This window comes from Pempheris klunzingeri, chromosome 3, assembly GCF_042242105.1.
Source record: "Pempheris klunzingeri isolate RE-2024b chromosome 3, fPemKlu1.hap1, whole genome shotgun sequence".
Taxonomy (NCBI): domain Eukaryota; kingdom Metazoa; phylum Chordata; class Actinopteri; order Acropomatiformes; family Pempheridae; genus Pempheris; species Pempheris klunzingeri.
The window spans coordinates 29,828,580-29,972,758 of record NC_092014.1 but is presented as its reverse complement, the minus strand read 5'-3'; the positions used below and the strand labels follow the sequence as shown (position 1 = coordinate 29,972,758).

Here is a 144,179-nt window from a genome sequence, read left to right as displayed (position 1 = left end):
TGACACGCAGCACTATTTTCTTTTGATTTTTGGTGCGATAAGCATAACTTTTAGGACCAGCGGCTGCAAATTCATCAATAGTGTCACCATCTAGTTCATCGGTCAAATCACCCAGATAATTACCCACTTCCAGCGGAGAGTCTCCCTCTTTTACTACATAAATCAAGCTGTCGGTATCTATGTAGAGAGCATTCTCTCCTACCTGCTCCAGATAACTGTACAACTTTAGGCGTGCATAAGCGGTGGTGAATGCAGCAATGAATATGTTATCTGTTTTACCCGGAGGTGATAGGCAGCGCTTGTTGTAACTCCACTGGACCATAGCAATCTCGTCACTCAGAAAGCCAAAGTATTTAACATCATACTGTCCCGAGAATAAATAGGGGAAAAATTTGTCGGGATCAGAGACCAGAGCGGTCTGAGTCTGATTACTCTTCTGTGCAAATTTACCCCAAAAGCTGTTGAGACATAGCTTAGCAACTTGTCTCTTGGCCGGATTTACCTCAATGCGGGCCAGGTCCAGTTGGATACCCTGATGCTTTTTGTAATCCTCAATGTACTTTTCTCTACTCTCCTGACTGACGGCTTCAGGAGGGAACCCTGAAGCCTCCTGCTTACCCTTCAGGAAAGTATGAATGTAACCCTGAAAAATGGTATCGCTACGTCTGTCAAAATGCCACACTTCTGTAATTCTGTAACCTAGCTCTAACGCCTTGTTGAATTCAGCAGTGACCCATACACCCGTCAGCGCTCTATCACCGTCTCCGTGTCTGCACGGACCATCCTGATGGTTGAGCTCAGCACAGGTGCGACAGAGGGTAAACACTAGCTTCCCACTCTGAGTCTTGTAAGGCAAAACTGGAAAATACAATTTGCGTGGTGGGTAAACTACTGCTCTGATGAGCCCAAAGTAGTTTTGGGGCGCCTCAAAATCAACGTGAATGATAGTAGGATGCCCTAACGGGAAGGACCGGCTGCAGTTGACGTACGGATACAAGCTGGTGACGTCTACATAGACTACACAGACTCATTCGCCGCTGCGGTGTGCCTCAGTCTCAGGGCAGAGGTCCTGCCTCCAAAAAGGGCTTCACGGGGTCTCAGAGGTTCAGGGAAGTGCGAGGTCTGCAAGAATAACTTTACTCCCTCGTCTGATTTTTTCATAGCCTCCCATTCATGTTCCCATATGACGACCGTGTTGATCCCGTACCTGGATCTTAACGTCTGCAATTTCTTTTGAGTGGTGAAATGCAACTCTTCATAACGAACGCCCAGGAGAGGATTGAATGCCCGGGGTTCAAAACAGGAGGGACAGCCATGAAAAAAGCACCCAAGGAACTCCCAAGCATGCTCCTCTGACCCCAGTCTAGCGTAACCATCTACAAAGTAAGGTCCAATTTTTTTCTCACCACGGTTTTTAGCATGCTGAATAAAGATGTCTCTAGCGTGGGACACCTGCTCCAGCCACTGAATGCTCGAGTGGGAGAAGTTTTTGAATTGTCGTCTATAATCGTCGGGTGATGGTACAGCTAGTGTCTGTGGAAGTAGAAAATTGGTACGGAATACTGAAAGGATCCACCCCTGTGTCCCTGACAAACTGTTCTCTGAATCTTACACATCCCTCAGCTCAAATGTCAACATCCTGACGACAGTACTTTAGAGATTCCTTCTCAAAATCAAAGATACCCCCGCTCGAACCTCGATACCACTCAAAGAACGCCTTCCTATCAGCAGTATTCATACGTCCCAACCCATAATCCTCCGCTGGGGGGTAGGCTCCTATGTAGCCGAGACACTGTAGTGAACTCAAACCATGAGGAAAATATCCTTTGCTCTGATTAGGGAATCCTAATGCTTTCGGAAAATTACTCAATCGCATGGGCAGAAAAGACAGTGAGTCAATGTATCTCAAATCAAAGTCAGGATCCGTAAAGTTGAGGACTTTGCTACCCTGCATAATCACTGAAACTTGTACGCCCATCTTTACCAGAGTGTTCAGGATCAGGTAGCTGTCAAAACCCTTCGAATTATGCGCTATGAATGTACTGCCGTGAAACATTCGTCGTCTGAACCGTTTTACAAACTTTTCCATACAATCCAGACCATAAGACCACCAGACATCCCCCTTCAACGTCCTTGTACACACCAGGTATGCACAGTGCGTGCCATCCTGATGGAGCATCGTCTCAAAATCATAGAAAATAATTTTATCAGTGTGCTCTTTGGCTGGCTGTAGACGTTGAATGTAACACACATGATTACCGAGATCATAATAAAAGGCTACCTGCTCCCCACAGATGCGGCATTTCTGACGTTGGCATTTATGACTCTCATTCACCCCGTAAACCTCTCTACACTTTGTGCATTGTTTGGTAGAATCACAGATACTGCCCAGCCCCGCGTTCCTCTGTCTCTTACTGAGAGTCACAGTCGACTCCCTCTGTTCTTTGTGCTTCTGAAAACATAGAGGAGAGCGGCACTGTCTGTTACAATCGGAGCACAACACAGGATTAAACTCTTGTTCGGTGCAAGAATAGCCTCTGCAGACTGGAATGTACCCTTCACACCTGTGCTTGTTAGGGTGAATATAACCGGCGTAGCAGAAACTACAAATGTAGTCATAACCAATCAGACCTGCAAGATTTTTTATGCCATAGTAATGATTTTGGAATAGGAATAGAAACAACGGGTTGGACCGGTCTGTAAACTCGTCTCATAACGCTGGATGGCTCTAGGATTACGCTTCCTGTAATACACTACAATTTTGCGTTTCAGGATCGCTTCAAATTTGAGGATGTCTGTAAAGTTTACTGGTGTGTCTTTGCTCAGACCTGCAAGACTTTGTAACCTCTCCCCTACAGTTTCAGCTTCCTCCTCCGTGCATCCTGGAGTTAATACATGTGCTAAGCTAATAGCAAAACAAAGCTGATCATCCCTCACTCCCACCACATACAGATGCTGGCTCTTGCTACTCAGAACTTCACAGTCTAGGAGGTGATCCAGTTTAACTCTACGACCTCCTGTTGGATTGTGTATCACCTGAGCAATGAGTTCTAATCTCTCATCCGCCGCTATGTCAAGATTAGACTGAACCAAACGTTCCAGTAAACCCTCAAAGGCCGGTAGTATAGCATCACCGCCATCATCATCATCCATCGCTACCTGAATGTAATTTTGCACATTTTCACCCCTCACCTCTAACTGTATAACATCACCACGATGAACCTCCTGCCTGACCTCCTCAGCCATCTCCCTGAGAATTCAATCACATCTTGATAAAATTGTGAGAGATCAGGAGATTCTCTAGAAGGAACTGTAAACGTTCGCCTCATTTCCAAATTGTTGAAATGATTGCGGCTCGTCGTTCTAAGTTCATTCTGAGGGATGGGATGCGTGGAGGAGGAAGCCGAGGAGGGTTCCTCCTCCATGCAGCCACCTCCATAATGATTGTCTCTAGGAGAAGGAGGCAGTTTAGCAGAGAGTGCCTCTTCTAACAACTGAAAATAATTGTCAGGAGTTGCAATAGGAGGAGGAGGAGGAGGAGTAGGAGTTACATCTATCGGTTGTGCAGGAGGAATGGAGTTTAACTGTTCAGCAAACAATTCTGCCGGGGAAATGTCGACTATGTTGACGGGTGGAATGGAGTTTAATTGCTCAGCAAAACACTCTAACACAGCGATTATAGTATCAGGGTTTAATTCTTGATCTGCAGACCTATCCATACTGTCAATGTTACACCAATTTATTGATCATATACAATACGATGCCCGTCTCCGGCTCTAAGGACATCGACGATGCTGGTGATTGTTGCTAGAAGATCCTGCCGTGTTGCGGGGTTGTTGGTCGATTCCGGCGTTTGAGGAATGAGTCCGATCATATGCCTCACGTTGACTGCGATGCTGTCCACATCCTGTGAGTTCAACTGTGATCGCTCTTGCTGAGTACTGCGACTTCTCTTCACAGTAGGAGGGGGTGAAGGATCTTAATTAAATAGAAATTAATTTAATTTAGGATTAAATAGACATTAGCATAGACTTTCTTTATCTGATCCCCCTTAGGGGACATTTTCATGTTACAGCAGCAACAATAGAAACAGGGAGAGTGAAAAACAAACAAACAAACAAACCAAAGCAATAGAAAAGACAACAAAAAAAAAATAGCATAAATAAATAAATATATGATTGTGATGAAATGAAATAAATATTTACACCATAGGATATTTACACTTTAGACAGGAATGGAATGACATGGTTGGTAGGCAGTATATTAACATCAGCCAGTGATGCTGGTGTTATAGAGTCTGTTGGCTGATGGGAGAAATGGTTGGTGGAAAATGGTTCCTTCTTGCAGACTGGCTGCCTCAGCCTGCTGCTGCTGAATGAGCTGCTGACGGTCTGACGCCCTAAACCTCCATCCCTCTAGGGGTCGCTTTAAAACTCTAAAAGCTGTATTGGATCAAGGAATGAATAAACACCCGGAAGACGAAGGGAGGATCCTATGGCGGTAGAGGTTTGATTGTATACGGAAGTATTTGCAAACTTGAATTTTTCACTTTCAAATTTTCCACTTTTTCACATTTCATTTTAACCTAACCCTTCCTGACAGTCTGCCTTGCCTTTATCCCCATCCTCCGGCCACTAGATGGGGTTGGCTCAAAAAACAGAAATTAATAAAGGGAAAACAATGATTCTGGCTCCTACAAGTAGTGTCTTAGAATTCAATTCTTAAGTCTTATATTTGCTCAATTTTAGAGAGATCTTTTTTTAGTTTCATTCATAATGTATGTGTGTAAAACTTAGTTTGGCTAAGCAACTCATTCAATTTTTCTTTTGTTATAGGTGGAGGCAACATCTAGTATCTAGTATCCATGGTGCCTTTGAAGCCATCTTGTGGAAGTGCTGAGACTGTGGCTGCATGTGTGGAGGTTGGTACATGTTGTGTGAAAGATGTTTTGCAAGTTTCCTTAATGTGTCTGGATATTTTGTTGTCATTGTTAATGCAATATAAATTAGGAAAACACAGTTCAGTGTAATCTTGTTCAGTAGTAGTTTAGTTTGTGGTGATTACAGTCTACATAGCATTGAGTGTACTAATTTGAATGGTGGCATGTTAAATGTTATACAATTGGTTTGTAAAACACTTGTGGAGGTGGGGGCTGGTTTCGAGCTCAGCTGCAACAGGGAGAGTTGCAGGACTGGCCCAGGAGATGGCGTGGGGGAGAGGTAATCAGCTCTAACACACCTAGAAACACTCGTAGTAAATTGCCTCTCTCCCTACATATACGCAGTAGCACACCGGGGCCAGGGGGGAGACACATGACCAGGAGACCTGGGCAGAACAGTAGCCCTGGACAGTACTGAACTTGTGTCTGTACCAGCGGGCAACAGCAGGTCACTGCGTTAAAAAGGACATTTTGTGTTTGCTCAAAATAAAAACGATTTGAGTTGGAACTGCGGTCTGGTGATCTATCAGTGCTGCGTGAACCTACGGAGACGTGATCTTGTGTTACACACTTTTTTTCTTTATGTTGGTTATTCAATTGTTCATTGTTTGTAGGTGGATAGAGCGTCAGGTGTTGTGGAGGTGCCTGCAGAGCTGTCCCCCGCAAGTCCTGTTGACATGGTTGTGGAGGAGGAAAATTCCAACGTGCAGTGCACTCCCATATTCACTACAGGTCAGATTGATGCTATTGCGCCACACGTTGCAACTGAGCCAGATGACTGTAATTTAGTCAGGTGGTATAAGTGTAAGAGGGTCATTTCATCAGGGCAATAATGTCTTTGAAAATGAAGTTCAGCGTATGGCAGTAGCTGTATTAGCTCCATTGTGCATTCTTGATCTACTGAAGCAGGCAGTGATTGATGGACAGAATTATCAGATTGAGTATGGTGTTCAGTGAAGGAGGTCAATCACCCGACAAAGAGGTGAGAATTAACAAACTCAACACCTAAGTCCAACGCTTCATCTAGAACATTAACCAAGGCGATATGTACTCTCCGCGACACTTCCCTAGTGAAGGAGGTGCTCATAGATTCTGGAGCGGATGAGAGCTTCATGAGTTGGAGTTTAGCCAAGGAGCTTGACCTCCAGGCAGAATGTCTCCCTCAACCATTATAGGCTGGCCTGGATGGCAAGGCTCTATTTCGGGTTACCCACCTATCCGAACCCATTGACCTGGTCATTGACGAACATAAAGAACTCATGAGATTTTGGTTATTTGACTCTGTGCATCACTCTCTAGTGTTAGGATACCTGTGGCTTTGTAAATATAACCCTCACATTGACTGGAACACTTAAATTATCAGAGGGTGGGGGAAGAAATGCAGGGGCTCATGCCTACCTGAAATGCCCAATATGACTGTGGGTGGTGTTGTTGGACATGAAACTGATGGACCTTGTCTTCCAGATCGAGCCCAGAAACTGGACCTGACCTACATACCCACTTGCTACCACGACCTTAAAGAGGTCTTTTGTAAGGCTAAGGCCACCTCTCTTCCTCCATATCGCCCCTTACGATTGTGCTATTGAATCGATACCCGCTTCCTCTCATGTCCTCGGTGTTTGAGCATTTACAAAACGCCAAGGTTTTCACTAAGCTGGATCTGAGAAATGCCTATCACTTGGTGCAGATCAGAGAAGGAGATAAGTGGAAGACCGGGTTCAATACCCCATCTGGCCACTATGAATTCCTAGTCATGCCATTTGGATTGACCAATGCCCCAGCTGTTTTCCAAAAACTAGTCAATGATGTGCTTAGAGATTTTCTAGATAGATTTGTGTACGTCTATTTGGATGACATCCTTATCTACTCTCCCTATCTGACCACGCACCAAGACCATGTCCGCCAGGTTCTGAATAACCGCAAGAAGGTTCAGCAATTCCTCGGATTTGCTAACTTTTACCATCGGGTCATCCGGAACTTCGGTGCTATTGCGGCACCTCTGCATACACTGACCTCACTGCAGTCTCCTTTTCAGTGGTCCGCCCAAGCTGAGGAGGCGTTCCATCGCCTCAAGACCATGTCTGTCTCTGCTCTTATCCTCTCTGTGCCAGATCCATCCCTTCAGTTTGTGGTGGAGGTAGACGCCTCCAACATGGGGATAGGGGCCGCCCTTTCCCAGCGAGCAGTTTGACAGCAAGATCCACCCTTGTGCATACCTCTCACGTAAGCTGTCTCCAGCTGAACGCAACTATGATGTAGGTAACCGTGAGCTGTTGGCAGTCAAAGTGGTACTTGAGGAATGGTGCCACTGGCTGGAGGGGGCCCAGCAGCCATTCATTGTCTGGACTGATCATAAGAATTTACAATGCATTCGTAGTGCCAAGAGGTTAAATGCACGCCAAGCTCGCTGGTCTCTGTTTTTTAACAGTTTCAGCTTCACTCTTTCTTACAGGCCTGGGTCCAAGAACATCAAACCGGTCGCTCTCTCCTGGTTGTTTGATCCCAAGCCTGTAGCCAAGGAACCAGAGTCAATCCTTCCACATACCTGTGTGGTTGGAGCAGTTTCATGGCAAATACAATCAGAGGTAAAAAGTGCGATCGGTGTGAACCCACCACCTGCCGGATACCCAGCTAACCGTCTCTTCGTTCCGGCTGAGAGATCTCAGGTGGTTCATTGGGCTCACACCTCACTACTTACCTGTCATCCTGGTGTCAAGCACACCTTGTTTGTCAATACAGTCGTGGCCAAAAGTTTTGAGAATGACACAAATATTAATTTTCACAAAGTCTGCTGCTTCAGTTTTTATAATGGCAATTTGCATATACTCCAGAATGTTATGAGGAGTGATCAGCTCAACTGCAATTAATTGCAAAGTCCCTCTTTGCCTTGAAAATGAACTTTATCCCCAAAAGAACATTTCCACTGCATTTCAGCCCTGCCACAAAAGGATCAGCTAACATCATTTCAATGATTCCTCTGTTAACACAGGTGTGGGTGTTGATGAGGATAAGGCTGGAGATCAATCTGTCATGATTGAGTTAGAATAACAGACTGGACACTTTAAAAGGAGGATGGTGCTTGACATCATGCTTAATCTTCTGTTAACCATGGTTACCTGCAAGGAAACACGTGCAGTCATCATTGCATTGCACAAAAAGGGCCTAACAGGGAAGTTTATAGCAGCTAGTAAGATTGCACCTCAGTCAACTATCTATCGGATTATCAAGAACTTCAAGGAGAGAGGTTCAATTGTTGCCAAACAGGCTCCAGGGCGCCCAAGAAAGTCCAGCAAGCGCCAGGACCGTCTCCTAAAGTTGTTTCAGCTGCGGGATCAGGCCACCACCAGTGCAGAGCTTGCTCAGGTATGGCAGCAGGCAGGTGTGAGTGCATCTGCACGCACAGTGAGGCGAAGACTTTTGGAGGAAGGCCTGGTGTCAAGAAGGGCAGCAAAGAAGCCACTCCTCTCCAGAAAAAACATCAGGGACAGACTGATATTCTGCAAAAGGTACAGGGATTGGACTGCTGAGGACTGGGGTAAAGTCATTTTCTCTGATGAATCCCCTTTCCGATTGTTTGGGGCATCTGGAAAAAAGCTTGTTCAGAGAAGACGAGGTGAGCGCTACCATCAGTCCTGTCTCATGCCAACAGTAAAGCATCCTGAGACATTTCATGTGTGGGGTTGCTTCTCAGTCAAGGGAGTGGGCTCTCTCACAATCTTGCCTAAAAACACAGCCATGAATAAAGAATGGTACCAGAATGTCCTCCGAGAGCAACTTCTCCCAACCATCCAAGAGCAATTTGGTGATGAACAATGCCTTTTCCAGCATGATGGAGCACCTTGCCATAAAGCAAAAGTAATAACTAAATGGCTCGGGGAACAAAACATAAAGATTTTGGGTCCATGGCCAGGAAACTCCCCAGATTTTAATCCCATTGAGAACTTGTGGTCAATCCTCAAGAGGCGAGTGGACAAACAAAAACCCACAAATTCTGACAAACTCCAAACATTAATTATGCAAGAATGGACTGCCATCAGTCAGGATTTGGTCCAGAAGTTGATGGACAGTATGCCAGGGAGAATTGCAGAGGTCTTGAAAAAGAAGGGCCAACACTGCAAATAAAGCTTTTGATACTTATGAAATGCTCGTAATTATATTTCAGTATATCATAGAAACATCTGACAAAAACACCTAAAAACCCTGAAGCAGCACACTTTGTGAAAATTAATATTTGTGTCATTCTCAAAACTTTTGGCCACGACTGTAAACAGAGATTCTGGTGGCCATGCATGGCTAAAGATGTCAAGGAGTATGAGGAGGCATGTCCAGTCTGCGCTCACTGCAAGTCCTCATCCAGTCCACAGGCTGGTCTCCTCCAACCGCAGCCCGTTTCAAGTCGTCCATGGGCGGGGATCTCTATGGACTTTGTCACCGGTCTCCCTGTTTCGGAAGGTAACAGTACTTACGGTGGTGGATCGCTTTTCTAAAATGACTCATTTTGTTGCTTTGCCCAAGTTACCCTCAGCCAAAGAGACTGCAGAAATAATGTCTCATCATGTCTTCCATGGTTTCCCCAGGGACATTGTGTCTGACCGTGGTCCCCAATTTGTGTCAAGGTTTTGGAAGGAGTTTTGTGAGCTCGTTGGGGCCACGGTCAGTCTTTCTTTCGGCTACCATCCAGAGTTGAATGGACAGACTGAACGACTCAACCAGGTGTTAGAGACCTGCCTGCGATGTCTGGTTACCCAAAACCGCACCTCCTGGAGCAAGATGTTGTCATGGGTAGAGTTTGCCTATAATTCCCGGCCTTTGGCCTCCACTGGTATATCTCCCTTCCACTGTTTAAGGTTACCAACCTCCACTGTTTCCTGACATCGAGAAGGAGGTGGTGGTCCCTTCTGCACATGCTCTTATCCGCCAGTGCTGACGGGTTTGGGACTCTACCCGCCAGGTTCTCCAGCGCAGTCAGGCCCGGATGAAAAGGGCAGCAGACAGTCGCAGGAGAGCAGCCCCCGAGTACCGGTCCAGCCAGAAGGTCTGGCTGTCAACCAAAGACTTACCCCTTCAGGTTCCCTCCAGGAAATTGGGTTGGGTCCATCTTTTTGACCTGTTGCCCAACGGCAGGCGCTACAGGTCCCTCAAAACAAGGACAAACAGATTCAGGGACAGTTTCTTTCCAAGTGCTGTGTTATGCTTCACTATACAGTGAATAGCACATAGTGAAACCGCATGTTTCTTTGTCTGTAAAACTATTGGACTCCTTTCCCCAATGTCTCCCAGTTTCACAGATAGGTGTGAAATCACCCCCGCACCCAGCTCCATAGTCGCCATTAGCCGGAGGGGACACATGACTTTACGACCTCAGGCCAACAAAACCAGTTCACCCCCACTGAACTTTCTCTTTTCCGGACGTCTCTCCTGAAGAGGAGAGACCACCAACTCTCTCTTTCTGATGCCTCTCCTGGAGGAGAGACATCTCCCCGCTCTTTTCCGGACAGCTCTCCTGAAGAGGAGAGAAGCTCAACTCAGCTAAGCTCTGCCTCAGTGTGGTCTGTACCAGAACAGCCACCTCCTTCATGGTAGCGACACAAGGTCCTGCCTGAAGTAAGCAGATCAGCGCCAGCAGGCACGACCCAGAGTCTGCCAGCTGATAACCAGAACCAACAACAGCCAGCGAGTTAGCACAGAGCTGCTAACTAACAGGAACAAAGGAGCGACCAGATTCCTCCAGCCTGCAACCACACAGCAACGGACAAGAACCACACCTTTCCTCCAGCAACAGGCTGAGAAAGCAGCATCCTCAAAGACTCTTCTCCTCCCCCTTTAAGGACTGGTAACAAACTCTAACTGGGCATAATTAGCATAGCATTACTGCATACATGGTTTACCCCTGTTAATGTATGGACTTGCTTTAATGTTCATTGAGTTTGATTATTGTGATGTGTTGTAGATTACTGTGCAGCCATTAAGTTTAGTTGATGTTAGTTGTTCACACAGACACAAGGTCTTCTAGCCATCCTTTCTTAACCTGGCACCTTTATCTATACCCTCACACACACAGTTTAACAGGCCACTGAGGGACAAAGCTAAGCTAACAGCACTTAGCTTCCTTTGTCTCCTTTGCCCCACACCCCAGGGGGTCTGGCCATCACCATTTGGTCTCTCTCCCCCACCTTTGTGGGAACCATCTCACATTCCTCAGCCTTATCACACACACACACACACACACACACACACACACACACTCTTATTATATGTTAGTTTAGTCATAGAGACTTAGTTAGATTGTTTGATTGATTTTGTTTCTGTAACAGCAGATGTCTTTAATACCTACTCTGCTTCAGCTGTACTTACAACCAAAGTACAAGTCCTTCACCTTAATGAATAACAAATGATGTCCTTGCGTTTTGCTCTGTTTTAATAAATGTTTTAATACCTGCTGTCTCCTTTAATGTTGTACAAGGGTGAACACTGCCAACCTCTACACTGTCAAGAACTCCAAAATCCTTCAGCTAGCTATCAATGTGGTAATTTTGGTAGTAATTATTAAATTAATTATAAAACATAATTCCAAATTGATAGTTTAGTACTTTTATGAGACTAAATCAATTAAAACGGCTGTCTTTTCCCTCGTTTTCTGAGGTGGTGCCCCAATTGAGGTGGACTTTATTCAAAGTTCCATTCATTTTAAGAATTATTAATTATCTTTGAAAATTATTAATTATTCCTGATAGCCAAATTGAACATTACCACTTGTTAAAGCACAACAGCTGTCACCACACTGAACGGCAAAAAGAAATAATATTTTCTTCCATGTACAATAACCTCTGTTCCATGTGCAATAACCTCTGTCTCATCAAGTGCAATATCAATGTGAAATGTTACATCACGCAAACCCTACCTCTACGGACATGCAGAATTTTGTACATATGTTTTTACATGTACTGTGTATATTGTTATATTCTAATCATATTCTGTTTTTATTTTTGGTACTATTTTCTTGCACCAAATTGGAGCAGCGCTCCTAATTTCATTGTTCAAGCAGGTGAGTATAATTCAGAGTAACCTGGTTCAGAATCTCTGTGCTTGGAGGTTGCCCTAGGACTCCATTTGATGAAGTCTGATAGGTGAGTCAGTGAGTAGAGCAAGGACCTCACTCACGACAGTTCAACCGAAGCTGGCGGTACCATGAGGAGTGCAGCAGCCGCCGAGCATGGTGAAGCAGCAGGTCCGCAACTGGGTTAGATTGTTGGAACCAGGCGGAGGACCAGGAAGCCAGCCGGGGGAACCAAAGCAGCTGAAAGCCAGCAAACCACAAGCAAACAGGATCGAATAGGGACAGGGACAAAACTCGTGGTCAGCAATCAATCAATCTTTATTTATATGGCGCCAAATCATAACAGCATTATCTCAAGACGCTTTACATAAAGAGCAGGTCTAGACCAAACTCTTTTATGAGACCCAACGATTCAGGAATTCAAAATTAAGGATTCAAGAATCCCCACATGAGCAAGCATCAGATATTATATTGAGCAACAGTGGCAAGGAAAAACTCCCCTTTAACGGGAAGAAACCTCGAACAGACCCAGGCTCAATGTGGGCAGCTTCTGTCAGGGTCCGCGTTTGGTGGAGGTTTGGACAGAGAGAGAGACAACACAAACAGCAACCAATGTATTAACAGTGACTATAGCACTAACAATAAGAGTGTGACTAAAAAATTTGCATTAGCAATATGGTAATATTGAGAAACATGACGAGTGGCTGACGATCTGCAGCAGTGATTCATGAAGCCAGAGAACCACAGCAGGAGAACCAGGACCAGGATCCACAGGAACCTGAGAGATGAGAAAAGCACAGAAAGGCTCCGGGGAAGATAGCAAGTTAGTGGCAGACATTAAGCAGACATGAGACATAATGATGGAGAGAAAGAGGAGGATAGAGGTGCCCAGTGCATCATGGGAGTCCCCCGGCAGTCTAAGCCTATAGCAGCATAACTAGGGGCTGGTCGAAGGCCTGAGCCAACTATATGCTTTAATAAAAAGGAAGGTTTTTAGTCTACTCTTAAATGTAGAGAGGGTGTCTGCCCCCCTGAACCCAAACTGGAAGGAGATTCCACAGGAGAGGAGCCTGATGGCTGAAAGCTCTGCCACCTGCACTACTTCTGGAGACTTTGGGAACCACCAGTAGGCCTGCATTCTGGGAGCGCAGTGATGTAGTGGGGTAGTACGGTACTATGAGTTCTTTAAGATATGATGGAGCCTGACCCTGAGCCCTGTATGTGAGGAGAAGGATTTTAAACTCTATTCTAGATTTTACAGGAAGCCAATGAAGAGAAGCCAATACAGGAGAAATATGGTCTCTTCTCTTAGTTCTCGTCAGTACACGAGCAGCAGCGTTCTGGACCAGCTGGAGAGTCTTTAACGACTTATTGGGGCAACCTGATAATAGCATCATCTATAGACAAAATGGGCCTGATTTTAGCAATGTTATGTAGATGGAAAAAGACAGTTCCAGAAATCTGTTAAATGTGGGAGTTAAAGGACAAATCTTGATTAAATAAGACTCCCAGAGACTCAAGACTCACAGTGGAGCTGGAGGCCAGAGTAATGCCATCCAGAGCAGGTATGTTGGTAGAAAAGGTGCCCCTAAGGTGTATGGGGCAGAGCAGAATAACTTCAGTTTTATCTGAGTTTAGCAGCAGAAAGTTGCTGCTCATCCAGGATTTTATGTCCTTAAGGCAGACTTGAAGTTTACTCAACTGATTGGGTTCATCTGGCTTTATTGATAAATATAATTGTGTATCATCTGCGTAACAGTGGAAATTAAAAACGTGCTTCCTGATAATATTACCCATAGGAAGCATATATAAGGTAAAAAGTATTGGCCCAAGCACTGAAACTTGTGGAACTCCATGTGTAACCTTAGTGTGGACAGAGGATTCATTAACATGTACAAACTGAAATCAATCTAATAAATAGGACTTAAACCAGCTTAATGTGGTTCCTTTTATGCCAATGAACTGTTCAAGTCTCTGTAATAAGATGCGATGGTCGATGGTGTCAAAAGCAGCATTCAGGTCTTACAAGACAAGTACAGAGAGAAGTCCTATGTCTGATGCCATAAGGAGGTCATTTGTAATCTTCACCAGTGCTGTCTCTGTACTATGGTTTGCTCTAAAACCTGACTGAAAGTCATCTAATAGACTGTTGGAATTTAGAAAATTACACAGCTGATTGGCGACAACTTTCTCCAGGATCTTGGAGAGAAAGGGAAGGTTGGATAGAGGTCTATAGTTAGCTAATACACCTGAATCAAGAGTGGGCTTTTTCAGGAGAGGTTTAATTACTGCTACTTTAAAGGACTGTGGTACGAAGCCTGTTAGTAAAGACTGATTTATCATATCCAGTAAGGACGTGCTAATTGAGGGCAGGACTTCCTTAAGTAGCCCAGTAGGAATGGGGTCTAGGAGACATGTTGACGGTTTGGATGAGGAGACTATTGAAGCCAATTCAGGAAGATCATTTGGAGAAAAACAGTCCAAATGCACATCAGGTCTAGCAGCTGATTCCATGATTCCTAAGTTTGAAATTGAATCAGACTCTGTTGAGGGCAGGAGGTGATGAATTTTGTCTCTAATGTTGTCTCGGCAACACAAGGCTGAGGTGATTACCAGGACAGAGAAAAAACAGGTTGATCAGAGATAGGCTGGGTCAGCAACAGGCGATCAGTTTGGGAATGAGTACTGAGTCTTGCATCAAAGGGCAAAGAGCAGCCCGACAGTGAATGAGTGAGCGAGCGGTGAAGGCTTAAATACTGGCTTAATGAGTGATACAGAGCAGGTGAGTGGAACAGGTGGTGGGGGTTGGCTGATTGTTGGGACTGGCTGGCAGGTTAGTGGAAAACTACTACTAAACTGGTTAACCAGAGACAGACTGTGGCATTGCACATTTGAAAATCCCCCGAATGTTAAGAGTTATACTACACACAGGTAGGTTGGGTTCAGATGAGATGACTTTTAAAATCGTAAAATGTTTTAAAATCAGTTGCATCACACATTCATTTTTCACAGGTATCAGCTCTCAAATTACAAACAAACATGATTAGACAACAGCTTCTCATATATAGCAGGCAATAATTGTCTTCTGTCAATCTGAAGCTTGACATCTTGTGGTTGATTTGTCTCTATTGCTGCTCTCCTAAAAAAAAAAAAGGTTAAAATGTGGTCGTGATAGTGTTGAGGAGGTGATTCTGACTTCTCAAACACTAATATTAGCAGATATCTTCTGCCAATGATATCTGGTAAAACTGAAGGACCCACATCACAACTTCAACAATTGTACAACTTTCTATACTGACTCTCCACTGATTGCAGAGAGGCATTAGAGTTGGACAAAACTTGCTGTGATTTGAACCTTCTGAGGATACAGCCATACAATTAAAATGACCATGTGACTGGATCTTGCCAAAAATTGTTTAAACTCCTGTGGAACTGAAAACAACAAACTGAGTTAATGACAAAGCCACAAGGAGAAGTGAAATGTACTTAGAGCCCTAGTCTGTGATGACCATAAAGCATAAAATAAAGCATTACATTCTCAGCCTGTCTCATGTTTTGCTCTTGTCTGCAAGATTCATAGCAGATGAGCTGTTATTATCTTAGCTTATCTTATTCTATGTGAAAAAGCACTTAACCTTGTAAGTGCAAGGGTCTAGCTTATTCAGTCTTTTGTTAAAATGACTTTGCTTCTGTATATCCTGATTCAATTGCCACATGTCCTCTCAAGTAAACCCCAAATATGTAATTTGGCATTGCCTTCCAAAATGATACATATGAGCAGCTGAACTAGCTCATTATCAACCAACAATTTCTTTCACGTTTTTAATTTTTTATTCTGTTATACCTGAGCATGGACATTAAAGTATGGTTTAGGGTAGGGTCAGATTTTGGTTATGGCAAACAAACTGGTTCAGGTATAAGTCCAGGGATATTCTATAATCTTATGTGCAGACCAAAGCCTGATATATGTTATTCCTCCTTACCATAGAGCTCTGGCCTTGTCCAAGAACACATCAATGGGACAAATTGTTGCACTGTATGACATGTTGCTTCATTACCGAGAAACGCACACACTGTAGTTAATTTTGCCATCATGCAACATACATTGCCCCCTTGCCTCATACTTACTTTCTGAAAATATTCCCATACCAATACACTGTTTTCCTCCTGTTTCAGTAATGTTTGTTAAAAACTACAGTGTGCAGCTGTTCGAAAAAGTCTTTTTTAAAAATGTAACTATTTATACTTAACTATATAACTATATTTGTGCACAAGTTTCTTGAATAGGAACCAATGTGCTTTGAGCTGAGACATAAGGGAAGTTAGAGAGTATTAAAAGATGGACTAATACATTGTTGGCTTTAGTTCTTTTTTGAGGGATTTGTTGACAATATATATAATATTTTACACTCCCACTGATTTGCAAAAAATGCAAGAAATGCACCCGCAAGGCATGGAAGAAGATAACTCACACAAAAGGAAATGCATTCTACAATATACTTTTGTTAGACCTCTCATCTCATCTCAGATATAAATTGCAATGCATGGCAGCGGATATCAGAAAAGATGATGGGATACCAGGTTAGAAAACTGACTTTATACTGTAACTCTTATTAACTCTGATATAGGCACAGTAACATCTTTGGTGTGGAACCGCTGTAAGGGTTGGTTAAGTTTAGGCATAAAAACTTCTCAAAGATTGGGGGATGATCGCAGTCACAGTAACCGACATTTGGAAATGCATAATGAACAGATGTCTCCCATGTAAAAGCTTTGCTGATCATCAACCCCATCTTCATTCTGTAAGGAACTTCAGTGTTAATAACCACTTAAAGCCTATTCCTGAAGTCCTGACAGAAATTTCATAATTTCTACAACCACTAGGGGTCCATGTCATAAAATCATACACAAGGGTTGTTTTAGGCAATTGAACGAATGGAAAACTTGATTGTACTTCATCTGAGGACGGGCTTTGTTAGAGTGTTGTTAAATGTCCGTGTGTGTTTTTTTTTAAGAATAAGAACAAGAATATTTCATATTACATTTTAAGAGTAGGCATGTTTAATATATACAGAGAATGGTCATTTCACAGAGAAACTATCCATATGTTAACATGTGTTAATCTTATAAATTGTTTTAGATTTTTTGATGTATTGTATCCAAACTTAATTTCTCTGTTCAAAAGCAACTTACAAGGTTTTGGTCAAAATTGATGAGTTTAATAGAAAAAGAAGTTATACTAGAGATAAAGTCAGAAGTGAAAAGAGATAAATTTCACATTTCTCTCAGTGGTTGAAATGTTTTAGATCCAGTCTGTGGTAACTCATTATCTCTTGATTATAACATGAAAATCATATGCTTATAGTCACATGTGATAATTGCAACAATGATATGAGTCCATGAGAAGAAAATGGAAGCAGATACCTTGACATTTTTAGCTTCACTTTACCTGCTGTTAATCTAATCTTGGGCATTTATCATGTTATGCTAGTGTCTAACTAGCATCACAAATAACAGGTTCCTGGTGAAAGAAAAAAAGCAGACTTGAGATTTTAAAAAGCATACACTATACATAACAAGAACCACTTTATATACTGCAATTAATATTGTTAATATAATTCTTATTACTATTATTATTAAACACTAAAATGCAGCCAGGCTTAAAGGCTCTGGCTGACAAGTTCATCTGAAAGAAAAAACTCAAAGTGACATGCAGACTTTCTCTTCATACTCCTCTTCATCGTCCTCCTCGTCTTGGTTGTTATCATCAGTGCATATGTTTATTAAAAGGAAAGTTTTTTCTCATAGTTTTTTGTCCACCTCACAGCAGTGAGAGCTCCTATTGGCTCAGGTTTCAGTATCAGCAGCTGCCATTTGCTGAGCACGGAGAGCTCTGGTTGGTTCTCTGTTTGGCACATCATCCAGTTGGCTTCAGAACTCATATGACAATATTATGTGCCAGTGCAGGTGCAAATGTTAGGGTAGAGGTGTGTTTCACGTGTCATAATGCATGTCAGTGTGTACTGATGTACTGTATAGGTGATTAGGAGTGTGTATTTGTGTCTGTGTTGCCTGGCAAAGACAGGGATGGGCAGTATTTCACATATGTATTTGAATACTTACTTACTTATATTTCAAAGGGAAACTAATGTTTTTAGATCTCTGACTAAAATATTCAGATTGTATTTTCTTATTTCTGACCTTGTTATTTAATGAGAATAAGATATTTTAAAATACTGATGCTATCTGGGACTCTAAGGGGCGGATGTCTCTCTTTCTCACTGCCTTGGTCAAAATATTTTGACATTATCTCCATATTGTGAATAACAAATCACAAAAACTGATATATTGGTTAGTAGTCACCTGTTTAAATCACATTTCAGGCATGTTTCAGTCACCCCTCCCTCACACACATCTGGTGTAACAGATTTACTTTCAAATTTAGTCAATACAACTGTCTGTACTTCTACTTTCCTTTAACCTATGTGCATAACTATAGTGACTGTGTATTGGGCTGTAAGTGTTGCAATACACTTCTTAGTGTACTACAGTCTTGTGGTTGAATGTATCACTAACAGAGGACTGAAGATGCTGTTGTTGTGATACTTTCACTATACAGCAGACAAGCTATTGTCATTTGAAATCTTGCACAGAGAATTCTTCCCTAGACCCAATAGCCACAGAGATGAAGAGAGAGAGAAAGCATCTGATCACACCAGTCATGCATTACATGCCATGACAGTGTTGATGAGAACTGTAGGACCAGGACAACATAAATGAATGTACCTTAAGCCCACATCAGACTTCAGACCAAACCCTGAGACCCAAACCCAATTGGTCTTAAAGACAAAATATGCTAAATTTGAGATCACATACCAACCTGCGACCCAAAGCTTTACTTGTGTTTTATTACATCCATTACAGACCAGTAGCTCAACAGGCTGGTGTAATGCAACTCTACACTGTCTGGTGGCCTGGTGTTTTACATAACAAAATGGTGTGAAACCAACCTGAAACCAGACACACTTACAGGACCTGTCATGTTCAGGTAGTGTAGTTCAACTCGACTTCAGACAAATGCAGTGTTATTCAACATTTGATTTAACCCCTACCAGGTTGGTTAGAAGCTGGTAATGTTACTGCAACTTCAAATGCCAGCTGTAAATTTTTGCCAAATCCCCTGTCACAACTTGTTCTCTGATGAGCTCCTGCCAACACATACTAAGTCGCCAAATGCCTTCTTTTGATCACAAGTGCAACTTCTTTTATGACTCACTAGAAGACACTTACTAGGACTGAATGCCCACATAGTTTCTCACCCACTACCTTGTGGTCACTGTTGGGGATTAAATCCAGGTCTAGTGTTTCTCTTTTGTGGCTGGCCCAACTCTAGGTAATATCTTCCTAAATGCATTAACTATGATGCTGATGTTAAAAGCGGACAATAAAAAGTAGTTTGATAGACTTTACATGATCTATAATGGCTATACCTGTAATAAATACCCTTTTAACATTTGACTGTTATATGATGGAAGACTTATGTGCTTCACACAGCCAAATCAATCATTTTTAATGGTAAGCTATTACCATAAAAATAGCAAATGTAAACTACTTAAATCATTTACAGTAATAGTTTAAGACACCACAAAATGTAGTAATAGGATACTGTATAACGCAGTAGTACCACTAAGAACCAACTTATTAATAAAGTTGTTTACTTGTCTGAATACTTTGTTTTGTCATTGAATCTATCTGAGTGGTGTAGTCCAATTCATGAAAGCCCCTAGGTGTATGAATTTTATGTGTTTATAGCTACTGTGATATCAATCTTTTTTATAGAAACATTTGCCTGTCCCAACTGCCAGTCCTAACTGAAAACTCATGCAGTCTGTGTTGCTTTCAGTAATGTTGACCAAAGTCATACCAAAGGGGATTGGAAAATACAGTGTGTTACAGTGTGTACACTGTGTTACTTGTTTTGCCCATCCCTGTATGTGGTCCTATACCATTGGTTTTGTGTATGTGTGTTGTACAAGTGTCTGTGTGTGTTTGTATAAGTCCATGCATCTCTTGGGTATGGTAAAGTATCTACTAATTAGGGATTTTCAGGCAGAAATAATGAAAACAATAGGAACAATTACAACATTATCCTTACCTTCAATCACAATTACTATTATTTTATTGTTTCATGGATGTGATTTTTCAGGATGTCTTTTTGTTCATAAGACTTGCACTCATTTTAACCAAGATTCTGCTTTTATACCCACAATTCTTGATCACATCCCTGATTAATGTTATTGCATTATGTCAGCATCCCTGCTGACTTTATTTTCTATACAAGAAGAGCCTCCATGGAAAAACTCTACGAAACAATGATGTGTGTTTGTTTAGAAAACTGTCCACTGTGCTTGATTTATGAATTTATAAATGTCCAGTCATGTTTCTCACTGATGGTCAAGTGATTCACTTTGTAGGTGGGCAGGTCCTTGCTGAAGCCTGACAGCCAAGTGGTGGGAGGACAATATCTGTCCAGTCTTTCTAGGCTAGATGTTAAAGAGTGAGATCAGGAGTCCTCAGAAGATATGATTGGCTAAACTGGAAAATGGGGCAGATCACCCACAGTGAGTGTTAATTGGTCACCGAAGGAGATGAGCCATAGGAGATTTCCATTCTCTTTGAGAAGGGAGGGAAGGATGTGTGTCCATTGGCTGTAAGGCACTGGCTTGGGTGTGGTCAGGAGAGATCAGTCATGCTTAGGCTCATAGGTAGTCCTGGACGGAGGTAAGCCACTGGGACACGGCCGTTCTCACTAGTTGATCCTGTGATGGATAGACGAGCTTTCGAGCGCATTGCATCTGTGAATTTCATCTGCATAAGGAAAAAATATGTTAACTAAGTTTAAATCATCATCAAGGTTACAGTACTTGCTATTTCTTGACAAAGAACTGTGTATCCATTTATCATAGGTTGTAAATGTGCTGTAAAACTGGGATAATAAGTTTAAAAGGGATGTAGTGTTTAATATATTTCCATCTAACAGCTGTGGCTGCTTTCAAAACGGTTTACTATGTATTACAGAAAAAAGCAGTGTGCAGTAGTACTCGATACTGTATATATGTATATTAGAAAAAAAAAATTATAATAATGATTATACATATATATATATATGTATACACACACATATATACATACTGCATATATAGACACACATACATACATACTATATATATATACACACACACACACACACACACACACACATACCATATATATTACAAATATGAATATACACCACTATTGAATAAGTGTTAAAACAATTATTGGTGCAGAAAAACCATGTTGTCATATCAGCAATCTTTGAGTGACTTCAATCATTCCATACTACAGGGGACAAGTATGAGTTCTGAAGCTCCATAAACTTCCACATTGATAATTGTCATTCCATTTGTGTAAGTTGTTAAAATTCAGACAATACATGCACAATCACTGACCAGCTATAGCTTTACTAATTGACCATAGACAAACACGTACAGCTTGCAAGATACCTTGTATATAATACTAATACTAATAATAACAATAAGGAGAAGAAGCCTTAAAGGAACAAACTTCTAAATATGTATTTGCATTTGTCTAGTATAGTTTGCGGTTTACAATACAACCTATGGTCTATGCCAAAAAAACATCAAATCCAATATGCCAAGAGAAACATCAAAAAGCACTTTTAAGGTCATAGTCCAGAGCTAAATTCTGAGCATTCACAACTTGCAATGAGGTGAAAAGACATATTTTGCACACATGACAAAGCTGTGCATGGTCACAGTGGTCAGCTTTTTTTTTGCATTTCTGTTTGCATTTGGATTAAATCAATTAGATTAATTTGTAAACTGTACAGGTTCTCACTGCTTCCAGTCTTTATACTAAGCTAGACTAACCAACTTTGTACACAGGCATGAGAGTTATATCCATCTGATCATCTCAATCTCAGACAGAAAGCATAAAAGCATATTTTGTTGAACTATTCCTTTAAATTACTAGCAACCCTCATGTGATAAAACACAAGTCTGGGTAACACATGACTCATGTATTAATATTACATTGACACTATGACACTTAAACCTCATTCAGACCGACACAGTGATGCGGTTTAAACACGCATCAGGGTTCTATCTGTATGAGTCAATGCAGATGTCCCACCATCCTTCACCAACCTGCCCCTGACCAGGATTGGACTCGGTTCTGTGAAGAGCAGGACCCCAAAGTGATTTAATGATGAATGTCATTTGAAAGAAAGAAAAAAGAAAGAGTGAGAGAGAAAGAAAGGTAGGAAAGAGAGATGGAAAGCATGCACAAATGTGTAATCAAGAAAGAGGGAGCGTACAGATAGACTTTGATTAGACAGTGGTTTATCAGCAAAGTGTATCGGCATATAACTGCAGTTTGAAGTCTCTTCTAACAGTACAAGCAGGTTGGTGACAGCTAGCTGTCTCATATTAATTAGTCCATTGCAGGTCCAAACTGCACTCAGCAGTCTGAAAGTGGTATTAGTCACTGATCAGTCAATGAGTTATGGGGAATGCTGCAAATTAATTAATGAATTAGATGTTAGAAATATTGAATTTTGAGGGGATTTTGCATTAATGCCATTAAGTGCCTTAGTTTTTCTGGTATTAATTATAATTGTAATAATCAATTATAATTCAGTTCAAAACATTTAACATTCCTGTGTGGTTATTTTACCCATAAACATTTCCAACATTTCTACACTGGTTTCTCACAAAATATATGCCTGCTCAATATGCTCAATACATCATTTTTACACACATATATGTGTGTGTGTATATATATATATATACACATACATACATACATGCATATATACATATAACAACAAGAACAATTTAAATAGCTCAACACAACTAATATTACAGGTCGTTTCTCCAAATTCAACACAAAATGCCACTTTTAATGACTACTGCTGTTTCAGTATTATTCAACCCCCTGAATAGATGGTAAATGGTCTGTATTTGTATACCCCCTTGCTAGTCATTTCGACTACACAAAGCACTTTTACAATACATCCTCATTCACATCCACTCATTCACTCATTCATCAGGAGGAATCTAAGTTGGAAGAGACTTTTCTTTCAAACATATTCACACACTGAAGCTATGCTTCAGGAGCAAGTTGTCTCTTGTCCAAGGACACTTGACATACTGAGTTAGAGGACCTTATGATGAGCCACAGCCTCCCCATAAAAGCACTTATCAAGGGCCTCATTAGTTGCATCAGGTGTGCTTGAGATAGAACACATCGAATGCCCGCACTGGCTAGGGGTTTGTTCACAGTGATGTTTGGTTGCATTTTAGAAATATGGGTAAGCAAAGCAAAGGCACTGAATGAGATACTAATAGCAAAGTTGACAAGTTCAAAGCTAAAGGAACACTGGCTACACTATCAGGACATGGTAGAATAGAAGCTATGAAAGGCTGATTTCTGAGGAGGCAGCCAAAAACCCTTGCGTGACTGCAAAAGACCTGCAGCGAGACTTAGAGGTAGCAGGCACTAACGTTTCAATCTTTACTCCTTAACTCCATGACATACGTCATTACTGAACCAAAAGCACAAGATTATGTGTTTGGAACAATATCAATAAGCCACAGAAGTTTTAAGATTCTGTTCCGTGGAGCAGTGAAACAAAACTGGAACTTTTCAGGTCTATGGATCAGCGATATGTCTGGAAACGGAAGAATGAGCCATACCCTGAAAAGAGCACACTGCCTACAGTGAAGCATGGCAGTGGCTCGGTGATTCTCTGGGGCTGCTTTGCTTCTTCTCGCACTGAAAACCTGTAGTGATGCCAAGATGGATCAAGTATCAGGAAATCCTATGAGAAAATATCATGCCACCTGTGGAAAAAGCTGAAGCTTGGGCATCATTGGACCCTCTAACAGGACAATGATCCTAAGCATACCTCAAAGTCTACCAAGGCTTCAGAGAAAGTCATGGAAGATATTAGAGTGGCCATCACAGTTGATTGACTTGAATCCCATAGAAAATCTCTGGTGGGATTTGAAGAAGGTGGTTGCAGCACACAAATCCAAGAATAATAGAGAGTTACAGGCTAATGCCCATGAGGAATGGACTAAGAATCTTCAGGAATGCTGTCAGAACCTGGTGTCTGGCTATGCATCATGTTTGCAGCATAGCAAAAGGGTGCTCTACTAAGAACTAAAGATGCTTGTCAAGAAGGGGTTGACTCATTTTGAGACTGCAGTAGTGGCATATTGTGTTGAATTTGGAGAAACCAAGTGTAATATTAGTTGTGTTGAGCTATTTCAATTGTTCTTGTTTGAGTTGTTCATTGAACACAACTGAAAGTTTGTGATTTTTGCTGATACATCTAATTTGCAATGGGGGTTGAATCATTTTAGGTGCAACTGCATATGTACACACACAGAGGGAGAGAGAGAGAAAGAGATAGAGACAGAAATGTAATTTATTATTATCAAATCTACAACATTTCCTGATGCCACTGAATGCAGCAACACATACTATAGCATTAGGTAACAAAAAATGGAGAATGTGTGTAAAAGCATAAATTGGATTATGTTTGTATGTTGCAGAATGAATGAAGTGTAGAGAGACATCTGAAACAAATCAAACAACAATTGAGAAAGGACCACTAACATTATGCGAATATGATTCTGATCTCCTATTTAAGAATATATATACTAAAGTAGGTTGTGCTTGACATGATGCTTCTGTTGCACTGAAATTTATTTAGAAATCAAATCTTATATCTCTAGGTTTTTCCCTCAAGGCAAGAGTACAATACATATAGTATGGGATATCACGTCTCCGTGTGACCAGATTAAAGATTAGCGTTGACATGTCCCCAACTACACATTTAATTCTTCAGTTTGATGGCCGCTCTTCACCAAGTCCAGCTGTGAGACAGAGTTGGGGGTTATCCTATTCCTCTGCTTCAGGAAATTATAGTCATCATTTAATTCCCTTTCAGTTAATACACTTAGTATACACTTAGTACAGCCCATACAATGTGCTGTACTAAGTGTATACTTGCCCTGCATAGCATTCACAGATCTGGAGGAAAATCTCAACACAAATGCATTGTAGACCAAGCAGAAACATGTAACTATTTCATCTAAAAGCAAGACAGCAAACAGCAATTGAGAAAACCTTATGTTACGCAAACATCACTCAGAGATTCGCTCTTAGCAGCTCCCATTATGTTGCCCTTGTGTGTATGTGTTCTCTCACACTGAGGCAATGGTGGACCAAGCTAGGAAAAACCACTGCTTGGATGGGCTGTACACACAGTACTGTGTGTGTGTGTGTGTGTGTGTGTGTGTAGCACTCTCAACTCCTCACACGCAAAAGGAGGCTGTTAAAAGCTCAGGAACTTAAAAGCCACTATACACTGCACAGGTGCAGTAACCATAGGTACTTCAGGACATTATAACCATTGCTGGCTCAAGGGGAGGGAAAACCCAGGGAATTTTTCTGAGACAATGCCAATTTCCAGTGTTACCTCTAGACCTAATTTTATCACTGCCATTGGTAAATGTGTGTCATATGACACCCCAGAACTTCAGGTCAATATAAGCAGACCCCCGTGAGGGTCCTACCCTGCAGCTCTCCTCTTTTCTCACCTGGGCTCTGCTCCAGCTCCAGCTCCTCTCACCCCTTTATCTCTCCTGGATCCTGCTAAGGGTCCAGCTCCAGCTCAAGGTCTGCAGTTCTCTTTCTAGCCTTAGTGTGGTCTGTACAAAGTAGACCACCTTTTTCATGGCAGCAACACAAAGTCCTGCCTGAACCAAGTTTATTCAATGCCAGCAGGTATGACTCACAGTCCGTCTGCTGATCTTCCAACAGGTGCACATTTAAGTTAGCACAGAGCAGCTAACAACCAAGGACAAAGACCAGCTTTGACATCACAACGAACGACAAACGAACTGGGCATTAATACCATAGCATGTATATTTGTTGTTATTAGTTCTGCTCATAGAGACACAGGGTCTTGCATGCAAACTAACCATCCTTCCCTAGTCTGGCACCCTATCCTACACATTAACACACAAATTGGTCTCTGAGAGACAAAGCTGCTACACACAGGCTGGGAACACACAGCCTACCCCACCTGTGTGTGGGCTACCTCACTGAACTTGTGTAGCTCCAGCGTGTGTGTTGTCCGCGCAGACAGCGCGTTTGATGCAGTGCTTTCTGCTAGCCTGCCTATCTTTCCACACTGAGTTTGCTTTTGATAACGGTCGCAAGTAATCAAATGTTTTATTTCATTATAAATGTCACATGAACAGATAATAATAACAATAAATTAAGGGATTCTGTCCACAGGTACGCTACAGGGCTTTTACTGTGAAGTGGAAACCGGAAGTATTTATTTAAAAATTATAGCTATACGTTAATTTTTTCCATGTATGTGACATATTGTACAGATATGGACCGTGAAACGATGAAATCTATATGAACTATGTAATCTTGCTGGTTTGATGTAAAAACATATCAGTTTCATGGCTGTTTCTGCTGTGAACTGCATGTGTGTCGCAGAAAAAGTAGGCCAGACTCTCTAGAGGAGCCGCAGTAAGATGTACCTGAGTCGCACTCCTAACATGGTCTGTGTGGCAGCTCTGACCTGTTTAACATGGATGCTGAAAGGGCAGGTTCTGATACGCAGATGCGCTGCACACACACACACTCCCTATAGTTATTTTATGATTTCATGCTGGCATTTAAAATCCAAAACTCTATGTATTGCACCGAGTAAACCCATTGAAAGGAAGCAGCAGTACAGTGGTATCACACTTACATTTGTTCTACCAAGGTGTCCATTGTTTGATGATGCTACCAGTCCAAACCATCCCATCTTTAAAATAAAATCGTTGGGCTACCTAATGAAAAGCTGACATCAAGACAGATGTGAATGAGTGGCCAATGAGTCAATACATTAAAGAGGATGATTGGCTAGAAAGAATGGAATTGGAGAAACAGGGAAATCACTGAAGCTCAGGGAAGGAAAAAGTGGAAAAAAATGATGGGTGAGAAGACATGGAGGGCATTAGAGGGGTAGAAAGAAGGAAGGAGAGGAGGAAAGAGGAATGCAGAGAGAGTAGAAGTGGTAAAGAGGAGAGGTGAGGTCAGGAGAAGTAAGAAAAAGGGATAGAGGAGGAGCACAAGCTATAGGGAAATGAGTGAACAAAAGAAAGGAGTCACAGCCATGTACATTTTTGATCAGATACCTTGTATAGAGGTATAAAGGTATAGAGGTATATTAATCTAGACTCTGTTATGGTCTCCATGTTACTATTGATTATCAAGAACAACTGCTACATTCACATCATGCCCTAAGTCATACCACTCAGCAATGCCAGCCAACCTCACTGGCAATGCTTGTCTAATTGTTGTGATGAGTTCAATAAGCTAACGTCTTTCATGTACATGGATATTAATGAAATAATACTGTTAAAAAGCATAGTGTGTTAGGGTCATATGTATTTTTGAAGTGAAAATGAGGTTGTACTGTTGTATGGCCAGTATACTGTATACTAAATTGTTCATGTTAAAATGCCATTAATAAACGAAGCATCTGCTTGGAGCTCAGTCAATGCATTACATTTTTGTCTTTGAACAGGACAAGGCTATCACTGCTTTATCTGTGGAGGAAGAAGAAAACATTATGACTGGGCTGACATGTGCCCACCATTTTACTCAATTGGTATGAAGATTCAATAAATGGTTTGTCTCAATGGTTACTGTAGTGGTAGACTTATTTGTTGCTGTCTTTAATGATGGGTCTAATTTTTCAAGCTGTGCCTCACAATTTTTTCATAATCTCAAATAAAATTTTATTTGTATTTCAAATAACAGTGGGTTCTAAATAAATACGTGACCTGTGTGGTAATAACCCCCTGTGAGATAATAACCTGTGCTATACATGATAAATTAAGCATAATATACATTTTCACACCACTATTTCATGCTGTAGATATAAGGTATGGCAGAGTTTTGAATGTGAATGCAGCTGTTGCTTGAGCTGTTGTAACATGGTATGAATTAATGCCAATTAAAAGTTAATTGTCTAAACATTGTCTATGACTGTGAGGTGAGGAAAGTTTTAGCCATCAATCATCACTCTCCTACCCGTATTAGATCTTGACGCTCTCAATGCCGTAAACGTTGTAGCCCTCTTTATAGGTGGCGTAGTTTGGCTGGTGGCTGGGGGACAGCAGGTTGAAGGTGGGGGCATGTTGAGGAGAAGACAGAGTGTGTGTGTAGTTTCCTGTGTGCTGGGGGGACGACAAGGTGTTGGCTGCCACCTTTATAACAAAAATAAAGTAAGCGTTACTACTATACTGATTGTGGTTATGGAACAGTGATGACTCCTTAGCTGCATTACTGTTATTATTATTAGATCAAAAAATTTACTGTACGTTGTGTAATTTGTGACGGAACAACGGTCAATGGAAACCAAAATCGCTAACCGATTGAGGGCTGGATTCAAAATCACACTGAAAATCAAAGTAAAAAATTTAAATCACAGGCTGATTCAACTTGCATGAATTTCATAACGCAACTCATAATGTGACTCAGTAGTGTGTATGGCCCCCATGTGCTGGTATGCACTCCTAACAATGTCTGAGCATTCTCCTGAGATGGATGATGTCCTGGGGGATCTCCAAGACCTGGATCAGGGCATCAGTGAGCTCCTTGACAGTCTGCGGCGCTACTTGGCGGCGTCAGATGCACCGATACATAACGTCTCAGAGGTTCTCAATTGGATTCAAGTCTGGGGAACATGATGGCCCATAAATGCTATCAATACCTTCATCAACTGCCTACATACTGGCCACGAGTCTGAGCATTGTCCTGCACCAGGAGGAACCCAGACCCACTGTACCAGCATAATGTCTGACAATGGCTCTGAGGATTTCGTCATGTTTCATCATCATGCTGTTGGCTAGCATGTTTACGGCTGTGCAACCGTCCAAGGATATGCCTCCCCAGACCATCACTAACCCACCACCAAACCTGTCATTCTGGATGATGATGATGCAGGCACTTATGCTTTCTAACTGGAGAGATTGATATCCCTGAGGTTTAACTGACTTGGTGTTATACTGTGATGATTAAGTGTGCCCTTAATTATTTTGAGTGTATTTTCCAATGAAAATGAAACTGAAAATTAAAATTATTGCTTGCTAGAATCTACATCCCTGGAATGGCAACGACCAAACCCCTATGTTTAAATGTTCAGCTGTCTGTCCCACATGGAAGAGGTCCCATCCAAGTTATTTGGGTTTAACCCGATTGGCTGCATGGGCATGGACATGGCTACCAGGTGCACCAGTGATTGCCCCTTCAAGGCTTGGCGGCTTACACTCCATATTCTGGGCAAAGTTGCTGTATTCAATAGCGGCCCATTTATCCAAGTGCTTGAATTGTTTTTAGTTTAGACCTGGCAGTGGCTATTACCCTCAACCCAGCATTACTGGGACACAAACAAACACAACAAAGTTCCAGATATAAAACGCGACAACAGGGTCACTTATAGTATTTACAACTTAAGATATTGCACTGTTCAGTCTCCCCAGGGAAGCATATGCAGTGGAGCTGGGAAGGAGATTCAAGCTGATTAAGATTCTAACCTTAAGATACAGGAGAAACATTGGGGTTCTGTCATGGTCATGAAACAGTGGACCAGCTCCTATTTATTGCAAGGATAGTAGAATCATAAAAATCAGATCAAATAAAGTTAACTACTACTAAAAGCATTCACATTATGGCAAAGACACAGACTGCAGTCAAGTATAGAAAATGCTAAGCTACACACACAAGTATGTCCATGGCAGGATCCAAGGATATTATTGTGTATGCTTTTCCAAGTGTTAGTCAAGACGCTTAAGAGCAACTTCTGTACACACACACACACCATTATACTGTTTGAGCTGATGCTAAGCATCCAAACAGTAGCAGTCCTAATATATGGGAGTATTTCAACCAACCCAGGGTAACCTAGAAACCAAGAGCAATGTTTCATCCATAACAGAGCTGCACTATATAAACACAATATATGGGAGCATTTCAATGATGAGCAACCATAACAGAGATTATGTCTTGTCCACCACAGAGTGTTGATATAAAAATAAAAACTGAATGATTGGCTGTGATGGTGGCAGATGGCCATGCAGCCTCTGCTACTCTGAGCCAAGAGAGGGAGAGGCACCATCTGTAATAGTCTAACTTGCTAAATCCTGGCAACGAGCGAAAAAGTCTGTTGTTTGTAGTTTTACCCCCCAACAACTTCATCCTCTACTCTGTAAACCCACCAGCATATGACCTGGCTCTCAGGCAACACACTGGCCGGATTACGTAGGTTCACCGAACTTGTTTAAGTTTATTAGTTGCAAGAACCCTAACCCTAACCCTAACCACAGGACCCTGTCCATGGTAGCGTGTGGTAGTGTGTTTGTGTGGTAGTGTGGCAGGATGCACCCTGGTGTTGATGTGGACCAGGGGTGAGTATGATATCTTAATGGTCAGGCTCCATCATATTTTAAAGAACTCATAGTACCATACTACCTCACTAGAGCACTCCCAGAATGCAGGTCTACTGGTGGTTCCTAAAGTCCTCAAAAGTAGTGCAGGAGGCAGAGCTTTCATTGGGCAGACACCCTCTCTACATTTAAGAGTAGGCTAAAAACCTTCCTTTTTGATAAAGCCTATAGTTTAGAGCTGGCTCAGGCCTTGGACCAGCTCCTAGTTATGCTGCTATAGGCTTCAACTGCAATGGGACTCCCCATGATGCACTGGGCTCCTCTCTCCTCCTCTTCCTCTCCATCCATATGCTTCATGTCTCTTTAATGTCTGTTACTAGCTTGGTATCTTCCCCGGAGCCTTTCTGTGCTTTTCTCATCTCTCATGTTCCTGCGGATCCTGGTCCTGGTTCTCCTGGCTGTGGTTCTCTGGCTACATGAATCACTACAGCGGATCACCAGCCACCGCCACTTTTTACTAATATTAGTCATGTTATTATTATTCACATATTGACTATTGTCATGTTTTTCAATGTTACCACATTGCTAATTATTAGTCATATTCCTATTATTAGTACTATAGCTGCTGTTATTATTTTGGTTGCTGTTTGTCTATGACAGAAAGCCGCCCACATCTGGGCCTGGTTCTATTCGAGGTTTCTTCCCGTTAAAGGGGAGTTCTTCCTGCCACTGCTGCCTAATATCATATCTGATGCTTGCTCATGTGGGGATTCTTGAATCCTTAATGTTGAATTCCTGAATCGTTGGGTCTCTCTCTAATTAAAGAGTTTGGTCTAGACCTGCTCTTTATGGAAAGTGTCTTGAGATAATGCTGTTATGAATTGGCACTATATAAATAAAGACAAATCAACAAATACAAATCAAACGTAAATAAAGTAATCCTATTGCAACTCTTACAGCAATTTGCACTAATAAGTAATATCAGGAGGTATTATGTTGCAAAACTAACATTTAATTGTTTAATTGAGCAAAAACGTCTTATCCATGTCTTGGGCCCAAATCCACAGTAGACTGAGTGACCACTCAATTCCAATTGGTGACAGGGTGACCATTAAAATGCGATACAGACTATGATTGATATGTTTTAGTGCTGTCAAAATTAATTAACTTGTAATTAATTTGAAATATTTTATGTGTTTAAAAAACATGAAAGTCATTAAATTAATGTGCATTTTGTTTACTTTGTTTTATTTAAAGGCGCCTTTCTCGGCACTCAAGGACACTGTACAATGAATTAAAAAAAAGTAAAGGTACAATAAAATATACACAAGATGTTAAAAACAGGGTAAAATCAGATAGTGCAGTTGAGATCAGATGGAATAGGCAATCTTAAACAGGTGGGTTTTGAGTCTGGATTTGAAATGGGGGAATGAGTTCCAGAACCAGGGAGCAGAGCAGCTGAATGCTGATGGTGAATGAATGGTGGTGAGATGGGCGGAGGGGACAGACAGGTGAATAGAGGAGGAAGATCTGAGGGAGTGACAGGGAGTGGGAACATGGGAGGATTTTGAATTCAATACGGAACTTTACCGGGAGCCAGTGGAGCTGCTGGAGGACAGGAGTGATGTAGTGGATGGAGGGGCTCGAGTGATGATACGGGCAGCTGAATTCTGAACCAGTTGAAGTTTATGGAGGGATTTGTCAGGGAGACCGAAGAGAAGAGAGTTACAATAGTCAAGGCTGTGAACAAGGATAGCAGTGGTGTGGGGGGTGAGGGAAGAGGTGATTGATGTTTCGTAGGTGATGTTATTGATCATTATTGATTGTTGTGACTGGAAAGATAGAGTGCTGTCGAGGATGACACCCAGACTCCTAACCTGTGGGGTGGAGAGGGGGAGACAGAGGAGTTATCGATAACAAGGGAAAAGCTGTCAGTTTTGGATAGTGTTGATTTGGTGCCAATGAGGAGGACCTCAGTTTTGTCACTGTAAAGTTTGAGGAAGGTTTTTATTTCGGTAATGCAATCAGTGAGGATGGGGGGTGGGAGAGTGGAAGACGGTTTACTGGTGAGGTAGAGCTGGGCGTCATCCAGCAGTGGAAATGAGTGTTATATTTACGGAACATATTGCCAAGGAGAGCGAGGTAAATGATGAAGAGGAGGGGCCCCAGGACAGAGCCCCGGGGCACACCTGTAGTGACGGAGAAAGGGTTGGATCTGAAGGATTTGAGTTGAATGAACTGAGTGCAGCCTGAGAAGTAGGATTTCAACCAATTTAATGGAGTGTGGGTGATGCCAATGGAGGATAGTCTATTGAGAAGGGTGGCGTGACAGATGGTGTCAAAGGTCAAAGACTGGAACTGTTCATACAGGTTATTGTGAGATAAATGAGAGTGTTGAAGAGTTGGGTGGCTACTGTTTTTTCGAGAATTTTGGAGAAGAAGCAAACAAGAAGAGAAGAAAACAAATTACAACTTTTTGGCTTGCTGCCAGGGTTTAGCAACCTAATGGCTATCGTTCTTCCACTTCCCCTGTCCCTGTGATTTGCGACAAAGCAAAACAAATGATAGTCCATAACACAAATGGTCGCACAGTCCTGAGATGAGTGACATAAACCAATATAAAATTAAAGCTGCAAGCAACAATGAGCGGGCCCTCACACCTTCACGCACGTTGGTGTGTGCAGCGGCTGGGTCTCGTTGCTGGACGCCAACCTTTCCATGAGTCTCAGAATTTTCATGCGTTTTTGACAGTCAAGTCCTATATTCCAGCATGTATGAAGTGCTGACTACACCATGAAAATTTCATGCAAATCAAATGATGATTGCCACAGACGCCTGACTTCCTGTTGCCACTAGGTGGAGCAATGGCTATGGTAATATTTGGCATGTGGATGTCTTCAGGCCGGGACTCTCATTAAGCATGACAATTTTGAAAAAGAGGCTGTGGTTAACCTGCTGAAAGAGAGATGTCCAAGAATAAAACATGCACTTCCTCCCGCCACTAAGTGGCGTTATGACCATGGTTCAAAATTGGCGTGTACATGTCTTCAGACCTGGACTGTAATCAAACAGTATAAATTTCGTTGAGGTTGGACCTTGTAGAGTGGAGTTACAGTACTTTTAATGTTCATGGGGAAGGATTGAAAAATCGCCACGCCGCCATGGCAACCCCTTTAAATGAAAACTCACAGTTTTCACTATGGACCAACATCAACGTCTTGAGGCTTTCCTGACCAAATTTGAAGTGGATCTGGTCAACTGGTTTGTCTTCAGCCATCACAGCGTAAAACATAGCATTTTCTATCGCCACAAGGCGCAATGGCTGTAAATGAATATTGACATCTAGACTTCAGGGCGGGACTCTTATCAAACATGTCAAGTTTGGTGCTGATTGGATCATGTAGAGCAGGGGTGCCCACACTTTTTCGGCTTGCGAGCTACTTTTAAAATGACCAGGTCAAAATGATCTACCTACATTAAAAATGCTAAACATACATTTATTTATATATATATATATATATATATATACTGAGTATACTTTACATATACAATATATGTTGGCGTACACTGCATAACTGCAACTAATGTAACCCTTGGTATTACACATAAAAATTGACAGCAGTAATGCACATAGGTGACGAACAGTGATGGAACCATCAATATTGCACAGAAGTGACAAGAGTAATTGGAACATTCAATACATTTAAGGTCACTACTTTACTCTGATGACTTGCACTGAATGGAGTCAAATAGCCCTTCCTATCCTATTCCCTATCCCAGAGTATCCCTTCTTTAGTCGATATAAATTGGAAGGCTAACTAGGTGACCTAGTGCGTTTGACCGTGCATGTCCCTGCCCGTGAGATCTGAGACTGGTCGTCCTGTACGTCAGTCAAGTCGCAAACGCCATAGGGAGGATACATACATTCATTAATTTTCTAAACCGCTTCGTCCTAATTAGGGATGATAAATGATCTTTTTCTTTTATTAATGTCACGCAATCTACCCACACTACCAGTAGATCAGTAGAATCAGAACCAGTAGATCACGATCAACGTATTGGGCACCCCTGATGTAGAGTCTAATTATTAATAACTTCCTGTTTCATGGCAAGACACTGCAGTTTGAGGCCTAGCCACGACCGTTTGGTGAAAACTTAAGCTTTTAATAGCTTTTCATCGTTAATGTCTTATCTACCAGCTGACCAAGTTTGAAGTCGATCGAATCAACCCCCTCAGACTAGTTTGTTCATTTATGACCCCTTTGAATCGCCAAAAAAGAACGTAATAATGCAATATGCCCGACTTCCTGTTGGGTTTAGGTCATCGCTTCAAGAGACTTTTTTGTACATCTTGAAGAGATACATGTACCTACCAAATTTCGTACATGTACATAAAATGCAGTTGAAATTTGGGGCGCTATGGAGCCATTTGTCACGCCCATTTGCAAGACCCATAAAATATGTAATTTTTCGCAATGACTGATGCGTGTGCAAAGTTTCATGAGTTTTCAAGTATGTTTAGGCCCTCAAAATTTATTTCAGATGCATTTCCTTGCATTTCAATAGGGTCCTCGCACCACTTGGTGCTCGGGCCCTAATAATAATTCCTTGCATTTCAATAGGGTCCTCACACCGGTGGTGCTGACCTAATTTCCGGATTGCATTTTAGTCTTGATGCAAGGAAGAAGATTCCAGGAGCAAGAAGCAAGAAGGTTCCAGGTTCAAATCCACTGGCCAGTAGGTTTGTGGTTTGAATCTGGGGACTTTCTATGCGGAGTTTGCATGTTCTCCCTGTGCTTGCATGGGTTTTCTCTGGGTCCTCTGGCTTCCTCCATCAGTTCAAAGACATACAGGTTAGGTTAACTGGGGACTCTGCACACTCACCGTAGGTGTGAGTGTGAGCATGAATGGTTGTCTGTCTATGTGTTGGGTCTGCAATTGACTGGCAACCAGTTCAGGGTGTACCCTGCCTCTCACCCAATGTCAGATGGGATTTGTTCCAGCCAACATGCAAGCCTTAAGGACAAGCAGTATAGACAATGGATGGCTGGATGATAAGACCAAATTGGGATGCCAATGTGGGTGTCTTTGGACCATTGTTATTAATCGTCTCAATTTCTCCCCATCAAGACTAAAATGCCTGGTAGCCCTAACAGTGCAGTGTTTTGAGAAGTTTCTGAAAGACTTTATCACTCCTTCACTACCTCTGACCCTGGACCTGATGCAGTTTGTGTATTTTGATGCTATAAACCACCTCACTCTGGACTACAGCTCAAGTTTTAACACAAATCATTCTCCCCATGAAGCTACAGAACTACAGCTTGTGCAACTGGATCTTATCGTTATGGCTGGCTCAGTCCTCGTCTCTCTCTCCATCTATATGCTTCATGTCCCTTAATGTATGTTAGTAACTTGATGTCTTCCCTGGGGATTTTTGTGCTTACTCATCTCCCAGGATCCTGTGGATCATGGTCGCACTACACCTGGCTGCGTTTCTCTGGCCTCCATAAATCACTGCTACAAATTGTCTGCTGTATTACTATTATTAATAATAATATAGTTATTATTATTATTATGGTTGATATTTGGTGTGCATGCAAATTCTTGAATCATTGGGTCTCTCCTAATTTCAGAGTTTGATCTATAATGGAAAACTTGCTGACATATGCATATCCCCCCCGCATCCACCCATGGTTCCTGATGATGCTTCTTCTACAGACAAACAACAGTGGATTAAAGCTGGCTGCTCAACACAAGACGGTGTGTGAATCTCCTAATAACAAGCTCTGCCTCCCCTCCCATTTCCTTTCCCATTTTGCTAAATGGACACATGGCAAGGATCATGTGACCAAAGGGGGGATGCTAGATATGGTAACATCAACATGGTTCATGAAAGGTTTCTCTACCATTGCAGAAAAATATTGTAAAAATTGTATAATCTGTGTCCAAAACAATGCAGGACGTGCAACATGTCTGTGTCTGCCCATCCCCCACCTGAATTCCCCTTTGACCACCTGATGATTGACTTGACACCCAGTGAAGGGCAAACACAGCCCTGGTGATGGTGGACATGTAGTCAAGATGGGTGGAGTGTTTCTCATGTAAAAGACAAAATACTACCAAAAGTAGGCCAAAATCCTACTGCAGGAAATCATTCCCAGGTGGGGAATTCCAACTAAAATCAATGGTTCACCATTTGTAAATGAAGTGATTGAGACTGTGGGAAATTTCCTCGGTATCAATCTGAAATAACAACTGCTCTTACCACCCAGCAAGCGGAGGAGCAGTGGAAAGAGAAAATGGCACATTAAAAACTAAATTGGCCAAGGGCTGTGATGAAACAAGTCTCTCTTCGACTCTTAATGTACATGAGAATGAGAAACAGACCAAGAGTCAATATGAGCCCTTTTGAAGTGCTCTTTGGGAAACCACCACCCCTGGGAATGATTCCAACCACCAAAAAGGTGATTCCAAAAGCTCTCTGTGATGATGCTATGGTTCAATACTGTAAAGAGTTGTCTTCTCTTCTCTCAAGTGAGAGTCAATAGATCCTCTCCAGCCATCCATCACCACGGCACTGCAACCACACAGCACGGGGTAAACACTTGCTCACACACTCAGCGAGGCAGTGTTGACTCATCTCAGCACTAGAGCGAACAGCAAGCAGGTTTGCATGTCTGCCCGTCCAACTACCCTGGTGGGTCTGGTAGTCCCTTTTCCCTCCAGCCAGGGTAGAACCAGTCGGTGGGAAGGTGGGATTGCGCAGTAATTAGGGGCGGCTACAATCAGACCTCCCTTTCAGGCACATATCAGCAAGGTCCTTTGTTCAAAAACTCTACGGATAAAACACCTAAATCTGATGGGATAATGAATAGCACCAGATATGAGTGTTTCTGTATGAATGGTACAGGGCAGGATGTGGGACAGTTTGATAAATGTACTGATAACTCCACATGGACTCTCAGTGGGACGGGAGATTTCACCCCTCCCCCTCGATGCAACACCTCTTACTCCCCTCCTCCTGGTATCTTGGAAGGGCAGGTAACTGCGGCAAGTGGTCGATGGTGGATTTGTGCCGAATTCTGGCACAGATACAAGCCTCACAGGCTGGTTTGACTCAATGTATGGCAGGTGGAAAACCCTGATTCTATCATGTCTCACGGGAGTTGTTATTGCTTTGGCTTTACTAACTTTCTGTGGTTGTTGTGTAATCCCGTGTGTTAGGCTGATCATCCGTGCAATAGACAAGGCTATCTCTCATAAGATCAAGATGTTTGCCGCCTTGCTATTGTGATAGTTCTTTTCTTGCGTTTGTGTCTGTACCAATTGTACGTAACTACAGGTTCCTCCTGTAGTGGGCCAAACTGATCTCTGCCTGAACTGTACTCACTAGATAAGATGTTTTGGTGTACGTCATGATGATAAACCTCACACACTGTGTTGTATAAATAAGCCGTGTGTGAGACTCTCTGCAGCTCACACTTCAGCAGAGACTACTGTCTCTGTGTGAACTGTCCGCTCTTCTTGTGCAAGAATAAAACACTGTTTGGTGTCTCTCTGTCTATTCACAATAAGTTTTTCCACAACAGGTCTAAACCCGCTCTTTTATGGAAAGTGTCTTGAGAAAATGTTGCTATATGAATATAAATTGATTTTCAATTTCCTTACATTACATTGCATAAACCATCCAGTGCGGCCACACCTCATCCCTCCTCATCACCAACACAGAAGCCCCCCTAAAAATGTGTCCTGAGCCCCCTTGTTGCACTCCATGTACCCATGATGACTGTATGGCCATGGACTCAATTTTGCTGATGACACAGTCATGGTGGCAGGAGAACAACCTTTCTGTGAATGTCAGCAAGACTACTGGCAACTGAGCTTGGATGTGGCATGTCAGCTCTATAGTGCACCCTAATTATTTTGAAAATTTTTGGGGTGCTAGGGCAGAGGTCCGCAACCTTTAATATCAAAAGAGCCATTTTTGCCCCCTCTCCCACCAAATAACATTCATCTGGAGCCCCAAAAACCTATTTGACCCTTAAAATAAAGAGAACACCGCGTATTAAGTTTAATATTTAGTTATACTAGATATAAAAGAAATATAGTTTGTTGAATATATGAAATTATAGAACTACAAAAACAAATCTGTTGACATTTTATTGACGTTTTTACCTGTTAGAAAAACAACACTGGCATGTAAAGGCCTACTTTGAAATAAAACACAGAACCATGCAGGTCCATCTGAGTCCTTGCCTTATTTGAGGAAAAATAATAAAATGAAAAGTAGTCGACTTTGACAATAGCTGCAGCCTAATGGCTTTAAAAAGAGTAACATAAAAATAAAGTCGCAAACCCCTTCTGTTCTTCTCTCATAAAAGGTGCCCCATCAGTAGTCACTGACACCATGAGGGGGGTGTTTATTCCTTAGGCATTTAAACAATTTACCACAGCCTCACAAATGTCCTCTCCCCGTGATTTGCCTTTTAGCGGTATCAACTCATTGATTTTTTCCTGCGGCCCATCACAGTTCACACATCTGCATAACAGCGCTATCTGCTCAATATCATTTTTCATCACTTGACTCATCATAGGCGATTGAGTATGCTGGAGCTGAATTAATCCTTAATTTGTTGGCTGGTAATGTTTGCTGCCATCTTAATGGTCCTGTCCTTGACAGCCTTTGCAGAGAGAGGCATGTCTCTAATTTTCTGGACAATTTCATGTTTGTTTTTGAAGTCCGAGAAACAGATGGTCTAATATTTTAATGAATGTTTCTTTCATGTTTTCTACGTCTGTGAACGGCTTCCCACGCCTTACTATCTCCCGAGCTTCCACAAACCTAGCAGCAGTAGTTGAGTTTGGAAACTTGAGCCACTTCTTGAAAGTATATTTGTTCTGCTCAGCTTTCCGCAGTAGTTCTGAAATCGCTCTTTTTCGTTTATCTCCAGCTTGGTACTTTTCAGCAAATGCTGTGTGCTTGTTCTGGAAATGTCTTTCAATATTGCATTTTTTGTTGTTTGCTAATTTCTTGCCACATATCAAGCATACAGGTAAGCCAGCATTGTTGGCAGTGAAAGCAAATTAATCTGTCCACACAGAATTTAACTCTATTTTCCTGAGACTTCTTTTTTTGGATTTATCCATCTTTAGTTTACCAGGGGGTCGGAAACTCAGGATTGGCCACTTGAAGGAGGCAGGGAGGCTGTAACCATAGACGTAGGACATATTTCAGTTGACGAAATATTAAAACACGTTTTAAAAAATCAGTATCACAGTATCACCTTGATCTCCAAAATAATAGGTGTAAGAGGGACTGAAGAGCCGCATGCAGCTCCAGAGCCGCAGGTTGCCGACCTCTGCACTAGGGGCACTCGAAACTCATGAAACTTCATTGTGTATTCATCAGGAGTAGCAAAACTTAATATCTAATGTGGGTCTTGGTGTTGCGTGTGGTAAATTGATAAACTGGCATTCTTTCACCCAACTGGGAGTCTGCCATTGTGGATGAATTATTCACCATAAAACAGAAAGCTGTTTAAGAGGGGCTAGGCATGCTTGAAAACCCACTAGATTTAGCACACACATCAGAGGGGCTAAGACTTGTAATCTGATGCAGTTTGTGGGCATGGATATGGTAAATCAGCCCTACAAAGTTTGAACAATGTTGGCTTCACGGTACATTTTACCTAAATGGGGTAAATGGAAAATGGACGCTCTCTTCCTTAGTATTAGTAGTATAAGAAAATTAAGAATTTCTTCCTCTAGAAGGCATTTATTTCTTCAAAGGATACACATTGTTATCACTGTGGTTACACATTCATAAGATGTACAGTCTGCAATGGGACTTGAAAGCAACTTAGCATCTAGCATCCAAACAGACAGTGAAGAAACTGGCAGAGAACCACCAAGCACAGGGCTCACACTAATTAAGGAATTTAGTACATTTCCTTCATAAGTTTAGATAAACAGATATATGATATATACATGTGATTGCCATGGAAGACCTGATGATACACCCCCAAATGTGCAAAAAACGGGAAATTTGACCCCAAAATTGCCATCTATTATCACAGGTTCAAGCTCATGGTGAGGACGAGGTGAGCATCAAGACATTATAATACTCAAACTACACTCACATACCAAAACTGGCATTGTTGGTGTGTATTGCATGGAAGTTCATAATTTCAGACTCCATAAAAAAAGGTTGTTGAACTTGCAGCCAACCTCTGTATGGTTTTCCTTCCGTATCTTTTGTCCTGAGACCTCTGTCTCTGTGAGTTAGTGGCAATGAAATGTTTGACTGCTTGACTGAAATTATATGGTCTGAATTTCACTTTGTGACATTCTCAATATTCACTTTCAAATAGGTATTCAAATTTTATTTTATATTTAATCCTAAATATTCAAAAGCTATATTCATAGTGCTCGATTAACTCAAACCAGATTCAATTCAAAACTGTCTGACAAACATGAATTCTCCATTTCAATTTAAAAACCCTAAAATAAATATATACTATGAATATCTTTTTGGGGATTGCACAACTTGAAAGTGACCACACTGAGAATCATAGAAAGAGAAAATTCAGATAGAGGAAAGAACGTTTTCAAAGTAAAACATTTCAATGAAACAAATTTTGTGATATTCAAATTTCAATTAATAGTTCAATGAAATGTGTTGTAATAAGGGGGGTTTCCATTATTTTGTATGACCTAATTGATCTAGATAGGGTGGAGTAAATATTAGAAACACATCTTAATACGTGTATAGTACACACAAACAATATAATTTAACAACTACAAACTACAGCTTTAAAAATTACCTTTAAAAGGTGTACCTTATAAACTGGTTAACTGCATGGGCAGTATCATAAAAACACTGGCATACTCTTTCTTACATTATACTGAATAAAACTTCTATGAGGTATAAATTTCACACATATGCAAAGACTACACTACAAATCACATTTACCACACAGGTTAAGGCTTTTATGGTTTTCTTACTGGAGGGCAGTTGCTCACTCTTGTTTATATTACTCATCACATAAATGTAGATTCATATTGTATTTCTTGTGAAAACCCTACACATGACAGATTAAATATCAATAATATTAATATAATACTGATTTTCTTAAAGATAGAAAGTTAATCAAACCTGGGATTTGAAAAGATAACATACCTTCATTTTTTTGGCTTCAGCGCGGCTCTTGTAGCAGAATTCTACAAGTGCAACCATCATGGCCAAACCCAAACCACCAACCAGGATATAGAAGACTCCTGCTACGTTGCTAAGAGACAGAGCGCTGGTCTTCTCCTAGTACACATAGAAGCACACAGACACACAGAGGAAAAAGAGGGCAGCCACCCGTAGAAGAGTGTTAGTGGGGTGTTTTTGTTAACAGCAAACTTTAATGACCGACGAACTACCAGTGATCCATTTCATTTTCTCCTTTTTTTGCAGCATAACTGAACCAACCCGTCATTTGCACACAGTTAACTCATCTTAAATACATATGAGAGCTTTAGATTAGGACAGCAGAGTCACTGACAACTAGACTACATCTGAATTGCACACATTTAAACGCATTCAAAACATCCTTGCCAGTGTCATATCAGTTTACACAGGTGTGTATGTGTGTTTACAGATACTGACCATTTTAGTAGTCTAGTCTAGTTCTAATTCTAAAATGTGTAAATTTCTCAATACCATCCAATGTCACTTTCAAGTTTTCTCTACAAACAGCTCTAGCCCTAATTCTATGAGGTTTGATAACAGAGGTACTGTAACAATGTACAAATTACAGCTGAAATCTTGGGAGTTACTGTGTCACTAATAACAGTTCTAAGGGCCAACAAACACAGTCATACATAGCATACAGTTTCTCCAGACTCTCCAGACTATTATAATTTTCCTTTAATCTCTGTACCATAGTGAAGTCAGCTTTGCTGCACCTGTCCTCCTGTGTGGCCATTAAGAAAAAGTATAAACTTTTTTGGCTTTATATGGTGTACAACATAGTACTTGAAGTATAGTGAGGCCTTCAACCAACACAGGATTGTTTATATTCAGTGTTCGTCAACAAAAGTTTGGTAATGAGAATTTGCCATGTATTTCCTTTTGATAACATCTGCAAAGCCAATTCTTTGAATATTTTGGGAACCAGCATTATTTTAGGTCTAGGTCTGCCTGCTTGCATACTTTGAAGAATACATATAGGCCTGCAGTTTGGAGTAGGAAACACCCTGTCTTTTCCAGTTTTACATGAAATGACGAATTGCTTCTATACAAAATTTCCAAAACTTCTCACAAAGTGGCAAGTTTAATTTTTTTTCTTTGTGATATTTGGTAATATTAGAGGTCCGTGTGGCCTCAAATATTACTTCCCTCTTTCCCTTCCCGAAGTGTTTATAGTTATGTTCTTTCCACAACATGTATTGCCTCCAATACTGATCTGAGTATTATAAAGCTTACAGTTGAAATTTGATTTAAGGCTGTATTTCAGTTGTTTTGCTGTATATCAGCTATATGTTGTTTTTGTTTGTATGTAGGCAATGTTTTTCAGCTATCTGAGGCCTGCTGAGAGCTCAAGGGTATCACCAAGCTCTTTGTTGCCAGCAGACCTGTCTGGTGGAACCCTGATCCATGGGGGACTGCACACAGACTACATAACCATATAACCTTTTTGCATATTTGCAACTATCGCAATAGTTCTCCTAGTTATCACTGAATCAGGTTTAACTTAAAAAATTTCCTTGTCATACAATTCACTCATGCTTCTTCAATTATTGGTTGTTCATTTGCAAGTTTTTGCAACATAGGTAGTGCTGGAAGCTTGGTGACACAATAACTATATGTGGGGCTAGTTGGAGAACTGTCAAACCACTTGCAAGTGGGCACAATCTGGCATGTCACAACTCATTCAACTGCGTGTGAAAGCTGCACACAGATTTACTTTGCCACTGGGAGGGAATCCCCTGATTATGGCGATTTATCTGAAATGAACTTGTTGTAGTCCGAAATATTACTATTACAAGTTTAACAAGGCAAATAAAGATGGTCTTGACACAGTCATCTAACTGTATCAGTTCTAGTTCTCTTGCCTTTGTTGCGTCTCTCTAATCTGCAATCAAATGATTTCTTTAATTTGTCTCTTTCAGGATGCAACACAAACAGAATTTCATACACAGGTATAGCTATACCCTTCATCCTGTTTTTTCCATCTGCTATCCCTCTCTCTCTCTTTTCCCATTATTTTTTTCCACTTTGCTAGTGACCTAAGGTTTGCCTGCTCAGTATTAAGAGGATAGGTAAGCTTAGGCTCCTAGCAGTCAAGGGTAACACAAACAGGGCCAAGAAAACAAATTAACAAGTCTAAACAAATCTAAACTTAACATGTGTAGTAGAGGTGCCTCCCATAGTGAGCATGTTGGTTCCTGCAAAGTTCAAGGTTAGTAGCACTGCATCCCCTCAAAGAGAGGTATGGGTGTGACAGAGATGCCAATGCCTAAAGCCTTGAGAATCAAGGAAACAAAAAACAAGAAAACAATTGAAAAATGATCATCTTGACTCAAAAGCCAGTCCGGCTAAAAGTAACCTTAACCTAAAGACATGGTTATCTAGCATGTTACATAGTTACATATCATTATCCCATGTAACAATGGATCAACTTCTGTGTATATATAATGTGTGATTTTTGTAAATTAATCATCATTTCCATCCCTTACTATACCTTCATAACTCTTTTTGTCTAAATATGGAATTCAGACAGACACACACAGAGAAGGATTTTAAATATTCACCGGAGTGGATTTAATGGTTCTGAGTTAATCTTAAAGGTTCCATATTATGCTCATTTTAACGTTCATACTTGTATTTGGATGTCCTACTACAACAGGCTTACATGGTCTAATGTTTCCGTAGCAGACATGGCTGCTGCAGCTGATTTCAGCTTCTGTCTGTTTTAGAAGAACAGAAAAATCTGCATGCTTTACTCTTGTCCAGACATCTTCATGTAACTGGAAGGCAGTCTTAGTGTGGAAAAACAATGAGGTGGATTCAGTAGGTTTTCAGTGGATGGAGACAGTAAGCCTGCTGAAGGGCTGGAGGAGGCCACATGTTCAACAGATCCCCATATGGAAAGCCAAATCCAAACTGTGTGTTTTCATACATTTACTGACTGACTGATGGAGCGGGGAAAAAAAGAGAGGATAATCTTTCCTCATAATTTGGCGGTCTGTAAGCACACTGAGGACACATATCTATGTTGAAAAGACATTAAAAAGTGCATTTTGCATAATATGGGACCTTTAAGTTACATTCTGTTTTCAGGACACCCTTTGTTTTGCTTATCAGCATACAGTTGTTTGACAGTTTGACAACCTCCATGCTTTAGCCTGATGTCCTTGGTGTGAAATACAGCTGTAACTAACCTGTCATTTTTTTCCTAAGTTTCACACATCTATACTATAGGACTACTGTAATCATAAAGTGTGGATTTGCTTTCTTTTCCTGATACATGCAGAACCAAGATTGCTGAGCATGTTAAATGTGTGAGCAGACAGTGTGTTTGATTAATCCAAAGACATATGCAACTAACCTTATTGGTGGAGTCCTTGAAGCCACACTCTCCTTTATCGTACCACCACTTGTTTTTCATCTTGTCTAGGGTCCCTTGCTCATTCAGTTTCAATACGGCAAGGTTTACTGGCACTCTTCAATGGGAATAACATAAATAACATCATTATCAATGTTATCTTATGTTATTAATGGGGCAACGGTTCTCACACTCTGGTCTAGCAACCAAGATGAGGCCCACTAATCTTTATTATTTGCAGGAATGCCAACTGTCATAAATGATACAACATTAAAGCTTTACTTAACAATATTTTTCCATACTGTCACTTTAAGGACAATGCTTAAATGTGTGAGTAGGTTCCAACCATGATTAATAAGACAAAGCTCGTTTAAAACTACGTGCTGTGTTGTTATGGCCCCTCTGTTTGGCCCCTGAGACAGAGAATGAGAAGCGCTGCAGAAAAGCCTTTCTGCTTTTTCAGCAGCAATACTCCTTCAAGCCAGAGCCATAGATAAACAGAGTTTGGCCATGTCAAACTCTTTATCAATAACCCTTCTCCTTAACTGTTGCTGCCGTCTGGAGGTTACACAACCCTAGCCTCGCCCCTGAAACCTGCCCTGATCTCAACCAAACAGGGTGCAACACATCAGTGGAAGAAGCAGCACAAACTACAACACTACCTGTTAAAGGTACTTATGAGCAACTGCTAAATCTAGTGTCTATATCAAACATCTATAAGTACTTATTTCTTTTATTTCTGTGAAAGGTTAGAGCTTAGCTTTGCTAACATTGCAATCTTTTCTGTTAACATGTGGCGTTATAACTGTGCTGCTTCTTTTTCTACACCTGTTAACCCCGTGTTGCCTTAATGTTTGTTTGTAGCGTGTATCGTGTGTGTGTGTGTGTGTGTGTGTGTGTATTAACCTTGCTCTCCCCGCCTCCGCTGCCGCATTCTCCCTTGTCATACCACCACTTGTTTTTCAGTTTGTCCAGCAGCCCCTGCTCGTTCAACTTTAACACCGCCAGGTTCACCGCATTTCTACATGAACACAGTGGCTGTTAGGAGTTCAGTTGCTGTCAGTGTCAGTCCTCCTGCTGGTGTGCATGTTAGCAGCGTGAACGGTTAGTTCTTAGCATAAACAGAATATACATAGCTCGAGTGCTTCTTGTTTCTTGGCGGCTAAACTCAATCTGCTGAATAACCATGAAATAAAAATGTTGATTTATATGTCTAAGTCAGAGTTACTCTATATGTCTTTTTAGAAACATAGAGATATGGTTGGGTTCTGTGAGGTGGTTCTTGATTGATCAACTACAAATCACTTATCGAAGCATTTCTTTCTCCTGTGTCTTTTTTATTAGCAAAGAACACTACACTAAACATCCATGTATCAGCTTCCCATTGTTATCTGGCATTGCCTGTTGTTTCTGCCGCTTGCAACATGTCAAACATTGTTGGGGGAACACTTATTTTACAACATAATTGTGCTAAATTAATTTCCAAAACGCTAAAACAAAAATTTGCAGTTGTCCGATTAATGTGCTCTCTGCAACTTTTTTGTGTGAGTCTGTTTTCCCTTCAAATAGTGTTATCTGAGCATTGACTCTTTTAGTTCTGACATTTTAACATCTAATCCAGAATACAACACCAATAAAAACAACCAATAGGTCAACAAAGACAAAGTGGTCACATCGTCATACAGGTTGTAAACAGTTGTAAACTGAAAGGAGACACCTCAAGCAAGTACAATAAAACTTGAACCAGAGGTAGAGTCTAATTGTGATAGATGCGAGTTTGCATTATAATTTTGCAATTTGCCTTCATTTTCTCTTTCAAGTAAGTTTACAAGTCCTGGTCATTTTATTCAGAATCTGCCTAATCATCTGACTGCTTTTGTTTCTTTAGATATTACCATGTTCCAGTTTTACCGTCACTGTAACTGATGGCCAAGCAAAAATAAATCTCAAGTTGTAATAAACTATAGTTTTTCTTTATGTTAAAGTTAAGTAAGGTAGCAGTTGATAACAGATTGGGTTTAGAGTTGACATTGTGTTAGGTTAAGGTAAGGGGAAACTGAAATGTCCCAAATGTCACTCAACAGATTGGAACGTCTCTAAAGAAAGGACAATTTGTAAACTGTGTAATGTTAAATTCAAATGTCAGATGTTAAATTCAAATGTTGGAATATGTCAGCTACTTTCATTCATATCATATTAGCGGCTTAATATTACTGAATCTGGTATTTGGTAACTTGTGAAGGTTAAGGTGTGCAAAAGTCAGTAGGCTAAACATGTTAATTGAATGTACTATATGCACATTTTCAAGTTGCATCTACAGGTTGTAAGCATCTCATTGGCTGCCTTTCAAATGTTTAAAGCTTACCCTACTTAAATTCGATAGGGATTTGAAAGGATTCAATAAGCTCATTTGATCTTTGGATTCAAAATCCAAAAAATACCATCAAAACCCAACCATACAAAGGCATATAAATAACTCACCCATCCCATCACAATCAAACTAATTGTCTGCTGACACCAGTAATCACTGTCTTGTAAACCTGCTTCGCTGCTGTTAATCAGAACTGCATGGCTTTAACCCTATTAACACTAGCTGAGTAAATCCCCTGCAGCATGATTCTGGCTATTGGTGAGCATAGTGCCACTAGCCTTCATGGGTATTTTCACATTTGTGTGACAGAAAGATGGCAAATGATTGCAAAAATTTTTACATAAAAACACAATTATTATGTATAATATTAGGTACACTCTAATACTTTCTCTTTAATGAGAGAGTACTTACCAACAGTACCGACCAAGTAGTTTCTCCTTTGCTTATAATTCTAACAAATTACATAACCCTTAATCAGGATATGTCTTAAGAATTAAATTAATTTAAATACAATCTTAAATACAAACTTATACAATATAAATTGTATAAGTTAAATACAAATTAAACCTTACATCTTTAATCTCTAGATCTTGAAACACCTGTGGAAAAGTAAGAATGTAACAAATATGAAATTGTAAAATAAAGTGTTCTTTCCTAACTTCAACCTGGGTTTTCAATGTGAGAATTGCTTCAGAATGCTTACATGATACCATGTGTGTCAGTGACAGACCAGTCAAAGCATGGTCAGCTAAACCTTCCAAAGTCATTCTCTCTTTCTTAAAAAACTACATTTAGCGATACTTTGCCAATTTTCATCTAGCTTTGTATGATAATATGTATCATACCGCCTGCATTGAGAGCTCCCTGGAGCACCTTACAGTCTACCAGGTGTTGCAAAATGTATCCTCTAATTTTGTTGACTGCAGAGCTGTTTTTTTGATTGAATATCTGACTTAACAATATAACACTACTGTTATTTTATTCTTCAGTCAATTAAATTCAACAGCCATAGACCAGCCAAATGTCTGCACTTTGAGATCAAGGAACTCTTGGGGAGCTCTTGGTGCAGGTGTATCCCAGTATCCATTTTATAGTATCCCTTTCATAGATGACCTGTTTTTTTGTGAAACTGACTCACTAACTTACACCACAGCAAGACTGACCTAAATTTGGAGACAAGCCTGATGTATCTTTGTGCGACAAGTGGTTTGTTTTAATGGGCCGACATTCTGTTTTTTTCGCATATCACTAAATTTTTTGGATGATTTAACAAGTCTACATTTGCTGATAAACTCTTGAAAAGGAGAAGTGACATTCCAGCAGGAAGAGCTTTTACATAAACTTAATGATGTAATGGTAGAACAAAAAGGTGGTGAAATTGTTTCTAATGGTGTGATGTTTTGTGTCCTGATTAATGGAGGTTAATGTTTATGAGATCTAAAATACTCTGTATATTATGTGATGTAAAAATGTGACTAATAACCAGGCTTGGGCTCAGTTCACTTGGATTTGATTGGTTGTAAATACTGTACAATATCAGTAGCTCATTTATCAGTGATCATTGCTATATTTTTGTTTCATAATTTGAATATGAAGATTTTCATATGCTAAAGGGTTATGACCACTTGAATCTGTTTTTTTTCTTCTGAACTGAACCCACCATTGCCATCATAGCATTGTCATACACTTTGACTTCAATAGTGGCAACAAGTAAAAGAAAACATTAAATGACAACAGTAACATCATGCTAGGAGCAGAGACATTTGAAAAGTGGAAAATTCTGCGAATAATTCTAGCAGGATCTTGTTCCAAATCAAGGGTGTTCCTGACTGAAAGCTGTAGAATATATGTCTCTGGTTCTACCATGCTATAGTACGACAACAGTAGTCATACAGTAACTAATCTAAGGGTTAGACTTAAAGCTCCACTAAGCGATATTTCAGCATCACAATTGAGTCAAGTAAGGTGAAACGGTTGCTAGTGCTGCTCACTGAGTAGCTGTTGGTGTGACATTCCTTATTGTGGACTACATGTACTAAACTTGTTGCAAAAGTTTACCCTGTGTATTGTTCAAAGACTTCGTTTTTAAATGACATGCAAGTTAATTGTTATGAAAATCACCATCTATGGAAAAGGTTATTAGGTCTAGCAACAATCAGTGAAGCTGAATGCTTCTTTTATTCATGTATCCTTGGCCTATGCATAGATATTTTACCCTTTATTTTTATTATGAAATATAAAATAGCGATGTCCTTATTGCTATTTTACACCAGCAGGTTTCAGTGATTTTGATCATTTGCGTGTTAATATTCAAAAGGGGCCTAGCATCTAATTATACTATCCAAGTGTCCTCTCGTTAGTAGTAGTAGTAGTAGTAAGAAAAAAGAACCCCTTTGGAATGGAGTTGCTCTGTTAAATCTAGATCGGCTATAGCGCCAGATCAGCTATAAACTTGATTAGTAAATATACTGAGAGTATAAGACTAATTACTCATTTCCTACTGCCCTTTCATTCAAAGATCGCTTAATGCAGCTTTAACAGAAAATTTGACAAATACAAGTAACTTCATTAAAATTGTCATTAAAACATTCTGCAAAAGAAAGTTAATTTTAACTGACTGACAGAGACAGCAACAAAGAGAGAGAGAGGAGAGAGAGGAGGCAGGGCGGACAAAACCATACAGCCATCTGTAGTGTGCTGAAAAGACAAAAAAGTGAGAAACAAATTCTGGGACTGGCATGCAGGTCACCACACAAACACACACACAAACACACACACTTGTGTGTCTGGATTTCTAAGTTAAGATAAAAAATATGAAGTGTGGTGCAAATGGGAAACCTTTTTTATTGGGTTGTCCGTTTGTTGGGTAATCCATAGCAAATTGGATAAAAACTGAAACACTGTGTGAGGTTAAAGTGATTAGCTTCAGCTATTAGGGTCTTTCAGTGCTATTCTACATTGGGTAAGGATGAGTATCGAGCCTTGATTTGCAAACATTAACAGATTATTGATTTTATGGTCTGACATTTGTAATTTATATCTTTAAATTCTTCTTTAAAAAGATGTGATGTCTGTCAAGTTTGATATAACTACCATATTTTTTTGGAATGTACCACACTATGGCTATATAGCAGATGGGTACTTTAAAACTACCTTCCCTGTTAATGTGTCTAGTACATTTTGGCCCCTAAAATTAGGAGATTATGTATAAAGTGGGTCCAGTTGACCAACTGTCATCAGATGTGGATGTAACTTTAACTCCACAGTCAAATGTTGAGTCCAATATTCTGGACTACAAAACAAAAAAAAAACTGGTTTAAAGAACCAGTTGTGTCCCTTTTCTATATCTATCAAAAATTTCTGATGAGACCATTGAAAACCACATTTTTTCCACTTAAACCCAGCACTGTGGTTGTCTCTTAATATTTTCTGACTTCCTAATGCTGCGTGTGGCTCTCATCTCCAAGCCCATTGGTTTCTACTGAAGATGTGGAGTATTTAATTTAATTTAAGGCTCAGTAATCTAAAACAGATACTGTGATTTTTACTTACTGTGATTAAATCTTACTTAAAAAGGGAAAGTGTTGACAGTGCATTGTCCCGTGTGACTGGACACTGTTTCTGGAGAGAAATGTTGTTGTTGCTGTATTTAACAAAAACTAAATTCTGTCCCCCTCCATTGTATTGGAGTGGAGCAGACATTTACTTCAGACAAATTAAATTATAAACAGAATAGAATTAAGTGACTGTAGCTGTGATTAGACTATGGACATGGCTACATTGTATCTATGAGTATTGCTGCTGCTAAGATTATGGTTATGGTTCTAGTTATTTGCTTTGCTTGTTTTGATATTCCTATAAAATCTGATATCATGATAACCCTATCTATAGACACTATGCTATACACTGTGCATGGAGGGGCAACACCTTTTTTTGTGCAACCCTGTGTTATAAAATGACAAAGAAATAAATCTTGAAACTTGAGAACACTGTCTCCATTTCCCCTTATTAAGTACCAAATAACATAGTCCTCTCTTGGAGGAAAAGGAAGGAACAGCAGTTACATATGAGTTGCCTCCTTGCAAATTCTAGAAAACACTGTACTTATCAAATAAAGTGCTACTAAATATATATATATATACACACACACACACACACACACACACACACACACACACACATACATACATACATACATACATACATACATACATACATACATATATATATATATATGATATATATATCATATATATATGATATATATATATAATCTCAAAGACAACAATCTCTTGATCCAGGTCTTAAAAAGCCAGTTCATCATAATTAATCTTAATATCCCTTTTTATAGAAATTACACTTAACAAAAAAAGACTATGTAATACTAACTGAACACCCAATACAACACATCCTTATGTGTTGTTATGTGATGAAGTATTTCTTTTAGACCTGTCTCAACAGCCCCCCCCAGTCGTCACAGCAACCACCACTAGCCATTGGTCAGAGGTGGTAACCATGGTGATGATACAAACCACTGAGATGATGTCATCAGGGTAGGTGGATTATTATAACAACGAGAAAGCCGACATGCCCCATTCATCACACTCGCATACTGCAACACCCAGTTAGCACTAAGCCTTGGGACCAGACTACACTGCTCCCCATGGCATTTATTCATGTTCGTGGCACATGAACATAACCACAGCTCAGACACTGATTAAAAAGCACTGACTATGGTAGCAAGTGGTCAGCCTGCATATTCTGCTCATTATCATTAAGGTTTCAGATAACTGAGAGGCAAAGTCTGAATCTACTGGCCACTGTAAATTGACTATTATAAATTGTTCATTCAAAATTTCGAGTGAGGAAGAATGAGCTGTGTGAATGGGGAGAGGGACAGTATGCTACGCAGCAGGTTAGTAGTGTGAATGGTACATGGCAGTGCGGGTTGGCTAGCATTGTTATACTGATCCACCCACCTTAATGGGGATCCTTTGGGTGTGGCAATGCCGTAGCCTTTGGAGTCCAGGTTTCCTCCAACTTTCATGGTGTCGCAGGGTTTTCTCTGCTCAATGTATTCATTCATGGTTGACTCCAGCAGGTAGGCGTACTTCCCTTTAGACTTCCTGACACGCAGGACACCCTCTGATGTTTTCTTGACGAAGACAGATGGTTCTGCTGATTTCATGTACTGCCACATCTTGTCAAACAAGGCAATTTTAGAGCGCTAAAAATGAGAAACAGACACAGGTAAGAGATACTACATCTTATTCATCTTTTTTACAAAGTACTGGTTTTTTTTCTTGCATACAACTGTTGAGGCTTAATATGTCAGTCCTGCTAATCAAATGAATGGTGTAAAACCATCAGCAGGAGTGCCTATCCTGCTTGTGGACCAATGAAATAATAAGTCACGCTACCCAAAAACTCCTTCTATTTCTGTTTCTATTTCATTCCAATAACAAGTTCATTTAATATCTATTCATCCCAAACCAACGGCAAGTGAATCCCTGTCACTACTCTGACAAAAAAGGAAGAAGAAAATCACTACAATGCCCAACACAAGAGAAGAAATTAAGGAACAGGAGCAAGACACCACACTGTCATGCCTCACTTCCACAGCAGAAAGTAAAAAAAATATTCTTGATGCGATCACATCTCTGATGGTGGATATCAATTCTATCAAGCAAGAAATATGCAACATCATAGACACTCCAACCACAACCACACTGAGGAGTGTCCTGCTTGACCTGTTGCCACCTCAACCCGACCTCTGTAAAAGTAAAATTAGGCAAGTGAGCTTTTTCCCTGTGTCAGTCTTATGATGGTTCTGAATTTCACACACACACACACACACACACACACACACACACACACACACACACACACACACACACACACAATCCATAACCTAATTATTCATTTTATTTCATCATTTCAGATCTATTTTTCTTTTAACTTTGTATGTTAATTAGTTTGTTTTCTTTTGATTTATACAGTATCAATTTTCTGTCATTATTTTTAGGTGTTAGGGGACTAGGGCAACCTGAAGGACCCCCAGAAAGGCGCAATTCCATCAAACTACCAGCCAATTACCTGCCTCTTTACAACAAAGAAGCTCCTGTCAGGCATCATAGCAGCTAAGATGAGTAGGCATACGGGCCAATACATGAGCAAGGCCTAGAAAGGAATTCAAGAACTCAATGGGGCTGTGGAAAACAACTCTGGAGGTCAACTCAAAGCCAATAGTACAAGTTACTATCAAGTGCGGCAAATACCAAGGTGATGCACTATCTCCATTGCTGTTCTGCATAGGCCTGAACCCCCTCAGCAAGGTCATCTCAAAGAGTGGCTACAGATACCGGTTCTGAAGTGTAGCAACCATCAGTAGCCCCCTCTACATGGATGACATCAAGCTGTATGCCAGGAATGAGTGAGACATCGACTCACTGATCCACCAGGATCTACAGCAATGACATGAGTATGTTATTCCGGCTAGAGTGTAGTGTAAGTGTAGACGGATGTTATCGAAGAGAGGGAAGATGATCAGAACCAAGGGGGTTGAAATACAAGAAGGCAGCATTGAAGATGCTTAGGACAGCTACAAACACCTTGGGATCCCGCAAGCCAATGAGGAGGCTGCAAGGAAGTAAGCCACAGCACAATATCTATACAGAGTAAGGCCGGTCCTGAAAGGTGGGAAGAACAAGGTCCAAGCCATCAACACGTATGCCCTGCCAGTCATCAGATACCCTGCTGGTATAGTACGCTAGCCAAAGGAGGAGATAGAGGCCACTGGTATCAAGACAAGGAGGTTCCTCACATTGCATGGAGGATTTCAATTCAAGTCCAGCACCCTGAGACTGTACACTAATGCCACGTTTCCACCGGCTCGACTTGGCCCTACTCGACTCGACTCGGTACGCTTTAGGTAGCGTTTCCACCGGCCCTAGTACCTGGTACCAGGTACTATTTTGTTACCTTCTCGGCCGGGGTTCCAAGCGAGCTGAGTCGAGCTGACAATGCGACGTCACCAGACTGCAGACCACTGATTGGCCAGGGAGTGACGTCACTTGATGAGTCATCAGAGCGACTATCAAACCCGCCGTTTTTAAAATCCCGGAAACAGAGGCCGAGCGTTTTTATTATTTCTGTGAACGAGGTAAACGGATACACACAAACCAAACGCTCCATGTCCTTAGTTGTGTTTGTTTGTGCCGTATACAAATTGCGCTACCGGAGTTTCGGCCCGCCTTGCTCTGACGACCCCGCCCACGTTTGAGGTGGTACCTGGTGTAATGGAAACACAACCGTACCGTGCCGAGTCGAGTCAAGTAGGGCCAAGTCGTGCTGGTGGAAACGTGGCTTAAGCCGAGCGAGGGAGGTCAAGGACTGGTGAGCGCCAGAGCCTCTGTCTCGGATGAAACAACCAAGATCCAGAAATACATCAGGAACATGGCCCCCAAATTTGAGATGCAAAAGCAGCAGAAACCTGAACATAAGAAGAGGATGTTGAACCTTTCTGGAGAGAGGAGAAAGAGACATGTGCTCTACGTCGTTTTAGCTAAATGTCTCATGAAGTGGTCTCATTTTCAAAAACAAACACAAGCACACAAAACAAACAAACGATGACCTCCATTGCTGTGCTCACTGAGCTGGCTGGGTCCTTAGCAGCGTGAAGCAACACACTAGAGGGAGCATAACATCCCAGCTTGTGGCAACCCTCACTGAGACAACACTGAAACGGTTTATACTACTACCCCACTTGAAAGGAAACAACTTAAGGGTGAGTCTTAATTAAGGTAAGCCTAATTAATATCAATAAGGGTAAGCCTTCTCCTGCTGTCAATTTCTGAGTACTTCTATGTTTGAGGGTTACCTCAAAAGAACTTCATTTTGATAAGTCAGAAGGTGTAGCTCCTGTGATTCTGTCCTTGCAGATCTGATGATAGTGTTAGACAAAAGTCAGAGGATAACTGACAACTAATAAATTACATTCATCTTCTAGGGATTATGAACTGATAATTGTCTGTGCTGAACTTTGTCCCAATCCATCCAGCAGATGATGAGATATTTCATTAGATAAATGAAAACTTTGGCCAGCTTGTGGCTCAAGGGGGAAACTCAGAAAATATGAAGTCATCTGGTAGCCATGGATCTGTGTGCCAAATTGTGTGCTACCCCAGCAGTAGATGTTAGGATAGTCCAGTGCATAAGTGAAAACTTTGACCTGTGTACCATACACAGGAAAAGGTTCTAGGATTCATCATATGAGAGACCTGAAACTTCCGGTGGCTGGACATCTTGACTTATTAATAAGACATAAGACATCTCATCAAGAAAAATGTACTTGTTATAAAAAATTAGCTTGTTTTAAGTGTAAGCATGTTTTAGGGTAACAAGGTACCAAACCCCAACATTTGGGTTCTGCCGTATGAGGCAGATTATTAATTGTCCACACATAATTGGAACCACATCCCAGTGTCAGAAATGACTACAAATTGCCTACAAAAGCACTTATAGAATAATTTTCTTGTACTGCAGATCACAGCAATAGTTGCAACCCTCCAAATTAAACATGCCCGTCATGAGCATCCTAGAGAGTATTATAATCGTTTGAGGCACACATACTTCCAAGGATAGAATGCACCAGGCTTAGAAGAAAGCTCCACATTCAAGGCCTTGTTCTTACAAAACCTCCATACATGTGTACACACTCACATTGTACTTAGGATGCAACAAGGCAATCCCTGAATGCAGAAGATAAGGAAGATGACACAGGTAGCCTGGGAAACAATTGTCTCTTCTAAAGCAAAGGAGATGACAACTGAGCCACCCAGCTCGCACACCAAAGTGTCAGACAGGTCAGCTGCCGCAAAACTTCACCCTCATAACCGCCGAAATGGGGGTGACAAAAGACCACATAGGGACACTGAGCTTAAGTGCCATGTCCACCAACTGCCCCGGGATAGACACTCCCCGCACAGAAGCAGGAGACTACCATACACAGGTATTGAATTTGTTAGCAACAGCTACAAAGTCATTTTAACACTCAGTAATAGACATATATTACTAAAGAAATCCCTAAGCAGCACACTGAAGGACTCTTCTTCTCTCTTTTAAGGACTGGTAACAAACTCTAACTGGGCATATATAGCACAGCATAACTGTATACATGGCTAAGCAATGGCTAATCTTGTAAATGTGTTGGTTTTGATTTGCTTTTAATGTTTATTGAGTTTGATTGCTGTGATGTGTTGTAGTTTACTGTGCAGCCATTAAAGCCAGCCAGTTAAGTTGAGGTTAATTGTTCACACAGGCACAGGGTCTTGCATGCAACTACCTATCCGTTCCTAACCTGGCACCTTTATCCTACACACACACACACACACACACACACACATACACACACAGAATCTAATCACAGTTAATTAGTTTGTTAGTATGTATGATTTTGTTATGTTTTAATAAATGTTTTAATACACATGCTGTCTTCTTTAATATTGTACAAGAGTGAATACTGCCAACCTCTACTCTGTCACAAACTCCAAAATCCTTCAACTAGCTGTCAATATGGTAATTTTGGTAGTAGTTATTAAGTTAATTATTAATCATAACACCAAATTGATAGTTTAGTATTTTTATGAGACTGAATCAATTAAATTGGCTATCCTTTTCCTCATTTATCGAAGTGGTGCCCCAATCGAGGTGAACTTTACACAAAGTCCCATTCATTTAAATAATTAATTATTTCTGATTGCCCCATACAACAAACCCCAACATTTTGGTGCCACCGTATGAGGCAGATTATTAATTGTCCACACATAATCGGAACCCCAACATTTATTGGTGCCCTAGTACCACTGAGCACAACATTTTTGGTGCCGCTGTGAGAGGCAAGGTACCAAATCACAACACATGCTTGTATCTACAAAATGTGGCCTTAAATTTGACAGGGCATTTTTGCAGTGCAAGAACAACACCTCCACAGCCATTATGTTCCAAAGCACAAATAAACACATCCACTCCTCCACACACTCTATTCTATTTTAACCCCAAAGGAAGGAGTCAAAGTATTACATTTTGTGTGAATGTAGCCATAGCAAAGCTTTATCTGCCCACTGTCAGGTCTCTGTTTCATATGTGAAGAAATGTTTTTATTGAGTCCCCCAGAGCACACTGTTACCCATTCAAAAAAAGAAACTGAGATCCCCAGAAATGGCCCAATCACAGCAAAAATAGTCAAGAAAAAAAAAACAAGCAGAAGGCAAGATCTCTATAGATACAGACAATGCAACACATTTCTAGAGAATCATCAGTGATGATTGACAGGGATGATTTTTGTAGTAGAACATATATTTTTTTAGGAAAATTATACTTATTGTGCCTTGGTTTCTGAAATGAAATGCTGCAAATAGTTGAATAATCAGAAATGTTCAGTACTTCAACCCCCAAACTAAAATGTCCAATACTTTGGAAATGTACTGCCCTCAAGTGTGGATTTAGTGATAGAAACATGGCTTTTATGGTAAACTGCAATCATTTTAATTGTATGACCCTATATAATTCCTTACCCTAAAGAACTCCTTGGTGGATCCAGAGTCCAGGGTTCCATATGCTATCTCTGTCTGTTTAGCCAGATCTTCAGCACTCTCAATGGGAGAAACCATCCTCTCCACCGTCAGGAAGGCAGCCAAGTTGGCAGTGTATGATGAGATGATGATCAAAGTGAAAAACCACCACACCCCCCCCACTATACGACCTGACAGAGACCTGCACACACAAACACACAGTGTGTGTGTTATGTCAATCACATTCTCATAAATCAAGCACTCACATTAGAAGTCCCTTGGGGCTTGCTGGAAGGATGTTGAGTCCATTAGAATGATTGAAGGCTTTTGACCAGCTGTAACTCTACTCTTTAAGTAAAATACTGGAGGGAGCATTCTCTGGTCTCCCTGGACAAGGCAGTCATTATATTGCAGTGCTGATAAAGAGACACTAATAGAGAGCCAAAGCCTTCACTAGCTCATATAACTTCAAACAACTATGGGACCTGAGTATACCTTATATATGCTTCCTCTGTGTAATATTATCAGGAAGCACTCCATTAATTTCATCTGTTATATTTATCAATAAAGCCTGATGAATCCAATCAATTCACTAAACTTCTGAAGTCCTGGATGACCAGCAATTTTCTGCTAAACTCAGATAAAACTGAAGTTGTTCTGCTTGGCCCCAGACACCTTAGAGACACATTTTCTAAAAACATAACTACCCTACTCTGGATGGCATTACTCTGGCCTCCAGCTCCACTGTGAGGAATCTGGGAGTTATCTTTGATCAGGATTTGTCCTTTGCCTTTTTCCATCTACGTAATATTGCTAAAATCAGGCCCATCTTGTCTATAGATGATGCAGAAAAATTTGTCCTTGCATTTGTCCCTTCTAGGCTTCTACTACTCACAACTCGTTATTATTAGGCTGCCCCAATAAGTCGTTAAAGACTCTCCAGCTGGTCCAGAACGCTGCTGCTTGTGTACTGAGAAGAACTAAGAGAAGAGACCACATTTCTCCTGTACTGGCTTCTCTTCACTGGCTTCCAGTAAAATTTAGAATAGAGTTTAAAATCCTTCTCCTCACCTACAAGGTTCTTAAGGGTCAGGCTCCATCATATCTTAAAGAACTCATAGTACCATACTACCCCACTAGAGCACTACGCTCCCAGAATGCAGGCCTACCGGTGGTTCCTAAAGTCTTCAAAACTAGTGCCCCTAGTTATGCTGCTATAGGCTTAGACTGCCGGGGGACTCCCATGATGCACTGGGCTCCTCTCTCCTCCTCTTCCTCTCTCCATCATTATGCCTCATGTCCGCTACTAACTTGGTATCTTCCCTGATGCCTTTTTGTGCTTTTCTCATCCCTCTGGTTCCCGTGGATCCAGGTCCTGGTTCTCATGGCTGTGGTTCTCTGGCTTCATGAATCACTGCTGCGGCTTGTCATGTTTTTCAATGCTACCATATTGCTAATCTATTAGTCACATTCCTATCGTCAGCACTATAGTTGCTGTTAGTATCTCTCTCTCTCTCTGTTCAACCTCCACCCAACATGGACCCCGACAGAAAGCCACCCATCCCTGAGCCTGGTTCTGTTCAAGGTTTCTTCCTGTTAAAGGGGAGTTCTTCCTGCCACTGTTGCCTAATATAATATCTGATGCTTGCTCATGTGGGGATTCTTGAATCCTTAATGTTGAATTCCTGAATCGTTGGGTCTCTCTCTAATTAAAGAGTTTGGTCCTACCTGCTCTTCATGTAAAGCATCTTGAGATAACACTGTTATGAATTGGCGCTATATAAATAAAGGTTGTTTGATTGATTGATTGATTGAGTAAAGTGTTACACTCAATGTTTAGTCATTTTTGTTTTTACAAATATCAATGTGAATTTTAATTACGTATTCTTACTCCCTTCGCAAAAACGTTTTGGTGTCACTTTGGCTGTCTCTGGAGAACATGAAACATGGAACACCTCCTCTTTTGGTATTGCACCATTATGGCGGTAGTGGTTTGCCACTTTGTCTGTCTGAGAGAGACTGATTAACAGATGATTATAGTTACAAATTTGGCCAGTTGTTCTATCAGCACATGAATATTAATCAGTGTGCAAGAATAATTAGAAAAACCTATAGTATAGTACATAATTCAGTCCATTACAACTCATTTCCATAACTTTATAACAGCACCTCTGAAAATGTCAGCAGCACCCGCAATGCAAAATCATGTCAGGGTTAGGGTTAGGTTTAGAAAAGATGAGAAATGTATTAATTCTTACAAAATATGGAATGCAGTCATGATTTAACTGCCACACTAACCTTGGTGAGATGTCACAACCCTGCCGCATAAAGGCACCCAAAGAGAACCAAAGGGAGTTAAAGATTCCAAACTCATTGTTGGATTCGGTTGTCAGCGGCAAAGCTCCATCCTCTGGCTCCTCTAGGGTCCATTCATAGGGGCTGAATCTGGATACCTAGAAGACAATATTACCATTTATTGCTTTGATTTGCCCTGTGGCAATGTACCTACATGAGGAACAAACTCCCCTACTTTGACAGAAAGAAAGATTTTGTAGCGACAAAAGCAAAAGTTAAATGTATATGCAGCATGAAAGGTTGAGTCACAAGTTGTCTAATCACAATAGACAGTCTGGCAGTTACACATATTTCTGAAGCAATTAGCTAGGTGAAATTGACATTCCTGCTTGGGGATGACCAGTTCTAGGCCCAGCCTTCAAAGTTAACTGTTATAAAAAGTTTTCTGATGTGGATGACACATTATTTTGAACCTTATTTCAAAGGAACATATCTTTACTGTAAAACCGTTACACCATCTTAAACCCAACTTAAAAATATAAATGTGTAGGTCCTTCCCTGTGAAATTACAAAATCTATTACATGTGTTAAATAATTGTTGATCGTGAAAGTTTATTTTTGATCTTGAATGATAGTTTGAGAAAAAAAATCAAGTCCACTTTTTCTTTCTAAGTTCTGGTAACTGAGGTAGAAACTCAAGTGTTCCGTATTTGGTTTAACCTTGTAGTTACACTGAAAGATGTCATAGTAGATTAAAAAATAATGGGTGCGACGGGATGGGATGAGATCTGGATCCTGTTTTTAGGCTACAGCTACACTCAGCAGCACATTTCAAGCAGAATATTCATGCATTGCCATAACACACACATTATAGGTACACTCTGATAGCCATGGTGACTGTACCAGAGAGTTCTGGCGGGAACAAAACACATCTTATTCAAGTAAGCAGACTGACTTACCAGAAAGAGTACGACACTAACTCCTATATAGGCAAAGACAATGCACATCCAAATTTCATAAGCCAGTGGGTCCAGAAAGGAGAAGACTCCTGGTTTGGATTTCTGTGGCTTTTTGATCATGATGGAGATTCCCAAAGACATGAAGGGTTTGGAGAAATCTATCACCTCTTCCCGAACCAGAGTGATTGTCAGGGGAGCAACTGCTATGTCTGCTTTCTGATGACAAAGAGAGAGAGAGAGAGAGAGAGAGAGAGAGAGAGAGGACAAGAAACACAGAGTAAGAGTGTTTGACATTGTGACCTTGTCATGGACTTGAGTCAGAAGAAAGAAACATACAAGAGTATACTTTTGGCAAATCTGGTGTGATTCCCCTCCCACTGTCTCAGAGACTGCCCTTATCAAGCTTGGAAGACAGTGCAGATAGTAGGGTTGTCGACTCATCTGATTCACCTGAGCTTCAAAGACATAAAAGCTGGCTCACATGCTCACATTTTTACTTTCCTGTCCTATCGCTGGGAGATGACCATCCGGGATTTCTGAGACTGCCATCATGTGAAATGAAATCTTGGCAGACTTCACGTTATGTGTTTGTGGCTAAACCACACATAGCCAATCACTGTTAGTTACAGGGTTTAGTTATGGCAATAGCGAAAAGCAACTGTTTCTGTCCAAAACAACAATGGTAGCTCCTACAGAGGTTAGTGCAGATGTTGTTAAAGCATCAGTAACATCTGAACAGCAATGAACAGCACTGAGGCCTTTTCTCAACGGGCTTTTTCTCCTGTCTGGCTCCAGCAGAGTTGGTTTAAATGGTTTAAGTGGTTCAACTATATGTCATATAGTTGAACCACATATATATATGTCATATTTCAATGAGAGTAAGATATACACTCTGTCAACATAGTGTTGAAAGTTTCTGGCTAACTCAGACGATGTTTAAGCTAGCTTCTAGAAACCTTGTGGTCCATCCGTAGAGACTGTTTACCTCAACACTTCAACATTTCAGACAGACAGAGATACATATCGTTATTCTGATTTCATGTTGTAACATAGATAAAAACATAATTTGGAAAAAGTAAAAAATTATACACTTGATAACTGTGGTCATAGTGTGTTCATGCTTGTAAAATGTATGCAAAACTGTTTTATTTGCATTGTTAAAATGTCACTTTATACAGGCGAGTGAAGGTAAGAGCTGCATGTTGAGCCCTCATACTTTTCCCGTTCCTATACCCTTGTTGAAGGGCAGAACAGTTATAAAGTTAAAAAACACATGATTTTTCCCATAATGTGCATACTGCATACTGCTCATTTCACCGTCTTTAACAATGCTCCATTTTAGCTCCTGTCTCTTTAAACTCCCCCTCCCGCAAAATCCCAGTCTGCTTTGATTGGTCAGACTTTCATTGGTCTGCTCTGCTCAAAGTCTCAAAGGGGGCATATTAGCCAAGCAACATACTAATACCAAGTTCCACAGACTAACCTTCCAAATAAACAATAGAGCACTGCAAAATCTATAGTTTCCAAGTTTGAAGTCCAGTCAAAGACAGCCGCATCAATCCATCGCTGAGCTTGTGCCATTAACAGCCCTTGTTAAGAAAGCAGTCCCTAGTAAGATAACGTAATACACACTACTACAAATACTAACACTTTTGTCACATATCCTTCCAAAATTAGGTAAATCCACTAGGTCTTCCTTTCTACAGATGGTGGGAGGACACAAAGACTGTTTTTGCAGCCAACAACAGCACAATGTGTGTGCTTTGCTCATACCGTACTGACATGGATTCAGGTTTTCAGTGGGTGGGACCTTCACCCTGCTGAAGGAGGTCACATGATCAACACATCCCAACATATAAAGTCACAGACACAGCCATTTTGAAAACGGCTCAGACGGACCAGTCCATTTCCTCAGCTGGGAGGACAGAAGGGTCAGAGTGGGTGGAGCCCTCATTGTCAGACGACTCCTCCACAAGGGGAACAGTCGGGGAAGAGGCCAGTAGGACGGGGACCTCCAGATGGTGCCGTGGTGTTGGAGGGCTGGTCTGGATGGTGACGGTGAAAGTCGGCGATGAGGTCCGGCTCAAGGATGTGGCTAGCAGGAACCCAGGACCTCTCTTCAGGACCGTAGCCCTCCCAGTCGACCAGGTACTGGAGTCCCCTCCCATGACGACGGGAATGGACCAGGCGTCTGACAGAGAAGGCTGGACCCCTATCGATGAGGCGAGGAGGAGCAGGAGACGGAACAGCCGGTGACAAAGGGCTTTCGTGGACTGGCTTCACCTTGGACACATGGAAGGTGGGATGAATGCGCATGGAGCACAGAGTCCTCAGTCTCACCACCGTCAGGCTGATGATCCTCTGGATGGGGAATGGGCCGACGAACCTGGGTGCCAGTTTTTTAGATTCCACCTGAAGAGGCAGGTCCCGGGCGGACAGCCATACCTTCTGCCCAACCTGGTAGACTGGGGCTGGAGAATGTTGCCAGTTGGCTGCAGCAGCATAGCAACCGACGGAGCTCGGAGTTTGACGGCAACGGCGGACAAAGGCTTGAGCTTAAGGGCAGGAGACCTCTCTCTCCAAGGCTGGAAAGAGCGGAGGCTGATAGCCATAAGCACATTGGAAGGGGAAAAGGCCTGTGGTGGAGCTGGTGAGGGAGTTGTGGGCATACTGCACCCACAGGAGCTGCAAAGACCAGGAAGATGGATTCTGAGACACCATGCAACGCAGGGCTGTCTCCATCTCCTGGTTCATCCTCTCTGTCTGCCCGTTGGACTGGGGGTGGAACCCGGAGGAGAGAGACTGGCAGTGGCTCCCATCAGGCTGCAGAGGTTGAAGAAGTCCTGCTGGGGCCTGATGGGAAGCTTTATCCTGGTTGCAGACGGGGCAGGCCTTGACAAAGTCACGGATGTCATCCCCCAAGGTGGGCCACCAGAAGCTGGAGGAGGACGTCTTTCGTTCGCCGGGAACCCGGATGGCAGGTGAGTTTGGAGGTGTGGGCCCAATGCAGAACCTCCGACCTCAGGGCTTCCTGGACATACAGGCAATTGGTCGGACAGGTGCTGGGACCAGGTTGACCCTCGGTGGCGGCCCTCACTCTCTCCTCAATATCCCAGGTCAGGGTGGCGGTAGCTTTGACAAACAGGAAGTTCTCAAGGAGACGCTGGAGCACAGACTGGACGTGGTGGACATGCTCCTCCTGGGTCTTGGAGAAGATGAGGATGTCGTCATGGTAGACGAAGACGAAACGGTTGAGCATATCCCTGAGCACGTCATTGACCAATGCCTGGAAGACGGCAGGGGTATTGGTAAGGCCAAAGGGTGTTACGAGGTATTCGTAATGCCCTACTCATCACCCTCTCTGATGCGGACCAGGTGGTAGGCGTTGCGAAGGTCAAGCTTGGTGAAGATGGTGGCCCCCTGAAGCAGTTTGAAAGCGGACGAGATTAGGGGCAAGGGGTAGCGGTTCTTGACTGTGATGTCATTCAGACTCCTATAGTCAATGCAGGGTCTCAAATACTTGTCTTTTTTTATCCACAAAAAAACCCCTGCCCCAGCAGGAGATGAGGAGGGGCGTATGATGCCTGCAGCAAGAGAGTGGCCCTTGGGAGGAAAGGTGCCGGGCAGGAGGTCGACTGCACAATCGTAGGGACGGTGCAGGAGCAGAGAGGTAGCCGGAGATATAAGGGGGAAGAGCAGGTGGTGGGAGAATGGAGTGGTGAGGAGGCTTGCTTAAGACAGGTGAGGTGACAGGAGTTTCCCCACTCACGGACGGAATCAGTCTCCCAGTTAATGTGGGGGTTATGCCGATGGAGCCATGGATAACCCAGGATGAGTGGCAGGCGAGGAGAGTCCAAAATATGGAACTGGATGGTCTTGTGGTGATTGCCAGACAGGAGCATGGGAACCGGGGCGGTCTGATGCGTGACGGTGCCCAGTATGTGACCATCTAGGATCCGTGCGGGAACCGGATGAGGCAGAGGAACTCTCCCGAGTCCCAACTGCTGAACTAACCTCTCATTGATGATGCAGGCGTCGGCACCAGAGTCTAATAAGGTCGCCAGGGCTTTGGCTTTTACTGGACACTTAGACACAAAGTGGCCCGCCTGGCCACAGTACATGCACAAATTGGAGCGGCGTCGATGTTCCCGCTCCTCAGGGGTGAGGGAGGTGCAGCCCAACTGCATCGGCTCAGACTCCCCCATCTGCTGATCAGGCGAGGAGGATAGACTGGTGGGGCCCCTTCTGGAACTGGCGACCGAAGGTGGGAGGCCCCCTGATGCCTCTTTCGTCTGCAGGACTGGATGCGAAGGTCAATCCGGATGATAGCTCGATGACCCCATCCAGCGTTGTTGGAACATCATGGGAGACCAACTCATCCTTGATGTAGTTGGCCAGGCCGTGGAGGAAGGCATCAACCAGAGCTGCAGTGTTCCAGTTGCTCAGACTGGCTCTGGTGCAAAAGTCAATGGAATAGTCAGCCATTGTCGGATCCCCTTGCCGCATGCTCATTGTGTAATGCGTAACTCCCCGGTGAATGACTGGAAGGAAGCACAGGCCGGTCTTTCCCACTCAGCTGTGCCCCACAGTCGAGCCCTGCCCGTCAGGTGGTTAATTGTAAAGGCTACCTTTGCCTGCTCTGATGCGAAGGTACGAGGCTGAAGGGAGAAGAGCAGGGAACAGTTAGTTAGAAAACAGCCATAGGTCTCTGGGTTTCCGTCGTAATGCTCTGGGGTTGCCCGTTGGCCTCGGCCGCCTGCTTTGCCTGAGGCAACTGTGGACATCAATGCCTCATGCTGCTGGAGGACACCCTCTAATCTCTCAAGGCGGCACAGGGGAGAGGGATTGTGTGCTGGGTCCATGACTGGCCAGATTGTACTGTCAGGGTGTGTGGTAGGACCCAAACACAGCACAACCACAAAGGAAAAGTGGTAATGTCCTTTAATCTCACTCAAGGAAGTCTGAGCGGCGACACACCACACAGCCGCAGGCAGATGAGAATCAAGAAACACACAGGCAAAACTCGTGGTCACGGACAGAAGGCTGTAGCGATTACCAGGGCAGAGACGAGGAGGGATACTCAGGGGCAAGCCGAGTGGAAACCGGGAGATCAGTCCAAAAATTTGTGCTGTACTCTAAAAAATAATTCAGGGTAGCTGTTACCACCACTACTTAATTTAATGCATACCCGCAATTTAAAAATTTGATTTTTTTAACTTAGATAAGCCTTTTAAGTTGGAAACATAATTTCATGAGTTGTGTTGACTTAATGTTGGTAATTATGTCAACTTAATATTTTGTATAATTTCAACTCAAATTTCTGCGTTAATTGATTTAAAACAAAACTCAAGTTGTACTAACTTAATAAAATTGGTTTGATGACTTAATTTTTTTCATCATGAGTTCAAAATTTAAATTCCTTTTGCCTACCCACTAACATGCCTGGACAAGTTTGGACGATTAAAAGTGGGCGTTGGCTGAAGGAATACCACGCAAAGGAAATTTCGAGGTGAGTGTCATTTCATGTACAATTCAACTCCACTAAAACAATGTAGCCTCAGGTCCTGGTTGTTCTTTTACAGTTATGCTCTCCACTTTACTTGATCACATTATTTATTTGATATCATTCAATCAATCAATCAATCAATCTTTATTTATATAGCGCCAATTCACAACAGCATTATCTCAAGACGCTTTACATAAAGAGCAGGTCTAAACCAAACTCTTTAATTAGAGAGAGACCCAACGATTCAGGAATTCAAAATTAAGGATTCAAGAATTCCCACATGAACAAGCATCAGATATTATATTGAACAACAGTGGCAGGAAGAACTCCCCTTTAACGGGAAGAAACTTCGGACAGACCCAGGCTCAATGTGGGCGGCTTCTATAGGGGTCCGCGTTGGGTGGAGGTTGGACAGAGAGAGAGAGAGACAACACAAACAGCAACCAACGTACTAGCAGTGACTATAGCACTAACAATAGGAGTGTGACTAAAACCTGTAGAACTAGATGTTAGGTATTCTTTGAATTTTGGTAATAAAAGTTGTTTACTAAAGTTAGTATTTTGACTAGTTATTAAAGGCTGCATTACAGTTTTTCGTAAGATGTCAAAATATGTAAAATTTTGTTAACTTGTTTCTGTTGATATCATCCAGACCTACATTTATCTACTTGTGGCTAAGATTTTGAATCAAAGATTGATGCAAAGATATAATGTGACTCTAGACAGATTAGCAAAAAATGGGCTGGGAATGCAAAATTTGTAAATTTAAAACATCTACAAAAACAGGGTTATTAAAACATTACAGGTTACACCATGGTCATAGTGGGCAATCTCTGCCATGTCTTTACAATGATTGTTTTTGTTCCTTCAAAAAATTGGGTAGCCTTAGATCACATCTATCAAGAAATCACTCTTAAGACACTCAGGAAAGTGTCAGATCTTCAGAAAGTCTCTCTTTCATTTGCCAGTGTTGCACTGCCAGTGCAATTTCTACAGAAAGAGAAAGGAGCTTCTTAGCAATTCTCTGCAAGGCTGATGTTACAAATATTATTGTAATGGTCCGTTCAGCAGGGATGAATAAAATAAATAATGGCTTCACTTATTAACTCAATTCAGTAAAAGCAATAGTCTAAGAACTCAGCAGCAATCATCCAATTCATCAACTTCTAACACGCTAACTTATTGTTTCATTTTCATTGTAAGGACACAGAAGAGTTTGAGGCAGGCCTTGATAGGAAGATGATGAAAACTGCCATCATCGGTGACCAGTCCACCCCAGGATCTGACTACAAGACTGCAGCCATCGAAGTTGAGGGTACCAAAATCCTTGAGGGAAAGTATATTCCAAGATGCTGTGCTTTGCTGGTGGGCATCATTTATGCTCTGAATCTGAGCTATTGCAAGGAACTCAAATATACTTTTTTAAGTCTTTCAGAAGCTGTTTCTTGAACTTGATGGACTGAGAGCCAGCACAAATGTAATGGGTCTCAAGAACAGTATCTTCTGAGGTGTCCATTTGTTGTTGTAAAATTGTTTGTAAAAGGTCTTTTCTATATTTTGTAAAAATAATGCAAGACCTTTAGAGGTTTGGTGGTGAGACTTGTATGGAACTTAGAAGTTCTGAAGTTTTTACATGTTTGGCACTGTGGTTTTAACTGCATAAAGCCCTATAACTTTGTTGTGATGGCATAATGGTTACAGTATGGTAGTTAATTTCAAAGCAATATGGCCAATTTGTTTATTTATACAGTTTTGGTGATGAGTGAATTAATTTCATAAAGCTATAACAAAAACATAAAAAATGTAATTGGGGCAACTTAAAAACTTGTGTTCATAACTATGAGAATTAAGAATATAGTACTTAAAAATTATTTTACATATTGTAGAAAAAACAGTTACAACACATTAATTTTATGAGTAATCAACTTAAAAATGCGTTTGTGCAACCAATTATTAAGTAGATGGTAATTAAAAATCCTTTTGAATGTAGAGGAAAATCTATTTCCCCTAACTCAATGTAGTTTATTGGTTTAACTTCATTTCATTAGAAGTTACCACAACTCAAAAAGATCGACGCAAACAGTTGCGTTAATTTTTTTTGTTGAGCCAAAACATTAGTTTTTAGAGTGTGGAGAGTTAGGCATAACGCAAAGACAATCTGGCAATGAGTGAGTGGACCGGAGCTGCTTAAATACTGGCTGGGTGATGAGCAAAGATGAGACACTGGGAGCAACAGGTGGAACTGATCATGGTAGATGAGGGGGTGTGGCAAGGTGGTGAGAGAGACGGAGGTGAGAGGGAAATCTCACAGGGCAGGAGAGCAGCAGAACAGACTGTGACAAAAGTTGCCAATAGACTGAATTATCAAATTTGATTAATGGTGTGTAAGGGCACAGCACGTGTGGAATTTCTTGAACATGACTTCAGCCAGTGGAGGAACTCAGAACACCTAATGTTCACCAAAACCAACATCCTTCACTACTACTTTTAAGGGTGCTCCAATCAGGATTTTTGGGGTTGGTCACTGAAAGTAGTATCAGTTGCTATCCATCACTGATCATGGGGTGTAGTTGAAGCCTTCTATTTATCGTGTAGCACTATTGATTTATTTAACTATTCTTAACAACATTGTATGTTATGGATTGAAATTAATAAACGAGAAAGTATCATGAATTGACAACATTTATTTACTGGCAAGCAACATGTGCAACATTGTCCACTCTCTTGTCTCAGAAGAAGCTTAAAGCATAGCAGCCTATGCTTGGTTATTGGCAGCAGTTTAGAAATTGACAAATAAAACTTTCCTGTGGAATAAAATAAAGATTTTATAAAATAAAAATTAGAATAAAACTAAATGTGTAATATCTGTAATATCATCAGCAAGAAGAGGGTGGTGCTTTTTACAGCTGATTGAAGCTGAAACTCTGAACATAACCTCCTCCGGACCGGGTTATGTTTGCAGCTTAAGTAATGTTGATCTAGCCAGGTTAAAAGAGAGCCACCTTTGTGACATTGAAAGCCCTGGCTCTTGGCTCAGCATACCTCGTTATCCACTAATCTTGCTTCGTAATACACCTTTGGGCTTAGGTCATTGTGTGTATACAGCACTTAAAGCTCTGTCTGGTCACAACACAGGACTATACCTAATAAAACCCCCGTTGTACCTCCATCTCTCAGGTTTGTCTGCTTGTTTGTTTTGGAGTTTAAACCTGTAAAATTCTCACTTTTTACTGGATTGGACTTGAGACACTCTGTACACACAACAGATGCTAGCCTTGTTGCAGTAGCCTCCAAGGCTAAAAACATGGTGAGCTCACCATGCCTCCACTGACCTCTTCATACAACAGCTGCTTGTCTTTGTTTCTGGTCTCAGCACTTAATTGTGCGTGGCCTGTCAATCATACTAGGGCGATTTTGTGTCATCTATTACGCTCTTTTCTCTTGCCTTTATCAACAATCAACTGTTTAGAACAAAATTTTACAATAGTGACCTGTGCTTGATTGATCAGAGCACCTTTAACAACGTTTTGCAATAGCAAAATACAATTTTTATTTAAAATTCACATTATTGCATCGTGTGTGTGTGTGTGTGTGTGTGTGTGTTTTAAATCTTACCCCATACACCAGCTCTCCAACCATACCATTCCAAATCTTGGTTTCTGCATCTCTTGCTCCGTATTTGCCATCTCCCACAATCCTTAGCTGGTAACGTATACCACAGTGCTTTGCAATCTCTGCAGCCAGGTCAACACAGTAGCCTAGCATCCGTAAAAAAAAAACACAAAAGTCACAAAGACACATATCAGCAGTATTAGACAAGAGTTCAGACTATGGGTGGAATACTTTGAATATTGCACATACAAATATTCAGCATTTATACCAAACAAAAATTTCTGGGTATGATGATGGCATCAAATTTCCATGCAAGAAATTAGAAATTAAAGATGAAATTAAAATGAATGAATATACACACAGTTTTTGGAAGCTGTATGATGGTGCTACATTTGATGTTGCTGTTGTGTTATTTATGCATAACCCTGTATATAGGTCTGGGACACGTGACTGTAGAGCATCAAACAAATAACAAATGAACAAAAGTAAATGAAATTAAAAAAATATATTGAGCATCATTAAAGCATAAGCATACCTTCATAACGGTCATTGTCTTGAAACAGCTCAGCATTCTTCTTCAGCATCACATAGGGGGCTTCCTACACACAGCGATTAATCTTATTGTTTTATGGCAGTTATTCCTAACTTTACTGTGAATTATGGTATTTTTTCCATGTTGCCAACATGATTCTAATGTTAACTGATTTTTGTCATTTTGGTTTTAACCCTTTATTCCCGACTTATTCCAAAATAAGACAGAGCAATAATTCTTTTTGCATATAAAACCTGAGGAGTTACACTTTCATATCAAGTATTCAACTTGTCCCAGAGAGCTGTTTCCTTCCACTAATGTGCTTGCAGAAATCCAGTATAAAGCACGCACAACAAAAACATAATCCAGACCGGGTGTTCACAGCACGTCTTACAATGGAATACACGTTACATTTACAATTTTGAGGGATACAGCTATGACATTTCTGTATTTAGAAAAATATGTGTAACATTTTTTATCAATTCAAATTTTTTTATGGCTTATTGCCCTTTTTAGCAATTTATTTAGTTAGTCTGGACATAAGTCTATACATATTATTAAAATTTGGGATATAAGGGTTTTATTGATGTATAGCAAATTAAAATGCTCCAAAAAATGGCACTACAGCATGTAAAAATTTAAAGATATGCTCTGGCGGACTTGTTCTATGGTAGGTCATAAAGCGTTAATGGTAGAGACCAGCCTTTAAATTATTAATCCTGTGTTTCTGTCCATTCCCATTACAGCATTTGCTTTTGTTATATTTCATTATTGCAGGTAACAGGAAGCCTCCTTCCATGTCTGAGTGAGTAGGTGAATCCTCAACAGTTTCTAATGTCTGAGCTTTGTTTATACTCATGTTCAATTCCACAGAAGCTGTTCTACTACTACTACCACTACTAGGTATTTTTTTCTCTTGGCATACACATTCACATTGGGTGTCATGATGACAGAGTCATTGCATTCATTACCAGTATAGTTGTAACGATCACTGTTTTGTTTTCCATTCCCATGGTGTCGTTAGGATAAAGGTCTGACTTTGTTACCACCATCTTATCCACCTCATTCCAATAGCCAATCTGAGAACACACACACACACACACACACACACACACACACACACACACACACACAGTTGCGTCATATAACTTCCACATAGCTACGTGTTATCAAGATACTCATGATGGCAAATTGATTCTTCAGTTACCTTTACAGGTCCATTGTTCTTCAGCTCCATAACGGTCACTGAGTAGTTGATTCTCTTCCCATACTGGTCAAACTGAATGTTTCCTGTTAAACCATCTACACGGACCTACACACACATTCAAGTTTTTTTAAATTTACACACAAAAGCATAGAAGGTTTCCTTATTACATGAAATGTTTAATAATTATTATGTTATGAAAAAGGCCCAAAGAAACCCCCACGCATCTCAGTGGTTTTAGAGAAACAAAAATGTACAACAACCATATTTTACTTATAAAAAGGACCCAATGATTTAGCATTAGTAATAATATTACTATAATCTTTAAATAAAATCTACTAAATGTCACAAGAAAATTCACCAAATTCACACCAAATTTATATGAGCATGCCAGACTACTATAAATTTGCATAAAATCGACCCATGTCACTGTGTAATTGTGTGGTAACATTGGTAAATTTAAGGCCCAATAGTTTCTGATGTCATATGGCCTCTCCAGAATACACGGAACTGTTGCATATAATCAATTCAGCATTGTTTTCTCTCAATACTCTGGTGTAAAATAATAGCTAAATTAAATAAAATGATAATTAATAGAGTGTGAACATTCTCACATAATGGAAACACTTACTGTTCACCTTATTAGAGGAACAGAAAAGGAGTTCAGGACCATAATGGAAAACAACTGGAAAGCAACTTCTGGGTCTGACATTAAGGCTGTTCAAGCTGAGTTAAAGAAATTTAAAAATGTCATTGTGTTGGACATCAAACTGCACTGCTGGAGAGATGGACCACAGCCTGTCCTCCAGCATGGATAGCATTGCCTTGCTGCAGCACCAAAGCAGAGGTGTAGAGGAATTTGTTTTGACACATGCACCTGTGTGCATATGAACGGTTAGATTGTGATTTGTTTCAAAGGTTTGAGAGTAGATTTAATCTACTAGTGCCAAGCAAAGGAAGCCGGATTGAAAACGAATTTTGAATTTTCGAGTTTTTGCCATTGTAAACACTAGTTTGCAAATAGTTTCAACCTATTTTTTAAACATACATACAACAGGGCTAAAGTAACCGATGGAATTCATTTTCTTGGGGTCCCAAACATAGATTGAAGATATCTACAATGAATTTAGATAAATGGTCAATGTGTTATGGCCAATTTCCTGATAGGTACTACCCTTTGTAAAAATGTTTTAATTGATGGGTGGCATGTTTTTGGGCCAATCTTGCTCATATACACTAGAAATGTATAGCTCAGTCCTGCCATGTACAGCATGGCAGGACTGAGTTATACATTTCAATGCTCTTTTTTTCAGCTTCAATACCTAGTCTCCCTCACGAAAGCTAACTAATAACTATCATCAGTGCTTAACAGAACTGGATCAGTCTATTTCTCCTCTTAGTAAGAAAGGTCTTATTATGGTTACCTGTTTGAGGGCACGTTCAATCTCCACCCCCTGTGCCCAGGGCACAGCTGGATTGGCCAGGCAGTCACCACTGTTGCCACGACGGCTCATATCTATTCTCTGCTTGTAAAGAAAGCGGAATGCTTCAGTCATCACTTGGACAGCATCAAATGTGAGGGCTGAGGTATACTGAAAGACACAAACATTGGCAAAAATCAGAATTATGACCACAATGGACCACAGGGAGAGTAACAAGTATCACAAAATGAGCAATAAAGAATGGAGAGAGTTAGCTATAACTGGAATTTAGCTCCAGTCGAGAGTAGCAACAAGGGGTATTGCATTATTTGTGTCTAACGAATTTAAATTCATTTTGTGTATTGTATGGTTAATTAAGGTTAATTTGCTTTTTGTTTGTCTCTGTTGAGCTTTTATGTTGGTCTATGAACTACAAGACAGCTGAATAAAAGATATTAGACCATCCAGGCTTAACTACGTATTTTTGAACTGGGTCGCTACAATACCAACAACTTGCTTAGCTCTGCTTAATCTGAATGAACCTCCTATTTGTGACACCAAGATACAACGCACACAGGCAAAACAGTCAGGGCGCTGCTTGCCCTTGTTGTTGTGCCATGAACATACAGCCCAAAAAGTAGTTTCTATCATGTGTAAAACATGTAGAATTTTACAGTGCATGTCACAAAGTGCTTCACAAAAGCACTTCCTTGGATTAGCTCCAGCTCCAGCTCCAGTCTCTTTCTTTCCTTGAACAATTTAATGTAATTTAAACTAGCCTATAAAGTAATGTTAAATGTGTAAATCTTACTCTGATCCTTGTATCAGCTCCAGGATACTCCTTCTCTTCAAGAGCCTCCCATCGTTGGTCAAACTTTGCCACCACAGGATCATCAAAATCTACTATCTGAAAGCCAGAAACATTGGCACCTCCATACTGGATTTTAGAGAGGTCACCATCAACGAAACCCTGGAACAAGATCAACAACAAAAACAAAATTGTTTAAAGACTTTGTAGTTACATTCACCCTTTTGTGCACGTTCGTCATAGCTTATATTCACATAGAGTTGATATTTGGACCATGACCCACTCACCCACTCATGTTGCTTTTGAGGTTTTAGCCAGCCTACTATCAGTTTGTAAAACTGTGCCCATGTAAACTACCTCACATCTGCTGCCTGCCCAATTAAATGCCCTCTTGTTGTAGTTTGTTTGGATGTAATTGCTTGGCCTATTATCCATGCAGCATTTGGTCAAGTTGAACCACAGACTCACCAAGTTAGCGATGATATAGTGGTATCCCTTCACATGCCTGCCTATAGTGATCACCTGAAGGGAAAAGAGTACAAGTTTTGACAAAAATAACAAATGAACAAATGAATAAAAACTGTCATGAAAATCTGTCATGGAAAAAGTCTACTGTATTTGTCCTGTGGAAACCATGTATCTCCAAATTAGTTTTTTTGTTTTCCATTAGCTAAAAGTCCATTTTGGGCTTAGAATTGGATAGATAATTCAATGAGTTTTGAAATTGTTTATTTAGCGTAATGAGTAGGATTTTTTTTCTCAACTCATAAAGGAACAGATATTTTGGAGATAGGTGGTTTTCTCTGGACAGTGACACTATGGTCAGCTAGTGTCACATTTCTTTTTTGCAATGCTGAAGAATGAGAGGAGAGTGACTGTAGTGGTAGTTGTTACATCAAAGTAAAAACTAGAATAACCACGCCTGCTAAATAACACACTGAATGGCATTAGGTATTATCTTGGCAAATACATTAACCATCAACTTGCTGTGGAGTGAGCAACAGCTTAATTACATAATACAGAACACTGGAAATTGATGTCTTTGTCAGCACCTTCAAGTCTGTCAGTGTTCAAATGTGTTTTGTCCCTACTGAAGGGTATCATGAAATGGTGTGAGGAGGCAACTAAACAATTGTATCAGCCATGAAATAGGAAGCTGAGCCTGAAAGTAAAGATTTCCTTGGTTGATCAGCATACCAAACCCTCAACTATTATTACAAGCTTGAAAGCTAAAAAATAAAATCAGAAGAGGGCAAAATTAAAGTGAACCTAAAAAGTATTCTTTGGTTGAAAATTCACTGCATCGACTGTCTCACCAGTTACATGGTATCTTCCTATCCCAGCCTTATCCTGCATTCACTTTCATTCATTTTCCTCAGCAAGAGAATGCCAAGCTCAGTTGGACTGAGAAGTTGATGACCGACCATTTCCACGTTCAGCCCTTGCTTGCTGTATATTTAGGGTTCTTGTCCTGCTGTATAGTAAATTGGGGGCAACTATCAATAAAATAGGGTTATGATTCCCAGACTGTTCACCTGGTTTAAATATGAAACAGCCCTTTGACACCTCATTTACATTTCGTCACTTAATGCATCTTGGGAAGTTCAGACAGTTATCCAATCTCATAATAGCCCATTTTAATGCATCCAAGAAGTATTCACAATGAATTGAAATCCAATTGCTCAAAGTACCTCCAGAGGTGGTAATACATCCATGGTCTCTTTTTTGTGATAATGGCTGCTAAAGTTACACTGAAGGTAGCTGTTTGTTCTCTGTGTTATAAAAGCAACAAAGAAAAACAGCTCCAGTCATTTGTCGACATAGAATAAAATTTAAGATGTGCCAAGCTGCTCTTTATCTCATCTCATTCAACCAATGAATGATCTGTGTTGGTGAAGAGAGGCGTGAATTAGATCTATCATTAAACTTTGTCTCACTCATAGTTCATACGATTCATTCATGTGTTTGGATTAGTTTAAGGATAGTTGTCAGATGACCCTAGCTAAACAGTTATTGTTATTAAACTTCTTAAGAGCAGAAATCATTAACAGATATGTACAGTATATAAATTCTATCTCACTTGAAATAACAATGGGGCCAAAGATTCAAGTCCGTATAGAGAATGCAGATATGCTGAAGAAGAGGAACCAATCCAAAGGCCCTAGCTAAGGTATTTTGTCAGCTAAGATATTTTGTCAGCCTTTTTGTCAGCCCAACGTATTTTGGCCCATAGGTTAGGTATTTTGTCAGCCTGGAACCAGATCCAAAATGAAACCAGAAAGCAATGAGAACCTATTCAGAACTAGTCATTCCTATATTGTATTCACGCACATTCCATCGCAAGGAAATACAATGTGCCTTGAATGAAATGAACCACAGTAAAAGTATGTTGTTGCAGTTGCAGTTTATTTCCATCTCTGTTCACACTAATTTAATATACTGTATGTAGTGACTAAGACTTTGGAGGAATTTGAAAAACATTGATATGTATGATTCCAGTGAATAATTTCCATGGAGAAGCATGCTCTCTTCATTTGTACCATTTTTTATAGAGGAGTATAGAGAATTGATTAACGACAAAAAAAACTAAACAAACAACAATCACTGAAGCTCAATAATCAGCAAAACAAATTCACTTCTGAGCCTGAGCTGAAGAGAGTGGACTCATACCAGTCCTTGACCTCAAATACTTTGGGGTCCAAAAAAACTAATTTCGTTAATGAAGAAACCTGACTGAGCCCTACACCCCTTCTCCACCCCTTCCTGCTACGTTAAGTGTCATTTCCAGTTTGTCAGAGTTACTGTGCGAACGATAGCGTCCTCACATTTTTCTTCCAAACTAGACCTATTTCATGCTTCACTGTCACACCTAATCACTAGTTGTACACCTAAATATAAAACTAGCACTTATAGCTCACACTTTCTCTTGGTGATTGTCTCGCTTTTCCTGCAATTATATACCTAGATCACCAGCTAGCTTAAAAAGCTAAAAAACCTCTATGATGGCTTCTCTCTCTCTCTCTCTCAGTCTCCTGCTCTCTCCTGCTCTGTGTGCCATATGTTTAGCTACTCCTCGGCCTCCTTTAATGAAACTGGTACTTTAATAAATGTAGTTTGTTTGCAGTGCTGGAGGCGAGGCTTAGTGAGTTGGAGACACGGTTCCGCACCATGGAGCATAAGTCTGTAGCTGTAGCTAGCCAGCCCCCATTAGCCGGTGTGGGCTGACCTAGCTTAGCTCCTACTCCCCCAGCGGTTCCCGCACAGCCGGGAAGCCAGGGCAGCTGGGTGACTGTCCGGAGGAAACATAGCCCAAAGGAGAAGCCCACGGTGCACCACCACCTTCAGGTCTCCAACCGATTCTCCCCACTCAGCGACTCACCCGCTGAGAACCAGACTCTGGTCATTGGAAGCTCCATAGTCAGGAATGTGAAGTTAGTGGCACCAGCGAACATAGTTAAGTGCATCTCGGGGGCCAGACACCCAATTACACCAATCAGAGGTCACCAAAATAAATGTGGAGTCGGTGTGTAACTTTGCCAAAACAATGTCGGACTCCATAGTTTTCTCTGCTCCCCTGCCCAACCTGACCAGTGATGACATGTACAGCCGCATGTCATCATTTAACCGCTGGCTGTCGAGGTGGTGCCCAGCTAACAATGTGGGCTTCATAGACAGTTGGCAGTCTTTCTGGGGAAAACCTGGTCTCATTAGAAGGGACAGCATCCATCCCACTTTGGACGGAGCTGCGCTCTTATCTAGAAAGTTTATAAGTCCTAAAACCTGACAACCCAGAGTCGAGACCAGGAGGCAGAGATGCAGTCTTACACACTTCTCTGCTCCTCCTTTAGAACAGTCACCCACCCAACATCCCATAGAGACTGTGTCTGTCCCTCGACCATTCAGATCATTTAAGTCTATCAGGAGAGGAGTTCACCATAAAAATCTCAACAAAGTTAATCCCATTGGCACTATGAAACAGGACAGGAGAGTGAAATGTGGACTTTTAAACATCAGATCTCTGCCGTCCAAAGCTGTTTTAGTAAATGATCTGATATCTGACCATCATATTGATTTATTGTGTCTGACTGAAACCTGGCTACGTCCTGAGGAATACGTTAGCCTTAGTGAGGCCACTCCTCCCAGTCATATTAATACCCATATTCCCAGAGATTCTGGACGTGGAGGTGGAGTTGCAGCAATCTTTAACTCTAGTTTAATAGTCCAACCTAGACTCAAACTTAATTATAACTCCTTTGAAAGTCTTACTCTTAGTTTTTCACACCCAACCTGGAAAACACTAAAACCAGTGTTGGTTGTTACAGTGTACCGCCCTCCTGGCCCATACTCTGAATTCTTAACTGAGTTTTCAGAGTTTTTATCGGATTTAGTCCTTAGTGTGGACAAAGACAAAGAGCCAGAACTCTATTGATCCTTGTGTTCCTTTAGAGCTCAGTAGCAACGACTTCATGAGCTTCTTTAATGATAAAATTCTAACTATTAGAGACAAAATTCATCACCTCCTGCCCTCAACAGGCTCTGATCCAACTTCAAACCTAAGAACCATAGAAACAGCTGTTAGACCGGATGTGTATTTGGACTGTTTTTCTCCAATTGATCTTTCTGAATTGGCTTCAATAATATCCTCATCCAGACCATCAACATGTCTGCTAGACCCCATTCCTACTGGGCTACTTAAGGAGGTCCTGGAGGTTCTAGTGCGCATGTGCTGAGTATATGCTGCCTGTTACGATTGCTCCTGCTAGTTTTCTTATTTTTTCTTACTATAAAACTATATTTTTAAATTATCTGTTTTACTTTTTGTTGGTAATATTTTTTAAGACGTTCTCTCTCAAATACATGCTGGTTGGAGAGAGCTCTTGTCATCTTTTTGCTGTGAAAGAACTACTTTAACTCTGCCGGGTGCAGTAAAAGTATGGCCATTGGTAGCCGTTTTGTCTACACGAGTGATCAGCTGATCGCTCTGAAACCTGCTGGCATCCTGACCACAAGATCTTCACAAATTCCAGAAGAACTGTGGAGGAAAACACACCGAGGTTGCAGAGAAAGAAGAACCAGCGGAGGAGAGAAACCAGAGGGAGTCAACGGAGGCGTATGGAGGAAAAGAAATATAAACCCTGTCTCCCCATCATTACTATGGGCAACATGAGATCGCTGGTAAACAAGATGGAGGAGCTAACAGCGTTAGCCAGGAGTCAGATGGAGTATGGGGAGTGTAGTCTAATGTTCTTTACGGAGACATGGCTGCATCTGGACATTCCCGACAACAATGTTTCCATTGACGGCTTCCAAACTGTTCGGGCCGACAGGGTTTGCACCAAAAGCGGTAAACAGAAAGGAGGGGGGCTTGCCGTTCTGGTGAACAACAGGTGGTGCAGTCCTGCTCATATTACTATCAAGGAGCGCATCTGCAGCCTGGACATTGAACTGTTTGCTGTTGGTCTTCGTCCATATTATCTGCCACGGGAGTTTTCACATGGTGTTTTGGTGACTGTTTACATTCCTCCTTCTGCCAACCCGACTTCGGCGTGTGACGTCATCCACTCCGCCATAGCTCGGTTACAGACTCTACACCCGAGTGCATTCATTGCTATCTCGGGTGACTTCAACCATGTCACCATGTCAAAAGCACTGCCCAACTTCACACAGTACGTGAACTGTTTCACCAGAGAGGACAGGATCCTGGACTTAATGTATGCTAATGTGAAGGGTGCATACAGCTCCTCTCCCCTCCCACCTCTGGGAAGGTCTGACCACAATCTCATACACCTCAGTCCCACTTACTTGCCTCTGGTTAAAAGACAGCCTGTGACCATAAAGACAGTGAGGAGATGGTCGGAAGAGGTGTATGTGGAACTGCAGGGATGTTTTGAGGTCACAGACTGGCAGGCACTCTGTGAGCCAAATGGAGAAGACATCGACGGGTTCACAGAGTGCATCACGGTCTATATCAACTTCTGTGTAGACTCCATTGTTCCAGTAGAGACTGTTCACTGTTACCCAAACAACAAGCCGTGGGTAACAAAGGACATTAAGGCCCTCCTGAATGATAAGAAGAGGGCTTTCAGGGCTGGCAACAAGGAAGAGATGAGAAACACACAGAGACACCTGAAGCACAAGATCAGAGAGGCTAAGGAGGAATATAAGAAGAAGTTGGAGCGGAAACTCCAGCAAAATAACAACAGAGAGGTCTGGAGAGGGACGAGAACAATCACCAATGAACTTAATCTGTTCTTCAACAGATTTGATGCCCAGGCCCCTACACTCCCTACAGACACTACCATCAACACCTCGATTGTTCTGCCCCCAACAACACCTACTCCACTCTCTCCCCCTCACACTTGCAGCCTCTCATCTTCAAGGGAAGGCCACTCTCTCACCTCTATCAGCTGAAGATGTTAGAAGACAGCTGGGGAAACTTCACTGTGCCAGATGACCTTTGGTATTGTACATTTGTTTGGGCATTTGTTACGTTATCTGACAGATCTACAGATTGATTGTTAGCACATTGAAATGGTAGAAGAATCTTTCTTTGTGATTGGTGGACATTATTACTTAGTTAGTAAGTAATGGTAATAGTGACAAGATTGTAGTCAACCTGTTCCATGATGTCTTTGACTTTGTCTTGTTCACAGTCCAAGATAATGCGCCGCTCCTTACGGATTTCCAGGTCCTTAAAAAACAGAGATTTGTAAGAAGTTAAAATATTTAACAGTATTCAGCTTTCAGTATTTAAGTCCTGAATGTTGTGCAGACCTGCAGCATGACACATAGCTCTGCAAACAAAGTGCACCTAGTGGTATTTTCCTCAGAAACAGTGATGTTCCTTCCCTACCTATACCAGTTTGGTATATTGGCTGTGGGAGGAGAAGTACAGTAAAGAGTGTGTCATCCAGCTGCATGCTGCATACTTACCGCACTTAAATGCACAAATATAGACCTCCCTAAAATCATAGTCATTGTAAATGCTTAGTCTGCTTCGTATCCCACCTGTCTGTTTGTTTGATCATCGGGATTTCTGACCTGTTTCTTTGCCTGACATTTTGTACCTCTGCCTGGTTGTGGCATAAACATGCAAAAATCAGAGCACTGAATACACAAATATGAACTGAACTTTGCAACAATAAATGGGTATGGTAATATTTAGCATAATATCAAGCAAAAAGATTTTTTTCCTGTTATTAAATTTGAATTGTTGAACTGGGAAGAGATGTTCCAGATTGCAATGTTTCAACCCAATTCTTTTCACCAGACAAGAAAGGGTGGGCATAATAAGTGGGAGGTGCGTACTATCCTCTGCAGACACTGCACTACTAAGCTTGAGATGTCATTGTCATGACTGAACCTTGGAATTTGTGGTAGTGGATGACAGATGCATCACCTTTTCGAGTGTAGTGTATCTTGGTGTAAGCCTGGTGTGAGCACTAACAAGGTGCAGAGAATAGAATATCAGAACCTGAAACAGGGAGCGGTAGGCTTCGTCCTTCCTCTCATCTTTCAGGTTTCCTACATTTATCGCTGTGACAACCCATTTTTTCTCTGCTGCAGTGTCCAGTATTACCTGCAGAGTAGAAAGACCTGCACAGACAAATACATAAACACACACACACACACGCACACACACACACACACACACACACACACACACACACACACACACACACACACACAAAACATGATTAATAAGTGTGCTCAGGCTATGTGCAAGGAGACAGCTGTTGCATCTGTGTGGAGAAGATGCATGGTGAGCTTATTTCTGTTTTCAGCACAGAGCCTAACACAACTGTCAATTTCACACAGCATCTTAACATCTGGGTTTATCTGGTAAAATCCTCCATCGTTGCCGGAAGTTAGTCTCCAAGGCTAAAAATCATCATCTCACCATGCATCTGTTCACCTCTTCACATGTATGCAATGGCTGCAGACCAGATACTGGCTGCTAACTTCAACTTTCTTCAGATTACCCCTTGTGGGCCTAATTCCCAGTTCCTTCACAAGTTTAACACCAAATTATTTATTATTTCAAGTTTAAGGAGAAGAAAAGTTAAGTTGAATGATTGTTGTGAGAGCTGTCACTTAGAAAACACTTGAAACAAAGTTTTGACCAAACCCTTTTCATGTTGCTGTTGTAATAGTCTTAAAAGTTGGACTAAAATTGATCAAGGTACTGTGTTTGTTCAGTCTGTTAAAATGATTTGTTATTTCAGTATATAATGCATCTGTCTAACTAGTTTGCTGTGCACCTTTAGCTTTTGTTCTAATTTTCATTTTATAAAGTTTTATTGATGTTATTCAATAGGAACCAATAACCAACGTAGGTTGCTGTGGTTTTAAGCTGTGTCTCTAAGAGACAAAGTGGAATATGTTGCATATGTTACCTGTCAATAAATAAACTGTTGTCAATTCATAATACTTCCTTATCTCTTTAATACTTAATGGACAATATGATTAAGAAAAGTTACATTAACATTAAAATTTTAAAAAATCTAATTAAATTAAAATAATGCTATAAACTTAAATAATACTAAACTAAAATAATGCTATATGATAAATATAAAGCTTCAAATAGACCCTGTGACCGGTAATCTATATCTTCCTGCACTACTTCCAGTGAACAGTGTCCCAAAAATGATCTGAGCACCCCCTAATAATAGTTAAAATTGAATACTTGTCTTTTTACTGGTGGTAAAAGGTTTAAGGGATAGCAGAACAATATAACAGGGGTTAAATCATAGACTGTGCATAAAGATGGATGACATGATAGCTCCCCAAAATTGAAGCCAAAACATACTGATTTGCACCCTAGTGGCTGGCTGGTCATATAGCCTACCCCAAATATGTTATTGGATTCAACATGGGTCAAACAAAAAAAATTAGAGTAAACATCAAATACATTTTTCTGAAAGATGGTTTCTGTCATTTTGGTAGTTCTTAATACATGGATGTGGATCAAGTGTTCGTTTTTCTGATCAAATTGTATTCAATTAGTTAGCTGACACTACGATAAAGAAGTGAAATGCCATGATTGACAGCCAATTCTGGCTCCAAATGACGTCACTAGCAAAAAATAGCAGCGGCTATATCTGGGATATTTTTACTTCATTGTTGTACAGTTGGAGGAAGGGGAGACTCTAGCTTTAAAAATTAAATGAAATCCTATAAAGTAGTATTACCTTAAACCAAACTGTCTTTAGTTTTTACACACTAAAAGCAGACTAAACTATCTAGTAAGCAAATGACAAGTATGTATCCACACTGTAAAAACAGAGAATACACAAAAGACTATAACTAATCCATTACAGTGTAATTAAAGTTTTTTTGTCCTTTTTTGCCTTTATTTGATAGGAAAGTGAGAGACAGACAGGACAGATGGGAGAGACAAGGGTACAACAAACAACAAAGGTCAATGGCAGCAATCGAATCAGCAACGGTTGCAGTTGACCATGCAGTCCAGTGGACAGTATTCGCAGTAGCTACTCAGCTACCAAGGTGCTCCATCACAATGCAATTTTACATCACAATATCAAAATATATTGAAAAATGGTAAACTTTAATGACCAATCTAGATCGAATCTATTAAAAATGGTTCAAAGCAGACAAATAGCTTTGATATTTGTTCATTGAAAAAATACCTGTCATGGTCCTGTATTTTGTCTAGTTCCGTTTTTGTCTCGTCTCATGTTGTCTTGTCATTTCCTGTTTTATTTTGTAGTATCATGTGTTTCCTCGTTTCAGTTAGTTACTTCCTTTCGTCTGATTGTCTGGCTCCTCCCTGATTGTTTCCACCTGTTCCCCATTACCCTGTGTATTTATTGTCTGCGTCTCCCTCTGTCCTGTGCCAGTTCGTCATGTCCATTGTCTTGCCATTCTGCGCTACCTTGTCTTTGATATCCCATTGTTGGAGTACCATTCTTGAGGTTTGGTCTGTTTCAGTTGTATACTTTGTTTCAAGCTCTGCCTTGCTCCTTTTGTTGTTCACTTTAAGATTAGTCTAGCTTTGTTTTTTCAGTTGTTACTTTGCATCGTGTTTCTAGTTTTGAGTGCCTTTTGCCTGAGTATTTCTGTTCTTAGTGTTTCGATTTTGTTTTGTTTGATCGCTCCTGTTTTTTCACGGAGTCGCCTTTTGTTAGTTTTAGGGTTTTTGTCTTGGTTCCTGTTTTTGCATTTTGATTAAAGTTTTCTTTGTGACTTTAATTGAGTCGAGCGTGTGGGTTCCTCAGTCTTGTCTGTCCGGTCCTTGTCAATACCCACCATATCAAAGTACTTCATCACTTGATGCACAAGCCATGTAACAATCCAATACAATAAGTGAAAGCCAATGAAAAAAAATTAAACAGTCAAACATTGCCCACAATAGCCTAAACACCCAGAGATATTAAACTGATGGGTACTAAAGCATGGTCAGGCTAATATATCAGTATATATCATGAAGCTCATCTGATAATATGATACATCACAGAGACATTTGTATTAGTGTATATACACTGTTGCCCATAAAGTTGGAATAAAATGTTTTTTACCTCTTCTCATGAAATGATTGTGACAATGTGATTTAATCTTGATAAATAAAGTGTATATCTTCTCAACTTTATTGATCAAACTCTTCCAAACATATCACAGTGAAACTTAAACCACAATTAACCTTTGCAAACTGTGTATTCAGGCTTTAACAAAATTGGGGGTATTGAACAATTATTCCAACTTTATGGGCAACAGTGTATATTAAAATAAATTGTTGTCAATGCATTGTCTAACAGACCCTGAAAAATTCTTCATTTCCACTCAGTACATATGTTGGTTATTTAAAAAACAAAATCAAGGGATACTGCAATGGCAGGAATACTAAATCACATGCCCTATGTAAAAAAAATTAAGATTCTCATTACCTCTATCACTGTCGTATAAATAGGCAAACTTTTCCCATTTGTAGTACTCCACTAATGAAACTAGTGGCCCCTTGATATCCGGCCTCATCTGAAGAACAAACTGATTCATTCCTTCTGCTGGGAAAGACGGCGTGATGAAGGACACATGAAGTGTCTCACAGAAGGATGTGATGGTGTTTACTGACTTCTTGTCGTAAAAGCCAAAAATCGCGTAGACACCTCGAGAGAACTGGGAACAAACTAGGCGAAAGAGAGAGAGAGAGAAACATTTTAATAAATCACTGAACAGAGACAGGCAAATAGACGATTCAACTTATACACAGGATGGCACACATAATAAATGCCCTTGTGCTGAACACCTATGATAATACTAATCTTCTGTTAAATATTTTATGCAGATGATAATTATGCAGATTATACAGCTGATGGTGATGAGTAGGGTAGAGTACCTTTTGATGTACAGTTCAGCTGTGTCTCACAACATTTGTAGATTAAGTGTGAATGAATTGGGATGCAAATCTGTAAATGAATACAGGTAGTTCTACAATGAGGCCTGCAGGTCTCCATCCCCACATCAGGGAGTAGTCACTTACAGTTACAGCTAAAAAGTCAAGCATAAATAGTAATAACCAAAGGTCAGTACTATAAAGATGCTCACACTCACATGCTGGAGAAGTAGAGAACTGGAGAAGAGAGTATTACATGAATTAGTATCAGCACAATGTTTTTTTCTTCAATTACTTTACTTTGTTAATTACTGATGTGTCTACATGTTTTTAAGAAAACCGCAGTTTTAGAGTAGGGAAGTGTTGACTACTTGCAGAAGATTTGAGGCCATGCAGTTAAAATTTTTGAAAAAGCCTGTAGTCAGAATATCAAGGAAGCAGGAGGCATTTAGACCTTGCACAGTTTCTTTCAAGGTTCAAAGGTTGATGGGATCAAACTATGTCATGCTAACTGCCCGTCAACTCTAGTAATAAGGCACATGCTGAGTCAGTCCATAGTGTTGGGCCTCCACCGTCTAAAAATGGTGGGTACTACATAATTGTCTCATGATCAAAAGGGTTTCCTTTTGTGAACTTAGTTTCTGGGAGTCCTTTTGCACACTTGTGTGCAAAATGCAACCCTGGATCCAGCTTCCAACTACCACTTGTCAACATGTGGCATGTGACCCTTGATATCCTCAGAACAATAAAAACAGAGTTCTGTCCATTGTTCTCTTTCCTCTCCCCTGGACCCTTCTGAATGTCCAGCTTTGCTGTTTTCTCTTTCTCCTGGGATCTTGTCCTGGGCTATAGCTAGGGAGGTCCTCAGCTGCCAGCTGTTTGCCTTAGTATGGCCTGCACAAAGCAGACCACATGGCAGCGAAGGGAAGTCCTACCTTGTTTTAACAGCAGGTACGCCTCAAAGTATACCAGCTGGCTTTTTAAGCAGACAGATGCACAAAAGCAAGTTTGGCTAACTAGAAAGGAACACCCAGTAAACAGCAAAGACAAGAACTACTTCTTGACTTCAGAACCTCATCCCACACAACACACCAAAAGATCTCTCTCATTCTCCCTCCAACACAAACCTTAACTGGGAATACATAGCATAGCATAGCATAATGTTCACAGCTAGGCAGAATAGTTCAGCCTTGTTGATGTACATGTATGGATGTATATGGATTTGCTTCAGTGTTATTCAGTGAGTTTGATTGTTGTGATGTGTTAGCTTATTGTGTAGCCACACCACTAAGCTGATAGTGTTAGTCAGTTCTGCCTAACAAAGACACAAGCTTTTGCATGCAAACCAACCATCCTTTCCTAACCTGGCACCATTTTACACACTCATATATATATCTACACAAACGTGTCTCAGCCATCACATGGCATGTGTCTTTGTCTTCCTCTCAGCCACACATTTGGCTTCTTTTGCACAAACACACACACACACACACACACACACACACACACACACACACACACACACACTCTCCCTATTGTTCCTCAGTTAGGAACCATTAATGTGATTTTGCTATGTTTTAATAAATGTTAATGTTGTACAAGAGCAAATGTTTCCATCTTCTACTCTGCTAGGAACTCCAAAATCCTTCAACTAGCTTTTTCTTTAAGTTTTTTTTTTGGTTAAAGTTATAATGTTAATTATTAACTATAATGCCAAACTTGAATGAGACTGTATCAGTTAAATTGTCTTTTTCTTCTTTTTAAACAAGTGGTGCGGTCGAGATAAACTGCATGCAAAAGTCCTACTCATTAATATACACTACTCACAAAAAGTTAGGGATATTCGGCTTTCAGGTGAAATTTCAGGATGAACCTAAAATGCATTCTAAACTTTCCAGGTGAACGTGTGACCTTCTCTAAACTTTTGAATGCGCATGTCCAACTGTTCAGTGTTTCAGTACTTTTTGCACAAGTTGCTGTTCTCTAACAAGAAGCTTAACAGCAAAATTCACAACAGGTTTGATCCATGAATCGACCAATACATTTCCTGCTTCAGTTAGAATTGGTATTTAAACAGTCCTCCTCATCATGCTGTTCACATTCTGACATCATGAGACCAAGACGATACCTAACAATTGATCAGCAGCACCTCGCCATTGCGAGGCTTCAAACAGGAAGTCCTCAGACGGAGGTGTTCACTGAGCTTAGAGGGTCACAGAGTGTCATCAGGAGGTTGTAACAGTGATACAGAGTGACTGGAAGAGTCACAGAAAGGAGAGGAGTGGACGTCCTTTGGCCACATCCCAATTTATTGAGACACTGAAAATTTTTTGTTGTGGTATACCTACCACTGTTGTTAGATTTTCTTTCAATAAATTGTTTAAGATGAATAAAATTACCATTGCATGCTTCTACTTAAATGCCCTACTTTCATGATATAATATCACTGTAGCATTCACTTTTTACATTTTCCACATATTTCATCTGAAAGTTGAATATCCCAAACTTTTTGTGAGTAGTGTAATTATTGTCTAATGAATTAATAGTAAAGTTAATGTCTCCGATGTAGGTGCAGGTGCTGCTGTCCTCATGGTTGTCAACATGCATGCTAAGATTTCCAACAGTAACTACACAGTCAAAATCTATGTAGATGATAGACAGCAGATCAGATGTCCATCATTCGATTAATCACACATGAAAGGAGACACATTGGTGGATGGATGGACTTCTTTTTCAAACAGGCATAATTCCTGGACCACAAAATAGAGAAGTTTAGTTTAGAAATAACATAGTAATTTATAGCAACTGATGTAATTTGAAAAAGTTTATGGTAAGACAGCGTAACTCCCCTTGCCAGTTAGGTACACTTTGGAAATCTGATGCAATCCAGTTCAATTTCAAATTCAAGTTCAATTAGAAAATAAGCAAGAGAAAATAGTGAGGAACTCAATCAAATAATATAAACCAAAAATAAAATATAAAAATTGAATTAAAATTAAAAAAAGAACCAAAATAATTCATCATACAATTTTGTTGTAATTAATTTTTGTCCTTTAGACTAAGGGTTATAATAATGGACATTAAACTGTAAAATCATGGAATTAATGTTGAATCAATACAAAGCAAGTATATTTGAAGTCAAATACTACTATTTAATAACATCATTTTAACTTGGGGGTGGGGGCTTGCCAAAATGGCCCAGGCAGTGTTGTGCATGCTCAAAAACAAGCTCATGTTTTTGGTGAACGATGAAGTGAATGTATCAATTTGCAACTAATGAGCAATGATAACTCAAGAGAGAGTTAAGGATTTTGTCTTTACTGCTGAACACATTGAGCGTCCAACTAGTCTTGGGAAATATCTGTGAGTGAGTGCTGATTAAAAGAAATCCTTAACAAAGGGTAAGACCACAAGCCAACAGCCACAAAGTTCCTCTACCCACGTCAAAGTCACAGCATTTTGTAAAGAACCTGTTACCTAAATTAAAAAGATTTGAAAAAAAAACATGGAAGGCATGAAGGTGAACTACTTAATTTTTAGAGATTTGTGAATTGTGAGTTAAAAAATTGTGAACTATGAATATGAACTAGTTTGTTTTAATCTGTGTGAATGAAAAATTTAGAACTAGCTCTTGTGAAGTTTGCATATGCACTGGGCCCAAGGCCGTACAATAATGTAAGAGTGCCCCTTCTCATGTGCACTAAAAATGCAACACTGGTAAACCTGGGCACTGTATGTGTTTTAATGATGCTTAGTGTGCTAGTTCTTAACGTGAATATATTTCCAACTTTACTAAAATTGTTGCATCTGTGGATGTGCTGTGGTGTGGGTCTTGGCAATGGCTGTGCAGCGGCAGATGTAGAGGACATAATCTGCTATTTGTTTGGCTTTATTGCTGAAACACATTACTTATGGCAGAAATACACTGTTAGGCATTGAATAATGAAGTATGGGGTTTGGATAAAGTGCAGCAAATAGTGGGAAAATCACAGTGACAGCACAGGAGGTAAACAAAACACAGCTGTAAATTTTTTAAATATCTTAAATCAATTACAAAATTATGGTTCATTTAAGTTAATTTTGACAGCACGGCTAGGTATATTTGGTTAAAATAACATTAAATAAAAAAGGATCTTGTCATCGTGTCATCAATCACTGTTTGTTAGAAACAACAAATAACATGATGAAAAAATTTGCTGCCTGACTTTTCAGCCTTTCTTCATGACCAAATGTTTATAGGTTTTACAGACACTTATCAAACCAACCAATTCCAATGCAAGAAAAACAGGGCCATTCTGCTGCTTTAATATTTTTCCAGGTTCAAATCAGCTGGCCGGCAGGTTTGTGGTTTGAACCTTGAATCTTTCTATGTGGAGTTTGCATGTTCTCCCCTTGTTCTCTTCAGGGTCCTCCCACAGTCCAAAGACATGCAGGTTAATTGGTGATTCTAAATTGCCCGTGGGTGTGGGTGTGAGTGTGCGCATGAATAGTTGTCTATCTCTATGTGTTGGCCCTGCAATTGATTAGTGGCCAGTCCAGGGTGTACCCCGCCTCTTGCCCAGTGTCAGCTGGGATTGGCTCCAGCCCCCCCTCGCGACCCTTGAGGATAACAGGTATAGACAATGGGTGGATATTATCATGTATGCTATCAAAGGGAGCCAACATTTGCTTTAATGGTGTGATGTGTGCTTTTTCTCTGAAAGGATGGACACAGACAAGTCCTTTGTGTCTGTGTGTCTACTGCTATATTTAGGTGTCCTACTTCCATGACCTTGTTCTTTACTCTAGAAAGAAAAAGTCCAATTTCACCTCTCTGGGTATGATATTGGATTAATGTGTATTATATAGTGCATCAAAGCATATAATTATGTTCTCTGCACAGAAAATAAAGTCAAGCTGACAACCTGATAAATGATCGTGACGATGAACACAAGCCTTTAGAATTCACAGCAAGAAATGTAAATGCACAGATTTTGGGAGACAACATCAATATAAATGTGCAGTTAAACAATATCATTCAGTAACAATAGCCAACACTTGTGTATCGGTTTAGTTAGTACTCGATTCTAATGTCCAGTGTCATTTGATTTTCGACATTCCATCTAAGATGCTACAGAGCTTACAGAGCCTTTAGTTGTTGGAACTGCAGCTCTATATGATTTGCAGGAGATGCCCGAACCAAGGTTAAACTGTGTCAGCAGCGATTTTGAGCTGTGCTCCCGTCAATACATTTGTCCAACGTCTAATCTCTGACCAACAAAATGAATTAACTGCTGTTTTCTCTACAGAGAAAACACAGACTTATAAAGCTGCTGACCTGTGCCTCACCATACTTCGCTTGGTGAGCAAAACCAAGTACTATAGTCTAGATGGTACTCTACATCTGCTGGGCTTCTGCTGTGTTATAGAACTATGAGGAGCAATAACAGGAGTTGGAATCCAAATGCATTTCATAGTTTACATCACACTTCAGACCCGTGTTAGTAATGCATTACAACACCTGGCTGAAGAGACAATAAACATGGAGCACAAACATGCAGACTCCCTGCTCGTTGTTTTTGGGAGACACAGGTTAACCAAAAGTACTAATACCCCATTTTCAAAATACTTGACTACAAGTAAAAGTTCTGCATTCTAAACCTGACTAAGATTTAAAAAAACATGTAAGGATGATAGCAACATGTAATTACAATAGTCAATGTGCAGTAAAATGGTCTCTATTAGTGTTTTTGGATTAATATTACCGCAGCATTGATGTCTATGTTGCATTTTGTTGCTGTAGATGTTTAGGTTATGCCTATTTGTACTGTTTTATATACTGTTTGATTGTTTAATCTATAGCAATGCATCATATTATACATGTATTTCTAAAAAGTCAACTTTTTATAGGCTCAGAAATATCTGTTTTCAGCTTTGTGACGATGCATTTTCCAGCTAATCCATGGGGGGGTTTACATAATTTATTAAACTTAAAGAAGTAGGAGAATTTACTCAAGCCACAAAGGAACAGAGAGAATGAAAAAAATGTCTATATTGAGACATAAATCATATTGTGGCATAGTAGCAATATCAAGAAATTATTCATAAGCCATAACAGCCAATAATCAGCAAACAGACTATGAGAAGTGGTGTCCACCAAGGATGTGTGCCTTCCCCTCTGCTCTTCCTCCTTTAAAGCAACAATTGCACCTCAGAAATCTCTTCTCTTAAACTTCTGACTTCAGACTACAACAGACAGTCAGGACTGCAGAAAAGATCACAGATGCCAACTTGCCTGCCATTCTGGAAACTGTCAGGAAACATCACTGTAGATCCATTTACACCCTGGATACAACCTGTTCCAACTTCTCCCCTTTGGTAGGGGCTACAGAGAGCTTCACAAAAAACAATCAGACACAAGTTGCTTTATGTCTCTTACAATCTTGGTATCTTCTCCTGAGCCTTTCTGTGCTTTTCTCATTTCTCAGGTTCCTGTGAATCCTGGTTCTCCTGCTGTGGTTCTCTGGCTTCATGAATCACTGCTGCGGCTACTTTTTTCTAATATTAGTCATGTTATCATTATTCATATATTAACTATTGTTATATTTTTCAATGTTACCATATTGCTAATTATTAGTCATATTCCTATGATCAATGCTATAGTTGCTGTTACTATTTTGGTTTGTTTATACATCGTCAATGTCAATGTCAACTTACCTATAAATTGTAAATGATATATTTACACTTTAAAATACATTGTTTTTTAGCATGTACATATCACTGACATCACTGCCAAATGCAAATCCTGCACGCTGTATATAATGTATGTATGCATTCAATATGCATTTCATTGCAATAGGCCTCACACAAGGGACAGGGAACAAAGGAGCAAGAAACGTACATAATGAAATGTACAGTCGAGTTTTTGTTCTTGCCAATTCCTTTTATCGATATTCCTTTTTGATTGAGGAACGAAAGGTCCAAAAACGAAAAACGGAAGTCACATGGTTTTTGGTTTTATGTCTCCAAACCAAAAACGACAGTCCTAATTTGCTTTTTGCAAATGGGCAGACCGGAGGTGGAAGTGAATTGTAACAAATAATAAGGATAGAATAGCCATTCTATAAAGGTGTAACATTATGCAAGCACATGAAACCTAAAGGATTTAGTCACTATTAGTCACTAATAGTCACTAGTTAGTCACTATTCCCACAGTGTTTCAAGTGATGAATTATGAATGCCTTTTAAAAACGCTGTCAAGTGTTATTCAAATGACAACTACCATCTGAAGTTCCATACAAGCCAGCTGTCGCCTGGCGTCATTTAAACGCCTGGTCCTTTCGGCAGCCTGGCTCTATAGTGTAATGGGTAAGACAACTACCTCACATGTTGATTTTAGGCTCAAAACCCACTTGAGGTCTGACTTTGACAATGTGATAATGATAACATTTTCAATCTTTTCCACATTTATGTTACTGAAAATATTCAATCAATTTATATGATTAAAAGAAACAAACAGTCTATCACAAGTTTGGACTTTTAAGAATTTTATTGGCAATAACCTTTAAACAAACAAACAAGAAAAAACTCGAAGGGAAGATGTTTTTCAGTAACGGTGACTGTCTCCTGAAGAACACGTGCATCAACTCCTTTGTGAGAAGGGAGGGAACCCAGTTTTCCCAGGGTGCCTTGAACACAGCAGAGTGGTAACACAACTAATCAGAGAGGCACAATAGGGGAAAGGAGACGTGGTTGTGCTGTGGTTGGACCTCGCCAAGGCATATACAGTTGCAAGAAAAAGTATGTTAACCCTTTGGGATTACTTGGATTTCTGCATAAATTGGTCATAAAATATGTTCTGATCTTCATCTAAGTCACATCACTAAACAAACACAGTCTGCTTAAATTAATACCGCACCAAAAATTACAAGTTTTCATGTTTTTATTGAACACAACATGTAAACATTCACAGTGCAGGGTGGAAAAAGTATGTGAACCTTTGGATTTAATAACTGGTTGACCCTCCTTTGGCAACAATAACCTCAACCAAACGTTTCCTGTAGTTGCAGATTAGACCTGCACAACGGTCAGGAGGAATTTTGGACCATTCCTCTGTACAAAACTGTTTCAGTTCAGCAATATTCTTGGGATGTCTGGTATGAATCGCTCTCTTGAGGTCATGCCACAGCATCTCAATCGGGTTGAGGTCAGGACTCTGACTGGGCCACTCCAGAAGGCGTATTTTCTTCTGTTGAAGCCATTCTGTTGTTGATTTACTTCTATGCTTTGGGTCGTTGTCCTGTTGCATCACCCATCCTCTGTTGAGCTTCAGTTGGCGGACAGATGGTCTTAAGTTTTCCTGCAAAATGTCTTGATAAACTTGGGAATTCATTTTTCCTTCGATGACAGCAATCCGTCCAGGCCCTGAGGCAGCAAAGCAGCCCCAAACCATGATGCCCCCTCCACCATATTTCACAGTTGGGATGAGGTTTTGATGTTGGTGTGCTGTGCATTTTTTTCTCCACACATAGCATTGTGTGTTCCTTCCAAACAACTCAATTTTGGTTTCATCTGTCCACAGAATATTTTGCCAGTAGTGCTGTGGAACATCCAGGTGCTCTTTTGCAAACTTCAAACGTGCAGCAATGTTTTTTTTGGACAGCAATGGCTTCCTCCGTGGTGTCCTCCCATGAAATCCATTCTTGTTTAATGTTTTACTTATTGTAGATTAGTCAACAATAATGTTAGCATGTGCCAGAGATTTCTGTAAGTCTTTAGCTGACACTCTAGGATTCTTCACCTCATTGAGCATTCTGCGCTGTGCTCTCACAGTCATCTTTACAGGACGACCACACCTAGGGAGAGTAGCAACAGTGCTGAACTTTCTCCATTTGTAGACAGTCTGTCTTACTGTGGACACATGGACATCAAGGCTTTTAGAGATACTTTTGTAACCCTTTCTAGCTTCATGCAAGTCAACAGTTCTTAATCGTAGATCTTCTGAGAGCTCTTTTGTGTGAGGCACGGTTCACGTCAGGCAATGCCTCTTGAGAACAGCAAACTCAAAACTGGTGTGTGTTTTTTATAGGGCAGGGCAGCTTTAACCAACACATCCAATCTCATCACATTGATTGGACTCCAGGTTGGCTGACTCCTGGCTCCAATTAGCTCTTGGAGAAGCCATTAGCCTAGGGGTTCATATACTTTTTCCACCCTGCACTGTGAATATTTACATGTTGTGTTCAATAAAAACATGAACACTTATAATTTTCTGTGCAGTATTAGTTTAAGCAGACTGTGTTTGTCTAGTGATGTGACTTAGATGAAGATCAGAACATATTTTATGACCAATTTATGCAGAAATCCAAGTAATCCCAAAGGGTTCACATACTTTTTCTTGCAACTGTAGCTCCTCTCCACACAAACTGGTGGAGACAGCTCCATGTCCAGAGCAAGATTAAGAATCTCATAATGGATTATTATAACAATTTCAATCTGAGATTCACATCTGGGACCATCATTTCCCGAACAAAAGTAAGTACTTCATAATGGTTTATTATAACAGTTTCAATCTGGGATTTACATCTGGGACTATCACATCTGAGTGGCATCAGCTGGAGAGGGAATTGTCACAGGATGCACCATCTCAGTTATCCTCTTCTACCTGGTTATGAACATGCTAATCATGTCAGCCAAGATGGAGTGCCGAGGCCCAATAACCAAGTCTGGGGCCGAGCAACCCCCCATTTGAGCTCTCATCAATGACATGACTGTAATAACCTCATCAGTTCCAGGAAGCAGATGGATCTTTCAGTGCTTGGAGAGATAACTTGGGCTAGGATGTGTTTCAAGCCAGCAAAATCCAGGTCATTTGGTTCTGAAGAGACCGGTTCCACCTCTCACACAGAGGTACATGAATCCCATTGGTCACTAAAAAACCTGTAAAGAACCTTAGAAAAATCTTTGACTCCATGCTAAAAGATGTTGCTTCCATCAAGACAGGAAACAAAGAACTGGAAGGGTGGTTGACAGCCAGGTCTAACAGGAAAATTTAAAGGCTGCGTATACCAGCAAGGTATACTACCAAGAGTGTTATGGCCTCTGCTGGTGTATGAATTCTCACTGTCCACTCTGGAGCGGCTTGAGAGAAGAATCAGCTGTCACCTCTAAAAGTGGTTGGGGTTGCCAAGGAGCTTGAGCAGCATCATCCCTATATGTTAACAGGAACAAGCTGAGCCTCCCCATCAGCAGCCTTAGCAAGGAGTTCATGGTAATCCGTGCAAGGGAGGTACACCAATACAGGGAATCTATTGACCTGACCAAAACCCCAACCAAGAGCCCAGGAGGACCTCCCTGGACCTGGGAAAGCAGCTCAGATTCCTGGAAAGCATCATGGAGACCTGCAGACCAGACATCGTGGTGTATTGAAACATCCAAGCAGGTGGTCTTGCTGGAGCTCACAGTACCTAGGAAGGAGTGGATGGAGGAGGCCAGCAAGAGGAAGAAGCTGAAATATACTGAGTGAAGAAATGCCACAGAAGGGGATGGCGTGCTCGGTGCCTGTAGGAGGGAGGGGCTTTGCATTGTGCAAAACCTACAGTCTTCGGGGCATCACTGGAGCACGCAAAAGACAAGTCATTAGCAGATCCTCAGAGGCTCCAAAAAAGGCTTCAAGATGGCTGTGGATCACAAGGGACAAGCTGTGGTCTAATGCTTCTTGGGCACAGGCGGGGAACTGATCACTCCCCATCGGGTCGCCTGGGTGAAGGGGTCTACAATTTAAAGACTCAAAAAACCCCAAGACCCCAGGTACTATCACTGATGATGTGCATTACTAGATGTATGTTGAGACCATGAGTATAAATCTCAATTACACTGCAGTTAGATTTATGCATATTCAATAATTTTACAAATTGGTCTTCAGTGCAGGTTAACAGCATTCACAACATAGAGAAATTAGATTAAATCAAATGTTTTATCTGTAGTCTATCTGTAATATATGTAGGTGTGTGGTCTTCATAGCTATGAATATTGAATGTTTTCAACCTAACTTTTCAACCCAATATTTTCCAAACAGTAACCAGTAAGTACAAAAGTTGTTTAAACGTTAAATTCAAAGTTTTGAGCCACTGTCTCACTGTCTATTTAGACACACTGAGTCTTTTCTTTTTTGTTTAAAGTTTATTGACAACAAAAAATTCAAAATAAAATTCTTAAAATTCAATGATCGGACAGCGCTTTTACATTACATCTTCATTCACTCATTCACACATCATTCATGCAGGAGGAATCTAAGTTGGAGGAGGCTAGTTTTTCACACACATTCAACACTGAAGCAATGCTTCAGGACCAAGTTGGGGCTCAGTGTCTTGGCCAAGTACACTTCGACTGACTTAGAGGAGCCGGGGATCGAACCATCAACCTTCAACGACCAGGCGTTCAAATGACAGCAACCGGCATGTTTGTAACACCAGACAGTAGTTGTCGTTTAAATAACACGTAACAGTGTTTCTAAACACAGAGGGGCTGACCATAATTACTTTAAACACCGTGGGAATTGTGACTAATTGTGGCCCTTTAGGTTTCATGTGCTTGCATAATGTTACATTTTTATTTTGAATTTGTCACAATTCACATTTGTATCAAACTGTGAATAACAAATCAAAATCAGATTAAAAAAATCTTAATAACAAAAGAGAAACAATACTTACAGCAATTAGTGACCGCAAAGCTGTTGGCCACTTCCAGGTTATCAATGTGTGGAGTCAGTCTGAAATCTGCCATGCCAAACTGAACCATGCCAACTCTGAATGCACTGTACTCCTGATCCGCACCCCTGGGGAATAAACCACCTGAGACAGACACACAGACAGAGGGACCATGGTGAGACACACAAGACAACAGCAGAATTTTACAATATATATTATATGAACGTGATTACACAGAAAATCTAAATATTTTTAGTACATCAACTGTAAATACTGTTATACTATACACCTTAATCAAGTGATATCACAGTTGTCTTCCATTTTCTTATGCTACTCATCCCTAGAATCGATAACAGCCCATTCAACATAATTACTTTCATAATTGCCAGCACTGGGAGCACTTACGACCATTTGCAGTTTAATTTAAACCACCAAGAACTATCATATGCTGGGGTGACATATGCAGTCAGAAGGTGAGCTATACATTTTTCACAGAAATAAATGGCATTTTAATATCAAATACATTTGAAGGCATAAAAAAAATAATTTATTGTAGACACTGTTTCACAAAGTATAAAAAGTTTCCCCTAACTCAAAAAAATCACAAAACCTGCATGATTTCTGAAGGGATTCTGGTGTTTATTGTCATTAGTGTTTACTTATCACAGACATTACTTCAGCAAAATGTCTTCTGTTACCACTGACCAGTCTCTCACATCTGCCTTTGGGGATTTCTGTCCCCTCCTCCTTGCAGAACTCAGCCAGTTGAGAGAGGATGGAGGGACATCTGACATGCACTGCGTGATACAACTCTAGCCCCAACATTTCTATTGGACTGAGGTCTAGACTTTGACTAGGACAATCCAGAGTATCAATCCTCTTTCTTTTAAGCCATCTCTTGGTAGTTTTGCTGGAATGCTTTGGGTTGTTGTCTTGTTGCATAACGCATTTTCGGCTCAGCTTCAACTCTCTGACTGTTGGCAGGAGATTCTAAGCAAGAATTTGTTGAGAATTCATGTTTCCCTGGATAATATGGAGTTGTCCAAGTCAGGAGGCAGAAAAGCAGCCCCAGCACTTAACATTTCCACCACCATGTTTTTGCTTTGGCTTTCTCTAAACATGGCAGTTTTGATTCTGACCATATAATTCTATTTTGGACTCATCTGTCCAGAGAATGGACTTCGAGAAGGCCTCTGGTTTTTCCAAGTGGTCTCTGGCAACGTTGAAACAGGCGGCTTTGTTCCTTTTTTGAGAACAGGGGCTTCCTTCTAGCAACACTCCCATGAATGTCATGTCTATTCAATTTCAGTATGGAGTGTAGACATGTACATTTACCCCAGATGGTGCCAGAGGGGTCTGTGACACTCTGGAGTTTATTTGAAGGTTGGCCTCTACCTGATTTATTATTTTCCTGGTGCTTCTTGATGATAGTTTTGATGGCCATCTACTTCTAGGCAGCAGTCATGTTGAATGCCCTCCATTTGTAAATTATTTATCTTACAGTGGATGGATAGAGCTAGAATCTTTTGGAGATGGTCTTCTAGCTTTCCCCAGACTGATGGGCTGTCACCACCTTCTTCCCTTAGATATCTACTTTCCTCTTAGCATCGTTTTATCTGTGTGGGTAGACCTTGGCAAATAATGGTTTGGCTGGTTTTCTCTCTCAGTGTCATTGTTGCCCACCCCCTTTCCTAAGGATGTATTATTTGATTGGTCTGTTTAATCGATTAACTAAGCACCCCAATGTGAGTCACCTAAAGGTGGTACCTACTTGACTTTAAAAATGCAGCAGGAGGTTCACTTACTTTCACTTACAGTGTGTCCTTGTGCTATGGATGACCACTATGCTAATCTTAGCCCCTCCCAAATTGATTATCTGGTTGATAGTGCTGCAGGCTCACTGCTAATGACACTACACTCTGTCGCCCCTCTAAAAAAGAAGATAATTAAAGAAAAGACAAGCTCCCTGGTATAATTCCCAGACTCGCGAGCTTAAGCAATGTTCGCGGAAACTTGAAAGGATATGGCGTGCCACCAATTGGCCGCTTAATCTGGAAAGACAGTCTGAAAACCTATAGAAAGGCCCTCTGTAATGCCAGAGCTGCCTATTACTCCTCACTGATAGAAGAAAGGCTGACAAAAAGCCAGAACTCCATTGATCCTTGTGTTCCTTTAGAGCTCAGTAGCAACGACTTCATGAGCTTCTTTAATGATAAAATTCTAACTATTAGAGACACCTCCTGCCCTCAACAGGGTCTGATTCAACTTCAAACTTAGGAATCATGGAAACAGCTGCTAGACCTGATGTGCATTTGGACTGTTTTTCTCCAATTGATCTTCCTGAATCGGTTTCAATAATCTCCTCATCCAAACTGTCAACATGTCTCCTAGACCCCATTCCTATTGGGCTTTAGATTAGGGGCATGACTTTAAGGAAGTCATGCCCCTAATCAGCATGTCCTTACTGGATATGATCAATCAGTCTACACTTCTTGTTTATTTCAGTTACACTTCTTGTTTATTTCAGGGAACTTTGTAAAGCACTGTGAGACAACTCTGTTGTGTTATTGGGCTATACAAATTGAATTGAATTGAATTGAATTGAATTGAACTGAATTGAATTGAATTGAATTGAATTGAACTGAATTGAACTGAATTGAATTGAATTGAATTGAATTGAATTGAATTGAATTCTTTACTAACAGGCTACGTACCACAGTCCTTCAAAGTAGCAGTAATTAAACCTCTCCTGAAAAAGCCAACTCTTGATTCAGGTGTATTTGTTAGGATCCTGTTGTTTTCCCCTGTTTTCCCTGTCCTTTTCCCTCATGTGTGTTTGTCTCCCTCTATCTGTAACCGGAGCGGAGTCCAGGAGGTTACTCACGGTCATTCCACCCACACACCTGCAAACATCCCACACCTGTTCCCGATTGGCAATCAAGCCGCCCACGCCTTCCCTGCCTATTTAACCCAGCTCTGTTCATTCCCTCACTGCCAGATTGTCCGTTTCCGATGGTGCACTTCAGGCTCTCGATCCAGCAGTTCCTTGCTACGGTAGATATTCTTGCTCCTCGTCTCTGCTCCGGTTTTGTCTCCCTCTCCCGTCAGCTACCCTGGTCTCTGTCCCGGTCCTGCTCCCTGCCTCTCCACCCTGTCTACCCTGGTCTCCATTCCAGCCCTGCTACCTGCACCTCCAGCCTGCTTCCCCAGGTCTTCACTCCGGCCCTCTCCCCCACACTACGCCTGTCTGCTTCCCCTGATCTCCACTGCGGCCCTGGTTCCCGCAACACCAGCCTGTTCCCCCTGGTCTCCACTCCGGCCCTGTTCCCCGCTACACCAGCCTGCTTCCCCTGGTCCCTTCCCCGTTCATGCTCCATTTGTGTTTCTGTTAAACCTGATTGTCTTCAAACTAATCGTGTTCTGTGTCTGCATTGTGGGTTCTGCCAGTCCGTTCTGCTTAACAGTATTATCAATAACGCTGTTGTGAATTGGCGCTATATAAATAAAAATTGATTGTTAGCCAACTATAGCCCTTTATCTGACCTTCCCTTTCTCTCCAAGATGCTGGAGAAAGGTGTAGCTAATCAGCTGTGTAATTTTCTAAATTCTAATAGTCTATTTGAGGATTTTCAGTCAGGTTTTAGAGTGAACCATAGCACAGAGACAGCACTGCTGAAGGTTACAAATGACTTCCTTATGGCATCAGACAGAGGACTTCTGTCTGTACTGGTCTTGTTAGACTTGAGTGCTGCTTTTGATACCATTGACCATCACATCTTATTACAGAGACTGGAACAGTTCATTGGCATAAAAGGAACTGCATTAAGCTGGTTTAAGTCCTATTTATCAGATCGATTTCAGTTTGTACATGTTCACAATACGTTCTCTGTCCACACTAAAGTTAGACATAGAGTTCCACAAGGTTCAGTGCTTGGACTGATACCATTTACCTTATATATGCTTCCTCTGGGTAATATTTTCAGAAAGCACTCCATTAATTTCCACTGTTATGCAGATGATACACAATTATATTTATCAATAAAGCCAGATGAATCCAATCAGTTGGCTAAACTTCAAGTCTGCCTTAAGGACAAAGTCCTGGATGAGCAGCAACTTTCTGCTGCTAAACTCAGATAAAACTGAAGTTATTTTGCTCGGCCCCAGACACATTTTCTAACAATATAACTACCCTGGATGGCATTACTCTGGCCTCCAGCTCCACTGTGCTGTCTGGGAGTCTTATTTGATCAAGATCTGTCCTTTAACTCCCACATTAAACAGATTTCTCTGCCTTTTTCCGTCTACTTAATATTGTTAAAATCAGGCCCATCTTGTCTATAGATAATGCAGAAAAATTAGTCCATGCATTTGTCACTTCTAGGTTGGACCATTGCAACTCGTTATTAGCAGGCTGCCCCAATAAGTCGTTAAAGACTCTCCAGCTGGTTCAGAACGCTGCTGCTCGTGTTCTAACGAGAACTAAAAGAAGAGACCATATTTCTTCTGTACTGGCTTCTCTTCATTGGCTTCCAATAAAATCTAGAATAGAGTTTAAAATCCTTCTCCTTACCTACAAAGCTCTTAATGGTCAGGCTCCATCATATCTTAAAGAACTCATAGTACCATACTACCCCACTAGAGCACTGTGCTCCCAGAATGCAGGCCTACTGGTGGTTCCCAAAGTCTCCAAACGTAGTGCAGGTGACAGAGCTTTCAGCTATCAGGCTCCTCTCCTGTGGAACCTCCTTCCAGTTTGGTTTCGGGGGGCAGACACCCTCTCTACATTTAAGAGTAGACTAAAAACCGTCCTTTTTGATAAGGCATATAGTTTAGGGCAGGCTCAGGCCTTGGAGCAGCCCCTAGTTATGCTGATATAGGCTTAGACTGCCAGGGGACTCCTATGATGGACTGGGATCCTCTATCCTCTTCCTCTCCATCATTATGTCTCATGTCCGCTTAATGTCTGTTACTAACTTGCTATCTTCCCCGGAGCCTTTCCGTGCTTTTCTCATCTCTGAGGTTCCTGTGGATCCTGGTCCTGGTCCTGCTGCTGTGGTTCTCTGGCTTCATGAATCACTGATGCCACTCGTCATGTTTTTCAATATTACCATATTGCTAATTTATTAGTCACACTCCTGTTGTTAGTGCTATAGCTGCTGTTAGTATGTTGGTTGCTGTTTGTGTTGTCTCTCTCTCTGTCTCTCTGTCCAACCTCCACCCAACACGGACCCTGACAGAAGCCGCCCACATTGAGCCTGGGTCTGTTTGAGGTTTCTTCCCGTTAAGGGGGAGTTTTTCCTGCCACTGTTGCTCAATATAATATCTGATGCTGCTCACGTGGGAATTCCTGAATCCTTAATTTTGAATTCCTGAATCGTTGGGTCTCTCTCTAATTAAAGAGTTTGGTCTAGACCTGCTCTTTATGTAAAGCGTCTTGAGATAACGCTGTTGTGAATTGGCGCTATATAAATAAAGATTGATTGATTGATTGACAATTCCCTCTAAACGTACATGTACAAACAAACAAAACTGACATTTCATATATAAAAAACTGGTAACAATAAAATAAACAAATCATGATAAAACAACCTCTAAACTGGTCAAGAGGTTCGCATACTTTCGAGCAGCACTGTAAATTAATTTGCCTTCTGCTATTCTTTCAAAAACGTTAAGTCCCACTTTCCACAAGCCACAACATGTCAGTCACACTAGGGATGTCTATGACTGAAAGAAATCTGATCAAACCATGATCGCATTTAATACTGTGGCTTCTACCTCCGCAATGGTGGAGTGGTACGGTGGTAGAGTGGGTTGTCCCTCAATCAGAAGGTCGGGGGTTCGATCCCCAGCTCTTATGGGTCAGCATGTTGAAGTGTCCTTGGGCAAGACACTGAAGCAGCTTCAGTGTGTGAATGAGTATGAAAGAATAGTCTCCTCCAAATTAGATTCCTCCTGTATGAATGATGTGTGAATGGATGAATGATGATGTCATGTAAAAGCACTTTGAGTAGTTGAAATAACTAGAAAGGTGCTATACAAATACAGACCATTTACAACTACAAGCCATTTTTATGCCATTTTAATTGACTTTAGCCTGACTTGTGGTTGCTAACTAACGTTAGCTTTACACATTCCAGATGAATGCTGCGAAGATTAAAATTATAAGAAGTTGCCATATTAACATGAACATGACTATTTCCTTCTAACAGACACAACTATTATTTCAGTAACTATTATACTGCAAGCGGAGCTGATCTAAATAATATATCTTCTGCTTATAGCATGAATTTTTCTGTAGCTGCACCCACATGTTTATACTTCTTTCACATACCGGAGAGACTCACATTGACAATATATCCGCTGGACTCCATCACACATACACACAGGTTTTGGTCACACACACAGGTTACCCACCATATAACACACAGATGCAATCAGATTATAGTTGTGCAAACCAGAGGTGGAAGAAGTATTAAGGTCCATTAGTTACGCAAAAGTACAAACTCCCCTCTCCAGTACAAGTAAAAGTTCTGCATTAAAACCTTGCGCCATATGAGGGTAGCATCTAGTAGCATTGACTCCCCTCTCTGCACTAATTGATTGTGGAGCTGTTGAGAGCTTCACTGACCACAATGTGGCCAAGCAGATGTGTATAGAGACTGTGGCCCTTGACTCTCGCCCAGAGGCTAAGATCCTCAATGGTTTACTGCTAGCACGGGTTGATCACAAGACAGTCCCTTTTCGCCTCTGGCTATCTGGAAACCATCATGAGGAAATCAGTTTCCATCCTAGACTAGTCCTCACATCATTCAGGTGCTTTGCCATCTCTGGTGAAAAATCCATAATCCACACATTGACTGGATAACCACTAAGATTTCCTCTTGGAGCACTGGGGCACTTTCATGACCTGGACCCAGTTTTCAGAACACACCATGCCTTATCTCTGTCACCTCATCATCCTTGTCATTGTGTCATAGATCTCCCACCCGGTCCACCTCTCCCCTCTACTCAGCTTTACAATCTCACTCAACCCAAGCAGGAGACCATGGAGATATACATTCGGGACTTCCTAGCTGCAGGTATCATCAGACCCTCTTCATCTTCAGTGGTTGTCGGTTTCTTCTTTGTGGAAAAAAAGATAAGACTTTGAGACCATGTATTGGTTATTGCAGCCTAGATAACATCAGGGTCAAAACCAAGTATCCACTTCCTCTTATCATCTCTGCTTTTGCCTCTCTCCAATGAGCCTAAACCTAACCTAGCCTAGCTCTGGCCTTCTTCTTCTGCCCGTCCCCAGTTGACCATGGAACCACATTGCCATGGACTTTGTCAAAGGTCTCCCTCCGTCTGAAGGTAACACAGGCATCCTTACCATTGTTGATCATTTTTCCATGGCTGCCCTCTTCCTTGATCTGCTGACACTTCTGCTGGGGAGATCACCCACCACTTTCATTTCTTATGTCATCTGCCTCCACGGTACACCTTCCGACATAGTCTCTGACAGAGGTCCTCTCAAGTCTGGAAAGCATTATGCACAGCCCTGGGAGCCACAGTAAACCTTTCTTCTGGATACCATCCCCAAACAAACAGTCAAACTGAGCGGGCCAATCAGGAATTGCCCAGTCCTCTGTGCCTCTTGACCCTGTCAGTCATGTTCCAGCCTTCTGTTGATGAACTTGTCTACCTGTATGTTTGCCTCCTCATTCCTTTGTCCTACAGAAGACCCATCTCCTGACCCCAGACTTCTTGCCCAGCCTGCTTTTTCTGTCCACCGTTCCCTCAGACTCCCCTGCCACAACTCCCAGTTCCAGCTTCACCACCTGGAAACTCCCTCAACCAACCCCCAGACTCTGAACTGCAATAATCTCCCTAAAACTTCACCCACTGCCTCTGTGTGTGCATTTCTGTCCTCTAGCTCAGCCTTGACACATTCCTGGCATACAGCTTGACATCTTGTCATCCATGCGGAGGAGGTGACTTGCTCCACTTCAGAACCTGTATCGGTAGCCACTTTTGCGATGATCTCGCTGAGGAGGTTCAGGCCTATGCAGGTGTACATATATATACATCCCCCAAACAGTACATGTGCTCCTAAACACAAAGTACTAATAATTAAAGCTGCAAGCAGCAATGAGCACACGCACGTCGGGGTGTGCGGTGGCTGTGTCCCGTTGCCCGACGGCGACCTTTCCATGTGCCTCAGAATTTTCACGCGATTTTGACAGTGCATGAAGGAGTTACATGTCACTTCCTGTGTCCCCTATTAGGCGGTAGAGAACAGCCACTTATCATGTCCTATATACCAGTAAATGAAGTGACAACTACACCATGAAAATTTCATGCAAATCAAATGATGATTACCACAGAAGTCTTACTTCCTGTTGCCAGTAGGTGGCGCAATGAATGTGGTCGCTAATTGGCATGTAGATGTCTTCAGGCCGGGACTCTTATTAAGCATGAGAAGTTTGACACAGATTAGATAATGTACACTGAAGATGACAGTGCATCATCCATATCTTGGGAATGTTTTGACCAAATTTGAAGTGGCTGTGGTTAACCTGCTGGGATTGATACTCAGAGAATAGAACATATATAGGTGAAACGTAGCATGGGGGCTGGTTCGTCGAAGTTTAGTTTGGTGAAAACTCAAGCTTTTGATAACTTTTCATTGTTAAGGCCTTTTCTACCAGCTGACCAAGTTTGAAGTGGATCGGTTCAACCCCCTCACACTAGTTCATTCATTTGTTATCCCTGTGAATCCCCAAAAATGCACAAAAAATGCAATATGGCCGACTTCCTGTTGGGTTTAGGTCATTGCTTCCAGAGACTTTTTATCTTGAAGAGATACATGTTATAGATATGTTATAGAGATACAGGCTGCTACGGATGTTCTACCAATCAGTGGTGGCCAGTGTCATTTTCTTTGCCGTTGTGTGCTGGGGGGGTGGCATCAGGAGCTGTGGCACTAACAAACTGAACAAGCTTGTTAGGAAGGCCAGCTCTGTGGTGGGGATGGTACTGGACAGTGTGGAGGCAGTGACGAAGAAGAGGATGAGAGGAAAGCTGAAGGCCTCCATGGACAATCCTTCTCATCCCCTCCATGCCGAGCTGAGGAAACTCAGGAGCATGTTCAGCCACAGATTCCTCCAACCAAGAGCCTCTAAGCGACTGGGCGGCTCTTTCATACCATCAACCATCAGATTGCACAACACCACAGCACCTCCTGACTGCAGAGATTGTTATCATGGTTCATCATAACCACCAATAGCTTTGCCATTTTGCACACATCTGGACTACCTTGTACATTTCTAATTTGTATTTTTTTGTACATTTGCATTATATTTTGTATATTTGTATTTTTATTTTTATTTTTCAATTTTTATTTTTTTATCTCCTTTTCTTTCACTGGATTCTCACTACTATCTTAGATTCTGATGTAGCTGTTGTGAAATGGGAATTTCCCCCTTGGGGGATGAATAAAGTTGCATCTTATCTTATCTTATCTTATGCACCTACCAAATTTCGTACATGTACATAAAACGCAGGTCCCGGGCTTGAATTTTGGGGGCGCTTTGGAGCCATTTTGCCACACCCATTTGCGAGACCCATAAAATATGTAATGTTTCGCCACGACTGATGCATATGCAAAGTTTCATGAGTTTTCGAGTATGTTTAGGCCCTCAAAATTGCAATTAATTTCGGAGAAGGAGAAGAAGAAGAATTCCTTGCATTTCAATAGGGACCTCGCAACGCTTGTTGCTCGGGCCCTGAATATAAGCCACTGAAAACAGGGGGTGCTTCTGCCTTTGTAATCTGCATGTATCACTGCATTTTATGTGCACTGTTCTCTTTATTTCCTCTGGTCATCACATACCTCTGGCCCCTTTACCTCCAAGCAACATCTCTGAGCCTATTTGATAATGGGTCAGGTAAGGGCCTGATTTGAATTAACATAATTCAGGGTAACAGGTTGATTCTGGTACTAAGCTTTGGGGATGTGTCACTACAACAGGTTTGCAAACTGGACCTTAACTTTTTGCAAATGTCCTCTAACATGCAGAAGTGGACAGCCAACTGCAAAGCCAAGCTGCTAACAGCCGAGTTGTCAGCAGCAGTGAGGCTATTTAAAAGCACTTCCAAAAAATGCATAAAAATCCAGATTTTTTTACATAAAAGAAACATACACTGTATATCTGGTCTTGGCTCATTATTAAATAAATGTGCATTGCAATCAAGTCAATACGAATTTCAAAAAATCTACCTCTGCTCAGCTGCAACACTTGTGGTAGAGCTGGCAGAATGAGGTCATCTTTTCACACACAATCTTTGGCCCTGAGGAGCAAGGCTGAGGCTATATAAGGGGGTATGAGTACTTGCAGTGAGGCAGAATTATTAGCTTCTGTGACTGACAAGTCTTAACATGCTCACTGAACTTCTGTAATCAAAAACAAGGTCACTATTAATAATAGTCCATTAACTTAGTCAGGACATCACATGGGCTCCTACTGCTTTCATGGCCTGCTGTAAATATTTTTATTAAGTAATGGGCTATAGAAAAATATTTGGCTAAAGAGGAGTGTTGAAACCCATGTTTCACTTTATAAGAAAGCCTGATTAAAAAAAAAACATTCCTCCCCAAATACACCAAAATATTACAACTACAGTGCAATTGATAATTGAAATGTTAAAATTTGAGATCATGTTGCCCAAAAATTCAGAATCTTTCTACAAAGCCCACAAACTGTGCAAAGACCATCACATCACCATTTCATAATAAATCAGTCATTTGTCAGTCAATACAAACACCTTGTTCACCACATTGTTCACCACATCACAACAACCACCAACCTAGTAAAATTAACCAGAGCAAAATCATTGAAAAAAGAAGACGTGGTTTTCACTAAACATACATGCTGCCAGGCTCATAACACACACATACACATGCCCACCACATACATTCATGCTCAGATCGCTACATTTGAAGCTACAACAAGTGACCATAGAAAATCCACACAGTCCACACCTCTGACTGAGAGTAACTGTAATTCCGGTTATATTGTTGTTTTCTGTACAGATTTTTGTCACCACCTCTTCATCCACCATTTCATCTAAATGTTTTTAAACTGTTTTCCTTTTTCTTTCCTGTTTCCACACAGATTTTAGAGTAAATTAGAAACTGTCATTGTCAATTTGTAAAGGAACACATGAGACTTTGTACTCTCACATGGCTTTGTCTAGTGATTCAAGTATAAATATAGTCTATATATCAATAAGTGTATTCTGAAAACCTGTTCTTGTCTTTCTGTGTGGTCTTTGTAATGTTCAGCTTCTCTTTTGGGTCAGGTTGCACCTGTTAGTTGGTCATAAGACTAGGTTGGATATAAAATGTGACATAAGCCTTATGTAGAATTAATACCTCTTGCAACAACAAGTATTGGTATCAGTACCAGACCTGTGGCCTCTATTTATGTGTTGCTGTTTTTTTGTTTTTTTTGGCTGACAACTCATATGGGTAGGTGAGTTAGTAACACTGAGTTAATTAGGTAACATCTCAGATACATAGGTATGTGGCCATGTGACTGCAAAAACATGGTTATTCATCTGGTGCAGCAACAGCCTCCACTCTTCTGGCTTCAGGTTTCCCTCCAGATTTTGCAACCTGGCATTAGGGATTGGCTCATATACAGCCGCAAAAGCATTAGCTTGGTCACAGTATGGACCCAGCTTTGTTCACAGGGGCATTCTCATGTTCAAACAGTTATATTTTACTTGAGTCAATGACTCCAATCCTTGGTATCCACAAGTGCAACAAAATTTGCCAGTAAGAGAGACGGCACAGGAAATCTATTCTACCTATAATCTTTAACACCTGTTGAACAAGTAGAACACAACCACTCTGCCAGCAGTAACTCTGGCTCCCTTTAATCCACAGCCATTATGGTAGTAGTGAATTAGTATGAATAAGCTTAATTAATTGTAGGTAATGTTTGTGCCTGATTAACTATGTAGCTGAAAATGAGTTAAATTCTTGTAGACTTTGAGGATGGATTGGACATGCCATCCCATCTGGTTTGTGCTTAGTGGGATGATCATTTGTTTTTCAACAGGACAATGACCCCAAACACACCTCCAGGCTATGTGAGGGCTATTTGAACAAGAAGACGTGTGATGGAGTGCTTTGTCAGAAGAGCAGACCAAAACCCAAATGAGATGTCTTCATTACTCTTATTAAGCATGAGAAGTTTGAAACAGATTGGATACTGTACACTGAAGTTATAGCAGTATCCTCTTTCATGGCAAACAAGGCGTCGCCACGGTGACAGTGTTTGACAGAACCTCAAGAGCTTCATAAGTTAGCATCATCCATATCTTGGGAATGTTTTGACCAAATTTGAAGTGGCTGTGGCCAACCTGCTGGGATGGATACTCAGATAATAGAACGCATCACTTCCTGTCACCAGTAGGTACTGCAATGAATATGGGTCAAAATTGTTCTGTAGATGTCTTCAGACTCAAATTGTCATCAGATGTGTTCAATTTAGAAAGATAGTACCTTGTACAGTCGAGTAACAGCACTTTGAAATTTTCATGGCAAAGGATCGAAATTCGCCACGCTGCCAAGGTGACGAGGACAAAAACTGGTAGTTGTCACCGTGGAGCATCATCAAGGTCTTGAGACTTGACATGAAAAGTTTAAAACACACCAGGTAATGTACACAGAAGTTACAATAACTTCCTGTTTGATGGCAAGACAGAAATCTCACCACGGATATTTTTGCAGAGACTTAACAACTTTTCATCGTTAATGTTTGAGGTGGATCTGATCAACCCCCTTGGACTACTTCATTCATTTACGTCCCCTGTAAATCACTGAAAGTTGACCAAATTGTTACACTTAATTAAAAATGGCTGACTTCCTGTTGGGTTTAGGTCATGGCACTGAGAGACTTTTTTGTAGGTCTCATCATCATACTTCATATGCGTACCGAATTTTGTACATGTAGGTGAAACGTAGCATGGGGGCTGGTTTGCCAAAGTTTTGTAGGGGGCGCCGTAGAGCTGTTTAGGCCCACCCAAACCCATAAACCAAATCAAATTACTCACTTTAGGCCTCTTGACATGTGTGCCAAATTTGGTGAGTTTTCAAACATGCTTAGCCCTTAAAAACGAACTTCCTGTTTCATGGTGAACAAGGCGTCGCCATGATGACAGCATTTGACAAAACCTCAAGAGCTTCATACGTTAGCATCATCCACATCTTGGGAATGATTGGGCCAAATTTGACATGGCTGTTCTGCTGAGAGAGAGATGTCCGAGAATAGAATATGCACTTCCTCCCGCCACTAGGTGGCGCCATGGTTCAATATATGATATGTTCAAAATTGTCTTCAGACCCAGACTGTCATCAAACAGCACAAATTTGGTAAAGATAGGACCTTGTAGAGTGGAGTTACAGCACTTTTAATGTTCATGGCGAAGGATTGAAATTTGGCATGGCAACACCTTTTGACTAAAACTCACAGCTTTCACTACGGACCAACATCAACGTCCTGAGGCTTTACTGACCAAATTTGAAGTGGGCCTGGTTAACTGGCTTGTCTTGAGACATCATAGTGAACACATGACAACATGTGACTTTAAATGAATATTGACATGTTGACATCTTCAGGGCGAGACTCTTATCAAACAAGTCAAGTTTGGTGCTGATTGGATCACGTAGAGTCTAATTATTAACAACTTCCTGTTTCATGACCGCTTGGTGCTCAGGCCCTAATAATAATAATAATAATAAGAAGAAGAATTCCTTGCATTTCAAGAGGGTCCTTGCTTGGGCCCTAATAATTCCTTGCACTTCAAGAGGGTCCTCGCACCGCTTGGTGCTCGGGCCATAATAATTCCTTGCATTTCAAGAGGGTCCTCGCACTGCTTGGAGTTTGGACCCTAATAATTCCTTGCATTTCAAGAGATTCCTCGCACCGCTTGGTGCTCGGGCCCTAATTAACACCCTGAAATTCCATTAATTCCATTGATGAATATTCTGATTTCTGTGAAATTGTATGAAGTATCTGTGCCTCTTCTGTTGGCACTAAAAAGCCAAATTACACCACATTGAGATTTTTTGCCATTAAAAGCGTACTCATTGGTGCCCAATGAGTGTTTGGGTTCATGCAATATGTATGTTAAAGTCCGTGTAAAACAACAAAAAATATGTGTTGTGAGCTTGTCACACCACAGAAAAAGGGTTATTACTCACCAAGCCACATTTGAATGATTAAAAAATCACATAAACATAGGTGTCAAAATCTTGAGAAAATAAGCAGTATTCTCTTCTCTGAAAGGCTGGGGGCATCCCAACTGGTGATGTGTAGCATTTCAGCCCTGCCCACAAAATCCTTAACACAGAAACGGTGAAAAAACAATCCATGGCTGCAATGAAAATAAGTGAGGGGGCACAGTAAATGAAGTGTGGGCCCCTGCTCCTTGATAGCCCCTCCCCCATATCATGCTGCCGATACTGGATTGGTCTTTTTACACACAGACCCAACTTATGCCTACTATACACAAGACTTTAAAAAGACTTTTGATAGACTACTGCCTGACACTCTCTTACTTATAAAGACACGATTTCCCATTCTTTCCCAGGTTTAACCCATTTAAACAGTGAAATTACATAAAACCTTTTGAGAGAACATGATATATTTCGACAATATCACAGGACTCTTACTACTTAATTTAAAAATTCCCAAAACTCTTCTTAAAATTAAAGTACTTTATTCATAGCTGATCAAAAGGAAATACAAACGGTGTAAATACAATGTGAAGGAGCAAAGCTGTAACTTTTAAGTAAACTTTCCAGATCATGTTTTCATCCCTGGTACACTGAAGTGTAACAGAGCTCTTTGGTCCTTATGAAGCAGCTGGTAGTGTCTTCAGGTTCATCTCATCTGATGGGCGGGTCCAAAGATCACATGAGCTTCATCGGGTTCATCTGTAAAACATGGCAGATTCAGTGTCACTTGTAAGACAAATACATAGTAATATTACAGCGAAAATACACCTACTGAAGGCTGCGACTGTTGTCTTAATATATCGAGCTACAAGCCTGCACTTCTGATGTGAGGCTGAAGACACAATACTGAGTCCAGCAGTGCATATAAGAAAAGAGAGAGAGCAGTGCAGCCAGATTTATATGGGTCAAAGCTAGCAATCTTCAACTGGAAAGAAACGGTTACCTTGAAGGCTAATAGTAAACATCCAGCAGCTAATGTTAGTTTTTCTAGTAAACCTAACCCCTTTAAGGAAAATAGTTAGCTTTCTATATAGCATAACATTATAGCATACTCACCAGAGATTTCGAGGGCTGCAACAATTTCTGTCCACTTTTTTCCATCTCCACTCTACTGTTACAAATGAGAGAACGCATCAGGGAGACACTCTTGTTCACTCCACAACCCCACCAGTTTTTCCTCCTCCTTCTCCACAGTCCAAGAGAATGAGACTTGTCCACATTCTTGTGTCACCCTGGAGTCCCCTTTATGTTTATTATCTATCCAGTTTGCTGCTGAAGAGAACGCAGCTATTGGCTGTTGAAAATGTTCATGTCATCGACCTTCACTATGGTAAATGGTAAATGGTCTGTATTTGTATAGCGCCTTTCTAGTTATTTCAACTACTCAAAGCGCTTTACATGACATCCTCATTCACCCATTCACACATCATTCATACAGGAGGAATGTAATTTGGAGGAGACTATTCTTTCATACTCATTCACACACTGAAGCCATGCTTCAGGAGCAAGTTGGGGTTCAGTGTCTTGCCCAAGGCCAAGAACCCCCGACCTTCTGATTGAGGGACGACCCACTCTACCACTGAGCCACAGCCGCCCACAATTATTATACTATTTGCATAAGCCAAGACTAAAATCTTATGATAATATTAGACATGCTTAATTTTATTGGAACATGAAGACACCACATCTCACATAGAACTGATGTTGTGTCTTGCCTTTGTGAAGTGCACCACAACCAGGAATGAGAATCAGAATCAGAATTCCTTTAATAATCCCCAGGGGGGAATTGCTTTTTGTTACACACAGCTCCAAAAGAATAAGAATAAACTTCAAACACAAAAGTAAATCAGGTGAGTCCAGAGCCCAGGGTCCTCTCCTCTCTGGTGAAACAGTTCACGTACTCTGTGAAGTTGGGCAGTGCCTTTGCCAGACAGCAGTGAGTGTACTCGGGTGTAGAGTCTGTACCCAGGCTATGGCAGAGTAGATGACGTCACATGCTGAAGTTGGGTTGGCAGAAGGAGGAATGTAAACAGTCACCACAACAACATGTGAAAACTCCCGTGGCAGATAATATGGACGAAGACCAACAGCAAACAGTTCAATGTCCAGGCTGCAGATGCGCTCCTTGATAGTAATATGAGCAGGATTGCACCGCCTGTTGTTCACTAGAACGGCAAGCCCCCCTCCTTTCCGTTTACCGCTCCTGGTGCAATCCCAGTCGGCCCGAACAGTTTGGAAGCCACCAATGGAAACATCGTCGTCGGAAATGTCCTGAGCACACCAGACTACACTCCCAGTACTCCATCTGACTCCTGGCTAACGCTGTTAGCTCCTCCATCTTGTTTACCAGCGATCTCACGTTGCCCATAGTAACGATGGGGAGACAGGGTTTATATTTCTTTTCCTCCATACGCCTCAGTTGTCTCCTTCTGGTTTCTCTCCTCTGCTGGTTCTTCTTTCCTCTGCAACCTCGATTTGTTTTCCTCCACAATTCTTCTGGAATTTGTGAAGATCTCGTGGTCAAGATGCCAGCAGGTTTCAGAGCGATCTGCTGATCACTCGTGTAGCCAAAACGGCTACCAACGGCCATATGTTTACTGCACCCGGCAGAGTTTAAGTAGTACTTTCACAGCAAAAAGATGACAAGACCTCTCTCCACCAGCATGTATTGGAGAGGGAACGTCTTAAAAACATATTACCAGCAAAAAAAGTAAAACAAATAGTTAAAAAGATAGTTAAAAGTAAGAAAAAATAAGAAAACGAGCAGGAGCAATCGTAACAGGCAGCATATACTTCCACACATGGGCACTGGACACCGGCAGAGTTCCTGTGACTTTGTTGTGAGTCAACACGTGTAATTGTTTGTCTGTATGTATGTCTGTGTGTGTGTCTGAGTGTGTGTGAGTGAGTGTGTGAGTGTCTGTGTGTGTGTGTGTATCAGAGAGTGACAATGAATTTAATGTGCCCACATCTGATACTATGTGTTCACACAGATGATTAGAATTGGCTATTGGTATGAAGCCAATAAATTCCAATCCTTTCTTTGCCAAAGTCTACTGTGTTTTGTTCATCTGAACCTGCTAATGTTGCAGCGCCTCTCTACTTTCTGCTGCATATCCTAGTGTGTTAATGTGAAAAGTTATTTGGCACGCCAATAAGTGACTCTGAGTCCTGACACAGAAGCTAGCAAAATACCTGGCCTCTCTCCAACAGATCTGTTATCTCTTTTCTGTCTTTCTCAATAGCAGGTGGTAGGCATCATTCTAGCCTTCATGAGTTAAAATGACAAATGTAGGCAGCTCTAAACCTGTCAGTAATAACTGTTAATTCAGAGTAAGTTAGCCAAAATGGAACTTGCCTGCAGTGACGTTTACTGTAATGGTGTTTACTGTTTCTACACTAGAGCTTACTGTCGCAACTCCACTCTGTCACACTACTGTATAAAAATAGTGGACTATGTGTCTGTAGTTCTGACAGCTCCAACAGAGTGACGCGTCATCTCTCTAGCTGATCACATCAAGTTAATCTCAGAGTTCAGGTGCGGTTAAAGGGGCAACAAAGCCAGCCAGACTGCAGGCTGTATTGAGACATAGAACAGACTTGAAACAGTCAATTAGAGTGGACATTAACACCATGCTTTTCAACCAGGTAATTTTAATTTGTAATAAATTGTAATAACTGACTTGTTGTACACTTGGGGGCAGCAACAACAAGCTGTAACAACACTGAATGACATTTTTCATACAACTGATTTCTCATACAAGAATGTTGATTAGAAAAGCCTCGAGTTATTCTTTATATACTTATGACAGAGCATGACACGACTTGAATCCCAAGCTAGAGTACAGAGGTTTGGACACACCCTCTCATTCAATGGCTTTTCTTTATTTTCATTATTTTCTGCATTGTAAATTAATATTGAAGACATCAAAACTAAGACTGGCTTAGGGTTTGTTAACAGTGATGTTTGTTTGCATGTTAGGCCTCTGTGTCTGCCCAAACAAGACGAGCACTACTACTGACCCACAAGCACAAGGCAAGTTGGTTCCAATATGGTCCAAACCATATAAATAAGCCACATAAGTTTTGGGATTTTGTTCTGTGGAGTGATGAAACAAAACTTAAACTTTTCGGGTCTATAGACCGACGGTATGTCTGGAGGAGGAAAAATTAGGCATATACTAAAAAGAACACCCTGCCTACAGTGGAGTATGGCGGTGGCTTGATGATGCTCTGGGGCTGCATTGTTTCTTCTGGCACTGGAAACCTGAGGGCAAGATCGTTGCCATCAAGTATCAGGAAATCCTAGGAGAAAACATGAGGAAGCTGAAGCTTGGACCCCATTGGATCTTCCAACAGGACAATGATCTAAAGCATACCTCAAAGTCCACCAAGGCTTGGCTTCAGAAAAAGTCCTCGAAAATACTAGGAATGAGGAATGGGTTAAGATTCCTCAGGAACACTGTCAGAAACTGGTGTCTGGTTATGCATCACGTTTTTAGCAGGTCATAACAGCAAAAGGGTGCTCTACTAAGTACTAATGATGCTTGTCAATGACAACTTGAATAAGTTTGAGACAGCTGTAGTTATTAGTGGCATATTGTGTTGAATTTGGAGAAACCACCTGTAGTATTAGCTGTTTGCCAATACATCTAATTTGCAATGACTTTTGAATAATTTTAAGTGCAACTGTATGTAGTAAACAAAAAAGTGTAAGAGAAAAGAATATGTTTGATATTTTAGATCCTTCAAAGCAGCCACCTTTTGCTTTGTTGACAGCTTTGCACACTACACAGTCTTGAAGGAGTTCCCAGAGGTGCAAAGCAAGTAAACAACAGCTATACATCAGACGGGCACCATCCTGGAACTTTGGCTTGCAACACTGTCCATCGAAAAAAAAAACAACTATCCATCCATCCATTGTCTATACTGTTCAGTGTTCCCCCCTCTTTTCTGTACTTGGACCTGGAGCAGGAGAGCTGAACTCATTCTTCAACAGGTTCAATCAGTCATCTGCCCCTCCCCCAGCCCAGTCAGCCCCGCTGAAGTCCCCCTTGTCTGCACTTCCAAGACAATGCACCACCCCTCCCCCGTCTCCTCCAACCTGACTTGGATGCATGGCTCACGGTTCACCTGATCAGCCCAACCCCTCGACTTACATACCCTAGCTCACAACCCCGTGCTCCAACCGGTCCCTAACAACACTCCATGTGAAGTACTAGGTCAGGAAGATGAATATGAGGAAGGCTACGGGTCCAGACAGTATCAGCTCCAAGCTCCTGAAGTCCTGTGCAGACCAGCTGTGCGAGATTGTGGAACACAACATTATGTTACAGCCAAAAAGTAAACATTAACTTAATGTTAGCCCAATCAGTGTAGCCTGAGCTCCAACCAGTGACTGTTAGTAGCCTACAAAGATCCCTGGTCCCATTTCAACCTATTCTTAATATAATGAAAGTTGCTGGAGGCAAGGAGTTTTAATACAATTATTAGCTACCTTGACTCTGAATAAGCACACACAGGCTCCTGTGCGATGGCTGACAACCATCTGTGCTAGTAACATTCATGGCAGTAAATATGGTTTGGCTTTGTAACCCTAAAATAAGATAAGCTAATACAGGGTCAAACACAAGTGTCTCATTTCACACCATGGCAAATGAGCGACTTAGTGGTCAATTGAATATAGCATGTAGCTTGGAGCCATCAAACCCTTCTATCAGAATCTTTTTTCAGGACATGGTGGTAACAAATCACTCCTTGAAACCTAGTTGTTTATAGTGGGTGATTTTTTAATCATTCAAATTTGCCTGGTTGGTTAAAAATACATTTTTCTGTGGTGTGACAAAACATATCTATTATTGCTTTACATAGACTAAATGGTCTTCAACAATCCCTTGACCTTTCCTCTCGTGCTACTGTAAATTAGACATTTGTGGTTTCATTCAACAACTGTTGGATAGATTAGGTTTATCTTTTCATGTAGTATCACCTCCTTGTTAAAGTGGTAAATGGACTGCACTTGTATTGTGCTTTTCTAGTATTTTTGACCACTCAAAGCGTTGTAACACTACATTCACTCATTCACACATCATTCATATACTGATGGGAAGTAGCCATCCCTGTCATCAGGATGCAACTAATCATTCACATGCACTCACCCACTGAAGCTGTGCTTCAGCAATTTGGGGTTCAGTGTCTTGCCAAGGAAACTTCAACAGACCAGAGGAGCCAGGGATCAAACCGCTGATCTAGTGGATGACCAAATCTACCTCAGAGCCACAGTTGCCTACAAATTTGCCTAGTACTTCGATTTATGAGCAGATACCTAATGACATTCCCATCAGCTTCAGCTGTACTTTGTATTTAGACATAATTAGCAAATATTAATATGCTAAGACACTTAATAAAGATAAACAGTTGGCATCAGCTTGTTAAGCACCATGGATGTGGTTGCGTGCTGAAGTAAGCATTTAGCTCAAGGCAGCATGGTGAAGCCTCACTGAGACGCAAGGCTGACTGTAGACTCAAATCTTGTCAATAATTTTTGGACACCAATGGAGCTCTGTGGCACAGAGGAAAAAGGCAATGTGCATTAGACCTACCTATTAGTAGGATCTTTGTTTGGGTCTTTTCATGGGAAATTGTTGCCAGCAGAAGAAATTTAAAATAACATTTTATCAACATCTGTAATGTGAGGCGCTTGAAAAATTTACAATATTTAATGTTTAGACACTGTCATAATTACAAATATTTAAATTGTAACAATTAAAAAACACGTTTGATTATATTTGTGTATTTGAATGTAATGCCATCTTGACAGGGCTCCCTAAATATACCTGCATGAAGTGCTGTATTCGAAAGATCTTGAATGGAACAGCCTTTAACTGTGTGCCGGTGAAGACATACGTGAGCGCACGAGCTCACACACGCCACACTCTGCACTGCTCGTAAGATGCACGCGCATACATGCACATAGACAAATATGAAGGATGAAAATGTTGACATAATTAGAACACTGCAGCTGCTGCCGTACAGCCATGAGGCCTCAGCAGGACAGAGATGAGAGGCTCACATCAGGGTGGATGAAACGGTGAGAATTGTTTAGAGAGACCGATGGAGGGGAGAGTTAAAGATGAGTACGGTGGACCAATGACAGAAATAAAATCCTACCGATCTGGACGCTCGGAGATCCGCACAACGCCTCGCGCCATAACAGTGTCACCACAAACAGCAGCTTCATGGTTGTGTTCAGACTCCTCATGCGACGCCACAGCAGCTTACGGTTGCGGTTCCTACCAAAACATCACCTCCATCACACACGACACGAGCTCATGGCGTCATTCCAGGTTGGCTCAGAAGCTCGAGCTCTGCAGATGCTTTTGCCCCTCTCCTAAATTGCGCGTGCCGGTGCTGCTAGACTGGGGGCGCGCGCCGAGGATTGCCCAGGAATACCGATGAGGCACGAGATGGAGCCGAGAGCAGCCGACAACTGAACGTGAAGGACCGTGTGTGAGACAAGACAAGGCACATGATATCACAAAACTGGCTTCTCAGTTCTCTGATGTCTCGACGTAGTGTCAGAATTCATACATATCCGAATAATACAACAGTATGATGCACAAAACCCCCTCAAATCCAACAATGCACAGTTCCACTGAGTATTATATATATAGCTTTTCACCACCATCAGTATGATCCACTGAAATGGAAGCTATACTAAATAGTATTAACAATAGTATTAACATATTAGTAGTTCAATAGTTAGGCAGTGAGATGCAATGAAAACACTTTAGCCTTCTCCTGTTACATGTTACTGTTGCACAATCCACAACATTAAAATGGTACAATGTGACATTGAATAGATTCATTTTCTTTATTTAGTATTTTATATATATATATGTATATATGTATGTATGTATGTATATTATAGATTATATGTCATTATTGAATCTATTTACATGTTTTTACACCTGTTCTGGTGGAACTAAACAAAATAATGACTTTTGTCTACTCTTATGGTTCATTTGGAGAGGGTTATAGCTAGCCTGAGAGGGGTATATTTGCTTAAACTTATTTGAATTAGAAGCCTTCCACTTTACTCAGGAAAACTATAGTACAATGAAACACTTGATTAAAGCCACTTTTTTTTTCATACATATTACATTCATATGCTTTTCTAAGTTCAAAAAGATGCCACAGGGTCTCAGGTGAGTTGATGCATATACTAAGAAACATCAAAAGTCAGAATTACATGCCATTATAGTGATAGTGTTTTTCGTTTTATCGTCAGGGATTCTGTTGGAAGTCGAAGTTATTGGTTAGTGTTTGGTTTGGCAGTCAGATAGCACCATGATATTTATCAAGAAAAATTTTATTAGGTTTGAAGTGGAGGTGTTACTACATTAGTACGTTATAGCACCAGGAGTAAATGCTGTTACCAGTGGTTAAAGTGGGCTGGAAGGATCAGCCCAGTTCTGCACATGCGTGCAGAGTTCATATTAGTAAATTCAACTGATAACCACAGTCGTCATGCTTCATTTCACTGATTAGTGGCATAGTTTGGCAAGGTGTCATGCGCAGAATTTAGTCTTGTACTTACAGTAAAATTAAAAATCTGATCAAATTTGCTTAAGTGTGCTCCTGAGTGTGCGTAGATTGCCAATGCGCCTTGCCAATCACCATAAAGGGGTATGAGACTGCAGGGCCATGTGCATACACATAAATCACACACTGAAATCACTGAAATTGAAAAGAAAAGTTCAGAGAACAAATTAAAATGTTAAGACTGTGGGGCACCAGACTCCAAACTTAAGAAAAACTTAATTAGTTCAGAAGTGGAGGTGTTCTTGCAGGAGGTGAACAGCAGTGGATATAAAATAATCAATAAAGCATGCATGGGCTGCTGTTACCAGGGGTTAAAGTGGGCCAGAACAATCAGCATGTGCTTGCAGAGCAGATCACATTAGTAAATTCATGTTATAGTCACAGTTATCATGTTTCAGTCCACTGACAAAAATGAAATAATGCGGCAATATGTCATATGCAGAGTTTAGACTTGTACTCACATTAAATGAAAAAGTCCAGATTTGATGGAGCACAGGACTCTGTTGCTTTATTTCAAAATATCTGAGTGGATAAACTTGGAATCTGTGCTACAGCTTATTTGTCTGATGTGTAGTATAGTACAGAATGTCATTTACCTTTAGATCCTGACCAATCCTGTCGCCCTGACAGGATAATTAACAATTATTGATAGTTAATGAAGCTACTGTACATAAAAGTGCCAATTCCGAATTTTGAGACGTGCATGATTCCTAATGTTGCTGCGATGACCATGGGTATTTCATAATTAATATAGAAAAAGGGACCTGGCACACGTAACACATAACGTGACTGTATCCAGAGAAGGGCCTGTGAGGACACACACTCCACTTGTAAAAGCTGTTTTGTTAAGAAAGGTGGACTTCGTATTGTGCAGTTTTCTTTGTATTCTTCACTCAATGTATAGTTTTGATAACAGTTGAAAGGGCAGTTATACTCTGCAAAAGAATTAAGTCCATTCCTTGAACTACATTTAAAAAGACATGATATAATCAAAGCAATAGCCTGTTAGAGTTTGAATTATGTATTTGAATTATGACAAATACTGAACGTGGTACAAATATTTTGTTTCTTTTGAATGTACACTATTTGTCTGATTTTATTGAAGGATGAATAGAGGCCTTATTGGCGTGAGCCAGTTGAGCCAACAGTGTATGTTTGATGTTGGCCCTGTCATCTCTCCATTCTGGAGTTTTGACCTTATAAGCCAGTTTGAACTGGGAGGGCAGGCTCTCAGGCTGCCGGGGTTGTCCATGGCACAGCCTGGTTGTGAATTCCTTTGCCTGGTTTTTGCCTGGCTGTTGAGTGTGTTGCTGTGGAATCGGAGAGAGAATCAGGTTTTGTTTTTTGAGTTACTAGCTAAATGGCAAGGCCACTGTGATCAGAAAGGTCAGTAACATATGACATTTTCTCTTGTAAATGTACACACAAACAATTGTTCCATGTAAATGGAAGATAAGAAAAGATAAGGTATTAGTCCTATTACGGGGGAAATTTACAATGCAGCAGTGGGCAATAAAAATAGAGCATTCAGTACAATACAATACAAACAATAAATAATAAACAAGTGGACAGTGATATAAACAGGAGATATAAAAAAAAAAGTACAGTTTAGACAAGAAGGCAAGAGCTGCTGTAACAGGCTGCCTCTTATGCGATGCCAACTTGGATACCAAAAAGCAAGTGAGATCCGATCTCCGATTGGTGGGGTGGTAGAAAAAATCGTGCCCCATTTTGAGGAGTCAGTGGCATCACTCACAGACAGCTGTGTTGCAGAGCCCTGACTTCTCAAAACAAGGCCTTATGCAGGATGATGCCTCTGGTGTTGGACTTGGAGCAGTGCTAGCCAAAGGAGAGCCTAGTGAAGACAAACCTTTTCTGTTCTCAACAGTACACCATTTCCATGGCAACATTGTTACTTGTTACAATCACAATGGGAGCAAAAGCCTACATTATTAATACAAAATAAAATTGTTTTGTTCATTTTTATTTACAATATGGCGGATTTAGCTTTGATGACCATAATAGAGATGCATTAGTTACTTTTTTAAGAATATTTCTGGGTAGAGTGGGTCCTCCCTCAATCAGAAAGTTGGTGATTCGATCCCTGGCTTCTATGAGTCAGCATGCTGTAGTGTCCTTGGGCAAGACACTGAACTCCAACTTGCTCCAGAAGCATAGCTTCAGTGTGTGAAAGAATAGTCTCCTCCAACTTCCTCCTGAATGAATGATGTGTGAATGGGTGAATGACGATGTAATGTAAAAGTGCTTTGAGTAGTCAAAATTACTAGAAAGGCACTATACAAATACAGATCATTTACCATTTACTATTCAGTTCACAAAACTGTTTTGTGGCAAGCACATATTAAAATATTCCGCCATGCTGAATTGCATGCTGGTTGGTATTACACCCGGCCTAGGGGAAGCCTGAGCACAACACTAAGAAAGTGACTCCTCTCTTCCCCACTCTCAAGGATGACCCGTGCCAGAGCAGATGCAGTCCAAACAGAGTTGATTTATTATCAGGTAGCTTTCAACTTCAGGGTTAGGTCAGCCAAAACAATAAACAAAACATTATATGAAAAACATCAACTACATTTTTTTTTTTTTTTAAAGAAAATACAGAAATTACCTATAAGAGAAAAAGAAATTCAATTCAATTCAATTCAATTCAATTTTATTTGTATAGCCCAATATCACAACAGAGTGTCTCATAGTGCTTTACAAAGTTCACTGAAATAAACAAGTGTAAGCGAACAAACAATCTAATAAAGAGTCCAGCAGTCGATGAGGCCAATGGATCAGTCCGAGGCATCACCTGCCCTTTATGACCCTCCTTCTTCGGGAAGGAAAAACTCAAAAAACCCAGTGGGAAAAGAGAAACCTCCGGGAGCACCATCAAAAGAAAAAGGCTTCTCACCCCTACATCTACCTGGAGCTGCTTTTAGTCAACATTTACAATCATCACAGTAGAGAGTAGTTCATTCTAAGTTAACTCAAAAGACTCAAGATGGCACAGCAGGGTACAGTTGGGAGCCAAGAAGGAGAAGGAATGAAGTTGGTCTCAGCAGGTGCCATTTTAAAGTAGGCGCTATCAGAGCCTCAGCCAATCAGCAGCCACCACCTGCAACTCAGAACACTGGACAAACAGGGCAAAAGCACCACCCTGAGGCAGGGTGGAAACACAACAGAAACAGTCATCCAAAAACACATTGTGACCTGGGTCATAATAGTTAGTCTGTGACTCTGCACTACTAGCTTAAAAATGCATGTGAAGGCAGTTTTGGTGATTATACATATGGTATTTGTTGAGTTTGGGAAATCTCACAATCTCTAGAAAGCATTAGCTCAACTTTGCTGGCTGACTCAACAGGGACTAGATGCCATCTCTATTACTAGTCCATTACTAAGGGCTGGCGTACTTGCTGAAGAGGTCTTGAAAAAACTGTGGCTTTTGTGGCGCAGGCTCACTGAACATCTGATGTGGGTGCACATTTAAACACAGGATCCTTCATGATGTTTCAAGTATTTAATTTCCACTTTCTCAAAACAACTGGTTGACTGGATGATTTTATCTACAAATGAATAAGAAAATATCACAACTCTTGCAATATTAAACAAAGACAGTTATAATACAAATGAAGTCTCTAGTTAAACTTACATCATTAATGCATCCCAGTGGCGGGCTGTTCATTTTACACCTGGGCCTTCAGTGGCAGCCTACCTGAATCAAACCGGCTCTTAATACCATCATTATGACGTCACGGCTATAGAAACCCTGTATAATCAATATTATACAGAAAGGCAGTATAACAGGACGTATCTCATGTTACGAGAATGAATGACATCACTAAAGCAAGAAACCAAATTAAAAGAATTCAACAAGTCACCAAACACTCTAACCACCGACTCGGCTCCAAACACAGAGTCGTTCAGTTGCCAATACCAGGCATTCTCAGCAACACAATTTGCTCCTCTGAGCCTGTAAGCCGAGGGTACCGCTCGTAGTTGCTGACCTGAAAGTGGCGGACGAACCCTTTTCCCGGCTGGGACAGGCTTGCTCGCTTCGGGGTGGGCCGGCATTTCCTCAAAATGTCCAGCTTTTCTTGGAAAGTCCGCCTTGAAAATGGATTTCTAAGTAGATCTGCGACCAAATTAACATCTTCTCCTCTGTCAGCCATTGTGGGTAAAAAAAAACTGCTATTAATACTTACGATTATGATAAAGTTTTAGCTTATGCAGGTTGCTACAGATAAGAATCGCTAGCTTTGGCTACACTGTAAAAAGCAACATGGAATTTAATTAAAACTATTTAGTAAACCCAACTCAGTTTTCGTCATTATGTTATTAACACTCGTTTTACATAAGTAAATTGGAATCAAAGTTAGAAAAGTTTAAAAAACTCAGTGTACCTAAGTTGTGTTGATATAGAAAAAATAAGTTATTGGCTAGATATTTTAAATTAATTAGTTGAGATATGCGCAGATCATCCCCTTAACTGACTTGGCGCTTACCGCGGAACACGGACAAGTTCAGGAGCAGCACGACACAACAACAGTGGTCACTTTTGTCGGAATCATCTTTATTTTGATGTTCGGAGCCCTTATTTGGTGAGTAAATATGTTACACTTCACAACGGAATGTTTTTCTTTTTATAAAGAAATGCATGGTTCGTGGGCTTTCTAACTTAGGCTAACATTAGCTTAGCTGAAGTTATGCCGACAACGTGGCGATATCCTGTTGCAAGTTTGGACCGTGAGGGTAAAAGGTTAACGGGGTGCGCACGCTAACACACCGGGCCACACTGCATGCAGCCCGGGAGTCAGGGAGCTGGCTGCCGGGCGCTGAGAAGCCGGACCGGGCGCTGGAGCCGCGGTCCGGGGGTACATTTGCTGCCATGTATGGAGACCATGACCATTATTATCAATATATTAAAACGCTTCAAATGCTGATTTGGTCTCGTTTGTTATCGCAAGGCTTTAAGTGTAACATGTAAAGGAATTTATAAAAGATGAAGTCCAGGAAAGATAGTACTGTCGGATGCAGCCACGTGTGAATGCGCACGTGTACGTAGAGCAGAACCAGAGCACATGTCAAATATGTTAATTGTGAAATATATAGCCTGATGACATGGATGGGTTTTTGAAACTATAGCGCAGTCATATATCTCTGATCTATGTCGTTCATTGGTTATAACTGTTCCTGTAAGCAAATCTAGGAAATAATAACAATATACACTAGTTATGGACTCAATAAAGAAGCAATGTAAGTTTGTATCCTACCTCAACATTGGTTTACTTAAATGCTCAAACTAAATCTGAATATCTAGAAACTACAGCTGTAAGTGATTATACTAATTTTTATCATAACTTGTTTAAGTAGATATCATATTGGTTTTCATAGTTAGCCTGCTAGCTTATGTCCAGGATAAAAAGAAATGTAAATACTGGGAATTGTGTTTGTGGTTTATATGACCAAATATCACCACACCTCACATGTGCCACTTTCATCTGACTCAAGTGCAAGTGACACATGTGAAGTGTGGTGATGTTTGGTCATGTTTGAGATTGCAACTGTGTTGTTAGCATAAACCTCTAGATTTTAAAAAAGTCGCCTGAAATTGTTATATTGTTTGATTATTCCATTTACTTCTCTGCCCCCCTCTCTCAGGCTGAGTGGTTGGTGATCAGCTCATTACATAATCTAACACTAAAAGGTGATTTCACTTCATGTCTACACATAAAACTCTCTTTAAGCACATCAAATTGAAGAGTTTGAATCAAACTATATGCTAACAGTTGGATGACAACAAAACAAAAACTTAAGAAAGTCAAAAGAAATGTGTAAATTCCTATCTTGTGATTAAAAAAAAACTCCACTTTCATATTTCATACACAAACCTGATGTTGTCTGAACTGCAATTTTATAGTCAGGAAAGTGTGATGATTTTATTTGTAATTGATACAAAAATGATATATATTTTCTTTCCTTTCAGACATAACAAGCAGACCAAAAACCAATGCAGTGGACCTGTAAGTATTGCAACTTTTGCACTGAAAAGAGAGGCTACTTACTAAAGCATTACCGCTTAATACATGGGTGCCATGCCCGAATATCACCACTCCCATGTCTTCATGGGGAATGTCTATGCACATTTAAATCTTTTAATGCACCGAAGGTACACCTATCAACATGCCACGTGAAAAAGGATCTTGGAAAAGTAAGTGAAACTGTGTTTCACTGTCAGCTGTGTGACTTTGTGGAGCCTTGCACTGAAGCAGACTTTTTCACCCATTTGCGAAGACATTTAAAGCTAAAGCAAAGGGTTTCTTGTCCATATCAAGGCTGCCACTTCCAAAGCGATGTTTATTCCACCTTCAATGCACATAGAAGCAAAGAGCATCAAATGCACAGTAACATCTTACTCATGACAGACATGTACAAGATGTCTTAGAAGATTCCACTATGGCTCAACAATATGGTGTAAAAGGAAGCTGCCCACTGAGTGAAAGCTTGGAGCATTTTCATGTTGTTGATGGTTTCCCACCAGACCTTTTACATGATCTTCTGGAGGGTGTGGTTCCAGCTGAACTAGCCTTGTGCTTGAAGGTGCTGATATCAAAGGGATACTTCTCACTTAATTTCCTGAATGTGGCTATCAAACAGTTTCCATATACATTCTCAAACAGAACCAACCAACCCCAGCTCATTACAAAGAACCTTTCCTCCAAGAGAACAATTGGAGGGAATGGTCATGAAAATTGGACACTTCTCCGATTTCTACCACTACTGATTGGTCATCTCATTCCCGAGGGGGATGAAACTTGGGAGGTTTTAATGACCTTAAAAGACATAGTGGAACTGTCAGTGTCACAAGCTTTACAGAGGAGACGGTGTACTATCTTGAATGCAAGATCACAGAACATAGAGCTTTGTTTCAGAAAGTTTTCCCAAATGAAAAACTACGGCCAAAGCATCACTACATCGAGCACTACCTGCAATTGATTCAAACTTTTGGTCCGTTATCTAATGTTTGGACAATGCGTTTTGAAGGAAAACACAAGTTTTTCAAAAAAGCTGTACGTCACACTCTCAATTTCAGGAACATAGCTCTTACTTTAGCTGTCAGGCACCAGAAAATGATAGCCTTCCATTTAGCTTCACCCTCCTTTTTCAAACCATCCGTTGAAATTAATAAAGTAAAATCTGTAATGGTTGCCACTTTTCCACAAAACGTGCAGCACTTTCTCCATGACAGGAATGCCCAGCAGAACACAGTCCTTGTAGCCTCTTCTGTCTGCATAGATGGCATAAAGTACAGTGCTGGCATGGTGATTTCAGTTGGATCTTGCTCTGGGCTTCCAGAATTCAGACAAATAACAAAGATTTTGGTGATTAATGCCAACATAATATTTGTCTGCAGACACATGACCTCATGGTATGATGAGCATCTTCGAGCATATGAGCTCTCTGGCAGCCATTGCTCCACTCTCTTGATCACCCAGATGTCTGAATTGAATGCTATTTTCCCTCTGTCACTCTACAGAGTTCAAGGGAAACAGCTTATTACTCTGAAACGGCACATTGTATGCTGATTGACAAAACACTGAAATGTGAAAATCTTACACAGATTTCTCCCATTTTCTCAGGACAATTTATCAAGATGGAGCAAAAGATGCTGCTTAGAGTTATCGTCAATGAAGATGATATAAGGAAAGTAACTTTAAATGAGAGACCGGATTCCGTTGAAGATTTGAAATGCAACTGAAAGATAAACTGTCATTGCAATATGACTTTAAACTGCAGTATGAAGATCAAGACTTCAATAATGCCCTTTGTAATCTGAGTGAAATAACAGATTTACCTGATAAAGCCACACTGAAAATCATCCCTCTTGTGTATATGCATTTAACAGCCCTGTCATCACCATCCGCAACATCAGACACTGAGTGCAGCACTGCTGACACTGACACCCTGTCTAGTTTCGGAGCGTCACCATTATTGAGACAACAGTGGCCAGAATTCTTTGATATACCAAATTTCTCAGTTGATGTTGCATACAGACTTAGACAGGGAGATCTTGCCTTTATGAAAGATGGGACTCGTACAACTCTGACACGAGATATGAAGCATGACATACTGCAAAAGCTTGCTGAGACAGTGTACTCTTACAAGGCTTATCCTGAAGACGATAACTTCAGCAGTGTTGCAAAAGCACTGATTAGCAAGCACCCTGGCCTAACTGAGCCTGGTCCTCAGCCGGGATGGTACGGCTGGAAGACCAGTCTTAAATTTAAGATGGCTAACTATCGAACAAAGCTTCGAAAAGCTGGATATGAGGATGTCACAATAAATGGAGGTAAAAGGAGTAAAGGCAACCCAGAGGGAGAATCATCCAGCAAGAACATTAAAAGGCCAAAAAGAGGCAAAGCAAACTCTGCCAAATGTACCTGAAGGACATGATGAAGCAAGTCTGGAAAGGTTCTCATCGAGGAAATGAAGAAAAAAAGACCAAATGTCATCCTCATCTCAAAAATGATGGACCAAACATTCCCACTACGCAGACGAGAGATTGTTAAAGAGGAGCCTGCGGTGAAGAACATGGTTGAACGATGGCCAGCACTGTTCACAGAAAGACAGGTAAGCCATAATCAAAGCCGTAAGGCCAGAAATGTCAGCACAGGGTATGGACATAAATTCTGTTGTTTGTTTGTTTTTTAAACAACATAATGCAAATCAGTGTTTTATAGCACAAAAGTAGCATGAATTATTCTCATTTGTTTGAAAGTACATTATACTTTTAGCAAGCTAAAAGTGTACCTCAAATTTCTATGTTGTAAGCAAACAATCCCCCTTTTATTTTTCAGATAGCTGCTGAGTTTAATAGAATTGCCAGTAAGAATCTTGAGGGAGACTTCTTTGAGGCTCTTGACCAACACACGCCACGGTTTATCAAACTCTTCCAGTCCAAAAAGGGAACTGTTGGACAGAAACTGACAGAGTTACTGCAGCAAACTAACTTGGTGGTAAGTCATTTAATTTCATTAAGATATTGTCAATGTCATCTAGATTTATGACACTACTTCAAAATCCCTTTATAGAGACCAACCTGATTGTCTCCCAGCTGATCTTTTTTGTGTCTCTATTATTAGACATCAGATGTGACAACACTGCGTTCCTTTGTCCTGAAAGGCCTTCCCATTTTAGTGGGCGATGACGCCAGTGAATTCTACAAGACGTGTTTTGTAAGTACTTGCACACAAAAAAGTTAATTTATTGACAAATAATATCCCGTACTCAGAGTTGAGCAATGTAACTATTTCGGCATCACTAAACTCTGTACTTTTCAATACAGTGACATATGTTTTGTGCTCAAATTCCTCCACTTGTCTGATAGGTATGTAAACAGTAATTAAAATTTTCCACTTTTACCCTACAGTCACCAATTCATTTAAAACTGCAGGAGCAGGAATCAAGAGTGAAAATGTCATTGGTCAAAAATGTCCTTTATTTGTGCCACACACTTCTTTGGCTACAATGTTATAGTGCAGTGTGAATGTGTAATGTATGTAGAAGAGTAAATCCACTGGGATACAGCGATAATGTGCTGATATATGCTCTGTGTTTTGTTGCAGGATTTGGCAAGAGATGAGGACCTAGCATCTGTCACGGTTGGCGTGCGACAGTCATCAGGAGGGTCCAAGCTCAATACACCTTCAGCCCATTTCCACTGCCATCATACTTGAGGGAGGTATTATCATCGACAATATTAAAGACTTTCCTCAGGCAGTTTGCCTCTTATTTGGGCTTACATATGCTTTGCACTTGGATTACCCAAAATGCATGACAAACACACTCAGATTCATTCAAAGATTAGGAAACCAGACCCTCCCACCAAAACTGCTCAGTCTGAAAAACAGTCTACTGGCTTAGATTGGTGAGGGAGCATTAGCTATCAGATAGCACTTGGTTAAAGTAACTAAGATATTGTCGTGAAACTGCTCTTGTGAGAGAAAAGTGAAATACGTTGTGAAATATGACTCTCTGTTGTTGTGAAAAAAGAAATGTTTGTGAAATATTATTCTCTACTGCTATGAGAGAAAAGTTTAATACTTTGTGAATCTTTACTTGTTACGAGAGAAAAGTCAGATCGTTTTGTGATTTGTGAATTTTTTTAAAAGTAAGACAAAGGAGACAGACATGTTTATTGTTCAGCCCAGAGCCGTAGAATGTTCAATTTTGGTTGAATTACTTATTTGGCAATTGAAAATAAATGTCATTATGCTATTGAAGTTACCCAATGAGTGTTTTCAGTGTATTGTTTTTTAGGGATAATTATACATAATGTGTTTATAGATATTATGTAGAATTATTAAGTGTTGTTTCTCTCACTTCAGGGGAAACTAGTTTGTTTAACTAGGTGAACCTAAATTGAAATGAGTGAGTAGAACAAAGGTTTAAGTTGTGGTTATTGATTGAATTAAGTAGTTTTAAATTTGTGTCAATCAGTGCAGACAAAACTAAAAAACACAACACAATTAACCTAAGTTGCACAAACTTAAAAAAATTATATACGTTAAGTACTGCACACTCAAAATAATTGATTTCAATTTACTCATCATAGTCAATAACCTTTACTTTTTTTTTTGTGGCAACGAGTTTGCATATTTTTTTTGAGTAAAGTCAACTTATTATTTTTTAGAGTGTATGCTCTCTGACCATCCAATCAGAGGACGTGAAAATACTAACGTCACTGTACGCCTGCTAGAAGGCCCTTGGGACACCAACTCAAAATCTGATTGGTTAAAACAACAGTTTCATTGCAATGTATTTTAAGCTACGGGTGCCCGCACTTTGACCCTGGCAACACATGATGGCTGAAATGTGATTGGATAAAAGCTCTAATATAGACATACACTGCTGGAAGCACCCCAGCCCAGAGACGCGCTATGAAGTGAAGAGCATAGACTATTAGGAATAATCTAAAATGATTAATGGGAAAATATTAAAACGTAAATCAGTGATTCTGAGTTTAGGCCAGCAGAGAAGGCCTTGCTGGCCCTGACGGCCCACCACTGATGCATCCGTCTTTAGGTCAGTTAAACTAAGGTACTCTCAATGAACTCAGGAATATCCATTCCTTTGTCCTGATGTGGAGGGAAAAGAGGGAGTCGGAGGCCTGAAGGGCTGGCCTATATAGTCTTGGGAGGTGTGGCCTTCTCAGTGACAGGTAGGTAAATAGGTGGGGAAAAGTCTTAGTCTGGATGCAGGTAGGTCTGCCATTTTTGGGTAGACAGGTTTTGCACACCATTTTCTGCACTCTGTACATGACCACTGATGTTTCTTGATAGCTTGTCTACCTCTGAGGATCCAGTAGGCACGGCAGATTTCAGCAAATACTCTTATCGGGACCTGGGTGAAAGAGACATTGATCATAATCCTTAATCAGGAGCTGCGTTAGAGGATGTTTAGGGTCAAGCATTATGGGGTGGATTGTATCATTTTCAAGATCTTTCGTCTGTCTAAGTCTGCCACCCACTCTTATGACTTTCAGTATCCCATCAAACTCAGGAGAGAGGGGAGACAGACGGCTGTGTGGGGAAATATCTTTACCGGCTTTCAGTGCCTGAAATTCATCTGGAAAACTCTCATATTGAGCATGAGAGATTAGTGCAGTTTCGGCAGCGGTTCTGGATGCATCAGTGGGGTCAAATTTTGAGTGACAGGTTGAGGTTTTCATGCTTTGATACATGGCATCTATCAGGGCTGTCCAGGTGTCATATTGGGTTGGATCAGGTAGATCAAATGGTGTAGTGGGTTGTATGAGGCTACAAAACATACGTTTTCTCACTTCTGTGGTTATCTCCGTTACAGGTGCCGGACAGACAGGCCATTGACAGGTAGGAAGGTGAAGGAATGCAGGGCCATTATGCCATCGATGTGAAGTAGTAAGATCTTTAAGGGGCTTACCTCTGGTGATATCATCTGCAGGATTTTGCTTTGAGTCCACATACCTCCAATCGCTGGCTGAGGTTAGTTCCAGTATCTCCACCAGTCTGTTGGCTACAAAGGGGTTATACCTGCAGGACTCAGATTGGAGCCATGTTAACACCACAGTGGAATCAGACCACAGAAAGGTTCTGTCAATGGGGACTGTTAGTTCAGATTTGATCAGTTTGCTTAGCTGTGCTCCAGTCAGGGCTGCTGATAACTCCAAGCGAGGTATAGTCAGTTGTTTCAGAGGAGCTACACGTGATCTGGCCATTCCAAATGAGATGTTTGTCTCCCCCATTTGATTTTTTGTTTTCATGTATGCCACTGAACCGTATGCTCTTTCTGAAGCATCACAGAAAATGTGTAATTCTCTGTCTGGTCTGTTGCAAGGAACGTGAGTGTTGTTGCCATCATACCACCTTGGAATGGAAACATGAACCAGGTTTGGAAGTTCACTCTCCCACTCATTCCATGCATGCTGCAGGTCACCATTAGGTATAGGTTGATCCCACTGCTTGGTGTTCACCCAAAGTTGCTGGAGCAGGACCTTGGCTCTAGTCGTGAATGGGATGAGATATCCTAAGGGGTCACATTGTGAAGCCAGAACCTTGTAGACATTTCTCATGGTTAGAGTTTGGTAGGAGACAGGTCTATGTCTGTAGCTTAAGGTATCAGAGACACAATGCCAGCTTAGCCCCAGGGCTCCCTCTACTGGATCTGTCCGGTTCTGAATCAACCAAAGTTCAGCACTGTCTGATCTGGCAGCTGATGGTAGATTATCAACGACTGATGGGAAGTTACTTGCCCATTGCCTAATATCAAATCCACCAGATGATAATAGAGCTCTTATTTTCAGGAGGAGCCTTTGAGCTACATCAGGACAGGGGAGTGATTTTAGGCAATTGTCCACATAAAATGACTCCAGGACTGTTTCAACCACATCTTCATTACCTTTACTCTGATCCTGCACATGCTTTTGAACAGCATATATTGCGCAGCATGGGCAATATATGCATAGGCACTGGGTAGAATCACATGACTCACCGAGAGAAGTAGGTCCTTGTAGAGCCCATCCAAGCCTTGTCCTCACTGCTGCCGGCGTTCCTCTTGGCCCATAATGGACTCGCTCTATAGGTGTGATGATGAAAGGATTGTCTGATCCAATAAGGATGTGTGGCTGTACCTTAGAAAATGAAGTCAGTGGGAGACCATGTAAATGTTGGTAACGTTTCTTGAGTTTATCAGTAGGGTAACTCTGCTCAACAAACATGATATTGTCAGAGGTGAAGGCACCGTCTACTGAAAATTTTCTTTCAGGGGATGTGGCAGCAGATATTTTGAAGTTAACTGTTCTTCCCTCTAGAATTTCTGTCTGCCGTCTCACCGTGCGCAGTTCAAGTTTTTCTGGCTGTCCATCCAAATCAAGGTACTCAGCAGCACCTGGTAGCAACATTGTTCGCTCAGATCCATCATCTAAAATAGCATAGGTATCAAATATTTTATTTTTGTTACAAAGTCTGACTTTAACTACTTTAAGTAGTACTTTGGGTGACATACTTTGCGGGTTCATGTACAACACTCTAGATGCTGTTCTAGTTCTATTTACATCATGTAATATGCCTAGGTGCTGGCCATTACATTTAGGGCAAGGCTTTTTCAGTGTGCAGTCTGCCACTCTGAGTCCTACCGCATCTCCAACATCTGTTTTGTTCCTTCAGCCATTTTGCCACTTTATCGGTGCTTAAATCCTTTAAACTTTCACAGTTTGTCAAGTAGTGTGAGGTTGACTGGCAGTATGCACATGGGTACTTTTGGGGATGTGGCTGATGTCCTGCTGCAGTGTGCTCATGTGGTGACTTCCGATCAGCTCCATGGAGAATAGTAGCTGGTGGAAACTTCAATTTTTGTCTTACGTCTCTCCTTTGAAGTTGGGGAGCACTGATTTGAAGATTGTTAGCTTGTGCTACAACAGCTTGACATTCGGCCTCTCCTTCAAGCCAAGCGGAAAAATCCACTAGGTTATAGTGAGCATTAGGAGACGTTGAACAGGCTTGTCTGGCAAAATTAGAAACAAGTTCTACAGGGAGTTTACTCAATAAACATTGAACATGTGAAGCACAGGCAAGTTCTGCAGCACCTTCTCCTGATTTGAGGGACTGTAACATACCCACTAATGACCTCACTCACACTGCAAAGTTTTGAAATCCTTCAGCATCTCCACGAGCTAGTCTAGGGAGATTTAACATGGTCTGTATCTCTTTAAGGGCCAGCTGATGTGGTTGACCATAGTGTCGTTCTAAGGCTGCTAGTGCCTTACTGAAAGGCTGAGGGTCATGAGCATAGGAAATTGCAATATGACGAGCAGAGGGGAGCCGTATATGATCCAATAGGATATGAAACTTGTACAATTCAGGTTCCTCTGCTGGTAAAAGGTTTGTGAAGGCCATTTTCAGCATTACAAACTCATGAGGGTCGTCATGGATGAAATAAGGGAATGAGGGTCCCTCCACTCGTGATGGATACCTCAAGCTCATTGTTTGCTGTACAGGAGCCAAAGGTAAGGAGAAGCTTGGATTAGGTGGGATTCCAGTTAGCTGTGGACCATATGAAACTGGAGTTGGCTGAGGAACAGAGTACTGAGGCCGAAGCTGCTGTACAGACTGCTGAGGCACGTGTTGGTACTGGTATGGTGCTATATTACTTGGATGATAAGCAGATGGTTGTGAACTGGTCAATGAAACGTGGGGTGCAGGAATAGGTGGGTGGTACAATTGGTGAGGGGACACATGGGAAGAAGAGGCTGGATGCACATGGTGAGGAATTTGCAGGTTTGGAATAGGTAAAGGAGGCTGAATAGCAGGCATGTGGGTAGAAGGGGTGTTGGACGACAACCTAGAGCTTGATGGTATATTGGACAGGGGCACCGACACTGGGAAGTCAGAACTTGAAGGTGTTCTAGAGACAAGTGCTGGGGGCGGTAGCACGTGGGCTGCTAAGGTTGAAGGTAATAAACTTGAGGGTTCCTGGTGTTGAGGCTAGACTATATCTCATGTAAGGAGCAGAAGCAGGTCTTTTCTGTTCATATTCTGCAAAAGTAGAGGACTTACAGGCTTGAGGACACAATGTTTGGACTGATTGGGAAATTTTTCCTGTGTTCAGAGCAGGAACAGGTCCCAATAGGTTTGGTTCTGATTGGGCCTTCCCGCCCTGAATTTCTGTGTCAGTCAGTGGTAGCTGTTCACATTCGTATTGTGCTTGGTGAGGTTCCTGAGATCCACATTCCCCCTCTGAATCTCCTTCTGAGTAGCTTTGTTCATACTGTTCAACTCTACCAGTTAAATCTTTAACCATATTCTTTAACTGTGCTACTTCCTGTCTTAATAAATCAGTCTCATGTCTCTGGAACAGGTTGTGCACAGTCTCTTAACTGTTTAGGGTAATTGCCATAAAGCTCGGTTTGGTAATCTTGAAGGTATCTTGGAGGGAACCTTTCCCTCTGGGGCTTTCCTCCTTCCTCAGCCTGCTCTCCAGGTGGAACAGCATGTGGATCCATTTTCCAGCATAGATGTTCCTCCAGCTTGAAGGACCATGAAAAAACCGTGGCTTTTGTGCGCAGGCTCACTGAACATCTGATGTGGGTGCACATTTAAACACAGGACCCTTCATGATGTTCCAAGTATTTAATTTCCACTTTCTCAAAACAACTGGTTGACTGGATGATTTTGTCTACAAATGAATAAGAAAATATCACAACTCTTGCAATATTAAACAAAGACAGTTATAATACAAATGAAGTCTCTAGTTAAACTTACATCATTAATGCATCCGTCTTTAGGTCAGTTAAACTAAAGTACTCGCAATGAACTCAGGAATAGCCATTCCTTTGTTCTGGTGTGGGGGGAAAAGAGGGAGTTGGAGCCCTGAAGGGCTGGCCTATATAGTCTTGGGAGGTGTGGCCTTCTCAGTGACAGGTAGGTGAATAGGTGGGGAAAAGACTTGTGATTTTAACAGGTCTGTAATAGAAAATTGCTGTGCGTGCTGACTGTGCCTTGCTATGTATGCTGATAGTGCCTTTCTGCGTATGATAATTGTGTCTGTATCAACTGTACATAACTACAGGTTCCTCCTGACTGTTCTCACAAGATAAAATGTTTTGGTGCATGTCCTGATGATTAACATCACACATTGTGTTCTATAAATATCCTGTGTGTAAGACTCTCTGGGGCTCATACTTCAGCAGAGACTACTGTCTCTGTGTGAACTGTCTGCTCTTCTTGTACAAGAATAAAGAGACAGTTTGGTGTCTCTGCTTATTCAAAATCTGTTCTGCTGCTCTCCTCATTTCCACCTGTTGCTCCCAGCTGTCTCTCATCTTCGCTCATCACCTTGCCAGTATTTAAGCAGTCCACTCACTCATTGCCAGATTGTCTTCGCGGTATGCCTAACTCTCCAGCACTCATTTTTGGACTGACCTCCTGGTTTCGACTCGGTTTGCCCCTGACTATCTCTCCTCGTCTCTGCCCCTGTAATCACTACAGCCGTCTGTCCCTGACCACGACTTTTGCCTGTGTGTTTCCTGGTTCTCGTCTGCTTGCGGCTGTGTGACGTGTGGCCGCTCCGGCTTCTTCGAGGGAAATCGCCTGTCCACCTGGCATCAACAGAGCCTCCTGCCGAGTGAAACACTTCTCCAGTGTGAGTATCTCTGGCTTCTGTCCTGTTTTACTGATCCTTCGCCTGTCCACGACAATCCTTCTGCCTCTGGGTTTATCCGCCCCGCTGCCTGCCCGCCTGTTGCCGAATCTGCTTCCGCATCAACCACGAACTCTGCTAATTATTATCTGTGCATCGCTTCACCTGCTGAGAGTAAGATTAAAGGACATTACAATTTTTTTTTCTGCATTTTTCTCTGCGATTGTGCTGCATTTGGGTCCTAACACACACCCTGAAAAATACGTTTTTCCACAACAAACTTGGCAACGAGGATGGGATCCCATGAATGATCGTCTTGGACATTGGACAGAGGGTGTTTGGCCGAACCTGAAGACAACAAATCTCATCGAAAAAACACAAGTGTCGCCAGTCCCTCCTTCCTCTCCATTTAAATGGTAAATGGTCTGTATTTGTATAGCGCCTTTCTAGTTATTTCAACTACTCAAAGCGCTTTACATGACATCCTCATTCACCCATTCACACATCAATCATACAGGAGAAATGTAATTTGGAGGAGACTATTCTTTCATACTCATTCACACTCTGAAGCCATGCTTCAGGAGCAAGTTGGGGTTCAGTGTCTTGCTCAAGGACACTTCGACATGTTGACCCATAGGAGCTGGGGATCGAACCCCCAACCTTCTGATTGAGGGACGACCCACTCTACCACTGAGCCACAGCCGCCCCTGGGCTAATTGCCGCCTTGTCTGCAGTAAAGCTTAACCAGGACCTCAATGGGTTGCCCCAACCTCACCACATTGCACGCTTCCCTGAACCAGCTCCATGGCTGGACTGTTGTCTGCCATTGCGCGAGAGATGCATCAATTCTGGTCAAAGAAGCTCCACTTACCAAGGTTGTAAGACATGCCAAACATGTGCATGAGAAGCTGGCTGAATAAAAAGCCACAAAAACTGAGAAACAAAATAAACAGCTTCATGCTGCCAATCTAGCCCTGCTTCAGGCCACAGCTTGTGTTGAACAGGATGCCCCACAACAGCACAAAAGGACAAAGACAGATCAGAGGGTGCCCCCAACATGGGCACCGTACACCCGTCCTAACGGCTCAACAGCGCCAGTGGCAACAGGAAGGCAGATGCATTTGCTGTGGAGACCGGGATCACTGGGCCAAAGACTGTCCACACAAGAAACCCTCACCAGCAAACCAACAACTTCCTGTCTCCACCTCTGACTAATCGAATGGGGCTCCCAGAGAGGCTCTGGTGGCTGACTGCATCACTGGTGGTGGTGAGATACATGCAACACAGATACATAGCATTGACACAATTGACAGGTCTGCTGGCAATGAAGACACGCTTACACTGCTCTGTAATGAAGACATGCTTCTGCAATGCATTTTACACGGGATATCTGAATTAGAAAAGCCTGTTGTTCCCTCTCCCACTTATGTGTAATATGACACTGAGGCTTATAAAAACCTTCCCACAATTATCATAATGATCCAAGGTCATGCGTTAACATGTCTGGTAGACTCTGGTGCAACATATTCTGTGTTGAAAAGGGGGGAATTTGACACATGTGTGTCTGCCTGTCTGAAGCCTCTTTTCTCCTCATTGGGTTAACCCTAACCTTAACACACACACACACAGACATACTTTTCTCTATTATATAGTTAGATTACTTAGAAATGTGGGCTTACTTAGAAATGTAGGAACAGGGCTGTGGGAACATAAGGATGACCCCGCCATTTTACATACTCGGTGTACTCCTGTGTAAAATGCATTGCAGTGTACTCAGGGGCGTCTGGAACAACAGTAAAAACATTTCACTGTTCCAATCATGTGCACATATGACAGCAGCAATTTCAAACATTAATTTTTACTGTCAGACAGATGTCGTGTAAATCTGCTAGACTTGATGTGTTATCTAGGGTTGAACTTAATCTCCACACCAGAGGGTGTTCGGGTTCAGAAAGTAGAACCACATATGTTTTCTTGATCAGGATATCAATCACTGTTGTACTCCTGTCAGTGGCTACTCTCTCTGACCCAGACTCATAGTTCACCCAGTACATCACAGCTATTGGAAATGGCAAAACAGAGTAACTCAAACTGACACTGACTTCATGCAGCATGATTCACTGCTCTGTACTACACATATTTCTGTGACAGAGAGATGCATCTAGAGAGGACGTGATTACAACAAATGTCCTGTTTTGGAGTACTCACTCCTGTGCTTTGACAGCAACTCTGACCCAGGAGCAAATGCAGTCGTTAGATGTTTGTGACTCACACCCACACATATCTCTGTCTAAGCATAGACACATGTTGTGGCAGAATTTTGGTGTCTGGGTTAAAGCTTGTCTTCACACTCCAGAGACTGATTGGCAGCCAACCTCTGATCCACAAGTGCAGCACAACCCAGTCATTGATGCATATGCAAAAATTCCATCTTACACTTGATGCATCTAGGCATGTTGAAGTAGTCTTTAACAACTCACTAACCTCTCTCTCCACTGCTGAAGAGAAAGAACACCCACTACTAAAAACGGGACCATCAACTTTGTGGGCTCAGGGAAAATATGATCCTGTTGTCATAATCCCCAAATCTGATTTCAGATCACAATATCTATTCAAGCAGGAAGCAGTAGAAGGTATTAGGCCGGATTTTCAGTCTCTGTTACAAAACGATCAAAGTTCCATGTGGCACTTCACCAGTAAGAACTCCCACCTTCCCCGTAAAGAAAATCAGAGATCCTGACTGAGTGGAGATTTGTGCAAGATCTACAGGCTGTTAATGTTGCTGTTTCTCCAAGAGCACCCACTGTGCCTAACCCATACACCATTTTACAGAATGTATCCCCTGAGGATTCTCTGTTGTTGACCTTGCTTATGCATTTTTCAGCATTCCAGTTCATCCAGACTCCCAGTACTGGTTTGCTTTGACTTTTGAAGGAAGAGGGTACACCTGGACTAGGCTACTGCAGGGATTTTGCGAATCACCAACCATTTACAACTCTGTTTTAAGAGATGGCCTCACTAACATTACAACCTGGTTCTTCTCTTATCCAGTACATGGACAACATTTTATTTTGGTCTGACCTACCAAAGAACAGTGTGAAACGGACCTATGCTACAACATCACAGCAAAACGTCATCTTTCTGGGTCATAAAATCTCAGCTAAAGGTAAAACTTTGTCCCCAAAACACATTAAAAGCATGGCCAAACCAATAACCAAGAAACAAATGATGTCGTTCCTTGGCACCTACCTTTCTCACTAACCCTGACCTTGTTCTCTTTGTTGATGGCTCAGCTTAGAGAGATGGCTCTGGCACTTACCGTGTGGGTTTCTCTGTGGTTACTGATCATGACACTTTGCTCTGACACTTCCCTTCTCTCAGCCCAAGCTGCAGAGCTGATACCTCTCTCACAGTGAATGATTTTGCCAAGCTGTAAAAACTGTATGGTCTGTATCTGTATCTGGCAGGAATGGGGATGTAAGATTCGCGGGAGATGCCGTGAGTTGTAGTAGGGAGAATGACCACTGGAGACGCTGGAGTAGGAACGCTGGGGGTGGAGTTGGCGGTGGGGAGCTGAGGTACCAGCTGATCCAAACGGCTGCTGAGTTGAGTGACGCTGGAGGTCAGGCTGTGAATGGCTTCCATGACTTGCTGAATTGTTTGTTCATGGCATCCTACCACAATCCCTTGGATGGATAAAGTAGGATTGAGCGAGTGGTTGTGGTAAAAAGTAAAGAATTTATTAAATTTAAAAAAAGGAAGACAAAGAGACGAGTCACTGGCAGGCAGGTGGACTGGTAGGCAAGCTGAGAGACAACACATGGGAGGGTGGACCATAGAATGGCTGTTCACACCATGACAGACCTATATCCAACCATCACTTTCTCTCCAAGATCCTTGAGAAAGCAGTAACCAATCAGCTGTCTAATTTTCTAAATACCAATAGTCTATTTGAGGACTTTTAGTCTGGCTTTAGAGCGCACCATAGCACAGAGACAGCACTTATGAAGGTTATTAACGACCTCCTTATGGCATCAGACAGAGGACTTCACTCTGTCTTGTTAGGATGTGATTGCCAGTGATATCAAATGCAGCACTCAGATCTATTACAGAGACTGGAACACTTCATTGGTATAAAAGGAACTATACTATTTTACCATTTTACTGTATTCTTCCACCTGTTTCTTCACCATGCTCACTACCAAAAACCGGACCAAACTCACAAAAGTAACCAACACTGCTGCTAAAATAATAGGTCTTCCCACACCCAATCTCACTGAACTCAATAACAGAGCCATCACACGCATTGCAAATTCAGTAGAATGGGACTCCACTCATCCACTTAATGAACATCTCGCCCCACTGCCCTCAGGGCGCAGGTACAGGGCTCTGAGGTGCAGGAGAGCTCGCTTTGGGAGGAGCCTAATTCCTGCAGTAATAACATTCCTGAACAACAGACCCTGCTGAGGGTGACTATAACTGTTTGCTTTGTTGGTGTTTTCTATGTGTAAAGGAAGTGTGAAGTGTCTTGTGGTGAAGTATTGTTAAGTCTGCTCTTGCTGTGTTATCATGTCTACTTTCAAGCAAATGCAGTGCTGTGAAAAAGAATTTCCCCCTGGGGACAATAAAGTGTAAGTTATATCCCTTATATATAACCTTGCTGGAAGGATTATATAAAACGGAAGGAACTGCATTAACCCTTTGATGCACAACATATGCACACCCCTTCTAATACACAACATGGGTCCAAAATGACCCACATTCATTTTCTATGTGATTTCATGCTGGGTGAGTGTCTCTTTGCTGTATCTTTTGAAATCAGTTTATTTTATGATTGAATATTCCAAGTATTCTTTTAATATCTTGTTTTTGAGTAATACAGGTCATTATTATCAATTTTCCTTTCTTATTTTATGAACAAAAATAGGTTTTTGTATTTTTACATCAAGTTTACGCACATGGGTCAAAAAGGACCCGTTTATCTAAGTATGATTTTAAATCAAATGACTTCATACTATAACAATAATTTGCTTTAAATAATCACTTTAGCAGTGGTTTGGGCCAAGCAATCATGCATTTAACGTTTTAAACATGTTTATTTGTCACACATACACATACCACTGATGGCTATTGAACTGAACTGTATCTGTAGTGTAACTATCGTGATGTGGTGAATGTGACCAAACACAGGTGTGCCTTAGGCTGGCCACAACAAAAGGCCACTCTGAAATGTGCAGTTTTGCTTTATGGGGGGGGGGTCAGAAAACCAGTCAGTATCTGGTGTGACCACCATTTGCCTTACGCAGTGCAACACATCTCCTTTGCATAGAGTTGATCAGGTTGTTGATTGTGGCCTGTGGAATGTTGGTCCACTTCTCTTCAATGGCTGTGCCAAGTTGCTGGATATTGGCAGGAACTGGAACATGCTGTCATAAACGTGAATCCAGAGCATCCCAAACATGCTCAATGGGTGACATGTCCGGTGAGTATGCGGGCCATGCAAGAACTGGGATGTTTTCAGCCTTCAGGAATTGTGTACAGATCCTTGCAACATGGGGCCGTGCATTATCGTGCTGCAACATGAGGTGATGGTCGTGGATGAATGGTATAACAATGGGCCTCAGGATCTCGTCACGGTATCTCTGTGCATTCAAAATGCCCTCAAGCAAACCGCTCACCCACACGACGCCACACACGCTGTCTGCCATCTGCCCTGAACAGTGAAAACCGGGATTCATCCATGAGAGCACCTCTCCAACGTGCCAGACGCCATCGAATGTGAGCATTTGCCCACTCAAGTCGGTTACGACGACGAACTGCAGTCAGGTTGAGACCCCGATGAGGACGACCAACATGCATATGAGCTTCCCTGAGACGGTTTCTGACAGTTTGTGCAGAAATTCTTTGGTTATGCAAATCGATTGTTGCAGCAGCTGTCCGGGTGGCTGGTCTCAGACCATCTTGGAGGTGAACATGCTGGATGTAGAGGTCCTGGGCTGGTGTTGTTACACGTGGTCTGCGGTTGTGAGGCCGGTTGGATGTACTGGCAAATTATCTGAAGCGTGTATGGAGACGGCTTATGGTAGAGAAATGAACATTCAATTCACGGGCAACAGCTCTGGTGGACATTCCTGCAGTCAGCATGACAAAACTTGCGACATCTGTGGCATTGTGCTGTGTGATAAATCTGAACATTTCAGAGTGGCTTTTTATTGTGGCCAATCAATCACAATCAAACGTTTTCTTAGGTAAGATTACAATAATTGTAAAACAAGACTTACATGTATCAGATGTACAAAGGGAGCTGTGCTGAGCAGTGACATGTGACAGGCGAATAGTTGTCCACAGTAAACACGTTACGAATTGCAAACATACAAATTTCAAAGGTTCCCACCAAATACCATAGTAAATTCATGTGTGTAAACTTGATGTAGTCATACAAAAGCTATGCTAGTTCATGAAGTAATAAAGTAAAAATAAATATGATGATTTGTGCTAAACAAGAATATTTACTGAATCCTTGGGATACTAAGTGACAGAATACATTTATTTAAAAGATATAGCATAGAAACACTGAGCCATACATGAATTCACATAGTAAGTGGATATGGGTCATTTTGGACCCATGTTGTGCATTAGAAGGGTAGTGATACAAGTGTTTTTATTAAAAAAGTAAGAAAGGAAAAAATAAAAGAAGGATGTATTATGAATCCAATCCCCCCTCCTCCACTGTTTTGGCTGCCACCTCCAGACCTGACAGTCCAGTCAGTCAACGCAGCGTTTTTGGCCAATCCCCCCTCCTCCACTGTTTTGGCTGCCACTTGCTTTCTGGCCGACTTACCACATTAAAAGTGATCAGTCACTGTTTCCCAGCAGGTCTGGAGGTGGATGAGGCAAAAAAGAGGCAGTTTTGCGTCCGCTCCCAAAACGGCCATTTCCTTGACCCCGGGGTCAGTGTTTTTGGCCAATCCCCCCTCCTCCACTGTTTTGGCTGCCACTTGCTTTCTGGCCGACTTACCACATTAAAAGTGATCAGTCACTGTTTCCCAGCAGGTCTGGAGGTGGATGAGGCAAAAAAGAGGCAGTTTTGCGTCCGCTCCCAAAACGGCCATTTCCTTGACCCCGGGGTCAGCGTTTTTGGCCAATCCCCCCTCCTCCACTGTTTT

At 41.2% G+C, this 144,179-nt stretch overlaps 1 protein-coding gene across 2 annotated transcripts; it reads right to left on the bottom strand.

Annotated features, from left to right (window-relative positions):
- Window positions 1-28,180: 28,180 nt before the first annotated feature.
- On the bottom strand, window positions 28,181-118,969 carry LOC139199332 (glutamate receptor 2-like). Of its 2 annotated transcripts, XM_070828385.1 has the most exons (20): window positions 97,443-97,545; window positions 85,307-85,546; window positions 81,877-81,998; window positions 81,019-81,093; window positions 74,871-74,924; window positions 74,406-74,564; window positions 73,598-73,765; window positions 72,177-72,281; window positions 71,941-72,048; window positions 70,973-71,036; window positions 70,441-70,583; window positions 61,320-61,535; window positions 60,364-60,518; window positions 58,069-58,267; window positions 52,474-52,721; window positions 46,030-46,144; window positions 41,705-41,843; window positions 33,003-33,009; window positions 31,130-31,172; window positions 28,181-28,237 (listed from the first exon to the last, which is right to left on the bottom strand). In XM_070828385.1, exons 1-20 carry the CDS (start codon window positions 97,528-97,530, stop codon window positions 28,181-28,183), a joined length of 2,505 nt encoding a protein of 834 aa, XP_070684486.1. In that variant the 5' UTR covers window positions 97,531-97,545. The 2 variants fall into 2 exon arrangements, with proteins under 2 accessions (XP_070684486.1, XP_070684485.1); XM_070828384.1 differs by lacking the exons at window positions 31,130-31,172; window positions 33,003-33,009 and adding an exon at window positions 118,900-118,969 and having other exon boundaries at window positions 28,181-28,351; window positions 41,709-41,843; window positions 97,443-97,583.
- Window positions 118,970-144,179: the final 25,210 nt, after the last annotated feature.

What these genes read in the sequence shown, in the direction of transcription:
- LOC139199332 (XM_070828384.1), bottom strand. Translation starts at nt 118,969, where the DNA reads ATGAAGCTGCTGTTTGTGGTGACACTGTTATGGCGCGAGGCGTTGTGC. An exon ending in TTGAACGTGCCCTCAAACAG is followed by an intron (nt 72,282 to 73,597) that starts GTAACCATAATA and finishes ATGTGTGTGTAG; the next exon opens with GTCCGTGTAGATGGTTTAAC. An exon ending in CCACCAAGGAGTTCTTTAGG is followed by an intron (nt 52,722 to 58,068) that starts GTAAGGAATTAT and finishes TCTCATTTTTAG; the next exon opens with CGCTCTAAAATTGCCTTGTT.